Source organism: Macrotis lagotis, chromosome 1 (assembly GCF_037893015.1).
Source record: "Macrotis lagotis isolate mMagLag1 chromosome 1, bilby.v1.9.chrom.fasta, whole genome shotgun sequence".
Classification (NCBI taxonomy): Eukaryota; Metazoa; Chordata; class Mammalia; order Peramelemorphia; family Peramelidae; genus Macrotis; species Macrotis lagotis.
This window is the reverse complement of record NC_133658.1, coordinates 881,106,402-881,244,761: the sequence shown is the minus strand read 5'-3', so window position 1 is coordinate 881,244,761 and position 138,360 is coordinate 881,106,402. Positions and strand designations below refer to the sequence as shown.

The window sequence follows — 138,360 nt, the reverse complement described above, 5'->3', positions numbered from 1 at the left end:
AAGCTGTGCTCTGCCCACTGTGCCACCTAGCTGTCTACTCCTTCCTGACTAGCACCTCCCTACCTATGTTCTCTTCCCCTTTTAGAATGTAAGCCTGCCTGGAGGGCAGGTACTGTATGCTTGTGTTGGAAACCCCAGTTTTTAGTTCAGTTCCTGACCCAATAAAAATGTTTTTTTATTCATTCATTCATTCATTCATTCATTCAAATTTGGGAGAGATCTCAGAGAACATCTAGTCTAACTTCTACAAAGAATGATTATCACAATATACTGATAAGTGATAATTCAATTTTTTTGATTGAAAAAATCCAATAAAACTTCTTACTTCCTAAAGTAGCCCATTTTCATTATTATGATGAGACCATAGTGCATAAGAGTCCCAGGAACTGGGAATCAGGAAGACTCGTCTCCCAACCTCAGATACTTACTAGTTGTGTGACTCTGGGCAAGTCACTTAACCCTCTTTGCCTCAGTTTCCTGATTTGTAAAATAAATTAGAAGAGGAAATGGCAAACCATTCCAGTACCTTTGCCAAGAAAAACCCAAATGGGGTCACAAAAAGATAGACATGACTAAACAATGATAAAATAAATTAAGAAATTCTTCCTTAAATCAATCTGAAATCAGTCTTTCTGCAACTTTCCATTCATTGTTCCTTCTTCTGACTTTTGAAGCCAAACATTCATGAGTCTAATCCCCTTCCAAAGGACAGTTCTGATGCCTGGAGACAGTAATTATGCCTTTCCTCCACTCCCTACAAGCTGTACATGTCTGCAGCTTCCCCACTGATCTTCACAATGGCAAGGACTCAAAGTCTTGTCCATCCTGATTGGTCTCCCCTGGGCACTCTAGCTCATCAGGAATCTTCCTAAATGTAATGCCCACAGTAGTAAATGACCATAGCAATCTAGTGTTTGATAAACACAAAGATACCAGCTTCTGGAACAAAATTCATTGAGTTTTAATAGCAGTTTAACAAAAACTACTGAAAAAACTGAAAAAGAGTATGGCAGAAACCAAGTTTACAGACCAACATCTTGCAAGACAAGCAAGAAGAACTTTGATCAAGATAAGGTCAAAATAGTCTACACGATTTGGGCAGATTAGGAAAGCTAGGAATAGTTTATCTGTCAGGTTCTAGGGAGAAGAGAAGGACTTATGACTAACAAGGGTTGAGAGCATTACTAGATTTAAAGTAGACAATTTTGATTATGCTAAATTAAAAAGGTTTTTTTTTCAAACTGAAATTCAGTGCTCAGATATGAATACAGACCTTCAATGTGTTTTTGATAAGTACTGGCAAAAATACCACCACAAAAACAATTCATGACTTATGCACCAACATCTGTAGTGCAGAGGATGAAGAAGATAATACCTCTCCAGTCTTTTGACCTTCTGTAAACAATGCCTCAGAAACCACTTTATTCTGGAAACTCATTTTGCTCTTACATTCTACCCTGAATTTCTCATGTTTGAAAGTACCCTCTATCCCTGTGGCATCTCTCTTTCTTTGACTGCCTGGTTCCTCCCAGACTTCCATTTTAAGGAGGCAAACCAGATCACTCATGTCTTTATTCCTCTCTAGACTAAACTTGAATTCTTTGGACTTTCTGCACAATGCTCCAAGTTTGGGTATCTCAAGACTCTTCTTTCTTCCCTCCTGCTTTTCAACTCCTTTTTATTTGTTGTCTTTTCTCTTTAGAATGTAAACTCTTCAGAACCAAGAGAACATTGCTCACATTAACAGCCATATTGTGAGTTGAATCAACTATGATAAATGCAGATCTTCTCAGCCGTTCAGAGATCAATGGACAATTCTAGAGAGGGACAATGCCACCCACATCCAAAGGGAAAAAAAAAACAAAAATAAATTAAAAAAACTACATAATCTGAATGTTCACTTGTCTTATGCTTTTCCTTCCTATCTCGTGGACTTTTTTCTTTTCCTTTAGTCCTAATTCCTCTTACACAAAATGACTAATACTTAAATATGTTAAGCAAAAATGTACATGTGCAACTTTTACCAGACTCTTCACAGCCAAGGGGAGAGGGGAGGGAAGGAGAGTGGCAGAAAAATGTGGAATTTTGTAATTTCAAAAAGGAAGAATGTTGAAAAAACTACCAAAGAATGTAGCTGGAAAAAAAATTTTAATTAAAAAATGTTAAGTTCCTTGAGGGCAGAGACTTTTTCTTTCTGTCTGTGTTTGTATTCCTTGCATTTACCCCACAGTGTCCTTGGCATATAGTAATGATTTAATAAGTGCTTGCTGACTTGACTTGAAGAATTCTACTGAAAAATTCAATAAGCCACCCTAAAAATACATTTTCTAGTGGCAGCTAAGTAGCACAGAGTGGATAGAACACCAGCCCTCTAGTCAGGAGGACCTGAGTTCAAATCTGACCTCAGACACTTAATAATTGCCTAGCTGTCTGACCTTGGGCAAGTCACTTAACCCCCATTGCCTTAAATAAATAATATGTTTTAAAAATACAATTTCTTATACTTTGATATAAAATGACTTCAATGTAAAGGTAAAGATAGGCAAGAAAAATATTGGAAAATATGAGTCAGAAACAAAGAATAAGATTTATGAAAGATTTATAACTACAAAGAAGCTTCATGCCTCTAAGTTATTAGTACTTTTCTTCGGTGAGAAGAATTTAGGGGCCAGTTAGGTAGCACAGAGTCATGGAGGACCCAAGTTCAAATCCAATCCTGACACTTACTAGCTATGTATCTCTGGGTAAGTCACTTATCCACGGTACTAGATGTGACAAAACACTGAATAACATCACAAAAAATGAAATTAATTCTCATTTAATAGATAAAAAGATGAGTTACTGATATAGAAATCATTCCTGAATCAGAACACTGACTTGTTAGAGCAAAGATCAAAATTACGTAAAGCTAGAAAAAAGAATAATAAAAAATGTTTATCAGTAGCAATTCTGAAGTCAAAGGAACCAGGATTCAAATCCTGCCTCAGATGTCTTAGTATTACCTGTGTACAAACTAAAACATCAGATGACATCATGCTGCAACAGAATCTTGGACCCTGAAGAACATTGTAGAAGGAATCTATGATTACTCCAAGAACTTGGCCTGATCATCCACATGGAAAATTCTAAATGGCTGAAGAATGTCGTTTGCCTAGGTGTGACACGCAGCTACTGGGAGATGACCATGTTCAATCTTTATGTATTTCTAGGACAGACACTACAAATGAACAAGTAACGTCTAGAATTAAAAGGGAAGAAAAGCAGATAAGAATACCTTGGGAAGGGCAGCTAGGTGGAGCAGTGGATAGAGCACCGGCCCAGAAGTCAGGAGGACCTGAGTTCAAATCTGACCTCAGACACTTAATAATTACCTAGCTGTGTGGCCTTGGGCAAGCCACTTAACCCCATTGCCTTGAAAAAAACTAAAAAAAGAATACCTTTGGAAATTGCAAAGCTTCTTTAAACTTCTCCCAAAAACATATGACCATTCTTAATAACAATATTCTCCCAGTGTTGTTATATGGCTGTAAGAAACATCATCCGGTCAGTAGATAAACATTTACTCCTAGGAACTGTGTTAAATGCTGGGGATGCAAGAGAAGGTAAAAATAATCCCTGATCTCAAAGAGCTCACATTCTAATGGGGGAAATTATGTGCAAACCACTATGTTCACTGAAAATATATACAAAAAGGTAACAATCTCAGAAGGAAGGTCATAGTGGGAGAGACCTCTTGAAGAAAATAGTTACAAAAAGGATCCTCAAGGAAGGTAGAGAACCCAATAAGGGCATTACATTTTGGGAAGGAAATTGATGAGCTAGAGTGCCCAGGGGAGACCAATCAGGATGGGCAAGACTTTGAATCCTTGCCATGTGAAGATCAGTGCGGAACGCTCCAAGGAGAGCATTCTGTACATTGGAGGCAGCCAGTTAAAAGGCTCAAAACCAGGAGATAGCACCTTGTGTATGTAACAGTAAGAAGGCCAATATCATGAGATCATAGCATAGATAGAAGGGAGTAACTTATAAGGACAGCTAGATAGCACCATAGTGTATAGAGAGCTAGATCTGGAGTCAGGAAGACTCCTGTTTGTGAGTTCAAATCTTACCTCAGACTTACTAGTTGTGTAATGTCATTTCACCCTGTTTGCCTCAATTTCTTCAACTGTAAAATGAGCTGGAGAAGGAAAGGGTAAATGGCTCCAGTATCTTTGCCAAGAAAATTCCAAATTGGGTCACAAAGAGTTCAACAGAACTCAAATGAAGACTAAGAAGACTAGAAAAGTAGAAACCAGCCAGGATTAGAAGAGATAAAATATAGTTAGATACATAAAAGATATATACAAAAGACTGATCATAGAGGTAAAAGGGAGCCATTGGAGATTATTAAGGGGGGGGGGGGAATAACATCAACTGTTCTTTAGGATAATCACCTTGACAATTGAGTGGAGAGATTGGCATAGGGAGACACTTGAAGCAGGGTGATCAACCAGATTATTTTCATAGTCCAAGAGTAAATTGCTGAGAGCCTATACCATTCTGGTGGTTTTATATGTAAAGAGAAGGGGATGTATGCAAGACAAGTTGCAAAAGTTTCTACTTGTCATTTCTATGACAAGATTTGGCAAAGGATCAGAAATACTAGAGAGGAGTGGGGATAACACGTAGATTGTGAGCCTGAGTAACTAGAAGGATGACAGGTTCCTCAACAATAATAGGGAAATGTAGAAGACAGGAAGTTTTTTGGGATAAAAAAAATGAGTTCTATTTTGGAAATATTTGAGATTTCTATTGGCTATCCAGTACAACATGTTCAAAAGGTAAGAACAAAGTCACCAAAGAATCAAAATTACTATCATTCAGAGAATAATTGCAAAAATATGGCAGATAGCAGGCTGTAAAAGATGACAAATAAGGAATATCATCAGGGAAATATGATTAAAAAGAGGATGGGCTGATTGAGCAGGTCTTAGAATGTATTCATGGGAAAATATTGTCAAGAATGAACACAATTGGGGTGGCTAGGTGGTGCAGTAGATAGAGCACCAGTCCTGAAGTCAGGAGTACCTGAGTTCGAATCCATCCTCAGACACTTAATAATTGCCTAGCTGTGTGACCTTGGGCAAGTCACTTAAACCCATTGCCTTGCAAAAACCAAAAAAAAAAAGAATGAACAGAATGGGCAGCTATAGATAGGTTGGAAGCAGTGTCATTGGAGGCAGTTTCCAATTAGATGCCATCCAGGATCCATTTGAGAATTTGAGCTTGCATTGCATAGATGTAATATTAATTAGATGATATTTTGTGTAACTTCTCCCCAGTAGATCATAAAACCCTTGAGAGACTGTTTTCAGCTTTGTGTCTCTAGCTCGTGGTTGATACTTCATAAATATTTATTGAATTGAACACAAGAGAATTTTATATTCACTTATTTTCCCAACAACCCAGTGAGGCAGATTTTACAAGTGTCATTATCATAATTTCACAGATAAGAACACAAAGCTCAAAGATATAAAGCTATAGCTCTGGTGAAAGTAGGTTACCTGGAACCCCCCGGAGGAATAGGATATGGCAGGTACAAAGTAAGGTCCCTGCTTGGAAGTGGGTGGGGCAGAGCCAGAGGGGAGTTCTGACAGTGAAGGGTAGGACAAGCCATATTCCAATCCAGTCTTCTCTGGCCAGTATTTAATAAGTGCCAGTCACTGTTATAGGCACTGGACATAGAAAAATAAAACCAAAAAGTTCATTGACCTCAAAGAGTTTTCATTTTAAAAGTGATATTTGCAGGATACCAGCTCCAAGGAAATCAGGAAAGGTTTCTCATTCAGAGTCAGCTGATAAAAGGTGATTGCCAGTGGTAAATGATAGAGTCCTAGGGTAGGATAAGCTGTATTTAGCCAGAGGAGCATTTCAGAATCATTTTTTCAGGGACCTGTTCCTAAACGGGACAAAGAAAAACCCTTCTTAGTGGAGGATATAGTTGGGTAATGCAATGATGGATAGAGCACCAGACCTGGAGTTAGGAAGGTCCAAGTTCAAATCTAGTTTCAGATGCTTATTAGCAGAGAGGTCCTGGACAAGTCACTTAACTTGCCTCAGTTTCCTCAACTATAAAAAGGGGTTAATAACAGCACTTACTTCTTGGGACTGTTATGAGGATCAAATGAGATAATAGCTGTAAAGAATTTAGCATATTGTGTATGCTAGCTATTATTAATAATACTAATAATAAATTTGGCATTTTTTCAGACTATCCATTTAAATAGCCTTTGCCTTCATTCATTTTTTAAAATTTTTATTTATTTAAGACAATGGGGTTAAGAGTGACTTGCCCAAGGTCAAACAGCTAGACAATTATTAACTGTCTGAATCTAAATTTGAACTCAGGTCCTCCTGACTTCAGGGCTAGTGCTCTATCCACTGCATCACCTGGCTGCATAAATTTTTTTAAAAATGTATCCTATATTTATTGATGCCTTCTGTTTCTATGTCACATTTATTTGCAAACATATTTCTTCCCTCTCCTACCTTGAGTTATTAAAATTGCCCTTCCTTCATAGTTAAAAGTCTTTTTTGTGCCTTTTTTGGACAATTTGTTGTTTGTCATGGATGTTTTTAATGTAACCACTTAATGTGAAGTTTTGTTGTTTTTTCCAATTTGGGAATTGTCTCAGCTGATGTTTTGTTGTCTATAGTCTAAAGTTCCAGATAGGTATTTCTTTTGGGGGGGAGAGTTGGTATTTTTATGACATTCAGGTTTTTGGTTTATCAGGTTCTTCTGTGAGACCATGATCCATGATTTATTTCTGAATGTCTTGTATTCACAGTTAGCACAGAATAAATATATACTTTTAACATTTTATCTTCTGTCCCATGTTCCTCCACTTCCATGTTTTTGGGTTCCAAATCTGTTGTTCCATTTCTCTTAGCTTCTACCTCTTTGAAGAAAGATTTCATTGCATATTCGTTTTTAAAAGAATGTGAACAAGCAGATGTGTACATACCCCTGTATGTAACATGCCACTCACAATGTGGTTGTTAACAAACTGATTAATCTTTTCCCACCTCAGTTCCCCACCTTGTTCTTCAGGAACAAAGGACAAACATCATCATCATCCTCATCATCCTCATCAGATTGTCTAAGATGGCCTCCTAGGCACCTTCAATGTCTTTATATTTGGAGGTATGGAGGTCATTGAGCTAGAAATCTGCCTTGAGTAATTTACAAAAGGAAAGGATTGGTCCCAGTTGACCCAACATACAGGTCAACTTTAGTCAAGCTACATTCGCCATTATATTTTCAGCCGGAGTCTTCCTTTTTCTCTCCTCCTTTCCTTCATGTATCTAGGCAGAAGCAGCATCTGCTACTTCTTATGTAGCTACAGGTGGCTTTATGACTAGACACCCAGCTACAAGCCTGAGCTTGGATGTGTGTGTGTGTGTGTGTGTGTGTGTGCACTTATGTGGGGAAGAAGCATTGAGCTAGACATTTAAGTGCTATAGATCTAAAGTTAGTTCATCTAAAATTAGTTTATCATGTATATGAGTTTCAGTTTTATTTTATAGAACATAAGGACTCTATCCCTGCCATATAATTAATTCCTTTCATTTGTGATGAAGGTTTCCTGACTGCATCTATTCTGCCATTTTGTTGGTCATATGACTCTACCCTCTCTCCTACCCAACAAGTCATCCTCTGTGACAAAGACTAAACAAGAAAGAGAAAGTACATTTGGCATTCATTCATTTCTAGTGTAATGTCACACTGAAGATAATGTTCACTGGCAGACAGGAATTTCTAGTTCTCCCTTCCTTGAGCTCCTGGTGGGTGGATCAATGAGTGATACCTAGAACCTTTCTATTCATAAGGAAGGGATAGCAGAAGTCTCACATGAGTAAGGCCCTAAGAGCATACGACGGGAAGGATTATGCCAAAGGAAAATGAGTATGCTGGGAGCCATCATCATGGAAATGGTGGGAAGGGGTTCAAGATGAACATATTATGATGACCCAGATAGGTGAGCAGATTGCTACTGATGTCACCACATGGGAACTAGAAGGGGAGTGCAAAATGAGACCAAAAGGGCAGAAATGTGATCAGGTTGTGCAGGGTTATGTTCTATGAATAGAACCAATTTGGAACTATTTATATATTAAGAAGGTACAGATATGAGGGCAGTTAGGTGACTCAATGAATAAAGCAAGAACCCTGGAGTCAGGAGAACCTGAGTTCAAATCCTTGATCAAGTCAATTTAACCCCATTGTCATGCAAAAAAAACCCCAAAAAACAAAAAAGGTATAGAATTGGGGATTACTTCCCCATCCTTTTTCACTCATTTTCTCAAGAGAAATCTGAGTCTTTGTTTTTTATTTATGTTTTGCTTTTGCTTTAAAAAGCCATTTCTCAGAGGTAGCTAGGTGGCATAGTAGATAGAGCTCCAGCCCTGGAGTCAGGAGGACCTGAGTTCAAATCCAGTCTCAGACACATAAGAATTGCCTAGCTGTGTGACCTTGGGCAAGTCATTCAACCCCACTGCCTTGTAAAAACTAAAATAAAACAAAATAGAAAAAGCCATTTCTCTAAGATAAAATGATTAACCATTTCATGATTTATCTGTTATGGGGGTAGGGTAGGCAATGGGGTAGGATGAGAGAAAGAGACATAGGCAGAAAAGAGGCAAAGAGAAAGATAATGAAACAGAAAGAGATGTAGAGAGACAATGAAACAAAGAAAGGGAGAGAGAGAAGAGGCAGAGAGCAAAAGATAGAATAGGAAAGAAACAGAGACATGCAAAAGAGACAAAGAGAGATAGAGATACAAAGAGAGAGAAATGGAAACAGAGAGAGGGAGAGGGAAGAAAGAGAGCTAGAGACAGAGAGATAGAAAGAGAAAGGTTTCAAAACCATGGTACAAAAATTAGTCAGAAAAAGAAGTATCAATTCATATTTTAATTTCCCAGTATAGTTTTTTTTAATGGAACTGTTATTGAAATGATATCTTGGGTATGTCCCTTTTCCACTGTTTCTTTCCTTTATTTGGTTTGAGAGGAAAAACAAATCAAACCAAAGGGGTGGAGCTGAGGGAATCAACCAGCAACAAAATCATACCTGAGGGAGGGAGCTAGAAAAGAGAGAGGCATCACTACAGATAGGGCACCACTACGGATGGGGCATCAGAGTCAGGAGGAATAACTAGCTCTCCCCAGCATGACACATCCAACATACACAACTGCTTTACTTTCTAGTAAACTCAAGTGGGGCTATTTAAGGATCTGAGAACTGGCCATGAGGCTCTTTGAGGAATTGCATGAGAGGCTTATAAAAATCTAGTGGGATTAGACCCTCTGCCCTTACACTTCAATGGGCATCTTCTCATCTTCTCTCTCCCAGCATTTATTTCAGGGACTGATTATAAAATTGTGTTAGAATGAGGTCTAAGACCTTCCTTCTATTTGGGCTTTTTCTACACAGAATGAAGATCCATTCCTTTTTATTTTGCATATCTAAAAATAGATTTTTTTTTCTTCTAAAACAAAAGCATAGAATAGCCATAGACCTTGAGAAACTCAATATTTTAAAAGGATGTCAACAAGCAGACGTGTACCCCTATATGTAACATGCCACTCCCAATGTGGCTGTTAACAACTGGTTAATCTTTTTCCACCTCATTTTCCACAGTCTTCATTGATCTCATGCATACCAAAGCTTTTTAATCTTCTGTAGAAATAAGTCAGTGAAGACAGAATCAGAAGAGAAATTGTAGAGAGGGAAATTTTTCTTTCTGGCTTTCTTGTGGTTTTAATAATAGAACCCTTTCTCGGTGTTCAGTCTTTGTGATCTCACTTCGATAGAAACTGAATGAGTAAGAGAAAGAAATTAATTAGTCATTTAAGTTTGTGCAACTATTTATATAGATTTAAACATGAAAATTAATTTGGTTGGGTCCAATTCAGAAACAGCACAAAAAATCCCAACCTTGCTGTCCCCTGTTTTCTGATTGTAAACTGAAAATTGTTTGTTTTTTTGAATGGTCCCCAATAGAAAATGAAGCTGACAATCCAAGTGAGTAGATTTCCATATTTTAAAAATCACACACATGTTACACAGTCTGGTAATTGCCATTATGATCACTTCCAGATCTAGGGTATCAGGAAAACACATTTAAAAGACAGTGATTCTATCAGTTGGTATCAAGCTAGCATTCTCTAGGAGCTTTTAAGTTTCTATTTTCTCTCTTGTGTTTATATGATTGCTCTTCCTTGGCCTTTTGCTATTTTGTCTTTTCAAGGTGAGGGCAGAAGACTGGTGAGGCAAGTCTAATGCTCCAGGGGTGTAGGAGAACTCCAAGTGATTGGAAAGGCTTTCTATCAATCCATCCCTCGTATGGATAATCATCAAATAATCAGTCATCAAGATTTTGTTAAGCACTTCTTTTCTCCAAAACTTGAACTACCTACTTAGGATACAAAGACAAAAATGGAACAGTCCCTGCCCTCAAAGAGCTTACATTCTTCTGGGGTGACAAACATACATCTATAAAGACATAGAAAATACATACAAATTAGTTAGGAAGGAAAGGCACAAAGTAACTGGGGAATACAGGAAAGTAGAAAACAACTCTTGAGCTAAGACTTGAGGGAAGTAAGAGATTCTGCAGCAGATATTTTTGATTCATTTTCCTCAAAGTAACTTTTTCTTAGAAGTCATCAATTAGAAGCAATGTGATGGTTAATATTCCTAAAGATGGGCTCTTCTTTGCCAGGCTTTTCTTTCTTCTATGAGTGGGGAAAGATGTGTTCAAGGAAGACTAGTACCTTGGTGTGAGGGCTGCTGAACCACCTGAATCACCTAACTCTCACCTGTGGCTCCAAGTATGCACAGCAGCAACACCCCAGTAAACCATTTTAGTAGACAGGCTAAACCAGGTTGAGGGTAACCAAGGGAGTCTCAAACTCATCAGTGAATAGTGAGGGGTGTTTACCCCAAACATCTGAAGTCTTCCACTGGTGGAATGGGTAGAGAACAATTTATTCCAATGGCCATAAAGTCAGTTGAAGCAGGTGCTGTGGAGCACTTAGAGCTAGGTTATACATCTAAGACACCAAGGTCATCCACTGCATCTAAGCTATCACCAGATGTCTTGATTCTGTCTTGCTATGCTGGATCATGATGACTTTGGAAGAGAGAGTGAGGCAGGTGATTTCATGCAGTTCTACCTCACTTAAATCCAATTTAAGTACTCAACAAGTCATCACTCATAACCATTCCTCAAAGTCCTGCGGCTACAGGCCAGGCAAGTGATGAAGCAGAAGGTGCAGATACACTGGGAGCTGTAGTCACAACCCTGCACACAGGCGGCCCCAGGGTCATAGGGTCATTTCTCCACTGAAACCTGCTGTGGGATTTGGCAGCCCCCTGGGTGACTGAGCAGCCCCTTTAAGGATCACACTGCTCACCTCCTGATGTGGGGAAGGGACTAGAAAAGGTGCCCTAAAAATTGTTTGCTTACTCAACCTGGCCTAATTACTGTGCAGGTGAGGAATCCCAATGTGGTCAAGACACAAAAAAAAAATCTACAAAAACTTGCTCAAAGAAGATTCCACTCATCATCAGTGCATGGAAAGTGCACACACTCATAGACAACACAAGATCCAATAGACCTGAGAAATGAACAGCTCTTGTTGCAAGAGAACTCAACAGGTATCATATCCAAATAACAGCCCTGAGTGAAACAAGGCTGGCAAATGAAGGCTAGCTTACTGAAGTTGGAGCTGGATACATGTTTTTCTGGAGTGGTGGTCACAGTGAAAGGGAACACAGCAAAGCTGGGGTGGGTTTTACAATCAAAACTGATCTAGTCAATATTCTTGAATGCCTACCAAACTGAGTGAATGATAGTTCATGACAATGAGATTGCCACTTCCAGAAAAACTCCATGCCACCATCATCAGTGCTTACGCTCCCACCATGATGAACACAGATGAAGTTAAAGAAAAATTTTATGAAGACTGGAGACAATTATCATCAGTGTACCAAAAGAGGAGAAGCTTATAATTCTGGATCACTTTAATGCCAGAGTAGGCTCAGATGACCAGATATGGCAGGGGTCCTTGGGAGGAATGGAGTTGGAAACAGCAACAGCAATGGTCACCTTCTACTGAAGACTTGTGCATCTCATGACCTCAACACAAACACTGTCTTCCATTTACCTAAATGCAAAAAAACTTCCTAGATGCACCCTTATAGCAAACATTGGCATTTATTAGACTATATGATTGTGAGAAGAGACAGGATGTGAGTGACAAAGGCAACGTGTTGTGCAGAGTGTCGGACTATCACAGACTCATCCTAAGCTAAATATTCACATTCAACCAAAGTGATGCCCTCAAGGCAAAGTGAATACTAAACGAATTAATGTCAAGAAATTAGAGTGTCTCTCTGAACAGGAATAGTTTGTTACTAACTTGGAGGGAAAACAGTCAACACACAGTTGGCAACAGTGGAGCAGAAAAGGAGTGGGCAGCTTTCGAAGATCTGATGTACAGCACTGCGTTTGCTCATCTGGACCAGAACACTCACAAACACCAAGACTGGTTTGATAAAAATAATGGGGAAATACAGAAGTTGCTAAATGAAAAATTAGAACTCTACAGGGTTTACCATCAGGATAGTTCATCCATTTCTAAGATGGCAGCATTTAATTCCATCAAAGTAAAGTGAAGCTTAGAGAGATGTAGGACTCTTGGTTCAGTAAGAAGGCAGATGAAATTCAATTTTCTGCAGACAATAATAAACTAAGTAAACAAACTTCTTTTATGATACCCTGAAGGCTATGGGCCAAAGACATATGGTGCATCTAAGCTACTCAGTACTGATGGATCCACATTGATTAACAATAAGAACATGATCCTAGAGATATGGACTGAAAACTTCCATAGTGTTCTTAACAAGCCATCATCAATCAATGCAGAAGCCACTAACCACTTACCTCAAGGTGAAATCAATCAATCCCTAACTGAAGTTCCAACTGAAAAAGAAGTTTTGAATGCCATTAGGCTCCTTTCAAGTGGCAAAGCACATGGTGCTGATTCTATTCCAGCTGAAATCTACAAGGGGGCTCATCCAAAAACTGACTGAAATTTTCCAGGTTATATGGCATGCAGAGGTTATCCCCAAGAATTCAAGGATGCCTTCATCACCTATCTCGATAAAGGTAAAGGGAATAGATTGTCCTGTGACAATCATGGGGGTATTTCTCTTTTAGTCATTGCTGTTAAGATTCTTGCCAGAGTCCTTCTCAATAGGCTGATCCTTCACCTGGAAGTTGGTCACCCTCCTGAGAGCCAGTGTGGCTTCAGAAAGGGTAGAGGAATAGTCGATATGGTGTTTGCTACCCAGGAAAAATTCTAGGAATAGAACATCGATTTGTATACAATATTTGTAGAACTGACCAAGGTCTTTTGATAGCATCAATCATGAAGGTTTATGGAAAATTATGTCAAAATTTGGTTGCCTGGAGTTTATCAGTATTGTACATCAATCTCATGAAGTTCTGCAGCCCCAGGTTCTGAATAGTGGAGATTGCTCTTGAAATTTCCCAGTCACTAGTTGAGTAAAACAAGGATGTATCCTTGCTCCCATGCTTTTTAGCATGATGTTTTCAGTCATGTTATCAAACACCTTCACTGAGGATGAACATGGCCTCTAGGTCAGCTTACTGCACTGATGGCAAATTCTTCAATTTGAAAAGACTACAAGCCAAGATCAAAGTGGAGGGAATGTTGGTGCAGGATCTTCTGTCTGTAGATGATTGTGTACTCAATGCAGCCTCTGAAGCCAAGATGCAACAATATGGATTGATTCTCTGCTGCTAATTTTGGTCCAACAATTTGGTCCAACAATTAACACCAAGAAAACACGGGTGCTCCATCAGTCAACATCACACCATCCTTATGTAGAACCATCAATTATAGCAAATGAAGAAGTTCTGAGTACTATAGACAAGTTCACTTACCTTGGTAGTGTCCTTTCCAAGAGGTTCACACTGAGGATGAGGTTGACACTCGCATTGCCAGAGCTAGCTCAGTATTTGGGAAGCTCCAAAAGAAAGGTGTGGGAGAGCAGAGGTATTAGACTGACTATCAAACTGAAGGTCTGCATAGCTGTTGTGCTGACCTTATTGCTATTTGCCTGTGAGACCTGGACAGTCTACCAGTGCCATGTAAGGAAACTGAATGGCTTCCATTTGTTTTAGAAAGATTCTGAAGATCACCTGACAGGATAAGATAACAGACACTTTCTCGAGTTAAAACTACCTAGCATTCCATCATTACTACAGAGAGTGCTGCTAAGGTAGGCTGGACATATTATTAGAATACCAGACATATGCTTGCCAATAAAACTATTTTATGGAGAACTCAAACAGGGCAAGTATTCACAAGGGGGTCAGAAGAAGCAATTCCGGGACAACCTGAAGATCTCATTGAAGAACTTTAGAAATGATTGTACAGCATGGGAGACACCACCCGACACAAGACTACCCAGCATGGCATGCCCTCAACAGTGAAGGTGTTGCATTCTATGAGGAAGGCAGAATTGAAGCAGCCCAAAGGAAACATGACATCCAAAAGCTTAGAGTACCCATCCCAGGTGTACACATGGACTATTTGTGCCCTACCTGTGGTAGAGCATTCTACTCTTATTGGTCTGATCAGCCACACTGTACAGGACACACTGTAATTTGTCTCAAGCATACTGGTGTCACTTTGGTCTTCTTTGATAATCAAGGACAGGAACCAAAGCAACCACTTCCACCCATAGATAAAAGTTGTTAAGTAAAAATCTGGAAATAAATAAATGCCTGTATCATTAAAAATCTGATATCCAAAAATATACAGGTAATGTATGATAACACAAAGAACCACTAGAAAGTGGTTGATTAACCATAAGAGATGGTTAAGGTAGAAGGGCTGCCTAGCCCTGGAAGATGGAAAGTTTCTCATCATTGGAGGTCCTCATGAAGAGGTTAAATGAATACATGCCAAGTGTTTTATGGAGGAGATTCTTGGATTAGATACTGGCTAAATTGAAAGGAATGATCACTGAAGTCTCCTCTGAGACTGTGATTCTGATTTTTTCAAGGTTACAAAGTAAGAGAATTGAGACTAAGTATTAGGTCTCCCAACCCTACGTCCAAGCTCTTTCCACAATGTTCATCCTCTGAATAGCCTCATGATGTAGAATCCAGGCCTTTAGGACAGAGATAAAGCAAACAGTTGGTAAACAGACTTTGAATAGGCAAAAAAAGAGAAATCCAATTTACTGAAACATAGATTCAGACTGAAATTTAGAATAGTGAGCATAAAGAGTTCAAGAGTTATTATCTTCATTTGACAGATGAGTAAAATGAGGCATAAAAAGATTAAAAGACCCACCCAAGTTCTATATCTCTTTCGAACATTACTCATTTAAAAATTTCTCCTAGATCTAAAATCCTATTTTCTTTCATTATTTCAAGGCCTCCACTCAGATTCTGTGTTCTAAGGCTTTCTCCCAGTTCTAGCATCTATTCTAATGCTCTTTCCATCTCTGAGAATATTCTATGTTCTACGGGCTTTTCCCAGCTTTCTATAAGCTTATGAATTCCTAGATTGTTTTTCCCTCAAGGTGGGGAGGGGGGGACTCTGAATTTCTCAAATATTAACCCTCAGTTTTGGCCATTGGGCCCCATGGCTAGCGTTTAGTGAACAATAGAATCTGCCTGAGTAATACATTTTCCGCAGGTCTCAGCTGCTGGAGAAAATCACCTAACAAAAGTCTCTTTGTTCTGCCAAAACAAGAGAAAATGGGAAAGAAAAATGCTCCTCTCTGATCTAACATCTTTTTTCTATGTTCTTAGATCATTTCAGTTCTAACATTCTGTTCTGAGAGTTATATGTGATATCTACAGGATATTAAGGGTTTTATATTTGATCCCTAACAAATAAAATGTAAGAATTGAGAAGCAATTCAGGATATTCTCCCCCACTCCCAATTTAGTTGAGGTTTTCATAGCTGTTTCCACACTTTGAGAAAAAGAAGTCCCTTTAAGGTCCAAATTCTATGATTGTAGGCTAGACATTCTGATGATGTCAATGGGAGCTTTGTTCTACAAGTTTGGCCTGAAAAACACACCTATCACATTAGCTCTAGGACTCAAATGGATGACAAGGTGCCCTAATTCTTTAGGGAAAAAAATTCTTTTACTTAGAAAATGTCATAGTATCTAAGAACTAGAAAGGATTTTTGGAAGGACCATAGAGCATGGAAGGTCAGAATTGAGAAGAATGAAACCTTAGAACAAAGAATTTCAGAAATAAGAAGGTCCTTAAAACATTGGGAAGGACCTTCGAACAGTTATCAGTTACTAGGTCCCTTAAAACAAAAAATTTTAGAGCTGTAAGAGTTTGAATAGAGAATACTAAAAGCTGGGAAATACTTTTATGTTTGTACTAGAAGGTAGTAAAAAGTAGTAAAAAAAAAAAATAGGGCTAGAAGGAACCTAAGTTAGGGCTGGAAGGGACCCAAATTGTCATCTGACAGATTCAACTCAATAAATATTGTCTATTATTCATATTTAGTAAGAACTTTGCAATCGATTGTGACACAGAAGATGCCAGCACAAGACCACCCAGAATTCTATGCTCTGTGAGTGAAGCAGAATTGCAATAGCTGAAAAAAACCTAAAAGATGTGCAGTTTAAGAATTTGCCCCAAATGTTCATGTGAACTATTTGTTGCCTGACCTGTGATAGCACCTTCAAGAGTTTATATTGGTCTGATCAACCACAGTTGGGACACACTGTACTTTGATTAAAACATAGCGATGTCATTTTGGTCCTCTTGGAGAATGAAGGACTATAATAATCAACCAACCAATCAACCATTAAGTGCCTACTGTATTTTAGTGCTGGATCTTGGAAATATAAAGATAAAAATTAACAGTCTTTGTCCTCAGGGTATTTTCATTCCATCAAAGGAGCCATGTCCATATAAAAGGACATACAGATATGTGATTGGGAGGAGGAGGCACTAGTAGCTGGTGGAGGGAGTGAGGGGCAGAATATACAATGCACTGGAGATAGGAAGCAAAACAACCTTGCTTTCAAGAAGTTTAAAACCGAGTGGGAGAGTAAAGAAATGCAAAATAATTTAAATGAAAGTATATAACAAATACATTCTCTCTCTCTCTACATACATACATATTTACATATATAATCTATATGTACGTGTATATCTATAATATTATGTGTATGTGGGTAAATATATGTATATATGCACAAACAAACACGTGTTTTCAGAGATGCAGGATTTATCAAGAGAGGACAGAGTATTTCTAATACAAGGTGAGAGTGGGAGAAATCATAGAAGGCTACATCGGATGAATCAGCAACTGAGCCAGTTTAAAGTTTTTCCAGAGCCTTTAAAGGAGGGGAATTCAATAAGCAGAGATGATCGTAGTTCAAAAAAAAAATGGCATAGCACATGAGAATAAATTTAAAAATTGGAAAAAATTTTAGAAGTTACATATATATATATATATATATATATATATATATATATATATATCAGAATCAGGATTCACGGGGCAGCTAGGTGGTGCAGTGGCTAGAGCACCAACCCTGGAGTCAGGTGGACTTGAGTTCAAATCCAACCTCAGATACTTAATAATTAATTAGCTGTGTGATCTTGGGCAGGTCATTTAACCCCATTGTCTTGCAAAAAACAAACAAAGATTCAGATGCAGGCCATCCAAAGTCAAATCCAGCAATCTTTCCCCCTGCATCATGCTTCATGCAGGGATGGGGAAAGCAGAGCCAAAAAGGGGAAATGGTGCGTAGAAGGGTTTGGCTATAACAAAGAATGAAGGGCATATAGGTTTGGAATAGAAAGTTGGACCAAACTATGGAGTTTTGAAGACTGGAGCAAATTTGCATTTTATGCACTGAGCAATATAGATTGTCTGAGTATTTTTCCTACAGAAAAGTAACGTGATGAGAGCTGTGCCTTTGGAAGATCACTAACAGAGGATCTGAGAGACCAGAAGCAGTTTGGAGGCTCCTACCCCAGTTCCTAGCAAGAAGTGATGAGGATTTGAATTAAGACAAAAATAATGGGAATGGAAACTGGAGACTAGCAAATGAATAGACTACCATTCATTTAGAACTGAGAGGAATTTTCAGAATGAGGATATGGAAGCCTAGAAAAGTGAACCAATTTGTCTAATACGGCAAGTAGTTTTAATAACCCACTACTTTTCTTCCTTCTGAGGAAGATCAAGATCCCATAGGGGTTATAGTATAATGACTTAAGGAAACCATGGGAACAGTAATCAGGGGACCTATTCTTGAACTCTTGTCCAGATTGCTATTGCTTGTGTGACCTTGGGAAGACTACTTTATCCCTCTGGGCCTCAGGAGCCAAATCAGCAGGATTAGATCTACATCTCAAAGCTCCTTCACAGTTCATCTATCAGATCCTATGGAAAGTTGCAAATATTCAAGTTTCCTATAATCTTTGTTCATGCGGCATATATTCAGTGGTCAAGACCTGGTGGGACATACAAAAGTTTCCTATCCCTGAGCAATTCCTAATCTAGTTGGAGCAACGGAAGTTCCACAAAATGATCAAACTGAAGGTCTGGGTCTGAAGCCTTCTTCAGCGGCTTATAGAGGATACTTAACTTGCCTAGATCCTATAAAATGCAAGTATTAGAACCATACTATCAAAGATCCATAACTGGAAGGGACCTCAGAGGTTATCCGTTCCTATTCCTTATTTACAAATGAGGAAACTGAAGCACAGGGAGGGCAAATGAGCTACTCAAGATCACACAAAAAATCAGCATCGTTTAACAAGGATTAAACACTTACAACAGCCAGACACAATGACTTCAGGGCAATCTCCAAATTTTAGAGCTATGGGTCTGGAATGGGAAAGATTAAAACTGAAAGTGAAGTACACTGACACTGTACTCAAGAATTTCATTTGTGTAGGCCAGACTCTCAAGTTTCCTTCAAATAAAACCTGTTAAACAATGATGAATTAGAAGTCTATCTGGGGTGGGTGGGTGGGGCGGCTAGGTGGCACAGTGGATAGAGCACCAGCCCTGAAGTCAGGAGTACCAGGGTTTGAATGTGGCCTCAGACACTTAATATTACCTAGCTGTGTGGCTCTGGCCAAGCCACTTAACCCTATTTGCCTTGCAAAAACCTAAATTAAAAAAAGCAAGTCTATCTAAGAATAGAGAAGCAACAAACTGATCATTTCCTAGGGCATTCCAAGTGACAGCCATGATTCAATCCCATCTCTGAGGATCTCTGAATTTAGGAGTCAAAAAGATCCCATGCTAATACAAATGCAGAGAGAGCTGGCATGCCATACTGTACAAAATACCACAACTGGAAGGAGCTAGAGTGGGTTGGGTTCAAATCCTTCTTCAGAAACTTCCTAGCTGTGATCCTGGATAAGTCAGGAACCCCTAGGCTTTGGATTCCTCATCTATAAAATGGGGGTGACACCTCTCACCTAACAGGGCTGTGGTGAGAACTGAGTGAGATAATGCCTTTAAAGTGCTCTGCAAACCCATATTGAATGTGTCATCATTATGAGACTATCTGATGACCATTTAAAAAGAACTCCAGGTGGTATCTCTTTATACCCAAAGTCACAAAGCCTGTTTGCTTCTGCTTGTGGCTGCCAGCTACAATCACCTGCACCCAGAGCCCCATTCAGCAAGGCTAACTAGCAAAGCAAATACAAAAGTCAGAAGAGCTTGGCAGGCTGACCTACCTCAACCCAGTGGTCTAACTACAATTAGGAAGGACCTGGGCATCTGAGAAGGGAACTGGCTTAATCTAAATGCTTGTTGGAAGGTGTCTCCTATTCTGTACTTTGGACACTGAAGCAAGTGTTGAGACCAAAAAAAAAAACAGGTATTGTTCAAACAGAAAACATTACACAATACATATTTGAAAGGTATTTATTTAAAAACAAAACAAAAAAGCTTTGGTATTTGAAAACTCAACAATCATCGGTCACTAGAAAGCCCAATACTCCCCCCCCCTCCCAAGCCCATCCCCAAACAGCCAGAAAATACAAAAAAAACCACACAAATCCCTGTAGGCTAAGAAACAGTTAGCACTTTCAAATCTAAGCCAGTAATGCTACATCTTCCAATCAGACTGTGTGAACCCCTCTGCCCGGAGGCTCCCTCTGACCAGGCTCCAAATGAACCACACCAGCAACACACAGCTGAGTTTCTCAATGGTTAAACAGCTCAAAAATCATTTCAGTGATCTGCTATTTAAAGTGGAGGCTGAAACCATCCAAAATTCCCAAATAAAAATAAATTAAAAGTTCATTGAAGGAAGAAGTCATTAAATTAGGAAAAAGGAGTTTTTCTAGCTGAGAGTTCCAAAAAAGGAGAAGGGGGCAGGGGATGGGGCGGGTAGCAGGAAGGTCTCTTCCTGGAACATAGAAAAGGGGGGGAAGCAGAAGGAGGAAGGTCAATTTCAAGTAATTTCCAAATAGGTTCACTTTATTAAGGTGGAAGTTTACAAACTCATCACGGCTTCTCCCTCCCTCATCCCCAAAGTGACACTCATTCATTCCAATGTAAAACTCCTCAACAGCCACACAAACACTTCCAAGTCACTGGTTTTCCCCAACAAGGCACAATAGGGTTGTTGCTTTCAAAAGGTCCCTTGTTCGCAGCAGCAGGACTTTTCAGGTGCTGGGTGTCTTGTGCAAATGGAGGCTGAAAGCGGTACTGTTAATTCGCTCAGACACTGGGATCTTCCTGTTCAATTAATAAAACAAGGTGTTACTGTTCACCGCCAACTCTTGCTCCCAGCTACACAACTATTAAGAAAGGCAGACCATGCTCAGAGGTCTGAGCAGCATCCAACCCTGGCTCAAATTCAGTTTGCAAATAGCTGCCAGCCTGGGGTGGCAGTGCCAGAGGAATGACAAAGAGGAGCATTCCCAATCACCAGCTGTGGCCAGAGGAATGCAGAGCAAAAGGGTATTTTGGTGAGTTGGGAAATGGTCACCTGGGTGGTTGAGTAAACAGAGGCTAAAAAATAAATATCACTAGATAAAACCAGTGACTTAAGGCAAGGGACATTCAGCAGGAGCCGAGCCTGGCTTGGCTACTCCTTAGGAAGAATTCAGAAGGGGGGGGGGATCAATGGTGAGAGCGTGAGCTTGCGGCCCTGCTGAAGCCTCCATGCAGGCATGGCAATGGAGAGAGGGCTGACCCCATGCCATGCACAGTGGGTACCTGGATAACTAGAGGAGACCAACTGCCCATTTCTCTGCCAGATGATCTCCTACCATGAGAGCCTGGGACCAGTTTCCAAGGGACTGGCACCAGCTCTTCCATTTTTGCAGTAAAGGAACCATTTCTTTCTCTACCCTCACATCGGGGTTGGCCATCAAGCAAGTCACTCTTTAGAAATTTCGATGACACTTTCCCTTTTTAGCACCATTAATCAAAAAAAAAAAAACACCTGCTTTTCTGGGTCACCTAAGATTACTCCTTTATTATAGGAGGAACCAGTATGGTTATGGAAAATTTGTACTGCAGCTTGATCCAAAAGAATAACTAGTTCTGTTATACATTCTTCCCTTCCAAATAGGAGGGATCAGACCACTTTTCTTCTCTGCCACCAAAGGGTAGATGAGGGTAGAACAGAGCAAACAATCTGTACTTTATGCCCCATCAACCACATACAACCGTCTACATACTCCACTCTTCTAGGCCTCTAATCCCTTGGGCCCATCCCAGTCCTTAATAGCCCAAGGGAAAACCTGGTTCCCAGGGTCCTGAAACCTCAGGGTTAGTTACCTAAGAGTACATTCCACCACCAGCCCAGGAAAAGGGGGTCATCTTACGGGACAGCCATTAGAGAACAAAGGCGTTTAATTCACTGGGCAGTGCATACTACAACAGGACCTGATGCTCACAGGTAGGGAAGACTAACCCTGACAGGCAGCAAGGGAGGGGCCATCCTCATTTGGGCTTACGGTCTGAGGGCTGTGTGTTGGTGCCACCATCAAATAAAAACCAAGGCAAGGAGGGACCCAAGCTGCTAGGAAGCAGAAGACTCCATGGTCTACTGCTATCCTAATTAACCAGCACCTAGGAGCTAGACTGCCAGATCTCTGCCCTGTCCACCAGCTGCTTAGACCCCTTGGTGGTCTGCAGCAAGTGAGGAGCATTCCCTGTAGAGGAAGCACAAGGGCTGAAGGACAGCTTGAAGAAGAAGGTCCCATCACTCTTCAGGATAGGCCCCACCCTCAGAGCCAGGATGATCCTGGGCCCAGAAGACAAGCCCAGAGAATAGCTAGAGGTGGGAGCTTTATACCTTACTCCTGAAGAGTGACTTGGCTCCAGGTCCACAGTATTCATTGTAGATGAGTTTGAACAGAAAGAGGTGGAACAATGTGATGAGCGAGGCCACACTGAACCAGAAGAGAAAGGGCAGGCCAGGGTACTGCTTGGCCATGTGCTCCTCATGGGCCAGAATGGCTTTCAGATGCAGAGTGTGCCTCAGGTCTTGTAAGTGTAACAGATCTGTGGAGATGTAGAGGAGGGGGGTGATGGGCTGGGTCACCATGACAGGGAAAGTGTGACCTTGGGGCTCTGAGGTCAGTTCCACAGGCTCATTCAGGCACCCAGCCTCACAGGCATAGATCTTGACCGGTGGGCTATGGGGCTTAACAGACACATGGAGGAATGGCTTTCCCTCCACATCCAGAAGGACAGCCAAGTTGATGTGATCAGTCTTGTAGTGGATTCCATGTAAGATGTAGCTGTTGTGGAGCACATCAGGATCTGCTTGGAACTGAAGGTGATTTTCTGTGAACTGCAGACCCCCAAAGCTGAGCACCATTCCTTGCATAATCCCAGGGGCCCCGACCTTCACCAGTCCCTTGCACCCCCGTTTCTGGAGTGTTAACTTCCACACATCAGCAAGCTGCAGGATCTGGAGAACGCTGGACAACCTTCCTGGCCAAAGGTTCTCTGCATGCATGGTTGCGTGACCACTGAAGCAGTGGTCTTCATAATTCAGAGTGGATTCCATCTGGTCTCTCTCCCACCGGCTCAAGGTAGGGCTAAGCAGTGGGGCTGGGGAGCAGGACAGCATGTAGTACAGTGTCAAGTTGACAGTCAAGCTAGATGGGGTGTGAGCATCATTGATCTTCTTCATTTCAACTCCTACAACAATAAAGTAAAGAAATGAGTTCTGAATGAGGGAGGACGGAGGATTACACAACCGCCAAACCTTCAAGGGTCAGAGACCCCCTCCCTGGGGCAACAAACAAGAATCCTATTTCATCCATGCTGCCATGAAGTCACCCAACCTTGGGGAACTGGCTACACTTCAAGAACAGCCCTGACAATTCTTGAACAGCAAGTTTTTCTGAATCTGTCTGCTACTTCTATACATTTCTTCTGAGGCAGAAGAGCAATTCTGCTTCCACACAAGAGTTTGTTATAAATTCCCTAAATCATCTCTTCTCCCACAATACTTTTTCCAGTTTCTTTAACTGAACCTTGGACACATTCATTCTGGATGCCCTCCTATATTCTTCCTAAAACGCAGAGCCTAGACCCAAACAAAACACTCCAGACAGGACCTGACCTGAGCAGAGTAGATTCTATCCCTTCCTATGCAGCCTAAAATCTTGGCAGCTTTCTGGGTCACCATACCATAGTTCTGACTCATGTTGAACTTGGAACCCACTAAGAACCCCAGATTTTCTCACAGGAGCAGAAGACACCTAGCTACCAGCCCTAGCCTAATCCAGCCAGGACCAGAAGCAATCCTTCTTCTCCTCCACCTTCAAAGCAGATCTACATTCCTTGCTAACCTGACCATGGCTCCCAAAAAGACAACTGAAATTCATTCCAAATGTTCCATTCCAAATGACTGGTCCCCTACACCACAAGCCTCTGCCTTTCAATTCCATGGAGTGTCAGGTTCTGTCTTAAAGCAGTCAAATAAAGCAGACAACTCACAGGCCATTGTCAAAAAAGAAATAAAAATCCACTCTTCATCTATGACTTGCCTTTTCCCATACAGTGGCAGCGACTCAGGCTAGTCCAGAGTAAGAGTCAAAGTCCCTGCAATAGGGTGGGGGAAGCCCTGACACTCAGTCGGGGTCAAAAGGTGTCTAGGTGGTGCAGTGGACAGAGCACCGGCCCTAGAGTCAAGAGTAGCTGAGTTCAAATCCAACCTCAGACACTTCATAATAACCTAGCTGTGTGGCCTTGGGCAAGCCCCTTAACCCCACTGCCTTGCAAAAAAAAGAAAAAGAAAAAGAAAACTGAAGAATCAAATGCACAGATTAACACAGAGGCCCTTGGCAGCTCCCTTTCTCCAGGGGGATCCCAAACTCCCCTTCTTCCCCCGGGGGGAGGCCCTCACCTGAGGCGAAGAGCTGGCTCCAGCGCTGCTGGTGGTCCTGGAGAAGGTCGGCCACGGGGATCTCCATCAGCTCCAGGATCTCCTTGCGGGCCAGGTCCTGGAGGGCCTTCAGCTCCTTCATCTCCTTAGCCCCCTTGGCCTTCAGGGCCCACAGGTCCAAGGGCTCCGAGATGTAGACCACCCACAGCACGGCCTCGTCCAGCAGCGACCTGGGGGCCACCTGGAGCAGGTCCACCAGCTTCTTGGCCGCCACCACCACCAGGTGGGCCTTGCCGTTGGGCAGCGGGGGCGAGTGTCCCGAGTGCAGCAGGAACTGGTGGTCGCCGGCCTTCTCCAGGCTGCTGCTGAAGGCCTTGGGGGGCGGCCTGGGCGTGGGGCCCAGCGTCCAGAGCGCGGCCACGCGCTCCGTGGGGTTGTGGACGTGGATGCGCTGCACGTAGAGGTGGGGCCGCGCGCGGTGCGCCAGGAAGTCCTCCTGCAGCAGCACGCACTGGGCCCCGGGCCCGCCCGGCGCCGGCCCCGCGCCCCCCGCGGCCCCCGCGCCCCCGGCCCCGGCCCCGGCCCCGGGCGGCGGCTCGGGCGGCTGCAGGCAGCGCACGCGGCGCACCAGGCCCTGGCGCGGCAGCAGCGCGGCGGCGCCGGCCTCGGCCTGCGCGCTCAGCGGCCGCAGCTGCACGAAGGGCGCCAGCTCCGGGGCCACGGGCGCCTGCCGCTCGCCCGGCGTCACCCACAGCCGGTTGCGGCTCACGTCCAGGGCCAGGAAGCCGTTGCCCACCAGGGCGGGCGGCGCGGCCGGGCCCGAGTCCGGGGCCGCCGCGGCGCCGTCGGGGGCCCGGGGCCCGAGCGGCACCGCCTCGCCGCGCTCCTGCAGCGCCCGCCAGGCGCGGGTGGCCGCCTCCAGGCAGGCCTGCGGCGCCGCGGCGCGGGGCTCGCCCGGGCCCGAGCTCCAGGGCAGCAGGTGCAGGCCCGGCCCGCCCCCGGCGCCCGCCCGGCCGGCCCGCCCGCCCACGTACCACGACAGCAGCAGCACGAAGGCCAGCAGCCCCAGCACGCGGCGGGCCCAGCTACTGGACAGCAGCCCGGGCAGCCCCTTGAGCCGCTGCTGCAGCCACATCGGGCCGCCGCGGGGCCGCTCCCGGCCGCCGCCGCCGCTGCCGCCTCTCGCGGCTCTGCGCAGACGCCCAGGACGCCTCCGGCTTCCGCCCCGGCCCCGCGCAGCCGCCGCCGGCGCCCTCGGCTTCCGCTCCACGCTCTGCGCAGCCGCCGCCGGCGCCCTCGGCTTCCGCTCCACGCTCTGCGCAGCCGCCGCCGGCCCCCTCGGCTTCCGCTCCACGCTCTGCGCAGCCGCCGCCGGCCCCCTCGGCTTCCGCTCCACGCTCTGCGCAGCCGCCGCCGGCCCCCTCGGCTTCCGCTCCACGCTCTGCGCAGTCGCTGACTCCGCCACTTCGTCCGCGAGGGCCTCGGCCCGCCCCGCCCCTGCCGGAAAGCGCGGTCGGAAGACGCCCTGAAGCCGAGACTTTCGCGACGGGATGGGAAAGCGTAAGGGCGGGGCTGGAAGGGGCGGGGCCGGAGGGAGGGGCGGGGCCGGGGAGGAGCCTGGAAGAGCCGGGGAGGGGGCCGGAGAGGCCGGAGCTGAGGGGAGGGGCGGCAGAAAGCAGAGGGCGGAGCCGGGCAGGAGGGCGGGCCGAGCGGGCTGCGTGGAGGGGAGGGCGGCCAGGGAGAAGGAGGCAGGGGGGCCAAAGTGGGGAGGGGGAGGGAGGGCCAAAGTGGGGAGGGGGAGGCCAAAGTGGGGAGGGGGAGGGGAAGGAAAATGAGGAAGATAGAGAAGAAGAATTAATTTTGCAACTTGACCATAGGAGGATCTTGGAAGACCGTCCAGGCCAGCCCCTTCCTGCGGAGGAACCCCTTCCACAACATCCAGCCCTTGATAGAAACCTGGCTTTGAGAAGCCTCCCAAAACAACCCAATCTACCTCTGGATCTTAGCAATGTCTTCCCCACCTTGTTCCTAGGTCTGCCCTCTGAACCCAGGCAGAACTTGGCTAATTCCTCTCCTGATGGCCCTCACAAGGCTTGAAGTCAGCTGTCTAGTTCCTGACCAGGCTAAAAACTCTAATTCTTTCACTTGTTTTTGGTATGTCATCACTTGTCATCCCGGTCACCCTTCTTTTTTTGCATTTTAGCCTGTTAATAAATGTTGATTGATTGATTGATCCTTCTTTGAATGATTTCCACCTTGTCAGTGTGCTCCCTGAAATATGGCTTCCAGTACTGAATACAATACTCTGGATGTAGTCTAAGCAAGAGGACTGTCACCCTCCCCCCAAATCTCAAGACCCTAAAATGAACCTTCTCAGGATTATAGTAATCTCTCGACTAGTCTCTTTGCCTCTCTCTAGTCTATTATTCTCCAACACATTGCTCAAATGGCAAAAAGTGTCATAGAATAAGAAATTAGAAGGGATCTGTGAGATCATCTCATCTAGGTGGCTCTAGATGTGGAGACCAGAATTCAAACCCTGCCTCAAACATTTATCAACTGTGTGATCACTCTGTTCCTGAACCATCGTCCAGTTCCTGCAAGAAGGAAGCCGGTAAAGATGAGAAAAACAAAAGAGGAAGAAAAATATGGAAGGAGATAATAGGATTTCAAACTTTCTACCAGTTCTTTCCCTGTAGCCTACAAAGACATTCAGATGTTTATGTTACCTTCAAATCAAGCCAGATTCCCTCCCATGAAGAGCCCTTGCTTTGGGCCTTGGGATTCAGTCCTGTAGGAGTCTGATTCCAAAGAAAGGAAATGAGACTTTTCTCAAATTCTGACTCATCATGTCTTATTTAAGAATTCTTAGGAAAATGTCTAAAAGTTTATGTCTATTAAAAAAAAGGTATCTTCTAGAAAACATTGGTTAGTTGGTTGGTTCTTTTACTTTATTACTGAAGGAGACCAAATTGACACCACTGTGTTTGAGACAAACATACACATTTGTATTTAACATGTTTATAGATTAGTCATTTTTGGTATGAGAAATTAGGATTAAGGGAAAAGAAAGAAAACCATGAGATAGTAATGAAATATATAAAAGAAAATTTTAAAAAGTGAATGCAACATTCATTCAGATTCTGTAGGGCTTCTTTTTGTTTTGTTCTTTTGACTTCCTTTGGATGGGAATAGCATTGGCCATGGCCGGTCTCCTAGGGTGGTCCTAATTCTCTGAACTGTTGAGAAGAGCTGCATCTATCAAAGTTAAACAACTTACAATGTTGTTGTTAATGTGTACAATGTTTTCTTGTTTTGCTCCCTTTGCCACCATGAATCTTTTGGAATTATCTTGGATCATTGTATCATTGGGAAAAGTTAAGTCTGTCATAGTTGATTATCACACAACGTTGCTGTGACTGTGTTCAGTGTTCTCCTGGTTCTGCTCACTTCATTCAGCATCAGTTCATTTAAGTCCTTCTAGGTTTTTCTGAAACATCTTGCTCCTCATTTCTTATAGAGCAATAGCATTCTATTACAATCACATTCCACAACTTGTTCAGCCATTTCCCAATTAATGAGCTTATCTTCAATGTTCAATTCTTTGCCATTACAAAGAGAGCTGCTATAAATATTTTTGTACATGTGGCCTCTTTTCCCTTTTTTATCATCTCTTTGGGATACAGACCTATCCCATTATACTTTAAAAACCTTCAGTTGATCCAATTCTATCTATTCTATCATTCCATAACTCTCCTTCCTTTCAGGTCAATCTCCTGGAAAAAGTCATCTAAACCCCTGGACCCTGGATGCACAATAAAACCAACTCCATTTTCTATCTCTTCAAAATCAGACCTGGGAACCATCCTTCCATTTGGTAGTAACCACCTTGTGTTTCTGGTTTTGTTTAAAGCACTGAAAAACTTACTGGGTCCCATTCTACTTCTAGATAGGTTTCTCACTATTATTAAAAGTCTGGGTGGGTAGCTCCATCCTGCTTGGAATGCCCTGCCCCATTACCTCAGCTTCCTGTGATTTGCTCAAATTCCACTGCTAGTACCTATAAATTTGGATAATACAGATTCAATCTTGGAATTTACCTTTCCTTGAGCAACCAGTAAAGCAGGGGTAGGGAACCTTTTTTCAGCCAAGGGTCATTTGGATATTAATAACTTCATTTACCTGCTATTTGGTCAAACAATTAATTCACCTTTCAAAAGCTCCTAGATTTAATAAATTTCAAAAGTCATTAAAAGAAAAGAAGGATTGTAAGTTAGCACATTTCACCATCAGTTCTGTCCATGGCTTCCCTTTTGAATTCCCAAGAAAGCCTGTGCCTATGTCTTTAAAACTGCTGGCAAGTTTGAGGAGAGAAGGAGCACGTGTCTCACGTACTGGTAGTAACATCTGGCTTGGCAGCAGTAACTTCTTAAAAAGGCAGACTTTGAGTCTGAATGAAGTTTGGGTGAGGTCCAAGCTGCAGGGCTTTGGAGAAGGCAGGAAGAGGAATTGGGGGATGGGAGGGAAGAACAGTAGTGAGGAGAAGCCCCAGGTCTCCCTGAAACTATCCTGGAGATAATCCAACTGGACTGAACCAAAAAAAAAAAACCAACCAAAAACTTAGCTAGATTCCCCAGATGAATCAATGCTTTCAATGCCTCAGTAGTTATTATCTCCAGAGGGTCACTTTCCAGGGGAGATTTTTGTAGGATCTTCCCCAGAGTTTCTAAAATTTGACATATCCTGTCCCTTGCATTTCCTTCCCCCCCCCCCCCCCAATCTGGCATCTAATTTTGTCTCCTTCCTGTTGCGTGAGTTGTATTTTCAATGTCCTGGATGGCCTGACTGACCCTTCTCCTCAAGTATAATTAGGAATAATGTTAATAACTCAGGAGTCTGTAAAGAGAGGCAACCTGGGTTCAGGTTTCACCTCTGACTCATTTTGGCTGGGTGAAACTGTGCTGCCATGGCAGGGATTTAGGATCAGTAACTAATTGGGCCAGAGTAGTTGAGCTCCCTTCCAACCTGGAGATTCTATAATTATAAAAAATCAAATAAGATGATGCTTTAAGTCTTAGTGGAAAGAACAATGGATTGGGAATCAGGAAAACCAGGTTCAAATCCTTCATAATGTGGTCTTGGACAATCATTTCTTTGAGCCTCAGTTTAATTCTCCTCACTCCATCTTGGAGCTGTGGTCAGGATCAAACTATATAGGAAAGTACTTAGAGACAGGAGTGAGAAGATGTTATTGTGGTAATTTTGATTCCTGCTTGTACCTCCCCCACCTGACCTATATTTTATGTTTTTTGTCTGTGGTTATTTTATGTGTGTGCATGTTGTCCTCCTAATTAGAATGAAAGCCCCTTGAGGGCAGGTGCTGTTTCAATTTTTTTCTTTGAGTTTCTAGCACCTCTCCTGCCTGGTGTGTAGTAGGCACTTAGTTCTTGTTGCTTGCTTGCTCACTTTCAACCCTATCCTTAAAGTAATGTAAATCTCTTGAGGGAGGACCAACACTTTTTTAAATCTTTAAATCTCTAGGGGCAGCTAGGTGATTCAGTGAAGAGAGAGCTGAGTCAGGAAGATTCATCTTCCTGAGTTCAAATATTACTTCAGATGCTTACTAGCTTTTTGACCTTCGGCAAGTCACTAGACCCTGTTTACCTCTGTCTCCTCTTCTATAAAATGATCTGGAAAAGGGAGATGGCAACCCACCTCAGGCAAAGCCCCAAATGGGGTCCCGAAGAGTCAGGTTAAAGACAGCAAACAGTGCCAAAGTACAGTGCTCTGAATGCAATGAGATCAGAACCTATTTTCCCCAATGTAGGGAATTCCCTCTATGGAAAAGACCAGCCTGCTGTTGACTACCTTTTCACTTTGCAAGAGGATGAACTTGATGCAAAATTGTTAAAGTGAATGATTTCGAGACCCTGAGGGTAGGGTGATTTCCCTGGAGATGGAGAGAGTTCTAGTTGGACATAGTGAGACAGTGAGGCTGGTGACTTTTCACAGCCTTCCCTGACTTAAATCTTCCTTCCTGTCCCCCACCTCCCTGATCACAATCCTCATCTATAATGGAGAAGAAAAACCAAGTTCCCGTTGTGTGCAGAATGAATACAAAAAATTAATTAAGTTGCTTATTTTGAGCCTGCCACTGTGCCAACACAAATGTTGGGGAAATCGGGGAGGATGTTTGGGCTAGAGAAGTCCCAGGAGTAACCAGTGTTGCTCTGGGACTATTAATTAACCCTTCTTTCCCCAGAAGGACGGTGTTGATTTTATTCCTGTACCAGAGATAAAGTTTGGAAAAGATAGTCCTGCCCTTTCAAGGGTCTGGTGGGGATGAGGGATGGGATTAGATCCCTGAAATACTCAAAAGTAAGGGTTACAAGGGGCAGTTAGGTGGATAGAGCACCGGCCCTGGAGTCAGGAGGACCTGGGTTCAAATGCGACCTCAGACACTTAATTATGACCTAGCTGTGTGGCCTTGGGCAAGCCACTTAACCCCACTGCTTTGTTAAAAAAAAAAAACCTAAAAAAAATTAAGGGTTACATAGAAGACTGACTTCAAGGGAAAATAACGCTAGATCTGAAGTCCGAGGACATGAATTTGAGTCCCACCTCTGGCTCTTAGCAGCCAGGAGAAAATCATTTCTCCTGCTCTGGAGCCTCAGTTTCCCCATGTGTAAAATGAAGGGGTTTGGCCAGAAGGACGACTAAGTCCTCAGTCCGCGGACCTGCCACCCTGCTGCTGTGGTCAGCTGAGGAGGGAAGAGGAAGGGGAGAGGGTGGCAGGCTCTCTGGCCAACCGGGCCCCTCCAGCATCCCGCAGCTCCTCCCCGGGCTGGCTCGGGGCGGGGCGGAGCGGGCGGGTCCCTTGCGTGGCAGGCCCAGGCTGGCCGGACTTGCCAGCATTCTCGGCCGCTGTCCGGCCCAGCTCTGCCCCTGCAGCCGGCGGCTCGGGCTCCCAGGTGAGCGGCCCCCCAGCAGCGACCCCCGCCGCCCCGCGGAGGCTCCGAGCCCTCCCATGGCCAGGATGCGGCCCCCCACGCCGGGCCGCCTGCTGGCCCCGGGCTGCCTGCTGGTCCCGCTCTGCTGGCTCCTCCTGGCCCAAGCCAAGAGCGACCTGAAGCCGGAGGGTAAGGGGGGCTCCGTGGGGGGCGGGGTGTGTGTGTGTGTGTGTGGAGGGGGATCGCGGGACACCGGGTCCCCGAGGGAGGGGTCCCGGGCAGCCCCAGCCTCCCCAGTCTGAGCTGGAGGGGGCTCCTGCCCCGTGGCCCCCCGTGGCGGGGTGATCTTGGGCCGGTCATTTGCCCTCCCGGGGCCCAAGTCTCCTTATCCCGTCCGGGGGGCTTGGCTCTCCGGGCCGGCCCGGGCGGCCCCGGACTCTCCTCGGCGAATCCTGAGCCCCCTCCTTGGTCCCTGCGTGCCCTGCTCTGCCTGAGCCCCTGAGCCCTCCTGGCTGCGGGGCTGAGATTGCGGCCACCCAGCCGGAGGCCAAGAAAGGAGAGAGAACGGGCCAGCCAGTCCAAAGGGCCTGCAGAGTCCTCCCTCTTCTCACCTGGGCCACCGCTAGGAACCACCCAATCAGTCTGCCCCGGTTGTGGGTGAGGTGAGGACTGTTGGAGAGGAACGAGCTGAGGAGCACATGGGGAGGAGAGGGAGGAGAGGAGAGGGGCAGAGAAGGGGGGAGGAAGAGAGGGGGCAGAGAAGGGGGAAAGAGGAGACAGGGAGATGGGAGAAGGGGAGAAGAGAGGGAGAGAGGGGTATAGAAAAGGGGGGAGAGGAGAGAGAAAAGGTGGGGAAGAGAGAGATGACAAGGGAGAGAAGAGGAAGGAAAATAGAGAAAGGGGAAAGAGAGAGGGAGGGGAGGAGAAAGAGAAAAAGAGAGGGCAGGGGAGATGAGAAGGAAGAAAAGAGAAGAGAGACAAGGGGGGAGAGAAGGGGGAAAGAGGGAAGGAGAGAAGAGGGGGAAGAGGGAGAGAGGAAGGGGAGAAATGGACAGAGGAAAAGGGGGAAGAGGAAATGAGGGGATAGAAAAGGGGGAAGAGAGAGGGAGAGTAGAAAGGGGAGAGAAAAGGGGGGAAGAGACAGGGAGAGTAGAAAGGGAAGAGAGAGGGAGAGCAGAAAGGGGAGAGAAAAGGGAAGGAGGAGAGAAGAAAGAGGAAGGGAGGAAGAAAGAGAACAGAGCAAAAAGAGAGAAAGAGAAATCTCTGCAAAGATAGAGAACTGCCAGCTGGAATGAAATGTAGATCATCTGGGATTTGCACTGGGACCAGTAAGAGCTGCCAGGTTTTGCACACTTCCTTTTCCTCCGGCTTCTAGGATGCCCAGGATCTCTGTAAATTGGAAGGAATAGATTAGAAGTCGCCAATATTCTCCGTCTACTTTGCTTTTTGTAATGATTTCTTGTGATTCACTCCCAGATGTGTAGGACCTGAGTTTCTATCCAGCTGTGTCATGTGTGATTTGGGATAAATTATTTCACCACTCAAGGCTTCAATTTCTCCATCTCTAAAATGGTCCAGGTGACCTGTCAGACCCCACTCCATCTCTAAATCATTGATCCCATTGATCTCCTTCCTTCTTTTAACTACTCATTTCAAGTGTGGTTGGCCTGTTCTTCAAGGGCTCCTCCTCTCTCACCCTTTGCACAGAACTGGGAAGAGGAGTTGGCATTTTATTTCCTCCTCACCACCACTTCAGACTCGAGCATTATTGCCCATCCCTCTCTCAAATCCTGGGACAGCTAGGTGGCCCAGTAGATAGAGCACTGGCCCAGGAGTCAGGAGGACCTGAGCTCACATTTGACCTCAGACAATAATTAGCTAGCTGTGTGACCTTGGACCAGTCACTTAACCCCATTGCTTTGTAAGAAAAAAGAAAAGAAACAAAAACAAAAAACTTCACTTCTTCCTGACCAGATGCCTGTTGCTGTCATCTGCAGACTCAAATAGAAACTGACCGTCCAGTTCCTTAACCTTCCCAACCCCATTGGCCACTATCTTTGGTCTACTTCTACCACACAAAGCAGCAGAGGATACTATACTTGGAACTAGAAAGGATTTGAGAGGTCATCTAAAGCAACCCTTTCATTTTACAGTTGAGAAAACTGAGTCTCAGAGAACATGGGTGACTTGCCCAAGGTCACACAAGGGCTCAAGATTTAAAACCCACTTCTCTGACTTCAAATCTGTCTCTTTCGACACTATTCCATTCTGCATCTTTATCATCTCCCCAATCAATCAACAATCTATATCTCTATCTATAAATGTACATATTTCATGCATACACATCTATCCACCTGTACCAAAGGTTATAATTTTGCTGAAAATAATTTCCTATGTGACTTTTTTTTTTCCTGGACTAGACAGTTGCTTCCAGCTCTGACATTCTCTGTTTCAAGGGCCTTCTCAGTTCTGACATTCTGTGTTCTAAGACCCTCCCATTCTCCTGCTTAATTTTGGTTCTATAGATGGAATCCCTTGGCCTCTGTACCCAAACCACCCCCTTGGATTGTCCCTGGCCTCCTATTGAGCTCAAATCTCACTTTTGCAGGAGGTCTTTCCTGATACCTGTAATTGTTGGGATTTTACTCTATTGTCTTCCATCCACCCTGCATTTATCTTGTATGTGCTTAGTTATTTCCATATAGGTTCCCCCCACTGGAATGCAGACTTCTTGAGGGCAGGGACTGCTTCTTCCTTCCTTTATATCCTAGTATAGTGTCTAGCTTTTTGATTGACTGATCTCAGTGTTCCATGTAGCTTTTCATCAAAGACCCACTCATTTGAATCCTAGAGCTGCCAAATGAATAGCTCCTTGTATTTCCTAAGTCATCCAATTTACTTTTATCCCCATGCCCACCCCCACCCCCCTAACATGATCTCATTCATCTTCAGATTCCCCTTGGGAGACAGGAGGAAGGAAAGGGAGGGGAAAAACATTGATCAACAATCCCACACACACTGAGGCACAGAGAAGTCCAGTGACTAATCCCATATTAGAGCTCCATTCATTTATTCATTCATTGGGGCCATAGACATGTTGTAATACATTCGAGACTCATCACGTGGTTAACTGCAGGGTACTGAAATTTTTGGCCACAGTCTCTCTCAGAGACCCTCGGTTAAAAAGGGGTGGTGATAGCTCTGTATTAGAAGGAGCAAATACCCACACCAAAGAAATTGCAGATCCCTGAAGTTTTATATTCATTACTCTTATATATCTAATATGTAATCACATACAAATAAATATGAGTATATATATTTATAGATTTTATGATACATTTTATTTTTAAATGAGATATTTACTAAAATAGTTCCTCAATCCCATCCAATGATTCCTCCTTGTTGTGAAGGACAACTGAAAAAAAGTAAATGACACAGTGATTACAACTGATAGTAAGCAGTATTTTGTATCTGTAGGTCTCCACCTCTTTTGAAAGGGTGAAACTATATTTCTTCATCTTTTCTCTAGTACCAAGATTAGTTATTATAATTCCATATATTTCTTTATGAATAAATTTTATTGATAGTTTTGTTTTTCAATCACCCACATTTCTAAATGTCTCTTGTAATCCAAAAAATGAAAGAGGAAAAAAGTAACCAACACTTCAGATGAGTCTCACAAAAAGTGCAATATTTCATAGCCATCACCTCTCACTTCTTCAAAGAAGAGAGGGAACTATTTCCTTATCTCATATTGAGGGCCAAGCACAGCTGTGATCATTACATGCATAAGTTTGTGTGTTATTCTAAAGCAAGAATATTTGCTGTGAATATTTTCCAATCCCCACCTTCATGGACTTTACTGTTTGTTTGGCATGGCTAAATAAGACATGAACTAATAATATTTATAGGAAGAAGACTGAAGTTAGTTACAAGGGAGAAAGGGATATCTGCTTGGAACATAGTTGCCTATACCATCGTATTTGGTTCCCACAACCTTTGGGGTAGATTAAGAAATTTCTAGGCAGATAGCTTGGCATGGGTACTGGAGACCTATCTTTGGAGTCATGAAAACTTGGGTCAGGACTCACCTTTGACACAGATTAGTTTTGTGATATTGGGCAAATCAATTGCCTTTCAGGTACTTCTTTAAGACTATGTATTATTTTTGTTCTTGGTTAGGAATTTTGTTCATTTTCATTTCAGGCAGGTTATTAGAGTGATTCAAACACAGACAAATAATAGTATAAAACAAATAGACAAGGCAGATTAGCTAGGTGGTACAGTAGAAAGAATTCCAGGTCTAGAGTCAGGAAGACTGATCTCCCTGAGATCAAATCTGGTCTCAGACACTTAATAGCTGGGTGACCCTGGGCAAGTTATTTAATCCTATTTGCCTCATTTCCTCATCTGTAAAATGAGCTGGAAAAGGAAATGGCAAACTACTCCAGTACATTTGTCAAGAAAACTCTTTGGATAATATGGTACATGGAGTCACAAAAAAATTAGACACAATACAATAACAACAACATATATAAATGCGTGTATGGTATGTATATGTGAACATATGTGTATACATACATAATTATATATCTTTATATATACATGCATATATATATATACATACAATACATACAAATAGTACCCCTCTTCATCTTTCAATCATCTAAGACTGTAAGTTACAACTCAACATTGGTGGAGGGACTTCTCATCCATGGAATACCACCATCCTAATGAAATCACAGACCCAAACTATTTCTTTTGAAATGACTAGTTCCATTTTAAAAATGAGCAACTGAAGGTCAGACAGGCAGTTTATCCTGCACTAGGTCACTAGCCTGTTGATGACGGAGCTGTTGATGATGGACCTCAAGTCCAGGTCTCATCCCCATTCCCCTGAAGGCTCACTTGCCCAGCCAACTAGGCTCAGAGAGCTCCCTTGTTTACCTTTGGTAAAAGAATCTAGATAATTTGGCACCTGGGGCCCATGGCTGCCGGGAGAAGCAGGCGTGGTGTCTGCCCTGCTCATCTGGTCATCCAAAGCTTCCTCCCTCTGGCTCCACTCCCCAAGGGTCATTTGAGGATCCTATTTTCCTCTTGTTCCAGAGATTCTGACTCCTAATCTTCCTTCCTATTCAGAAGTCCCTAGTGGGACTAAGGCCAAGTTTGCTTCAAGACCTAGCCACAGGTTCCCTGCTGCTGGCCCTTTAGTACAGTCATATCCAGTTGGAAATGAGTGTCATGAGGTTGAATGAGCGACATAATGGGCCCACCTCTCACCCCCAATGCCAGTCTCAGAGCCAGAAGAAACTGGGCTACCTAGCATTCACCTAAAGAAAAATGAATGGAAATTGTACCTTCCTCCTTATAGGGCTACTGCCTAGCAACAAAGCCCAGTAATTACTGGTAGGGTAATCATGTATTGATTTGGGGGACCTCAGTTTTAAACATTCAGCCCCTGTGAACTTGTTGAAAGAGCCTAGATTGAACGTCAAGGGTTGGAGGTAAATATGGAAGAAAGAACCATATTCTCTACTTTTTAAGAAGCCCAAAGTCTGAATTTTGCGTTATCTGCGATGGAGAATATTATCTGTATCCAGAGAAAGAATTGGGGAGTTTGAACAAAGACCAAAGACTATTACCTTCAATTTAGAAAAAAAAGTTATCTTATTGTATAATTTTGCTATCTCTTATACTCTATTTTTCTTCCTTAAGGATATGATTTCTCTCTCATCACATTCAACTTAAATCAATGTATACCATGGAAACAATGTAAAGACTAACAGACTGCCTTGTGGGGGGGGGGCAAGAATAGGGGAAAAAATTGTGAAACTCAAAATAAATAAAATCTATCTTTTAAAAAAAAGAAGCCCAAAGTCTGATAAAAGGAAACGCAGTTCCTGCCTTCAAGGACCCCCAGATTCACACTCCAAAGCCTACCCCCTGTCATCTTCTCTCCTGAAGCCCCCATTCTGTAAAAGGAGACATAGATCCTGCCTTCAGGGAGGCACTTCTCCCTCCTTCCCCCCCCCCCACTCCCAGCCTAAAGTGTGGGGAGATAGGACATACAAAGTCGACTTAAGCAAACATATTCACCCTTAGGGAGTGATTGTTACTATTTTTTTCTCTACCTTAAAACTTCTTTTTTTTTTTTTAAAGTTTATTTCTTATTTTATTTTTTATAGTTACATGTGACTTTTTTTTTTAACATTCATTCCTAAACCTTAGAGTTCCAAATCCACTCCCTTCACCCTCTTTGCGAAGCCAAGCAATTTATATTGTCACTATGATTGCCCTCATTTTAAAGATGAGGAACCTGAGACCTAGAGAAATAAAGTGACTTGCCTGGGGTCCCCCAGTAACAGGCAAGACTTAAACCCATGTTCTTATCCCCCATTCCCAATCTGTTGTTTTTGCTATTACATCACAAGATTCCCTCTGAGGTATTTTGACAGTAATTCAGTCAGTAAACATTAAGTGTCAGCTATGTGCATATTAGTATAGCCTAGTTCTTTTAAGTTCTCAGCAGGGAGTCAAATAAAAAGACTACTTGAGAATCCTAAGGCCACCCAGAGTAAAGGCCAAATATCGCTGGCTTATGACTTTGTTTTGAATGATACATAGATAACTATAGTTGGCATTGTAGATTTAAGTCAAAAAAGAAGCCATCAAGTCATTGTAGTATAGTGGTGCCAACCTCAAGCAGAACTCACCCACACATAAGGATCCCTATGAGCCATATAGTGATTTGGTTTTAAAATGTAATGTAATGTAATATTATATCTATTTTGCTAACTATTTCCCAATTTAATCCTCACCTGGCCAATCTTGGGAGTGTCATGGGCCCCATATGTTTCATGGATCTTGTGTTTGACACCTCTGATCTAGTCCAACCCTTATCTTTTATAGTCTAGAGGAAGGGAGGTGACTTCTCCAAAGTCACACAACCTGTAAAGATCAGAAATGAGTTTAAAACCCACATCCTTTGGCTCTAAATGCAGCATATTTTCCCCTTGTGCTGGGCTTTCTCCTACAACAAAATGAAGTCTACATTGAGTATCCTGACCTGAGTGAAACATTTAACTGTGTTTAGTCTTGTGGACAGACAGATACGGGATGAGGTGAAGGGGCTGCTGTCTCTGGGACAACAGCGGCTCCCACTGTGGAGGGTCACCCCACTTAGGAAGGCTTGGGTTGCCACAGGCAGCTGGGAGAGAGAAGAGAGCTTGGATTTGGCCAGACTAACTTGAAGATGAGGCCAAGTCTTGGAAGGATAGAGGTGATGAGATGGCAGAAGGGGTGGGCTGGCTTTGGAAACAGAATGCTCTTCCATGATTGCAAATGTGTATTACATAAACCCATTCACCTTCCTGGAATGGGACAGTCAGTGAGGAATGAGAGAAAATGTTAGACTTGTAAGGTAGCAATGACTTGGTTCAGGACCAAGAAATGGAGAAGGAAGGACAGTACAGTGGTTAGCATAGCAATCTAAAATTCAGAAAGTCTGGATCTTTAGTAAAAACTGTAGGCTTGAAATGTCTGGCATAATGTTTTGTAAATCTTAACATATGATATAAATGGCAATTATATGATAGGAACTATGCTAAGCACTTTCCAAATATCTCTTTTAATCTTCCCTGGGAGGTAAGCACTATTATTATTATTATCATTATTATTATTATTCCCATTTTACACATGAAGAAACTGAGGAAAACAAAGGTCTTAACCTTAACTTGTCCAGAGTCACAGAGCCAGTAAATATCTGAGGCCAAATTTGAACTTGGGTCTTCCTGACTCCTTCATAGTTTTGTCTATGAAGGTTTCCTGGTCAAAGAAAAAAAAGAAAAGAAAAGAAAAAATGGAGACCTGTCTTTTCTATGCTAGTTTCTCACTTACCAGTTTAATGAGAATATTTCCCAGAAAAATGACGTGGCAAGGGGAGGAAGGTAGGGGGTAGGGACTCTTTTCTTACATATTACAGTGCTTTGAAAAGAAGGGCTGTTTATTCTTTTCTTAGAAGTTTGAACTCAGGAGAGGAGCTGTATGGGTTCTGACCCAGCTCTGGGAGACACAAACACCCTCTCTCTCTGTCCTTTTCCATCTGAGAAACCTGACCCTCCTTTCTGTGCTCCCCAGGGGCCCTGTCCTGCCAGAGGGGCCCCAAGCCTGCAGCAGTTTGTTGGTTTTTCTTAGACTGGGGGAATCTGATCTGTCCCACTCTCTCTAAAGTCTGCCCTGCCCCAATGAGGCTGTTTCCCTCCCTAGTCCCTGGCACAGTGGCCACCAATCTGCCAAGCTGTCTCCCCCATTCTCACTCCCCCACCACTGTCCCAGAGCCCCAAAGGCTCAGTCAGAGCTTCCACTTTCCCCTGAAGCATCTGGATCAACTTAAGGCTCCAAACTCTTCAGATCCAACAGACACTCACCAGTCTGGTTGACTACCCTAGCTCAGATGGGCAAGGCCAGTCCCTGCAGTCCCTTTTACCAGTACAGCAACTTCAGAGTAGGAGGTGGTGGATGGATGGAGCTGTGGATATGGAACTAGGAAGACGTGGCTTCAAATTCTGTCTTAGATTCTAGCTGTAGGATTCTGGGTAAGTTGTTTAAGCCATCCAAGCCTCAATTTCCTCTTCTGTAAAACAGAAATGGTAATAAGACCTACCATGTATGTTTGCTGTGAGGCTCAAATAAAGTTCTGGATATAAAGCACTAAGGTACTACTGCATCTACAAAACCAATTATCTATCATCATCATCATCATTAGATTGAATTATATTGAATTATATTGAATTATAATCTTATAATAAGATTTTTTTGTTCAGTCATTTTTCAGTTTTGTCCAATTCTTCCTATTTCGTGAGGGGGCAGCTAGGTGAAGCAATGGATAGAGCATTGCTCTATCCTGGATTCAGGAGGATCTGAGTTCAAATGTGAACTCAGACATTTAATAATTAAGTGTGACCTTGGGCAAGTCACTTAACCCCATTGCCTTGCCAATAACAAAACAAAAAAACTTTCTGATTTCATTTGGTATTTTCTTGGCAAAGATATTCAACTGACTTTTTCTTTCCTCATCCAGTTCATTTTGCAGATGAAGAAACTGAGGAAAATTGGGTTAAGTTAGTGTCAAGGTCAAGTTTGAACTCTAGGCCTGGTACTCTTTAGCACTATGGCGCCACCTAGTGCTCATGTGGGTTACTCACAGCTAATGCCTACATGAGATGAACCCAGTCTGAGATTTGTTTCCCAGTAGCTCTTCTCTCTGATTGAATAGCCAACATCCTTCATCTTTCTCACTCCATCACTCACCTAGAAGGATTACAGTGGCCTCCTGATTGTGGACTCCCTCCCTACAGGCTCCATGCACCTGACAAAGTGATTTTTAAAATGCAGGTCTGTCCATGGGACACCCCTCTTCTCTTACTCTTAAGCCCTAGTGGCTCCCTCTTAATTACCAGGATCATGTCACCTCTGCATGCCTCAGTTTCCTGAACTGTCAAATGTGTGTGTGTGTGGGGGGGGGTAATCATAGCACCTCCCTTCTAGGATTGTTGTGAGAATCAAATAAGATATTTGTGAAGTGCTTTGCAAACCATAAATACATTAATATAATGGTTGAAGATGGTGGTGATGATTTTATGTATGTCTACATTATTTCCTCCAGCTTCTTTATAATTATGCTCCACAAAGGAAGGGACTGCTTAATTTTTTGTTTTTGTATCCCTAGCCCTCAGCACAATGGCGAGAATATAGGAGGGGCTTAATAAATGCATGTCAAGTGATTCCAACTCTGGGATTCTATGATTGTGGTGACATGATTCTTCATTTTGATTGGATTCTAGATGGCACCGGAATTGATATGGTTATATTTATCTCTGGATCTTCCTTCTCTCCCCACTTATCTGCTCTCACTCGCCCCCCACCCCAACCTCCTCACCACCATTCCTACCCATCTATTTCCCAGATAATCTATTGGTTCTCACGGTGGCCACCAAGGAGACAGAAGGATTCCGACGCTTCAAGAGGTCAGCACAGTTCTTCAACTATAAAGTCCAGGTGAGAGATCTTTCTCCAAACTGGAATGAAGGGTGTGGAGTGGGCAGGATTTGGAAGAGACTGAGGAGGAGGGGTGAGCTCAGACCCACTATTTCTCTCAACATTCACTTCAATTAAGATGAGTCAGTGTAGTAGTTTGTGGTGAGGGTGGGAGGAAGGACAGTAAAATTTTTCTGAATTTTATTTTATGTATTGAGCAACAAAGTTCTGAGGAGGAGACCCATAAGCTTAGCCAGGCTGCTCAAGGGGTCCAAGGTGTGAAAAAATACCCCTAGAAATACAGGAGTCAGGAGAGAGGCTGGGCCAACAAACTTGCTTCTTGTTTTTGAATTTGTTTTTATCTCCATCTATACTAAAGGCTTCTTTCTTTGGCAGGTACTTGGCCTTGGGGAGGACTGGCAAAGTGATGAGAAGGAAAGTGCCTTGGGGGGTGGACAGAAAGTCCGACTCTTGAAGGCTGCTTTGGAGAAGTATGCAGATAAGGAGGACCAGGTCATTCTCTTCACAGACAGGTGAGATGTCTCCAGGTGACTTAGGTGGGCATGCAAGAGTTGAAGGGCTCAGCCTTCCCTTGGGGAAAGGGAACACTTGGGAGCCTAGGGGGTTAAGCTGACTTTGAAGAATTTTCTTGTTAGTTATTGCTGTCTCTTATTTTTCTACCCCTTTCATTTCCAGTGGTAGCTTCTTTTCTTTCATCATTGGGAATTCCTTGTAACAAAGAAAAAGAAAGAAAAGGAAGGAAGGAAGGAAGGAAGGAAGGAAGGAAGGAAGGAAGGAAGGAAGGAAGAAGGGAAGGAAGGAAAAAGGAAAGAAAGATCAGTTCTATAGAGCCAACTAACACATCTCAAATATTCCAAATATTTCTACCTCTGCAGGAAAAGAAAGGGTGGCATATTTTCTTAGCTTTTTGTCTAGTTTAATAATTATTCAAGATTCAGTTCCTTTTTTTAGTTGGTTTTGGATCTTTCTATTTCCAGAGTTATAGTCATTGTGTCTAGTGTTTTTCTGTTTTTGTTTTCTGAATCATGAATTTACTTTTCCTAAAAAAGGCCTTGGAAAGGAAGATGGGAGGAAGACCTCACCTATACCCTCATTTTGAGTTAAGGGGTGTCCAAGAATGGCAAGGTGGGAAGGAAACCTAGGCAAGACCATATCTAAACAAATCTGCCTTGACACAGTGTATAGAGTTCTGGGTCTGGAGTCAAGAAGACCTGAGTTCAACTCTAATCTCAGACATTTACTAGCTATGTGACCCTGGGCAAGTCACTTAACTTCCATTTGCCTCAGTTTCTTCATTTATAAAATGAGGATGATAATACTAGTACTTTCTTGCCAGGATGGTTATGAGAATCAAATGAGTTAATAATTATAAGGCATAATCAGCACTATGGAGCCCTCAGCTATTATGATTAATTGACTGGAACTTTAGGGTCACCCAAGAGATTCCCTTGGCACAAGTTGGTCCAGGTCATCTTATAATAAGCTGAGATGGCAGCTGGTCATCACAGAAACTAAATTATATTAAGACATGAAGGACCTCAAGGTCATGCCTTGACACATGATCTAAGAATGGGAGATGAGAAAACTTGGGAGAAAGGACTTGATAATTGTCTCAGTTTCCTCAGCTGTAAAGTGGGGATGATAATAGCACCTTTCACCCAGAGTAGTTGTGAGGATTAAATGAGATAATATTTGTTAAGTTTTTAGCTTCTTGTTGTTCGGTTGTGTCCAATAAGTCAGATGGCACATTGAATAGAGCAACAGCCCTGGAATCAGGAGGACTTAAGTTCAAATCTGTCCTCAGATACTTATTAGCTGTGTGACCTGGTAAGTCACTTAACCCCCATTGTACCTTATTCAGGGCCATCTCCAGTTGTCCTTATTTATATCTGGCCACTGGAATCAGATGACTCTAGAAGGGATAGTGAGGCTGGTGACATAGCACAGATCCCCCTCAGTCAAATCCAATTCACATGCTTGTCATGGCATCTCCTCTGTGATCCCATTTGGGGTTTTCTTGGCAGAGGTACTGGTAGGGTTCTCCATTTGTTTCTTTAGTTCATTTTACAAATGAGGAAACTGAGGAAAACAGGGTGAAATGAGTTGCCCAGGGTCATACAGCTAGTAAGTGTCTGAGTCTGGATTTGAATTCAAGTCTTCCTGACCCCAGGCTTGGCACTCTGTCCATTGATGCACCAGTACATAGAAGGTGCTGTATAAATGCCTATCTCCTCTTTTCATCTGTTCTGTTTGTCCCTAGGAGTCAGGTCCAGGGATAGTGGGTAGAAGCTACAGAAATGCAAATTTAGACATCTTACCCTGCAAAAAAATTTGCTAACTATTATAACTGTCTGGAAGTGCACTGGGCTGCCTCAAAAGGTAGCCAGCTACCTACTCCTAAGTGGAGATCTTCCAGGAGAGGATAGATGACCACTTGTTTGACTTAACTGGTTGACTCAGTTGTAATGAATTAGGAAGAGGCTGTTAAGTCAGTTCCCTATGGACCTGTTAGCTCCATATAACGGAAAACTTGAATGCCATAGAAAGTAGCAAGGTGGCATTGCACATAAAGCCTTGGTCTTGACTTCAGGCAGACTTGGGTTGGCATCTTTGACATTATCCTGCTGAGTAGGCAATTCATCTCTCTAAGCCTCAGTTTCTTCATCTGTAAAATGAGGATAACAATTCCTGTAATTGTGACCTCTCAAAGTTGTTGTGAAGCTTGAGCAGGATAGGATATGGGAATTTCTGGAAACCTGAAGGTGTCAGATGTCTGCCATTATTAGTGCTGTTGTAGAAGTCGTAGCTGTTGTCAATACCATTGTTATCATTATTATTGTCGTATTGTTATTATCATTGTCATTCTTACTAATAATGTGACCCTAACTGGTCGGACCTCTCAGAGATGGGGGCTAAAGGAAAAGCACCATCTTTGATGAGAGTGTGGATGCCTTGGTACAGTTCGTACCCACTATGGAGAGAACTGAGTCCAGGAGAGTGGAAACAGCCTGCCTCTGAAGGTGCAGGCTCTGGGAACAGTTCTACTTCGGTCACTGTATGACCTTGGACAAGTTGTTTAGCCTCTGTGTTTCTCATCTGTAATAATAACAGATAGGACTTAAATAGCTCCTTAAGATTTATTAAATGTTCTCTCATTTGATCTTCATCACAACCCTTGAAGTCAGTAGCATTAGTAGCCCCTTTTTACAGATCTGAAAACTGAGGCAGAGACAGTAAAGGAGGACTAGATGGCTTCTGAGATCTCTTTCAGTTCTAAATCTATTATCCTATGATCCTCTAGGTCTTTTTTCTTTCTGGGACTCAGTTTTCTCATCAGAATATTGGATGAGCTGGCCCCTGACCCCTAGCTCTAGGATTCTAAGGATAGGACCCTTTCTTTATAGAAGAGGCACTGATGTGTCTTTGTTCTTTTGTGTTTCTCTTAGGGCTGGGTAGAGTTAGCTAGTCGGAAGTCAACAGGGCAAGTGAGTACCCAGTATTTCTTTTTTTTTTTTGGCAAGGCAACGGATTAAGTGACTTGCCCAAGGTCACACAGCTAAGCAATTATTAAGTGTCTGAGGCCAAATTTGAACTCAGGAACTTGTGACTCCAGGGCTAGTGCTCTATCCATTCTGCCACCTAGCCCCCCTCCCCTGTATTTCTTTTTAAGGATGTGAAGTTCTATTAGTCTGGTAGATAAGTCCAGGTGAATCCCTTTCATTTTTCTCCCATCTGTCTCTATCCTGGACATCTGATCTCCATCTCCTCAGACCCTCCCCTTCTCCAACTCATACTCTTGTTGTCTCCTCCCTTCCCCGCTCCCCACCCCAGCTATGATGTGGTGTTTGCATCTGGCCCCAAAGAACTTTTGAAGAAGTTCCGACAGGCCAAGAGCCGGGTGGTCTTCTCAGCAGAGGAGCTCATTTATCCTGACCGGAGACTGGAGGTCAAGTATCCCCAGGTCCATGATGGGAAGAGGTTCTTAGGTTCTGGAGGTAAGGGTCAATGCAATCTGCTGAGCAGAGAGGAGGGGCTGGTTGTGACCACAAACTGGACCATGGCCTAACAGTCCATAGATTTTGGTAAAATTAGCAGAATTAGGAAGACCTGGGTTTGAATCCTGCCTCAAATACTCACTATGACCCAAGGCAGGCCATTCATTTCTTCAGGCCTCAGTTTCCTTATCTGTAAAATGAGATTGGTGTTCTTATCTAGGATCTTATGATCTGGTCCCCAGTCAGAATATGACTAAGGCCATTTTAGGGCAGGTTAAGAAAGCTCAGAACATCTAGGACTAGAGAAATAACCACATTTTGAGGACATTGATAAATTTTAAATGTCTGCAGGAAAGTCTCTGGGACAGGGAAGGGCCTTGAATCCTTGTCCCATGAAAATCATTCCAAAGAACTAGGAATACTGAGGTTGAAGAAGAAAAGGCCTAGTATGGGTGCAATTGGTGTCCTCAAATATAAAGGCTGACCTGTCCGTCTTGGCCCCACGAGATGGAAGTTGCAAAGGGGAATATGGGAATATTACTTATTACTGAGAGATTTCTCAAAGGGGAATGGGCTATCCTCAAGACGTGGTGGGCTCTCCCTCACCGGAGGACCAAGCACAGACTGTAGGACCGCTTGTTGGGTACTTAGTAGTCTCTGAGGATGCTGCCAACTCTGGGGCTCTCTAAAGGTTTCCAGAACCAAGTGGGCTTTGGGGGGAATGTGGAAAGAAAGAATATTTGTGGACAATTAGCATTCTAGACAAGATGAGCTAAGGAGGAAAGAAATGAGCTCTCCATACACACACTTTCCCTCTTGTCTCCCTCCCAGGTTTCATTGGCTATGCCCCAAACTTGAGCAAGATGGTAGCCAGCTGGCAAGGCCAAGACAGTGACAGTGACCAGCTCTTTTACACAAAGATATTCTTAGACCCAGAGCAGAAGGTAAGAGAGCACTGGGGAAGGAGATGTGGACTTGAGGGAATGCAGTTCTTGCTGGATTTTCAGTGGGGGAGGCAGTCACCCTGAGTCGGTCACTTCTTCTGTGGGGAGGACGGAGGCGCTGCACCAGTGAGAGGGGAGGCCTGGACTGTTGGTCAGTGTGGTTTTGCCTCTTTTCAAGAAAAACATCAACATTACCCTGGACCATCGCTGCCGAATCTTCCAGAACCTGGATGGAGCCTTGGGTGAGTGGTCACAGCAGCAAGGAGGGTGATAGTGTGGGATTGTGGGAGGAAGGAAGGGAAATAGGGAGGAAAAGCACACAGGATATCCTTGGAATCCAGGAACTCTTCTCAACAATAGGTAGAAAGTGTTGAACCCAGAGTCAAGAAGACCCAAGTCCAGATCTTGGCTTAGATACTGAATAGCTGCGTGAGTTAACAAATCATTCTGTTTCCTCATCTGTAAAATAGGGAAAATAATATTAATACCTATCTCACCGAGGGTTGTGAGGATTTAGTGAAATAATGATTATAGATCATTAATATTATCATCCTTATTAAAAAAAGAGAATGCCATACTTGAAATGAAAAGACCTGAGTCTGAGATCCAGTTTTACTACTTTATTACCTAGGGAACCTTTGGCAAGACATATCACTGTTCTCTGCCTTAGTTTCCTCATTTGCAAAAAGAGAGTAATGTTAAAGGGGTTTTGTGAGGATCAAATGAAATTTTACACACACACACACACACACACACATATGTATGAATATGCATGCATAATCTGCAAACCTTAATGAACTATATGACCTTGAGCAACTCATGTTACCTCCCATCACATCTCTGAGGCTCAGTGTCTGAGGTTTCTGTTTCTGTAAAATGCTTTTCAAACTTTGAAACTTTAAATAAGTGCTAAGGGATCAAACCTTCCAGGGAAGAAAATTCCTTCCACTGATGCAGGTTATCATTTTCTCTGTAACTCATAGTCTTCACTCTTTTTTGGGGGGGGGGGTTAGGTTTTTGCAAGGCAATGGGATTAAGTGGCTTGCCCAAGGCCACACAGCTAGGTAATTATTAAGTGTCTGAGGCTGGATTTGAACTCAGGTACTCCTGACTCCAGGGCTGGTGCTCTATCCACTGCACCACCTAGCCACCCCTGTAACTCATAGTCTTAAAGCACTGAATGGTTAAGTAACTTTCTCAGGGTCACACAGCCAGGATGGGTCAGAGGCAGGATTAGAACCTAGATCTTCCTATCTCAAAGGCTGTACCTGTACAAAGCCACTTTGTCTTTCATATAAATGCTAAGAACCATCATCATCATCATCATCATCATCATCATCTCCATAAAGAGGAGATTGGCAGCTGCACTTGCTGGATAGGAGGTTGGCCTTATACCAATTAAATCACTGATCCATTTTCTTTTCCAAACCTAAAATAGAAATAATAATAACTTCAGCTCATGTAATTCTATGAGGTTTAAAATGTAACCTCAAAATAGCCCAGTGACATAGGGAGCTGTAGTCTTAACATCCCCAATTTATAGAGGCTCAGATCAAGTGATCACATGGTGACTAAATGTCAGAGGAAGGATTTGAACCCAGAGCTTCTGACTTGTATCAGACTCTCTAATACAAAATGTCTTCCTTAGTAATATTTATCACATCCTGCTTTATTGAAAAGAAAATGCTTTGTCATCTTGAAAGTAGTATATAAATGTATGATGATAATGATTATTAAAAGGTCACAGGTTAGAATCCTTTTCATGTGTAGAGCATGTAGTTTTTTAAAATTTAATTTTAATTTTTTCCAATTTCATGCAAAGATAGTTTTCAACATTATCTTTCTGCAAGCTTTGGAGTTCCATATTTTTCTACCACCTTCCCTTTCCTTTCCCCTCCCCGTGGCGGAGAACAATCTGATACAAGTTTTACATGTATAGTCATGTTTGACATACTTCCATATTAGTCATGCGTGAATAAGAACTAAGGGGGAAAATAACCATGAAAAAGAAAGAAAAAACATAAAAGAAGTTTTAAAAAGTGAATATAGTATGCTTTGCTCTTCATACAGACTTCATAGTTTTTTGTCTGGACGTGAATACTATTTTCCATAGCAGGTCTCTCACTATTGTCCTTGATCACTCAACTGCTGAGAGGAGATAAGTCCATCAGGGCTGGTCATCTCCCAATATTGCTGTTGATGTGGGCGATGTTCTCCTGGTTTTGCAGCTTCACTCAGCATTAGTTCATGCTGTAATTTCTAGATGAAGTAGTACTCAGGTTTGAGTACCAGGCTTTTCTAAAGTTCAACCAATTATGATTTCTTTCAGAAAAAAAAAGTACTTCATAACATTCACAGATACCAGATTTTGTTCTGCCATTCCCCAATTGATGGGCATTTCCTCATTTTCCAATTCTTTGCCACTACAAAAAGAGCTGCTCAAAATATTTTTATACTTGTGTATCTCACCCCCCTTTTTTAAATCATCTCTTCAAGATACAGACTCAGTGGTGGCATTGCTAGATCAAAGGTGAACAGTTTTATGGAAACTGAGACCCAAGTTGGTGAATGGGTCTTTTATACTTGATCTAGGAGGTCGTCAAATCAAACTTCTCATTTTTCAGAGTAGGAAACTGAGACCAGGGAGGTTAGATAATTTAGGATATGGATCAAATGTTGAAAGGAACCTCAGTGGTCTCTTCTTGTTCAATCCCCTCACTTTACATATGGAGAAGCAAGGGGCTTCTGAGACCAGACCTGTCCAGGAATCCTCTCCTCAATACCTCCAAAGTTCCAAATTGATCTCCAGAATGGTTGGATCAGTTCATAACTCCACCAACAATGAAGCCAGCTTTGCCACATCCCTTCCACCATTGATTATTTTCCTTTTTTGTCATTTTAGCCAATCTGCCAGAGATGAGGTGGTATCTCAGAGTTGTTTTAGTGTGTATTTCTCTAATCAATAATGATTTACAGCATTTTTTCATATGACTACAGGTAGCTTTAATTTCTTCATCTGTTCATAACCTTTGATCACTTATCAATTGGAAAATGCATGTTAAAGGTTTTAAAGCATGTTTACATGTGCTTGACCTTTGAATTCCCCAAACCAGTTCTTATGAGATTGCTGTGAAGGTATTATTACATTTTCATTTTACAGATGAGGAAATCGAGGCTCAGAAAAGCAAGATGATTTGCCCAATGAGTGTCAGGACATATAGGACCTGAGTATATTGACTCATGTTCCCCTATATTGAGCTGCTCTATGAACTGAGGACTCTCAGTGGACTGAGATAGTATATAGTACCTGCCCTCTGGAGGCTTCCATTCTGACTTTCTGAGAAGATCTAGAAGCCCCCAGGGTTCTCCCCAGGGTCACAAGTAGGCGATAACCTGGGCTATGATTTCTAGATGAAGTCGTACTGAAGTTTGAGACAGGTCAAGTCCGAGCAAGGAACCTGGAGTATGACACCCTGCCGGTCCTGATCCATGGCAATGGCCCTACCAAGGTAGGATGTCCCCTGGTCTTTATGGAGGAGGAGGAGGAGGAAGGGGCTGCCTGAGCCTCTGTTCAATTGGCCCTGGGTCAGACCAAGATTCTGCCCTTCCAAGAACCTTAGAGCTGTCTCTCCCATCTATCCTCATGTGCTTAGGCCTGCCTTGCCATGCTTGCTCTGCTTTATCTGTCCTTTTCACATTTCATCATCTGTGCCTGTTCTGCTTGTCTTAGCCTTTGCTGGGAAAATGACTTGAATCTTACTGAGAGAAGATAGGTCATGTCCTATCTGCTTGTAAAGGACACAGAGGAAAAGCTCCCAGCAACAGTGCCCAGGCCCTTGGCTTTTTATTTGGGAGCGCAGAGAGTATTGGGGGAAAAGCAAGTCCAATTAATTGGCTGACAGAAGAATGAAACCTTTCTGAGGGTTATTTGCAGACTCACAGGGCAGAGATAATGCATTTGTAGAGGAAAGAATCCCAACTGTGATTTAACCCATGCCCACTTTGGGTATCCTCATTTATCTCAAAGTGTGTGGTCAGATTTTCCCAGAAACCCTACAGATAACATTAATTTGAGGGGTGGGTACAGAAGGAAAGTAACTCAACCACATACTACCAGAAAGATATGACTCTTAGATATGATTTTTTGCTTCTTTAATTAATTAATTTATTTTTGAATTTTACAATTTTTCCCCAATCTCGCTTCCCTTCCCCCACCCCCCACAAAAGGCAGTCTCTTAGTCTTTACATTGTTTCCATGCTATACATTGATCTAAATTGAATGTGTTGAGAGAGAGAAATCATATTAGATATTTTTTGCTTTTGTTTTTTGCTTTTTGTCAGGAAATGGGGTTAAGTGACTTGCCCAAGAACACACAGCTAGGTAATTATTGTCTGAGTCCGGATAGATGTGATTTTTTAAAACACATTATCTTATTGTATTGATATCTTTTTTATGGAAGGCTACACCTGGAGTCAGGAAAACCTAAGTTCAAATCCAATCTTCCTAGCTGTGTGACCCTGGGCAAGTCATTTAAATGAACTATCTGCTTCAGTTTCCTCAACTGTAAAATAAGGATAGTAATAGTGTATTATTTAAGTTGCTCTGAGGATAAAACAAAATAATATTTGTAAAGTCCTTAGAATAGTAATTGGCACATAGTGGTTGACATAAACACTTGCATCCCCGCCCCCCCATACACACACACTTTTGAATATATCCTTCCCTTTCTCCCAACATAATGCAACAAAGAATAAAAAAGAAAGAAAATTGGACAAAACTAACTGGCACATAGGCTGCCCAGACATGTATTTATTTATGAAGGTTTTGTGAAGGTTGGGGTGTGGGGAGAGGGAGAAGGGTGGGAGAGGGGGATGAAAAGATTTTTCTCTCTCATTCTGAGCCTTCTTCCTCCACTTCATAGCTCCAGTTGAATTACTTGGGGAACTATATCCCTCGATTTTGGACTTTTGAGACGGGCTGCACTGTATGTGATGAGGGACTTCGGAGTCTGAAAAGCCTTGGGGTAAGGCCTAGGCCCTGGGTGAGGGGGGAGGCTAAGGCTAGGGGTCTCCCTCTGAGTTAGGAGGGGGGTGAGCTTAAAAGTTAATACTTAGGTATCATTGATGCTTAGGGCAAGTTATAGATCAGTCAGATCTCTAGGACAACAGACAGAAAAGAGAGTCTCTGAAGAGTTACTGGTGGGCATCAAGATATGAAGTTCAGCATGATACTAGAGCAAGTATAGAGGCAGGAACCTCAGGGGTCAATTTGTTCACCCCACTCCACCCCCCATTTTACAGATGGAAAAACTGAGGCCAAGGGAAGTATAAGGATCTGCGTTTTAGAGCTGGAAGAGACCTCTAGTTCAACCCTCTCCTTCTACAGGTGGGGAAACCGAGGCCATCTCCTCTAAAGAAATGACATAAGATTCCAGAATCAGGAATTTTTCCACCAGAGAACAGAGACCTCTTATATACTTCCTGCCAACATGACTGGAGAATTTAGAAAGGTAGATTATGGTCCAATCTAAGAGCTCCTGGCCCTTAAAACTGACTATCACCCAGAAAGTGGTCATAGAGCTACCACAGGAGGTGGAGATGGGTTTCTCAATAACCTCCTTTTGGAGGTATTGAGGAGAAGATTCCTGGACAGGTCTGGTCTCTGAAGCCCCTTGCTTCTCTATATGTAAAGTGAAGGAATTGAACAAGAAGAGACCACTGAGGTTCCTTTCAGCATTTGATCCGTGATCCTAAATTATCTAACCTCCCTGGGTCTCAGTTTCCTCCTCTGAAAAATGAGAAGTTTGATTTGATGACCTCTAAAATCCCTCCTAGATCAAGTATAAAAGACCCATTTACCTCCTTGGGTCTCAGTTTCCTCATCTGCAAAATGAGGGGGGTTGGAGTAAATGACTTCTAAGGTCCCTTCCAGAAATAAATCTGGGATCCTAGGTTCCTATGTGTTATCATAAGAGAAGTATGAGGCATAGAGGGAGATGTGATAAAAGATAAGGCCACAGCAGCTTATTAACCATTTACTGTGTCCCAGACACTGTACTAAGAGCTGGTAGTACCAATACAAAAAAAGGGCAATGGTCCCTGACCTCACAAAGTAGGGATTATTCTAATTCATTTTTATATGAATAATGTATTTTAATGGGGGAATGTACTGGTTTGGGTAAGCAGGGATGTTTGATAGAGACAGCTGCCGGGTAGGGAGCCAGGAGACCTGAATTCCAGGCCTGTCTTTTAATGACTTACTATGCAGCCTTGGTCAAGATACTTCCCCTTTCTGATACCTCCCCTTTCAGGTTCCCCAACTGTAAAATAAAGACAATTAACTTGGTTTGATTCAAAGGCCTCTTCGGGCTCTCTATTGTCTTTTCATGAAGAGGCCAGAGATCCCGAAGGCAGTCCCAATGAATCAATTAACCCCATGTTTTGGGTGCAGTCATAGACTTCCAGGCTGCCCTGGGAGCGGAGGCTCCTGGCTCTGTCTCTAGCTCTTCCCTTTCTCCATCTGGCCTATGTGCTTCCCCCTGTGTGGTGTGATGGTCCCCCTCTTCCTGCAGGGTTCAGAGGAGGCTGGGGAGGAGGGGAGGAGGGGATTCCTGGATCTCCCCCATCTCAGTGTTCTCACCCCACTCTTCTCCTCCAGGAGGAGGCCCTGCCCTCAGTCCTCATCGGGATTTTCATAGAACAGCCAACTCCGTTCCTCTCCCTGTTCTTCAAACGACTCCTCAGCCTCCGATACCCCAGGAAACAGCTTCGGCTCTTCATACATAACCACGTGAGTAGCGGGCTGCAGATGGAGTCTCCCGGGGACCTCCTTTAGGCAGCACATGCTCTAAACTGGACAAATGACAAAGGATCCTCCTGACTCCGGCGCTGGTGCCCACTGTGCCACCTAGCTGCCCCAAATAACAAAGGCTTTATAAATGCATCTGGGTGTCTGGCTTTGGAGTCAGAGAGACCTGAGTTCAAATCCTGTTTAAGTCCTTACATAGACATATGACTCTAGGAAAGTCACTGAACATCTCTCTTGGCCTCAGTTTCTTCATCTGTAAAATGGTGTCAAGAATAACACCAACCTCTCAGGATTATTGTGAAGATTAAATTAGATAATATATAAGCACCCTTCAAACCTTAAAATGCTGCCTAACTGCCAGCTGTTATTATAAAAGTAGAGTCTAATCTCGATTATTCGGCCAGGCCACTGAAGCAGTAACACTGGTCACCCAAAGTGGCAGATCTTCCCCAAAGCCCTCCCTTTTGCTTCTGGTGGGCACGTGAATGGAGTGATGGGAAGCCCGTCCTGTCCAGAGGAGAGAGTTTACCAAACTCATCTATTTCCTGACTCAGACTAGAAACCTTAGCTCTGGAAGTCTCTTCCCTTCTCCAATGTCACACTCTGCTCCCCTCCAGCCTCCTGACAAAAGTCAGAATTCCTCCCTTTTTGCCTTGATTGACCCCACCTCTCCCCCCCCCCCCATCTCCCACCCTTCCCTCTCCCCTGGCAGGAGGAGCACCATGAAGATCAGGTGGAGCAGTTCCTGGAGGACCATGGTAACGAGTACCACAGCATCCAGCTCGTGGGCCCAGACCAACGGATGAAGAACGCTGATGCCAGGAACATGGGCATGTGAGTCTTGGGCCAAGCAGGGGAAGAAGTGAGGCTGGGAAGCCTGAGTTGTTGGATAAAGCACTAGATTTATAGTTCAAATCCTTGCTTTACCACTTACTACTTGTATAACTTTAGTCAAGTCACTTCTCTCCTGGGCCTCAAGCTCTCCAGCTAGAAAATGGACATATTAGTCCCAGACCTGTTCCCTCACATGGAGAGATAATGCTACATTGGAGAGAGTGAAGTCAGAGGACCTGAGTTCAAATACAATCTCAGACATTCACTAGCTGTGTGACCTTGGGAAAGTCACTTAATCCTAATTACCTCAGAGCCATCTCTAGTCATCCTGATTCATATCTGGCCATGGATCCAGGTGGCTCTGAAGGAGAAAGGGAAGTTGGTCACTTAGTACTGTCCCCCCCTCACTCAAATCCAATTCACTTGCTTGTCATGACAACACCTCTCCAATGTCATGGCATTTTTTGAGAACAAAAGATAAACATCATCATAAGATGACTTGAAAGAACATGAAATGACTCATGGGTGCCAGAAATTATTCATTAGGAGCTGGTGAGGAAGCAGAGGAAGGAACAAGGTTGTTGGTCAATTTGGTGCAATGAAGAGCATGTATGGGCCAACTCGGAAAGGGATATTTTCCTCATTACATTCATGTATCTGAATGTAGTCAACATTCACAGTACCACGGGATGCAGATTTAGAGGTAGAAGGCACCCCAAAGGCCAACAATGAACCCTCTCAATTCTACAGATGAAGAAACAGGCATGGAGAAAGAAAGTTACTCTCTAGCAAGTATCTGAAATAATACATATTTAAACCCAGATCTCTCTGATCCAATTTAACAATGAAATAGTATCTAAAGAGGCAGTTAGGTGGCACAGTGAATAGAGCACCAGCCCTGGAGTCAGGAGGACCTGAGTCCAAATGTGGCCTCCAACATTTAACACTTACTAGCTGTGTGACCTTGGGCAAGTCACTTAACCTAGACTTTCTTGCATCCAGGACCATCTCCAGTCATCCTGATTTATATCTGGCCACTGGATCCAGATGGCTCTGGAGGAGAAAGTGAGGCTGATGACTTAGCACAGCTCCCCCTCATCCAAATTCAACGTGAATGTCATGGCATCACCTCCCTGATACCATGGTCTTCCTTGAGAACCAAGGACAAATATCATTATTATCATCATCATCCTCATCCTCATCCTCATTATCATCAGCATCAAAAAATATAGGCCAATGTGGGAGCTGAAATGTGATTTGTTGACTGATGTCCTAACTAAAGAACAGGTCACAGAAACTAATTTTGACTCTCTTTAAAAATAACACCACTAGAAATAACAATCCAGCAAACACAGTCAGCCAAATACTTGTTATAAGTAAAGCAGGGAAGAGAAAATATTCAGAAGAAGAAAGGGGAAAAAATTGTGTAGGGAAGAAGAGAGGGGAAAAGATGGAAGAAAAAAAGAAATTTAAAGTCATGAGGAACCTGAGAAGTCTTGATTCCAATCCCCTTATTTTTCAGATAAGGAAACTGAAGTCCAGAAAAGTTATCATTTGTCCAGGGTTTAGCAGTAAGTAGCATAGCCAGCAAATTTAAGGAAGCTAGAAAAAAAGGAAATAAAAAGAGATATAACGTAAGTAGAGAAAGTAGAAGAAAGGAAAGAAAAAAGAAAAGAAAAAAGAAAAGGAAAGAAAAAAGATAAAATAGAAGTAGGGAAGGTAGAAGAAAGAAAAAAATGACAGAAGTAGAGAAAGTAAAAAAATAGCAAAGAAAAAAGATATGAGAAGGGAGAAGAAAAGAAACAAAACGGATATGCTATAAAAAGGTACCCACAGTAGTTGTCTCCTGACCAACAAGTCTGAGTTGGATGACCCAGACTGGGAGTAGGATTGGGGGCAGGGGAGCACCCAGGACAACACCTCTGGGTGGCAAGTCATGGCCACTCTGGGGGGGAGTAGAAGGGAAGGTCTCTTGGTCTTTCTCTTCTAGGTCTTCTCTCTAACCCTTGCCTTCTCTCTCCCCATAGGGACCTGTGTCGTCAAGACCGAGACTGCACCTATTACTTGAGCATGGATGCCGAGGTGGCCTTGACTAATCCAGATACGCTTCGGCTTCTGATTGAGCAGAACAAGTGAGAAGCACCTTCCCACCTCCATCCCTTCCATAGCCCCTGACCCATAGACAAGGAGAGAGAGAGAGAGAGAGAGAGAGAGAGAGAGAGAGAGAGAGAGAGAGAGAGAGAGACAGAGAGAGAGAGAGAGAGAGAGAGACAGAAGACAGAGAGACAGAGACAGAGAGAGATAGAAGGAGGAAGAGAGACAGAGAGAACACAAAGCTATTTGAACACAAAGCACTCCCAATCTGCTACTTAGGCACCCGATCCTCCAGCTTCCCAAGGTCCTGACCCATACTGGTAAAAGGAATTTCCTTACCCAGGAATTTTTCTGTACCAATGAAATCACAGGACCATCTTTAGCATTTATATTTTCATTTCTGTACATGTCATTTTCCCCATTGAAATGTAAGCTTCTCATTTCATTTCTACCTTTGCATCCCCATCACCTAGCCTAGTCAATGCTTAATAAATATTATTGATTGATTGATTGGTAATGGCTTTGTAACAGCTATTGTAGAAAATAATCTTTGGAGGGAGCTAACTCACAACTGAGAGTATCAGGGAAGGTTTTCTGGAAGAGGTAGCAATGGAGCTGAGCTTTATAGATTTAGAAAGCAACTCCAAGGCTGAAGATAGTCTAAACTAAGGGGATGGGGTGTCCTCACTAAATTTGGCATTGTTAAGGTGGATTCCCCCAGGAACAGGAAAGGGAGAAAGATTACTAGGTTATCTAAAGAAGGGTGGTCCCGACCAAGTTTGAAACAGAGTGGGTTGAGACTCTTATGACAATCAGAGTGGTGTCAGACCTATGAGTAACCCCAACCTTAGGTGAAATACAATCCTAGATTTTGAAAAAAAAAATATCTGGAGGACTGGGAAATTAAGCAACTCAGAAGGGATCTCATTTTATGTCAACAATTATAAAATAATAATCTTCCTTTGAAGATATAACTGTGGGAGGGAGTTCCCCCCTCCTATAACTAATATCATGTTAGTGGGATAAATGAATTTAAATGTAAGGTTATTGTTATTAACTTTGTATTGTGAAAGAAGGAGCATCCTTGTCAAATGTCTATATTGGTAGTTGACCCTCCATAACTTGTCTTGGAATTAGCACCAATTCAGAGTTCAGCTGGGGACAAAAATATTCCCAGTTCCTGGCTTAAATTATGGCTTGCCCTAAGCATTTTGGTGTCATGGTACTTCCCCCCTTGGTAGGAAAGAGCCCTGTGGGAGGTGGTGGAGGGGCCATGACACCTTATTCATTGCCATATTGGTGGGTTGAACCTAGGGGCCACCCCCTTTTCTCTCCAGGAAAGTTGGTTCTGCCTATCATGGAGATGGAGTGGGGCACTCTCCTTTGGACATGAATGGTGATCCGTTGACTTTTTTTCCCCTCTCCTTCCTACACAGAGCTGTCATTGCTCCTTTGATGATCCGTTCAGGGAGGCTATGGTCTAATTTCTGGGGGGCCCTGAGTGCCGATGGTTTCTACGCCCGCTCTGAAGACTATGTGGATATTGTCCAAGGGCGGCGTGTGTAAGTATCTGCCTCCTCAGCTGTTCTCTCATTGAGAGAGAGTAGCTTTTTATTTGAGGGTCTAAGAGAGTATGGCCACTGAACTGTCCTCATTTCCATTAACCTTGTTGCATTTAGCAGTGCTTTGGCAAGAGAGAATTCATTCTATAGGGAAGAAGCAGTAAAGTAGGTTTGGGAGCCATCTGTGTGTCCTTAGCCACATCATTTCCTTTCCCTTAGCCTCAGTTTCTTCAACTGTAAAATGAGGAGTTGGACCACATAGAGCACTAAACCCAGCAAGAGTTTTCCTAGGGAGGATGTGAACTTTCCATTTAAGGAAGATTCGCCAGAAACAGAATCAGGAGGCAATGTGATTTGATGGTATGAAAAACTCAGTGATGCAGTGGATAGACTCATCTTCCTGAATTCCAATCTGACTTGAGATACATACACGCTATGTGACCCTAAGCAAGTCACTTCACTCTGTTTGCTTTAGTTTCCTCATGAGCAAAATGAGCTGGAGAAGGAAATGGCAAACCATCCAGTCTCTTTGCCAAAAAAAATGGTTCACAAAGAGCTGAAAACAACTGAAAATCACTTAACAAGAATATGATAGGATGGAAATAGGGCCTGGCCTTCCTTTCAGAGGACCTGAGTTCAGATTCCACCTTAGAATCTTCATAGTTATGTGAATGTTGGGCAAAGTATTCTCTTCTCTGGACTTCAGTTTCTTCATTGGAAAGTGATCCAGTTGGACTTGATGGCATTTGAGGTCCCAGGTTTGAATCCCAGTGGAATCATTTACTATCTTGGGACAAGTCATTCAAACTTGGATCGTAGTGGGAAGGAACCTTAGCGTTCACCTGGTCTAACCCTCTCATTTCTCAGATGAGAAAAATGGTGCCTAGCAGGTGAACCAAGTTGTCCAAGGTGACATAGACAGCAAGTAGTCAAATTGCTCCTCCAGCTCCAAAATGAGAGCATTACCCCACTGCCCATCTTTCAACTGCAGTTTTGCACATCTGTAAAATGGGGTTAATGATAAATTAATGATACTCACAGGGCTGTTGTGAGGAAAGTGTTTTGTAAACTTCGAGAGGCTACATGGAATGGGGTTTCCATCACTGTCAATCACCTTCACAGCTCTAGGGCTGGAAGGAACCTCAATGGCCATCCAGTCCAACCCTTTCATTTTATAAATGAGCAAACTGATGTCTGGAAAAATGAAGTGAGCTATTTAAGCTCATATAAGAGTGTGTGTGTCAGAGTGGATTTGAACCCAAACCCATTGATTTCAAATCCTGCGTATCCAGGGCACCTCTATTTTCCATATAACTAAGCTGAACCTGGAAAAGAAGTATTATGGGAGGCAGAGATGAGGAAACTACATCCTAGGCAGGGTGAATGAATACAGCCAGGAGGCGGAATCGAGAGTTTGGTGTATACCTACAGTACAGTTTGTCTGAAATATAAAATGCGTAATAATAACAATAGTAGTAGTAATAATAACAATGATAATTCCTCCTAATAATAGTTAGCATTTATACAGCATTCTCAGGTTTGCAAAGTGATACAATGTGAAGTTGGTGCTGTTATTATTCCCATTTTACAGATGAGGAAACTGAGGTGGAGAGAGATTGAGTCACTTGCCCAGGGTCGCACAGCTAGTCAAAAATCAGTTTTCCTGACTCCCAGTTCGGATTTCTACCCCAGTAGGCTGGAAGGGTAGATTGGAGTCAGATTGTGGAGAATGTTAAGCCAGGCCTGAGGTCACCAGATTTTTATATTGTAGGCTTCAAAGGAGGAGTGAATTCGTCAGACTAGACACAGGGATCCCCCCACCATGGTCTTTGAGGGTCTTGTCCCAAGATTGAAAACTGTGGTACCATAAGTCATTCCCCTCCTCCACCTCCACCTCTCCTGCCCCCAACTTTGACGCAGCCACTTTGTCTCCTAGGGGAGTCTGGAATGTTCCCTACATTTCTAATATCTACCTGATCAAAGGCAGCACCTTGAGGGGTGACCTGCGACAGAAGGACCTGTTTCACAGCAGCAAGCTGGACGCTGATATGGCTTTCTGCTCCAATGTCCGTGAACAGGTCAGTCTCCCACTCCGGGGAGGAAGATAGTGGAGGGTCCAAGCTGTGGAGGCCAGGCCGTCCAGGGTGGCTGTAAATGCCTGTGCCCTAGAGGGTCCAGAAGAGCTGCTGGGGAACTCCCAGGGTGAACTCTTTTTCTCCATGAATCCTTTCATTCCCAGAGAAGAGGAGGGAGGCAGAGGCAGGTGGAGTCAATCAAGGTTTGAGTTAGCCGCTTAGAAGGGAGGAGCTGGTCCTCAGAGGAGCATCTTGTTTCTTGGAGCCTGGCTGCCAGGCAGGGCAGTAGATGCAAAGTGGGGAGAAGATCAGATGGGAATATATAGTTAAAATGTTTTGCAAATCAAGAATTTTTCAATTATCCTAGAACTGACTGTGGTCAAGTAATTTAACTATGTTCTCAAAGAATAGAGACAGTTGCAGAGAAGATGCCTTTCTTTATTGATATATATTTTTTGTTTGTTTTTTTTTGCAAGGCAATGAGGTTAAGTGACTTTCCCAAGGTCACACAGCTAGGTAATTATTAAATATCTGAGACCCATTTGAAGTCAGGTCCTCCTGACTCCAGGGCCGGTGCTCTATCCACTGAGCCACCTAGCTTCCTTGCCTTTCTGTACTGATAAAGGAAATTTCCTTTATACTGGTTCTTTATACCAGTGAATTCCAGGTCCGGGCCATGCCCCATATAAATATAAATTGCTGTGGCTATTTTTACTTTATTTTTGTTTTTACTGTTGTCATTATTTTTATCACAAGACTATTGATAGAATTTAATGTACGAACAATATGTAAAACCCTCCTCCATAAATGGCAGCTCTAGTCATGACTGTTCTGTAAGTTTTCAAGTCTAGGATTCTACAGTCATCCCCGTAGCTCACATTTATATGATGTTTTGAGGTTTGCAAAGTGTTTCTGATAGACTAAGTCCTTGAATCCTCACAACTCTTTGAAACTGTCACAGATAAAGTATTTATTAGTTTTCACTCTGCATAAAGCACTCTGTAATACAGTAACACAGACAGTTTCTGCCTTTGAGAAATTTGCTTTCTATTCTAATGGGGGAAGACAATCAGTAGAGGAGAGCCAGGCAGGGAATGATATCTGGGCTGTGGTATGGTATGGATATGGTCAGAAAGGATCATGGAGGCCTATTTGCAAGCAAGGTAAGGTGAAAGTCTACCCATTGAGACATGGAGTCTTGGGGCAGCTAGGTGGTGGAGAGGATAAAGCACCGGCCCTGGAGTCAGGAGGACCTGAGTTCAAATCCAGCCTCAGACACTTAATAATTACGTAGCTGTGTGGCCTTGGGCAAGCCACTTAACCCCACTGCCTTGCAAAAAAAAAAACCTAAAAAGAAAAGAAGCATGGAGTCCTAAGAGCTAAGTCTAGTGGCATGGGGGCAGGGAAGATGAGGATGGTGGCTGGAGGATAAGGAGCATGGGGACTCATGCCAACTTTAGATATCTATGATGCACCTAGGTGGTACAGTGGATAGGGTGAGAGCCCAGATTCATCTTCATGAGTTCAAATATGGTCTCAGACATTTACTAGCTGTGTGACCCTGGGCAAGTCACTTCATCCTGTCTGCCTCAGTTTCCTCATCTGTAAAATGAGCTGAAGGAGGAAATGTCAAGCCACTCCAGTATCTTTGCCCCACCCCACCCCAAAAAACCCAAACAGGTAACACAGAGTTAGACACACTGACATAGTTGAACAACAAGAATGGTCATTCTGATGATAAAGAACCCATTTTGCCCTTTTCTGTTCTGCAGAATGTCTTCCTGTTTGTGACCAACCGGCATTCCTTTGGCCGCCTGCTGTCTGTGGACAATTACCAGACGACTCACCTGCACAATGACCTCTGGGAGATCTTCAACAACCCAGAGGTAAGAAAAGGGGAAGAGGAAGGCCAAAAAGAGGGATGCCATGGATTGGATTCTTCCCCCCTTACCATATACTCGCAAGCACTCACACAACTTGCATACATACAGTCACACTCACACTCACACTCACACTGACATGCACACACATTCACACTGACTCACACACACATTCCCATGAACCCTTACTCATACTACATACACTCACGCTCATAAAGCATTCAAACTCACAAAACCCATATGCACCCATATGGACTCACGCTTACACTCTCACACACACTTGAACGTGAACTTTTAAACTCACAATACACAAACACACACATACTCAAGCTCACACACTCACCACATTCATACACTCACACTCATATGTGCACACACATTTATACTTACACACATGCATCCATACTTACACACACACATACACACACACACATACACCCCAGCTCATTCTCTCTAGGGTCCATTTTCCTCATTTATAAGAATGAAAGGGTTGGGGGCAGCTAGGTAATGCAGTGGATAGAGCCTCCTGGAAGCAGGAGGATCTGAGTTCAAATTTGACCTCAGACACTTAATAATCACCTAGCTGTGTGACCTTGGGTAAGTCACTTAACCCCATTGCCATGCCAAAAAAAAACTAAGAATGAAAGGGTTGACCCAGGATAACCTGATTTTCTTTCTTGTTTTCACAAGCCTGGCTGCCAGCTTACTGGTTGGGGAGACAGCCCGCTCAACTTCTGAGGAGGAGCCAGACTCACTTTCTCTCTCCCAGAAGGTGTCAACTATGCCAGTCAGATAGCCAACAAACCCACTGTTTAACTGACACTATGCTCATAAGCACTAGAACTTCAGAAGGAGGCATAAGACAGTCCCTGCCCTCCAGAAGTTGACAATCTAATGGTGTGGACTAGTAAACAAATTTATACAGACAAGCCCTATACAGGATAATTAGAAAATCATTACAAGAGGGAAGACACTAGAATTAAGAGCCTTTCTCCATTCAGTAGAAGATGGGATATGAAGGACACCAGAAAGCAGAGATGTGGAGGGAGGGCATCCCCATACCCACACGGGGGGTTGCTGAAAAGATGCCTAGGGTCTTGAGATGGAGGGTCTTGCTCATGGAACAGCCAGGAGACTGGTATCAATGGATCCAAGAGCACATGGTGGGGTGGGAGGTTTAAGAAGATGGAAGGGGCTAGGAGGGGGCTGGATTATGAAGGACTTTGAATGCCAAGCAGAGGAGTAGGAGTAGGAAAGTGGCATGGTCAGCTCTGCACTTTAAGAAAACCACTTTGGTGATTGAATGCAAGATGAACTGGAGTAGGGAGAGACTTGAGGCAGGGAAACCAAACAGGAATCTAGGGGAGAGGTTCTGAGGGTCCAAACTGAACAGTGAAAAGGGGAAGAATGGGAAAGATGCTTTGGATTCAGAAATGACAAGATTTGACATCTGATTAAAAATCAGGGGTCAGAGAATGAGGAGTCTAGGATAATGTCATAATCTCATTGCCTTTCCATTTATTGATCGTCTCCAATTAATCATGTGTATAGTATGTATCTTGTTGTTTCAAGTCCCAAGGACAAAAATATATCTCTAAAAACACCTAAGGGGATTAGTTATACCCCCTGGCAATACTCCTGGGTCTTGGACTAAGAGTGTGTCTCATGGCCCTTGATCTCCCTGGTCCTTATCACTGACTTTCTAGAAGCCTTTTCAAGTGTCACAGTCAGTAAAGATTGAATTGGCACTTAGGAGTCTTTGGCAGCACCCATGTGTGATGGTGCCTTTGATCTGGGGATTACTGCTATGGATAGGAACAAAAACCTGCACACTTTAGCAGGAGAGGAAGACTGCTTCTCCTTTGGGGGCTGGATCCTAATTCAGTGGTGGCTGGATTTGGTTGGGGAAGAGTTTCCTACCCCATCTGCCATCCAGAGATGGTGGTATTCCACTGTCTGGTCAATCCCCTTCCCCTGGTCAGGAGGTGGACCTCTTTGATTTTTTTAGGGGATGGGGTGAATGAACTCTCTTTAGAGACTTGCAGAACTATATGAAATAAGACTTGAATTTCCCTGATCTGCCTCTAGGATTCTGGGGATCAATGTTGTCCATAGATATGCTGCCTATCCCACTAAACAAGAAACCGATGCATTTTTAGCAATCTATTATTGTTTTTTAAATGGTATTTTATTTTATTTCCAATTACATGTAAAGATAGTTTTCAACAATTATCTTTTTTAATTTGTTGTTAGTCATATGTTAATCATTTTATAAGCCATGTAGGAGATTATATGATAATAAATTATTTTTTAGACGTCAAAACAAAAGTTTTTGCACGTTGGCTCCCCTGTTAAACTGTGAGTTCCTTAAGGGCAGGGACTGTCTTTTTTGCCTTTCTTTGCATCCCTAGTCTTAGCAAAGAGCTTGACAGAGTATGAGCTTAATGAAAGTTGACTGACTAATACCAAAATCACCAATTGGAAGAATGGTGGGCCCAAGGTGGGCTATATCATCCATATGAGGTGCCTTTCAATAATGAAATTTTGTGATGCTGGGAAAATGTTCAGAGATGTTCAAAAGCATGAATTCTCTCATTGCAGGATTGGAAGGAGAAATATATTCATGAGAACTACACAGAAGCCCTCAAAGGGAAATTGGTAGAGACGGTAAGATGGCCCCAGGGGCTGGAAGGGAGCAGCTGTGCAGAGGGAGGGGGAGGCAAGTGGCTGTTGGGAAGATGTTTTGGACTCTGAATCCACACAGATGTGTCTTCCTGTTTTATTCCTGGCTGGGAGATGACCCCTGGGAATGAGGGAGCTACTGGGGTCAGAAAGCCAGCGGGATCTATCATGAGAGTGACCCAGTGGATGGGACTGGAATAAAATAGGCCAAGATTCTGGGTATGTAGGCATTCAGCCCAGTTCTTCTTTCTACCTCACCCACTCCCAGTTCTAGTTCAGTTCAGTCTAGAGGGGTGTCCCCATCATGTCAGAATGGATGGCCATGGCATGGCTGGGGAACAGAGGACATTTGAGCCAAAGCATTTCCTGAGAAAGAATTAGATCCTTCCCTGACCAGGATGGCTCTCCCCAAAAGGTGCTCCTTGTCACAGCCCCATGGGAAACTTGAGGCTTAGTAAAATCATGTTTTAAGGCAGGGGGAGGGTGGGAGACTGGCAGGGCTGTGCCCAAAGCAGGATCCTGGTAGCCTTAGACAAGGGTAGTGACGTGGTGTTTCCTTCACCCATTCTTTGATATTCCACTCCCAAACTTTCCTCTCCCTCTCTTTCTCTCTCCCTTCTTCTGTCCCTTTCTCCCTTTTTCCTCCACATGTTTCTCTCTCCTTCGCTCCTACCTTCCTTCCCTCTGTCCTCTCTCCTCTTTTCCTCCTCATCTTTCTCTCTCCTGCTCTTCTCTCTTCTCCTCTCTTTCTTTTTCTCTTCTCTCTCTCCTCTCCCTCCCTCTCTTTTTCTCTTCTCTCTTTCTCTCTCCCTTCATCCTCTCTCCTCTTTCCCTCCATATCTTTCTCTTCTCCCTCTCTCCAGTCTTCCCCTCTTTTTTCTCTCCTCCTTTCTCACTTCTCCCTCCCTCTCTTTCTTTTCCTCTTCTCTCTCCTTCCCTCTCTCTGCCTCTCTCCTCTTTCCTTCCATATCTTTCTTTCTCCCTCTCTCTCCAGTCTTCCCCTCTTTCTTTTCTTTTCTCTGCTCTCCTCCCTCTCCCTCCCTCTCTTTTTCTCTTCTCTCTTTCTCTCTCCCTTCATCCTCTCTCCTCTTTCCCTCCATATCTTTCTCTTCTCCCTCTCTCCAGTCTTCCCCTCTCTTTTTCTCTTCTTCTTTTTCACCTTTCCCTCCCTCTCTTTCTTTTTCTCTTCTCTCCCTCAATCCTCTCTCCTCTTTTCCTTGATATCTTTCTCTCTCCTTCTCTTTTTGTCTTCCCCTCTCTTTCTCTCCATCTCTTCCTTAGGTTCTGACCCCTTTCAAGCATAGATCTAGTCATGTTACCTCCCTTGTCCAAGAAATCTCAGTGGCTCCCTAAATCTTACTGTGCAAAGTTCAGATTCTTCTGCCTAATATTCAAGGCCTTCCTTCATGTTAATTCACTTCTGAACATGTTACACCCAACCAGTGGACAACCTCCAGTTCCCTGAGCACATTGTGTTCCGCCTTCCTGTCTGAGTCAGTCTCCTGTGCCCAGAAGGTCCTTTGCTCCTTCTCTTCCCTGGTTAATCTCCTACCCAGGGTACATCCCAAATGCCCCCTTGCCCATTCTAGTAGCCCCTTCCCAGATCCTCCCTTCAGGGCCTCACCCACTCCTCTGTTTATTCCTCTCTGACATACTTAAAATAAATGGCCTGTAGACAGTACTGGTAGGTATGTCCTTTTCATTCCTAGACTATGAGTTCCCAGAGAGCAGAGTCAGCTTCTATGCCAAACTTTATCCATTTCTGAGAGTCTAACACAGTGCTCTGCACACAGCAGGTGCTTAATAAATGTTGATGATTGTTGTTGGTGGGTTCTATCTCCCCAGCCCTGTCCAGATGTCTACTGGTTTCCCATCTTCACAGAAACAGCCTGTGATGAGCTAGTGGAGGAGATGGAGCATTTTGGCAAATGGTCGGCTGGTGATAACAAGGTGAAGGGCATCTGTTTTCTTTTTCTAGGGGAACTCTCCTAGTCCAGGTCATTAAGACAGCATGGGTGCCAGGAGGGCAGGGACAGGGGCTGAGCAGGGGGCAGATGCCCAAGAATGCTGACAGTATAGAGGAAGCGGATTGAGCCCAGCAGGGTGGGAGGGAGGTGGAGCAGGTCACTATCCTCCTGCTAAATGCCTTCTTGTTTTCATAGCAAGTTAGGCCCATTCTCCCTGACTCTGGGAATAGCCATCTTTAAAAAATACCTATTGATCTTTTTTTGCTTTTATAACACCTTACTCTCCTTATATATCCTCCTTTTCTCTTCCCTAGTCTGCTTCAAATGTAGGGGGCTGCTCTGGGTTTTTAGGATGGAAGGCTCATAATATGGAAACCTGAATTTCTTTTCCAAACAGTCCGGTGACCAATGGAGTTATTTAAATCTGTCTATGTGTTCACATTAGTCTGGAAAGGGCCTTGTCACATAAAATGTTAATAATAGAAGAGAATGGAAATTGTCAGAGCTGAGAACGTACTTTTGTTGTTCAGTCGTTTCAACCACATCCAACCCTGTGACCCCATTTGGAGTTTTCTTGGCAAAGATACTAGAGTATTTTGCTATTTCCTTCTCCAGTTTATTTTACAGTTGAGGAAATCGAGACAAACAAAGCTAAGTGACTTGCCCAGGGTCACATGGCTAGTAGTTATCTGAGACCAGACTTGAACTTGGGAAGAAGATGGCACTCTATCCTCTGTGCCACCTATCTGCTCTAGGAGGGAAGCCTCAAAAACATAAAATTCAGACTAGAAGGGACAGTTGAACATGAAATACTAGATCTGGGAGGAATCTGAGACCATGTACTTTCAGAACTGGAAGGAAGCTTAAAACATGAAATGTCAGAAATGAGAAGGACTTTAGAAAACAATATTAAAGTTAGACCTTACAATATCAAATATCAGAGCTAGAAAGAATCTTAAAACATCAAAGTCAAAGCTGGGGATGCACCTTGGACTAAAGAATATTAGATCTAGATCCCTTAAAACATGGAGTTAGAAAGAGCCTTCTAAGAAATAAATATAATAGTATTATTTTATTCTTTCCAAACAAAATTGACTTATTGAAAAGGTCATGAAAATGATTTAAAGGAACTTGGTCAGGAAAAGAAGCTAAGCAAACCATATTTGTGGTTAAGCTAAGGTGTTCTTCATCTGGGATTGGTGAACTTGATTTTTAAACAACTAACTATTTTTAATTCTGAAGTTCAATAATTGGTTTTCTTTGTAATGCTATATATTTTATTCCTTTAAACACATTAATTTAAGAAGGGGTCCATAGACATCACCAGACATTGCTGATGTATACACATGCAAAAAAAAAAAGATTCAGATTCCCTGTTTTAGACATATTTAAAGATTCTTAGATTTGGAGCCTAAGGATCCAGGTTCAAGTTCAGATTTTGCCATTTAGTACCTGTATGATGGATGGTCAGGCCATTTAACCTCTGTTGGCCTCAGTTACTCCTGTCCTACTTAGAAACTTGGTTACTTTCATTCTGAAAAATTTTCAATCCAATAAACAGAAAGTTTGGAGTGTAATAATAATAATAATAATAATAATAATAATAGCTAGCATTTCTATAGAAATTTAAGATTTTCAGAGATCTTTTACTAGCTCTCATTGGCTCCTTAGAACAACCCGGGATGGGGGTGGGGGGCAATTACTATCCCCATTGTTAAGATAAAGAAACTGAGATGAAAGAGGGGTGAAGTCATGTGCTCTCAGAGTCATTCAGTTAGTGAGTATTCAAGGCAGGATTTGAATTCAGCTCTTCCTGATTCCATATCCAGGACTCTCTCCACTACCTACAACTAGATATGGTGGAATCTCACCACACAGACAATCAGAAAAAATCAAAACTGAGCTCTCAAGGCTCTGAGGACAGTTTTTAAAAAAACAAATAACTTTTTCATATTGTCTTTTTTTAAAATATCACCATAGTTCTACTTCCAGCATTCCTCCCCCTACTCTTCCCAGAGAACCATTCATACAATCATAACATGTCATATATAATAATAATTTACAAAATATAAAATAAAATAATATTTGAAAGAAAGAAAGAAAGAGAAACAAATAAACAAACATACATACATCCTATCATCTCTCTTCATCCAAGCCAGGTTTATTCTTGAAAATTTTGCCTCATTTACTTTTTTTTTAAAAAAATGTATTTATTAAAGGAAATGGGGGGGGGCGGCTAGGTGGCACAGTGAATAAAGCACCAGCCCTGGAGTCAGGAGTACCTGGGTTCAAATCCGGACTCAGACACTTAATAATTACCTAGCTGTGTGGCCTTGGGCAAGCCACTTAACCCCGTTTGCCTTGCAAAAAAAAAAACCTAAAAAAAGAAAAAGAATTATATCAAAACAAATGAGGGGCAACCTGATTCCCCAAACAACTTGTAGGGTATGTTGGGGTCAGGACAGCTTCTATAATCCCATACCATGAAAAATGACATCAATAATGTTGACCCAAAAGTCTGCACAGAGTTTTCAAATGTGCATTTTGAAGATGAGGAAACTGAGGCAAACAGGGTGAAATGACTTGCCCAGGGAGGGCAGATTTGAACTCAAGTCTTCCTAACTCTAGGCTTGGTACTCAACCACTGAATCACACCTAACAGCTCTAGGGAAAGATTCTTGCATGTATTTTGCAGAGGAGAAAATTGAGGGAAAGGGAAATTTAATCAAAATTATACCTTTAAGACTGACCTCCATATCTTGCCTAGGCTGGAAGTCCAGTAGCCTCTCTTGAAGTTGATTACTGATTAACCCCTGAACTTTGCCTTGCTCTGTTCCCGATATCTATCTTTAGGCAATTTGATCACCCCCTGCTCCCCAGAGCTGCCCTATTACTTAGTGTGGACATTTGATTGTTTTGCTCACTGTGGCTCAGAACTCTTGAGTTGAGTTCAAGAAACCTACCAGCCTTGCCTCCCCCAGGAGCAGGAATTACAGATGTGTACCTCTAGGCCTGGACTTTTTTTTCCCTCCTGACTTTCAAGATAGAATTCTTTTCATTCCTTCCTCTCATTCAAATGTATAGGAATGTGGGGTAATTATATGTGTCTGTCTACATGGAAATGCATGTAGATCTCCTATCGAATTTGATCTATCTATACTGTGGTCCATTTTGAGATCATTGAACCTAACCAAATCTTGGTTGCCATTAGTAACTGTTAGATGCTTTGAGATCAGTAAAAAAGGTACAATCTAGACATGTAGATATTGGTTTGGTTACTGAAGCAAAAATAGGTGCCACTCTAAAAGTACAAGGGGTGTTGGGGTTTATTTTAATTTAACTAATTGGTATCCTCTGGTAACTGAATTTCAGGACAACCGAATTCAGGGTGGTTATGAAAATGTCCCGACAATTGACATCCATATGAACCAGATCAAGTTTGAGAGAGAGTGGCACAAGTTCCTGGTGGAATACATCGCTCCCATGACTGAGAAACTCTACCCCGGATACTATACCAGGGTAAGAACAACTGACAAGACCCAACCAAGAAGGTCCACCACAGCTTGGGCCCAAGAAGCTGCTAAAATAATGTTCTGGGGAGACTCAAGAGATTGGGGAAGAAGGTTGAATATCAGACCATCAGGGTGGAATTCCTTCCTTCTCCAATCCATACCAAGCAATGAGAAGGATGTGACTTCTTCCCTCCTTCTAGGAAAGCAAAAATAATTTGGTTCTTTTCAGTATTCTCCTGACTATGAACAGATCCAAATACTTCTGGGGGCCTCTGGATGACAGCAAAATTGTCTGAGTTTCCCCTTCAGGTTGGGAATACCCAGAAGGTGACTCAGCATTGAGTCTGAGAACAATTTTCTTGGTCTGATCTGATGTGTATTTTTTTATTTTTAATTTTTTTTATTTCTTTAAGATAATGAGGTTAAATGACTTGTCCAAGGTCACATAGCTAAGCAATTATTGTCTGAGGCCACATTTGAACTCAGGTCCTCCTGATTCCATGGCCAGTGCTCTATCCACTGTACCACCTAACTACCCCTTGATCTGCTATTTGAAAAGTTTACCCCATGCCCTTTAATTAAAATGACTCTAAAATCAATCCAAGGGTTTTTTTTAATTATAGGCACAGGACTTTGCATACAGAAAGTGCTTAATAAATGAGCTTCATCTCTGAAAGGATGGGATGATCTGGATGACCTGGAAGGTCTGGCTCTAAATCTTTCTGTGAATTGAATTGAATTTTCCCATTTGCCCAGTCTCATCTCTTGGTCTTATTTGCAAGGCTGAGAGATTGTCCCTCCTATCTCAGGAAGGAGAACACAACATCCTCCTAGGGAGAATGATGCTGCAATCCTAGCTGTCTGGTACCTCTACCTGCAGCAGAGGAGAAGCACACTTCCTCTTTAGAATGTCATCATATCCCAGGAAGTCAACAAGACCTCAGAGGATTAAGCAAGCCAACCTCACTGCAATTCAATTAAGCAACTAGTTATTTTTTAAAAGCTTTTTAAAAAATATCACCTAAAATTTCCCCAGTATCTATCTCCTTCCCTTGTTCCAATGAGCCATCCCATAAAACCAAGAATATTTTTAAAGAAAAAAATTAGAAAACATATCAATACTTCAAAAAAAATCTGGCAGTCTCTATAATATTCCATATCTGTGGACCTTCCACTTCTGCAAAGGGCTACTCTTCTTTTTTTTAAAATCTTTATTTATTTATTTATTTGTTTATTTTTGAATTTTACAATTTTTCCCCTAATCTTGCTTCTCTCCCCACACCCCGCCACAGAAGGCAGCCTGTTAGTCTTTACATTGTTTCCATGCTATACTTGATCTAAGTTGAATCTGTTGAAAAATAAATCATATCCTTAAGAAAAAAAATAAAACGTAAGAGACAGCAAAATTATATAATAAGATAACTTTTTTGTTTTGTTTTGTTTAAAATTAGAGGCAATAATCTTTGGTCTTTATTCAAACTCCACAATTCTTTCTCTGGATACTTCTTATCTCTTCTTTAGGCATCATGTTCTGCAATTTTTAAAGAAGCATCTCCTTTGTGCCAGTCTTCCCAAGAATTCAAAAGAAAAAAAACTGAAACTGGGACTTAATACAGATACACAGACATAAAGATAGAGTATTGATAAATGGGGGAATCAGGGAAGTCTTCCTGGAAGAGGTGGTACCTGAACTGAGTCTTGAATCAAAAAGAGGAGGAGACCATAAGTCAGCAAGTCCTGTCCATGGTATCTCCTAGGGGCAGGTCACTGGAGGGGGAATGCCGAGCTATCCATGAGTAAATGCAACGTTGGTATGACAATTAGTAGAGAGAGAGAGAGAAGCAGCTAGGTGGTGTAGTGTACAGAGCACTAGGCCTGGAGTCAGAAAGATCTAAGTTCAAATTTGTCCTCAAAAACTTATTAGCTATGTGACTTTGGACAAGTCACAACCCCTCTATTTATTTAGTTCCTCATTAGGAAAATGGGGACACACCAGAAAAAGAAATGGCAAAGCAAGCCAGTATCTTTACCAAGAAAACCCTATGGCCATAGAGTCAGACACAACAAGAATCTACCCAAGGCTGCAATAGAAAATAGCTCCAGGGGGGTAGGCTTCCCAGATGAGGTCCTCACATGCCAGACTGAGGAGTTGAGGCTCTGGATTCAATGCCTTCCAACCATGTTCTTGTGATTCCTATGCAAAAAATCAGTAGGGGAATGCTTCACCCCAGATCCTTTGTAGTGGAACTCTAAGGATCCATTTAGGGAGCTCTAACCTTCCTTTGAGAAATGGTGGTTTCATCTATAAACCTTCTTGAATCTGTTTCTGTCCCTAAAGTTATCCACCTGTCAGATTTCTGAGGGCCAGGGCTCATTCTCACTTGGGAGAAGCATGAATTCTTTGTATTTGATGATAGCTACCTCTTTTCAGTAGCCAGGGATATCCTGCAGAGTGGTCCCTCTGCGTCCATGGTCACTAGGCTTCAGCGTTCCAAGCCCTGACTCTGGGCTTCCCAAACCTCAGCCATAATTTTATTTCCCCAGAAAGAGGGTCCCTCCTTGAAGAGAGGGACTATTTGAATTGCTTTTTCACCGTGTCAATAATAATAATGTTTGTTGATTTATTGATTATTGAATGGATGGTAGAAAGGAGACCTCTGTGGTCATTGACATTTCTGATCCTACTCTTTCCCCTACTTTCTATAGCGCCTCTCCTAGAAATGTCTGTTGACTGAAGTTGGACACATTCACCCCACAAAAGTCAACACATGACCAAGAGGTCATGGGATCTATAACTGGAACTGTGTCTAGAACTGTGTTAGTGAGCAATGCTTTCTCTCCTTACTCTCACTCCTAGGCCCAGTTTGATCTGGCCTTCGTGGTCCGCTACAAGCCAGATGAGCAGCCCTCCCTGATGCCACACCACGATGCATCCACCTTCACCATCAACATTGCCCTCAATACGGTGGGCGTGGATTACGAGGTGAGAGCTTCCTGCAGACATAACTCTGATAGGAAGGCAGTAGTGTCAGAGGTCCATCCGAATATAGCTTTGGATGCAGGATGTAAGGGCAGGAGATACTTGGACCCCTGTGTCAGATAAGGGCAGATAAATACAAAGCAGACTGGGTGCAGAAGGACTGGGAGTGAAGGCCTTCGATGGGATTAACCAGGAAAAGGTAACATGTCAGAGTGGATGGAAGGGCCAATTTTAGAGCAGTAAATCGTTTCCATCATCCATACTCATTGTGTGACCCTGGGCAGTTCACTGTGGAGCAGCTAGAGGCTATGATGAGGAGTTATGAAGACCTAAATTCAAGTCCTTCCAAAGACATTTACCTGTATGACCTTGAACCTTGATCCCTTACTTTCTGTAAAATGAGCATAATAATAGTGTCTACCTCCCAGAATAGTTGAGAACCAAGTAAGTTAACTTCCCTGGAGCTCTTTACACATCTTAAAATGCTATCTAAATTTATTTTATTATTATTATTGTTATTATTACTATTACTATTATGATTTAATTGCTAGTTCTACTTAATCTCCCAGAGAATCTTGGCAATTCTCTTAAGACTAGTTACAGATGGATTGTCCATCTGCCCCCACTGGAGTTCTCTACGCTAGTGGAATCGTTGGTCAGGACATCCCCCTCAAACTTCTCTCCCCCCAAAAAAAATCCATCAGGGCTTTCTAAAGGGAGGAAGATAAAGGCAGGAGTTTAGAAGGAGAGAGAGATGGAAAATTGGGAAAACATGGGTGTGACCTGATGGGTCACAGGAGGCTTAGAGTCCAGAAAAAAGGATCTGAGTTCCCCAGGCTTCTGTGTAGCTGAGTGGTCTCTTCTTGTACCTAGTCACACTTGTCAGGATGTGAAAAGATAACCAAAGGCCATGGGATCTCAGAGGAGGGAGGGATCCCCGAGGCCTGGGATGGTCCAGCATTCTTATATGGGGTGGGACTTGAGATAGGCCTTGTAGGAGGGTTTGAATTGGAACTTCTTTCCCCACTGATGCCCATTTTGTGTTTCCCAGGGAGGAGGCTGCCGGTTCATCCGCTACAATTGTTCCATTAGAGCCCCCCGGAAGGGGTGGACCCTCATGCATCCGGGGCGACTTACCCATTATCATGAAGGACTCCCAACCACCAAAGGAACTCGATACATTGCTGTCTCTTTTGTTGACCCTTAAGAGACCAATCTTTGTCACTGTGGACCTTTCCCTTTTTCTGATCAGACCAAGGGGTCTCCATGATTGATCCTTCACAAACTTCAACTGAGCTTCAGAGCTCCTCTCATCCTTCTTTGACATACAAGCCCAGGATGGGAATCGGAATGGACTGCCACACACTCAGCGCTCACACCATTTTCCACAATGCTGTGGCCTGTTGGCTCTGGGAGCTGCCCTTTGCCTTAAGACTGCCCTTCCCCAACATTGTCTTCCTGAGTTGCTTTCCTCCTATTCCTTAGGAACTATGTCCCCCAACTCTGCTGGGGATGCTGTGGAGCTAAGTAGACTCCAAGAAGTAGACCCCAGTGCTAAGCTAAGGCCAAAAAGGGAGCTCCGGGATCAAGACTGAAACTTGGAGTGCCTCCTGGCCCAGGAGCCCCACTCCTGAGCATCACTGGCCCCTCACATCCTCCCTCCCAGCTCAGTCAGCCCAGTCCTTGACTTCCTGCTTCCCCTCACAGACCAGATCTGATGTGGAGCATCAAACCCATCATTAATCCTCTTGTCCAAGGATGGGTCTACAAGTTCATCCCTTCATCAGTCCTGGCCTGAATCAAGGGGATAGGCAGGCAAGAAATGTATTTATGTTTCAGATCAGTCCCTGTGTTGGCTGGTATCCTTGGAAGAATGGGGGACCTGGGTTTTGGGTTTATACACATACACACACACACACACACACACACACACACACACACACACACACACTTCCATTTTCATTCATTCACACTGGCTGGCTCTTTGGCGGACATAGACAGTTCAAAACAAGAGTTTTTAACATTAAAATGGAACAAAACCAATACTAATGAGATCTGAAAGTTTATGTGTGTGTGTGTGTGTGTGTGTGTGTGTGTGTGTGTGTGTGTGTGTGTGTATGCTGAGGATGTTATTTGAGGCAGTTTTAAAAAGCAGTTGCTATGCTAGGGAGTTAGGGACATCCAGGGGAAGTCTTTAATCCCTCGAGTTTGACCTCAGGAATGCAGCCATCCCAAAAACAATTCTTGGCACCAATGTCAGAGACAGGATGTTATTGCACTAACTGAATAATTAAGTTCAGCTACTACTGAAGCACCATCTGCTAGTTTTCTCCTCTGTAAAGTGAGGGGGGTGGTTGAACTAGATAGCCCCTCGGGTCCCTTCCAGCTTTAGTTCTATGATGCTACAAATCACTCTAAATGTCCTGAGTCTCAGGTTTCTCAATGGTAAATAATTAATAATAATAATAATAATAATAATAACAGCATTTCTATGGTGTTTGCTATGTGCTAAGCATGTTATGAATATTATCTCATTTGTTCCTCACAACAACCAATGGAAGAAAGTGCTGCTATTATCCTCATTTTAAAGTTGAGAAAAATGAAGCAGACAGAGGTAAAATGATTTGCTTAGGGTCTACTGGGGTCCGAAGTTGGATTTGAACTCAGGTTTTCCTGGCTCCAAGTGCTGCATTTTAAGGTCCCTTCCAACTTTAGAAAGAATCTTTTCTGTAATTCAGTCTCCTCACTTGTAAAATGAGAGATTTGGACCAGATGGTTTCTGAGCCCCATCTGGCTCTAGAATGATGAGCTGGAAGGGACTTCAGGGGTGGCTATAAAGTACAGCTTGTCCCTGACCAAGAATTCCTCCTCCACATTCATGGCAAGCTTTCATTCTTCCAGTCCTTCACCAAGGATTTTCCACATCACGCCTGGATAGCTCTGGTTATTAGAACATTTTTTCTGACTTCAAACCAAAATCTGTCTCTCTGGGCATTCTACTCATTGTTCCTACTTCGGCTTCTAGGGCGTAGCAGAACAAAGCTAATCCTGTTTACCCACGATGACCCTCCCAGGGTCATCATTTATTTATATAGAGAAATATAAAGTGTCACTATTCTTCCCTCTCCCACCAATCCCTCACAATCTTTTTAGGGGAGGGAAACAGAAGGATGATTGGAAATGATGCCCTCCCTGATCCCAGGCATCTCACAGCCTGAGCCCTAGCTCTTTCCATCAGGTCTCACTTTCCCCTAGAAAATGACAGGTGAGCAGGAAATTCTTTCCCTTTGTTGGAAAACTTAAGCAGCAGCAAGTCTTTGTGTATGTCTAAAAGCTCTATCAATATTTAGCTGGGTAACCTTCAGGAAGGGGCAACTAGGTGGTGCAGTGGATAAAGCACCAACCCTGGAGTCAGAAGGATCTCAGTTCAAATCTAGATTCAGACATTCAACACTTAATAGTTGGGTGACCTTGGGCAAGTCACTTAACCCTGACTGTGTTGCTTCCAGGGCCATCTCTAGGCAGTTTGATTCAGGTCTGGTCACTGGACTCAGCTCAGAGGAGAAAGTGAGGCTGGTGACTTAGCACCGCATCCCCTCACTGAAATCTTATTCAAAGGCACATTTGTGGCATCACCTCCCTGAAGTCATGGTCTTCTTCAAGAATGAAGGACAAGGGGTGGCTAGGTGGTGTGGATAAAGCACCAGCCCTGGAGTCAGGAGTACCTGGGTTCAAATATGGTCTCTGACACTTAATAATTACCTAGCTGTGTGGCCTTGGGCAAGCCACTTAACCCCATTGCCTTGCAAAAAAATAAAAAATAAAAAAAAAAGAATGAAGGACAAAACAACTATCTTTGGGGAATGACTTAACTAACCTCTTTGATATTTAAGAATTTCATCTGTAAAATGAGGATAATAATCTAGGATCTGCTAGAAGGCTAAGGCCTGAATTAGATGGTCTTTTGAAATGAAACTAGGTGATTGGTCAGCTGGCTATTTAGGCTGGGTCTCATACTGGCAACACCCTGGTAGGGCCATCTGAGACCATTGGGTCATCATTTTTAGCTCTCTGTAGAGCTTATTGTTTTATTCTACACAGAAAGTGGATCAAGCTCAAGGGAGCTGATTCATCCTGAGCAAACTCACAAGGTCCTGATTTCTAAACCAGGGTGGCAGGTCATGAAGTGGGAGCTATCAATATCTAGCCAGATAACTGCAGGGGAAGGGAGACCAGATCAGAGGTCAGAAAGGTAAGCATAGGATTATGAAACCAAGGGAGTGAGATATTTCTATCAGCAGTAGTTGATTCATCATCTTCATTTTAAAAAATTTTGTTGATAATATTTTTAAATTGTATATACATTCCAATGACTCACCCTCCTCCCTAGAAACCTCCCTCATAACAAGGAAGTCAAGGGGAAAAAAAATCAACAATAGTGTCTCAAAATGTATGTCTTATTCAACAATTGTAAACCACCACCTCTTGCAAAAAGCATCACCATTGGATGTTCTTCTCTTCTTTGTGGCTATGAAATCACAGGGCTTAGACCTTGAAGGGAGACTCTTTACAGATGAGGAAGCAGAGGCTCAGGAAGACAGACCATCTCTTCCCGGGTCACACAGGTAGTAAATAACAGAACCAGGTTTCATATCCCGGTCATCTGCCACAATACCCAGGATGCTTTCATCATGTCAAGCCTATAGTTTGCCCAGATGATAAAAAATAGGCATCATTTCTAGGTCTGCAGAGAGCTTTGTGCCCATATCTCGTTTGATCATGATACCCAATCATTAATTGAATATATAATATATTTTGGGGTTTTTTGTGGCAAGGCAATGGGGTTAAGTGGCTTGCCCAAGGCCACACAGCTAGGTAATTATTAAGTGTCTGAGGCCGGATTTGAACTCAGGTACTCCTGATTCCAGGGCTGGTGCTCTATCTATTGTGCCACCTAGCCATCCTTAAATATATACCATATGGGGTAGCTAAATGGTATAGTGAATAGAGTGCCAGGCTCAAGGTCTGGAAGACTTACTGTCCTGAATTCAAGTCTGAATGGACACTCACTCATTATGTGACCCTGTACAAGTCACTTCACATATTTGCCTCAGCAAATGATGAATCAGTCTGTCAAGAAAACCCCAAATGGGGTCACAGAGAGTCAGGACATGACTGAAAGGACTAAACAATATAATATAGACTATCAGATGGTACAAAATTATATACAATACTATAATGTATACTATATATATATATACATATATACATAGAGAGAGAAGTTTATATCTATACCATAGCTTATAGTATATGTCATGTACAATCTATAATATATATGCTATAATATAGCATATCATATAGAATACATACTATATAATATGCCATATAGCACATATATGCTATGTAGTATATGTATAATCTATGCCATATAATATGCTATAATATAGTGTATATATACTACATAATGTGCCATATAGCATATACATGCTATATAGTGTGTGTATGTATGTACAATCTATGCTATATAATATGCTATGTATAGTAGGTGACATATACTACATACTGTGCCATATAGCATATATATGCTATATAGTGTATGTATGATATAGACTATATAATGTGCTATATATAATATAATATAGCATATATACTATGCCATTTTGCATATCTATACTATAGTGTATGTATGATATAGACTATATAATGTGCTATATATAATATAATATAGCATATATACTATGCCATTTTGCATATCTATACTATAGTGTATGTATGATATAGACTATATAATACGGCCTGTATGACATTATATGGTAACCATTATGTACTTGCTGCAGATAGAATCATTTTTGAACGCTTGTCCCCATTTCACAGGGCTGCGCCTGGGCCGGGGGTGGGCCGGTCGGGGCGGTCAGGGGCAGAGCCTGCATTTGAACTTGGGTCCTCCGACCGCGCGGATCCGCACCGACTGTCGCGCGCCGAGTACAGGCGCGGAGCTTTGCGCCCAACTCCCCGCTCCGGGGCGGCGGGGGGGCCGCTCGCCTCCCCGGGCTGCCTCGCCCTTGACCGTCGTCCCCGCGCGCCCTGGGGCCCCGCCCCTCCCTGCCCCGCCCGGAACTACGACTCCCAGCATGCACAGCCGTGACGTCACCCGGCAGGGCCCGGCGGAGCCGCGGGGCCGGCCCAGGGGCGGCGCCCGGCGGGCGCTAGGGTCACTCCGGGCGCTCTCGGAGGTCTTGGGGAGCTTCCTCCTCCCGGGAGGGCAGTGGGGGCGCGGGGGCGTGGGGGCGGGGAGCGAGCGCCGCGCCCCTCCCCTCCACGGCCTGACGCAGCCTGATGACGTCACGGCGCGGCATGGCGGCGGCGGCTCCCAGAAGGTGAAGGTGAGTGAGCGCGGGCGGCGGCGGCACCGCGGGGCAGGACCCGGGGGGGGGGCCGGGCGGCGCGGGCGAGTGGGGGCAGGGCCGGGCCGAGCCCCCCGCGCCCCCGCCCGCCTCCCCCGGCCCGGCCGCGCCCCTCCCCCACCGAGGCCCGCGCGCGGCGGCAAACCCAGCCCCGCGAGTGCAGGCGCCCTCCCCGGGCCAGACCCCCCCCCGGAAGGCCCCTCCCCCGGGCCAGACCCCCGGAAGGCCCCTCCCCCTCCCCGGGCCAGACCCCCGGAAGGCCCCTCCCCCTCCCCGTGCCAGCCCCCTTTCCTTGGCGCGTGCCAGCCCCTGCCCAGGTGCGCCGCCGCCCGCGGTGGCGCTCCCCCGGGCCCTGCCCTTGCCCCCCACCCGGCCTGTTGGCAGTGCCCTCGCGGGGGCGGGGCTGTTGCTGACGCCCCCCTTCCTCCCCACAGCGGCCGCGCCCGGGCGGAGCCCGCAGCTGCCCCGTGCCGGGGATGCCCGCGCCTCCCCCTTCTTGCCCTGGCCAGCGGAGTCCGTGATGCCAGCCTTGTGAGCCCAACCATCTCCCGAAGAGGTGAGTCTCGGGGCGAGCGCACCCCCGAGCCCCGGGGGTCCGACCCAGGCCGTGCCCCCGAGGCCGGGCCGGTGCCCACGGCCTGTGGCCAGGTGAGGCAGGCACGCGTCCAGAGCCAAAATAAAGACTCTTCGGGAAACGGCGCTTTCCCAGCCTCTCTTCATCTTCTCCTTGTGTTCATTCCCTGGAAGAACTCTCCTTCGCCTCCGTTCTTTTCATTTGTTTTCCGTTTTAATTTCTCAGCTTCTCCTTCTCAGTATCAGTTACATTGGTGGACGGCCCTGTGGATCCTTTTTTCCCCTTTTCCTGCTAGAAGTTGTTCTGCATAAAACTGGGTAAGAAAATGGTGTGAATTCAAAGCACACGAGGGACTTCGCTTCATTTCCCTCCTCCCTCCCCAGCTGTTTAACCAATATCTGAAATTCAGGGATGAGCTGACGGTGATTCCTGGGAGCAGATCGTTCGCATAGCAATTCGTTCTAATAAAGCCCTCTTAAGGGGAGTTGAAATGGTCTTGAATCAAGACTTTAAGAAAACTAGGGGCGGCTAGGTGGTGCAGTGGATAGAGCACCGGCCCTGGAGTCAGGAGGACCTGAGTTCAAATCTGGCCTCAGACACTTAATAATGGCCTAGCTGTGTGACCTTGGGCAGGTCACCTAACCCTTGCAAAAACCTGGAAAAGAGAGAGGACTTTATCGTGTAAGCAGTGTGACCGCTCTTGGTCTCTAGCTATAGCAATATATGGGAATAGTGATTCCTAAGCATTATGAACAGATCTGCCCCATCTATGATTTAGTACATAAATATACCCCTCAAGCAGGAGCAGGGTACCAGAGTCCACGCTGTTCTGCCAAAGCAACCATGGGCAAGACTCAAAATTCAATACATTTAGGAGCCTTTTAGGGGCAAATTAAATGTTTTACCACTTACAGCAAGCTAAAGATGTTATAAATATCCAAATGGTCCTTGGAAGAAAAGGTTCCCTATCCCTGCCCTAGAGGATGGTCCAATGTACATGAACTTAAATGATTTGCCCAGGGCCACACAGTTAAGTTCTAGTGGCAGATTTTGAATTCAGGTCTTTTTGACTCCAAACCCAGCATATTATCTACCACACCCAGGCTTTTCTCTCCTCCTGAAGTTATTTGGCTATTATCTGTTCTGTGCCAGAGCCTTCCTGGAAATGGGAAGGGCTCCAGACCTCCAAGAAGAGTTGAAGGAGAGGTCTGGGAGGAAGCTGGGGCTTTGAGTACTTTTGATTATTTGGCTTCCTTTTATGGAATAAATTGTAGAAATGCAAAAGGGCCTTTTCAGCTCCTGCCTGCCGTTCTGAGTCTCAAATGTTAAGTGATATGTTCTGGTTAGGCTGAGAGTTCATGGTTACTTAAGAAAATAGATCCTCTTTCCCAAGGATGGTAAACTTGACTGATCTGTTGCTCTGCCTGCTCTTTTCTTTTGTGTGTTGTGGCCCCAGGTTAGATTCTTAAGCCCCTTCAGGGCAGAGACTTATTTATATCTTCAGCACTTAGTATAGTGATTAATCAGCCCTTTTGGACCTACTATAAATCCAAGAGGGCAAGCAGGTGAGCAAAGGGGAGCCAGTTAGATTTCTTGGGACCCCAGGGGGTTGAGGGAGTCAGCATTCCTCTTGATTTAGGAGAATAAATTTATGGCAGATGAGGGATATGATTGGATTTGACTAGGCTAGCCAAGGGAGTAGGAGGACCCTTCCTATCCCAGATGTTTCCAAGACTAAGGGCAGAAACCAGGAGACCTTCACTGCTGAGGAGGGAAAATTTGAGGAATTTTCAGTTCTTTCTCATTTCCCTTACATGGAAAAATTGTACATTGTCACTGAGCTGCTTCCACTCCCTTTCCTGGGGTAACAACACATCTGCTTTTTCCTTTTCACTTACCATATACTAATGCTTCTGGTTTCAAGCCCTTTAGTCTCACAAGTAATCACTTAAACTAAAAAGTATCTCATATAAATGGCATCTAGTTTTCCAGAGGTAGTTTGTCCTCTCTTTGGGGCACATGAGTATTTAATCCCTGTAGGGCAAGATGTCTTGTTCCAGGGCTCTCTGACTTCAGGGCTGTGCCTCAAGGCCAAGTATGGAATCCATTAAGATAGGGAAGAACTGGGGCGGCTAGGTGGCATAGTGGATAAAGCACCAGCCCTGGAGTCAGGAGTACCTGGGTTCAAATCCGGTCTTAGACCCTTAATAATTACTTAGCTGTGTGGCCTTGGGCAAGCCACTTAACCCCATTTGCCTTGCAAAAAAAAAAAAATCCTAAAAAAGAAAGATTGGGAGGAACATAGGTTTGTATACTCTGGAATTGAGATGGTAGATAAACCCTTGTGCATCTCTGTAGAGGTCTGGGTTTTTTTTTTGTTGTTTTTGTGGGGTTTTTTTTGTTTTTTTTTTTTTTTGCCCTGCTTGCCTGATTTTCCCTCTAGCAGGGTCTGCCCAGCCCTGGCAAAGCTGTGAATGCCCCAGCTGCCAGGGGCTAAGGACTTCCATTCTGGAATCTGACTGACCCCTCAAGTGACATAGTATTGTCTCATATTGTTTCCAATTTTCCTTTTTTGCTCTGAAACTGGATTTCTCCTTATTCAGTCTCCCCTGGGTGATTTCCAAGAAAAAAGAAAAATAGCCCCACAGCATTGGAGACCTCTGGGGAAGAAGTGGTGGTGCGTCCCTGCCACTAGTACAGTCTACAGTCTTCCTCCTCACATCCAGTCAGGCTTTTCCTCATCTCTTCACACAGTGGCTTCAGTCTTTCCATCTGGTCCATCAGATTGATTTTGGCAGTCTTTTGTCACCTACTCTTCCTCAATGTTCTTAACCCTTCTGAGATTCTTACAGATGCTAGTGAGCAGCTCTGATGCTGTTGTTAACTGCAGTCATGCTTCCTCTTCCCTGCCCCTCCCCCCCAACTCGGGCATGACTTCACCCTGGTTTCCCTGTCCCCTGTAAAGGTGAGAGCACAAATGGGGAAGTGGAGCATCTGGCAGACATCGGATTGGCAGGGGCAGGGGGACCTTGACAAGAGGGGTAAAAGAGTATGCTGTCTGAAGATGACTACAGTGCACCTTGGGGGTCCTTGTCATGATATCTGAGCTTTCTTTTTCCTTTAGACATCATTTGAATAGGCAGGATATTACTTCTGGACATTATCCTGTGCCTTTCTAAAGAATTCAGTTCAACAAACATTTATCGCCTTCTACCGTGTACATTGTTTAAAATGACAGGAAAACAGGCAAATTGGAGAATGCCCACTTTCAGCAGCTTAGTTATGCCAGGGGTAAGACAAGGCAGGTTTAAGTAGGTTTAAGGCAATTAGAAGATGGAAAAAGTGCTAAAAACTGTAGAGATTAGGAAAAGATTTGTGTAGAAGGGCACCCTGAATGAACCTTGTAGGCACTAGAATTTCTTAAGATGAAAAGGGGAGAGTGTGAGTTGTTCCAGACATTGGCAGCTGCCTGTGCAAAAGTTTGGAGTTGAAACTGTGAATTCAGGCAACAAATATTTCAATATTTAAAGGGCCCATCATGAGGAAATAGAAGATGACTTGTTTCCACCAGCAGGTAGAAGTGACAGGGAGGTGTAGATTGGAGTTGGATTGTGCTGGGAGGGAGTGCTCATTAGCACATTTAACCAGGATGACAAGCCATTCCTAGACTCTAGTGCCATCAAATCTGGGAGCTAGGTCGGGCCTCCCAAGTCCCCCAGCCCAGGCTGTACCTATATCAACATGCCCATCTAGAGGTCCTCCAGCCTCTGCATGAACCACTCCAAGGAGAGGAATCTGTCTCCTTTTGGAGAGCTCCTGTTGTGAGGATGCAACCTTTGTGTCCAGCTGAAGTCCACCTCCCTATTACTTTTACCCCATTGGCCTTGGTTTTGTTTTCTGAGGCCAAGAAAACAAGCTGTTTTCTCATGATGAACCCTTCAGATGTTTAAAGACAGTCATTTTGTCTCCTATGAGTCTTCTTTTTAGGCTAAATGTTCTTGGTTCTTTCAGTTACTCTTACCTGACATGCTTTTGAGTCTTCTCATAATTGTGGTTGATTCCCAAGTGGTCACTATCCCATGACCTTCAGAGAGTTCTGACAGGCTTTAGGGTCCAGTGAGATAGACATCTCTCTCATTCTAGGTCCTGATTTCTTTTAAGGCATTCTGGAATCAAATTGAATTTTTTAGTTGCCACATCACATTGTGGATTCCCATTGAGCTTTTAGGCATGAAAGTTCTTCCAAATCCTTCTGCAAACACTGCAAACATCTACTATGTGCCAGATACTACTCGGTATTTGGAATGCAGATACAATGAATGAAACAATCTCTTTTCAAAAGGAACTTCTGTTCTGACAGGGGAGACATAGCTCCCTGTTCAGCACTTGTACAATGATTTCTTTGGAACACAAGCACAGGACTTTATATTTAGGTCCAGTGACTTCCCTTCATATTTGAATTAGGTGGGTCCTTCCTCTTGTTTCATTTCTGGAGCCATCCTACTGACACAAGCACAAACATTGAGCAGAACGACCTTCAAGTTGTGTTAGTTGTCCCTGGCCAGGTTGGGTGCTCAGCAAAGCTCAGACTCCTTCATCTGACTGCTGGCAGGAGAATAGCCTCTGTCCAGAGGGCACATGACTTTCTCAAAGGCTTTCCCTTCTGCTTTCATAAATATCAAATCTCCACACGGACTAGAGAAGGCAGCTATTCTCTTCTCATTGGATAGCGTCTCTCTTGGAAGCTTAGGGTGTTTTTGATTTGCTCAGAATGTCCCTGATGTTCTGAGAGCTGAGTCAGGAGGCTGAGGGTCTTGACTCCAGTTTCTGACCCTCTGCATGCATTTCAGGTCTCCAGGGGGAGGTCTGATCATCTCCTCAGTCCTTGCCTCACGTCTCTGCTGTGATTCTCTCATCTTATCTTTCCCATGGTCTTTTCACAGTGTTCTGTGTCATGGAGGCTACTTTTACTCTCAGCTTTATGTAAAAAAGACCCAAGAGGAGTATAACCCCTGGAAAGTTATTTAGGCTTCCTTCCTCCAATCCAGGGAACTAAAAAAAACAAACCCCATCTAAAGCTATTTTATATAGAGCACCATGTGGGGAAATGGAAAGAGGATTGAGCTTGGGAGTCTCAGACCCGAGTTCAAATCCTTTTTCTACTTGCCACTTGGGAGACCTCATGCAATTCACTTCCCACCTGGGTCCCAGGGTCCTGTCCTGTCACGCGTGGGGGCTGGGCCGGGTGGTCCCTTTCAGGAGCAGACTTGACCTCATAGACTGTACTTTTCTCCACAGCGCAATGTCCCTGATCTTCTCTCACTCCAGCCCCATCGTTTCAATCAAGAAGGACAAAAGACACATGGCCGAGGTGAGCGCTTCTCCGCTCAAACACTTCGTCACTGCCAAGAAGAAGATCAATGGCATTTTCGAGCAGCTGGGGGCGTATATTCAGGAGAGTGCTGCATTTCTAGAGGGTAAGTGATGTCTCTGACTTAGCCAGTTGTGATTTTATTTAGTCCTGACTGGAGGGCTGGGGACTCTGGAGAGTGTGGTGAGGGGGATGGCAGCGGCTTCTGTCAGACTCCCGTTCCCCTTGGATTTAGGCTTTTGGCATTTTCTTCAGACCTAGAGGATCATAGGATTAAGATCTGGGGGAGACCTAGCCCAGCCCTTTCATGTGACAGATGTCAAGAGTTGAAGGCCAGGGACACACAGGGAGTAGACAGATGACCTGCTCAGAATGAGCTTCGTCTCCTAGACTAACTTTTAAATTGGAGACAATTCCTGGTTCCAGACTGTTCAGAGAGAGAAAGTAGCTTCCTCTGGACCTGCCAGGGATGGATTCGAATTTGGGTGGGCACTGCTTTTAGTCTTTTTTCCCTGCCCCCGAAGGGCCTTGAGGCTCAGAGAGGTCATCTTGCCTAATCCAACTAGGATTTGGAGCCAGATCCTTGGGCTCTGCACCTTTCTGCATGTGCACAGTAGAAAAGCTGTATCATGTACCTTTGTAAAAGGCTTGTAGATCAGTGGCTAAATCTGGTTTCTCTCTTTAGCTGCCTTGACTGTGAAATGAGAGGCTTAGACTTGATGGCAGGCAACAAGTATGTATCAATCTAAACACCAAGTCATTGCCTGCTTTCAGAGAGCTAACCTTCCAACGAGGGAAGACAGCATACCAAAGGGAAGTGGAACATGGGGGTCCTTGCATGGGGGAGGGCGCCATCAGAGACAAAATTAGAAGCAGAGTAGGATGAGGAATGAAGTCTGGGCCAGCCCAGGAGGCTCTCCCTGTAGGACCAGAGGGCAGAGGGATGTTCTAGGAAAGGCAGCTGAGGCATGATGGCAAGGTTCAAAGGATCTCCCAGGCATTCTCAGCCAGGCTGTTCTGTGATTCCATGGGGGGATGGAGAAGAACAAGGGCTAAATTTAGAACTAGAGAACTTGGAATCCAGACCAATGATGTTTACAACCTCTGTGATCTTTCATCTTCCTGGCCTTCACTTCCTCATCTCTGAAGAGAGGAAGGTGGGGCTGATGGTGAGCTGGGAGCTTCCTTTGGCTCTCAGCAGGTGTTCTGGTCACCAACCAGCCTAGAGGGCTCTGCCGGGGCACCATCCAACCCAATGGAGCCTTTTGCTCATTAGCCGCCAGCCTGTCCACCACTTCCCTCTTCCTACCAGACTATTCTACCCCACCTCCTCTTCTGAACTAAAGTTTTGCCTGGGTCTTGGATCTCATTGGTATAAAAAATTTTAAGGGGGGAAAAGTCCTTCCACTGGCGCAGTGGGGCCATTCCTTTAATGCCCTAAGAGTTGCTCAGTATGCTTTGTGAGAGGTTAAAAATCTTTCTGGTGATCACCCAGCCAGCATAGTTCTGAGCAAGGTCTGAACTGTGAGTCAGAAAATCCTTGGGTTCAAATCTCACCTTTAAACCTTATTAGACATATTACCTTGGGAAAGGTATGTCTCTCTGAGCTTCAGTTTTCTCATCTGTAAAATGAACACAATATTGTCTATAATACATACTTCATAGGATTACTAAGAAACTCAAATGTGATAATATATGCAAAGAGTTCCTGAACTTGAAAGTGTTCTGTGACTCCAGAAAGCTGTCTGTTGTAAAAGCCACTTTGTGCATGTGAATTGTTAGGTGTATGCTTCTCCAAACTCTCATCCACTCTGGTTGTCTGTCGTCCTTTGGATCACCCGAAGTTTTGATTCTTGAATCCTATTTTTCCATGATTCATAACCATGTGGCATCCCAGAGGTAATACTGTGGGTTCTTGTGGCAGAAAAGAGTTTGGTATTATTGGTAGCACTTTGTGAGTGTCAAGGTACCATGGGCCCCCAAGAGAGACCTCCCATGGGGGTCACACTTGTTCTGATGGTGGGCAGCCTGTTATTAAACTATTTCCTCTGGTCCCAGTTTATTGTCATCGTCTACTGTGCCTTTGACAAAGACTTTTTGATTTGGGCCTCCAGGGATAGGGCCTTTCAAGTGTTTGTCTTATCTGAAAGATTTGAGCATTCCCAGTGGGAGAGACTGGTAGGAAGTGCAGGGCCCACCAGATCCCAGAATGTTCTTGAAATATCCTGGATTGATAGGGACACATGATGGTGTCAGACACTGCTTTTGTGAGTTTGTTTTCAATCCAGCATCTAGTGTCCAGCCAGGAGGGGCCCCCACACATCAGCTCGACATTCCAGAGACTCCAGTCACTGCTGCCACATCAAGCACATGACTATAAAAGGGAGAAGTATCTGACCTTGGGTGCCTGGGCCAGGAGATGGTGTTGGCTTTTTGGCTCCTGGCATTGCCTGTTTAGTGTTAGCAATGAGTCAGGTGTGTTAGCAGTCTGCCTGCTAATTAGCATGTTTTAGATGCCTTGGGAGTGTGCAAAGAATTGGGGGTGTGTCAGCCTGATGGTGTGTCGAAGAGTTTCCCAGGAGTTCAGATTATAGGTGTCTCCCGTTTTTAGCACCGGTAACTGGGAATTGAATTCTTTAATATGCAAAGAAGGGATCAAGCCTCCATTCTTTTCCCATCTGCTGCTCAGTTTCTCTGTCTAAAAAGTTAGGTTTATCCTTACTGTCTCTTCTCCTTCCATAGTTTTGAGAATGAGACAATAAAGGTATAGAAGGCTTGTATCTCTTTGCAAGGGTACTTCATAGCTTCAGGATTTCATCAATGTTTTTCTTCTGACTCCCTGACTCTTGTATCATTTATCATTAAAAGCATCCTATCAGACTTGAAACTTCATAGCTCATAGACCCATAGCCTGAAAGAAGCTCAGCAGCCATCAGTCTTCTTTTGTAGAGGCTCAGTTTTTGGTTTGTTTTTTGTAAATAGTATTTTATTTTTTCAATTATATGTAAAGATAGTTTAAAATATTCTTTTAAGATTTTTGAGTGCCAAATTTTTCTTCCCTCCCCTCCAGATGGCAAGCAATCTGATGTACATGTTATATAAGTTATATATGCACAATCATGTTAAACATATTTCTACATGCCATACTGTGACTAAAAAAATAAATGAAAATAGTCTGCTTCTGGCTGTGGATGGCATTTTTCATCATGAGTCTCACGGAATGGTCTTGGATTGTTGTATTGCTGAAAAGACCAAAGCCTCCACCAGAGGCAGAATTTGAACTCAGCTCCTTTGATGCCAGAATCTTTCTGGGTTTTTTTGTTTGTTTTTTTTAGGTTATTTTGCAAGGCAAATGGGGTTAAGTGGCTTGCCCAACAGCTAGGTAATTATCAAGTACTCCTGACTCCAGGGCCAGTGCTCTATCCATTGAGCCACCTAGCTGCCCCCCCAGAGTCTTTCTGTTTTGCCACAGTGTCTTTCCTGCATGTCTGACTCTTCAACTTCAATTTGTTTCCCCAGAAACTCATAGAAATGTCGAGCTTGATCCTGTCACCACTGAAGAGCAGGTACTGGAAGTCAAAGCCTACCTGTCCAAAGTGAAGGGCATCAGTGAGGTCCTGGCCCGAAGGCACATGAAGGTGGCATTCTTTGGCAGGTGAGGCCTCATTGCCCTCGGCCCTTTCCTTAATTGAGCTCTTGGTCCACACTTGCAGAGAACTCTGAGAGTCCCCTTAGGACCTCCCCTCTAAGGCCCCAGGATTTTCTTATTCATTCTGCTTTGGAATCAGAGAACCCATTTTAAAATAAACAATGATAAGGCAGTGTAGGTGGATCCTCAGGGAACTACGAATTGGAATGTCTCCTCTGCTGGTGCCCTCTCCACCCCTCAGTTTATTTCATTCTTGCCATAAGGGTTTAGAGTACTAAATTTTCTTGGATATTTGATTGTTTATTCTATAAACATTTATTAAGCACCTGCCTTGTAAAGGCAATAGGTGCCTGACAGACAGCAGAATTAGGAGCATGGGCCCTTGGGAAGCCCAACACATAATAGCAGTGCACAATATTACCTGATAAGTGCAGAAGGACAGTAAAGCAAGGATGTCCCTAGAGGAAGGTGTTGACCCCTGTAAAATGCCATGAAGCCGAGAGACCGGGCAGTGGGTGGGGGGGGGGGGGGAGAAAGCCATAGTGGAATGAGTCACTTCAAAGAACTTCTTCTCCTTTGGGTGTCCCAAATGAGGTTGCTGCTGGTACTCCCAGACTCACAGGGTTCTTGTGTAAGAACTGAAAAGCACTGTGGAGAGCTTGAGTCTGCAGCTCTTATAGGAGAATGCTTCCTTCGCCTGAGTAGAAACCCAGGTGTGATGGGAGGCACCACTTTGTTAGAAGGATCAAATTTGGAGAAGAGCATTGAAAACTGAAAGAAGGAAATGGGTGGATATTTATTTTTAATCATATTAAATTATTTTAATTTATTTAAATTTAATTATATTAAATCATGCCCCATCCCCCACCTTAAGAAAGTTAGAAAGGATTGGGGATTATTGGGCCTGAAAAAAGAGAAGAGACTCATGGTCCCAGAGGAACCCCTTCAGATCTTGTCACTTTCTTGCTGGACCCCTCTTGCAACAGACCCCAGCCTTGCAGACAGGGCTTCCCCATCATCTTGAGATGAGTCCTGGCTGGGCGGCTGCTGATGACCTTTGATCTCTTCCAGGACAAGCAATGGAAAAAGCACAGTGATCAATGCCATGCTTTGGGACAAAGTCCTCCCCTCAGGAATTGGCCACACCACCAACTGCTTCCTCCGGGTAGAGGGGACAGATGGCCAAGAGGCCTTCCTGCTCACCGAGGGCTCTGAGGAGAAGAAGAGTGTCAAGGTACCATGGGCCCCCAAAAGAGACCTCCCATGGGGTTCACACTTGTTTTGATGGTGGGCAGACTGGGAGAAGGACATGTGAAACCCTATTTCAGGCCTTTCTCTCCAGAATGTGAAAGGACAGTTGAATCATCGAGAAGTCCTCAGGTGGCTCTTGTGTGATCTACTTCTTCATCTGAAGGACAAATTCATGTCCTGTTTCAGATGTTACAGTAGGGGCAGCTAAGTGGCGTAGTGGATAAAGCATCGGCCCTGGAGTCAGGAGGACCTGATTCTTACGATGCCAAGTGAAGACCATTGGGGAGAGGAGGGGAATAGGAAGCCATCCTGAACCCCAAGGCTTCCTGGCAAATCTGGCCTCAAATACTTAATATTATTATTACTTAAACATATGACTTGACCAATCACTTAACCCCATTGCTTTGTTAAAAAACAAAAACAAATGGTTATGGTTACAAAGCACATTGAGATCATTTCCTCATGTCAGGGGTTGGAGCCATCCTAAGACGCATGGAGCATTTGTCCGGGGATTGCATCTTGATTTTCTGAGTCTAAAGACTGGTTTAGCATCATGAGGAGTTTGAAGCTGTTCAGTTGGAAGATGTTGTGAACCAGGAGAAGGATTTGATGTCCTGAGGTGCAGAAAAGGGAAGGGACTGGCCTTCTGCAAACTGGGCCTTAGGGTCTATGCCTCCCACAGTCGCAGAATGTCTTGTCGGAGGGCTGCTCAGTGAGCCTCTGCAAAGGAAGGAGGGGGGCAGGCTGCCTGAAGAGGGCTGATGGTCAGACTGGATTGTGCCCAGCTCCTCATGCCACATAGGACAGATATTGACGAGCTTGGAGAGTGTCCCTTGAGGTTATCCAGGAGGGCACAAGATGCCATAGCCAGGATGAGGAGGGGCGCATGTGCCAACTGTTGTGTAAAGATGTGGAGGTCAGGCAGGGGGCAGAAGGAGAAGGCCCCCATCAGTGGCTGCAGGTTTCAGGCCGGCTTCTGCCCAGTGAGCCCTGCCTCAGGAGCTGGGATAGCCCCACTGGCTGTAAGTGCTGCTTGTTCAGTTGACTGAGATGGCCTCTGAGGCCCATTGTGCCCCAGATGCTTGAACTCTGGGTCTCGCTGTGTGGCTCAGCTGGTCAATCACTTGGCAGGCAGCTCCTGAATTTTCCCTCATCTTCCTTTCCTTCCTCCCAACAGACAGTAAACCAGCTAGCCCATGCCCTTCACCAGGATGAGCTCCTAAATGCTGGCAGCCTGGTGAGTGTGATGTGGCCCAACTCCAAGTGTTCTCTTCTGAAAGATGACTTGGTGCTGATGGACAGGTGAGTGAGGCCACAGGGGCTATGTTCCCTTGGGGGGGAAGTTGGGGAGACCTCAGGGTGGACTGGCCAGGACTGGGCCCCTCCTCTGTCTATTAGAGTGGCATTCCAACAGCTTTCCAGACTGATCAGCTGTGCCACGGCCCATCATTTATTAATACTCAGTGATAATGAGGTTCAGTGCTTTGTAGTTTACATTTCCCAAGATTGATTTTTCCCTGCAGCCTGTCATCCTAAGGCTGAGCCTGCAGTTGCTCTGCTCTTGGCTCCTGGTCCAAATGCATGGGTGATTTAGAATCTTCTCCTTTCTAAAGGGGAAGAAATGATTTTTTCCTTCTGCTGTCTTTGTGCAATGATGACATGTTTTTTTCCTTTTGTGACCTTTAGCCCTGGGATTGATGTCACTACGGAACTGGACAGCTGGATCGACAAGTTCTGCCTCGATGCAGATGTCTTTGTATTGGTGGCCAACTCAGAATCCACACTGATGCAAACGGTAACTCCTCCCCCCGTCTTCCCCCTCTTTCTTCCCTCTTCTTCCTTCTCACTCCTTCCTCTTCCTCCCTCCCCTCCCCATGTTTCCCCTTTTCCTCTCCCCCACCTCCCCTCAGTGACCAGCCTCGGTCGAGGACTCCCCTGAGCTTGGAATTCCTTGTTTACAGGAGAAGCAGTTCTTCCACAAGGTGAGCGAGCGTCTTTCTCGCCCCAACATCTTCATCCTCAACAACCGCTGGGATGCCTCTGCCTCTGAGCCAGAGTACATGGAAGAGGTGCGTGGTGCCCTGTCTGGTAGGCCCAGCTTGGGCTTGAGCCTGTATTTTCCCAACTCATGGCTTTCTAGAAGACGTTCAGAATGAATCCAACAAGTGCCAGGAAGCCTAGGGGTTCAGGATGGCTTCCCATTCCCCTCTTCTCCCCTTCCTCTCCCAGATGGTCTACCCTTGACATCATAGAATGTCAGAGCAGGTGGCACATAGACTGACAGGGACGGCAGGTCATCTAGTTCAATTCTGTCATTTTATAGAGAAAGAAATTGAGGCCCAGGAAGCTTGGAGACTTGTCCAAGATTCCCCAGGAAGAGACACTGTCCTTGGTCCTCTAATGATTGTCACTTCCCGGCTGTCTTCCAGTGGTTTCTATGAATACAGACAGAACAACTCCATTTTTATGGAGTTGGCAACACAGTAGAACTTGATTAGATAAAAGAAAAGTTCTATTTGCTACTGTAGGTCCACACCAAGGAATGAATTATTGAGGAAGGGGAGAAAATAGTAATGTTATATGGCAATAACTTACTTTCTGGCTTTGGACAAATTTACAAACCCCCTCTCATTTTTCTCATGTAAAAGTATCCATAAAGGTGGCAGATTTGTAGTTTCCAGACTCAGTAGCTGCCCTGCCCTACTGGGGGTGGTATCTGCTTAGTGCTGGTGCCAGCAAGGGCCAGACTGGTTTGTTGCATCAGAGGAGAGGGGCCTCACTTTTCTCGGACTTTGGCCTCTCTCAGGTCCGGAGGCAGCACATGGAGCGCTGTACCAGCTTCCTGGTGGATGAACTGGGAGTGGTGGATCGGGCCCAAGCCGGGGACCGCATATTCTTTGTGTCTGCCAAGGAGGTGGTCAATGCCAGGATCCAGAAAGCTCAGGGGATGCCAGAAGGAGGTAATCGTGGTCTCATTCATTTGTATGGTTATAGGGTAGCCAAGAAATTTAACAGTGCTCATTTAATCTGGTAATGAAGAAGGCCAGAAGAGCCCTAGGTAATAACATGAATGGTTTGGGGTGGTGGGTGTGATCGATTTATATCAGCTGCTCAATCCTTGTCCTACTAATGGTGGACAATTCTCCTAGGAGGTGCCCTGGCTGAAGGATTTCAAGTGAGAATGTTTGAGTTTCAGAACTTTGAGCGGAGGTTTGAGGTGAGCCTTCCCCGATCCTGCCCTTTCCCCCGCTGCCCCCCACTCCCAAGTAGCACATGACTCAGTGGGCTTTTCTCTCCCAGGAGTGCATATCGCAGTCGGCTGTGAAGACCAAGTTTGAGCAGCACACTGTCCGAGCCAAGCAGATGGTGGAGGACGCACGCCTCATCATGGATTCTCTGCATGTGGCTGCGCAGGAGCAACGGTGAGGACAGAAGGAAATATGAAACCTGCCTCAGTGACTGGGGAGGGGGTTGGAGGGAGCCATGCAACTCTCTCTCTAACCCTTCTCTTGAGAGAGGAGGGGAGTGTATCTGTACTTCAGGGCCAGGGAATGGTCATTACACTGTTATCTGTGTATCCGCCCTCTTCTCCATTACTGGAGTCATAATGTTCCTTGTTCTCCTATTACCCTGCTCTGTATCAGTTTATGTGGGTCTTGCCAGGCTTCTCTGAATTCTGTGTAGTCTTCATTTTTTAAAACACAATGAATGATATTCCATGGTGTGTTTATATCATACTTTATTCACCCAGTTAGTGGACTACTTTGTTTTTAGTTTTTTTCCCTACCATATAAATTACTGCAGGGAATGCTTTGGTAAGATTTGGGCCTCAGACATTCTTGGGGTCTTACTCAGGGGTGCCAGTGCTGAGTTAATGACTGTAAACAATTTATTCAGTTTTCTTATATTCCAAATTGTTTTCCATATTGATTGAACAAATTCACAGCTCCTCCAAAAGCATATTAGCGGACCTGTTTTCCCACAACCCCTCTAGTATGGACTATTCTATCATTTATTACTTTTATCAGAGATAGAGTTCTCAAAGTTATTGAGCACTTATTCTATGTAAGACCTTGAGGAACAGATTGCAATGATCATCTAATCTACCTGCTTTATTTTATTGGAAACTGAAGGCCTGAAACAAGTGACTTGCCTAAGGTCACTAGTTACTTTGAGAGTTTGGATTCTGCTGAGTCTCATGAGCCTAATTCGTCTTTGACTGCACTGTATCAAGCCTTCTCTTGAAATTACTGTAGAGCATTAATTCGGGGATTTGGAACTTACTCCTGCTAACCTCAGCAGTTGAAGATGGTTCAGTTAACAAACCTGCCTCACCATCAGCCAACCTCTGTATGAGCACCTGCACGTGGTGGGGGTTCAGAATGGACCCTGTGGAAGCTTAGAAGAAGACAAGTTGTAAAGCTCCTTGACTCTTGGTCCCCCCCCCCCCCCATCCCCAATCCTCCCCATCTCTTTAGTGCTTTGGAGGCTCTAAGAGTAGCTGTGCTGTGCCACTATGGGGGAGGCTTGTGGCAGAGGAGCTAGAGTGCTGGGTCTAGAATCAGGAAGATGTGAGTTCAGATTTAACCTCAGATTCCTACTAGTTGTATGATCTTGAGCAAGTCACCTAACTTATATTTGTTTCAGTTTTCTCAGTTTCAAAATGTAGTTAACAATAGCATCTTCCTCCCAGGGCAGTTGTGAGATGCTTAATAAATTCTTATTCTCTTCCTTCTTCCTTATTTTAATATTCTGGATTTAGGATTTGAGAGTCCAGGAGGCTTTTCTGTCTTATAATTAGAATAAAAACTTGTTAGTTCTAAAAAGACTTGCTCATTTGTTCTTTAGAATGAATAGGACATGAACTGTAAGAACTCCCCATTTCCTGATATTCCCGTGTGGCTCAGACTGGCTCATGGAAGTAGGTTTTCTAATTGATGCCTTCTTTCTCCAGAGTTTATTGCCAGGAAGCCCGAGAAGAGAGACAGGAAAGACTGGGCTTCATTGACAAGCAGTTAGAACTTCTAACTCAAGACTACAAAATTCGAATTAAGCAGATCACAGAGGAGGTGGAAAGACAGGTGAGCTCTACTCTGTGTGGAAGAGCAGGGTCAGACTCAGATAGAAATGGGGTTGTTAGTGCACACAAGGACCCCTGACTACTGCATATGGACTCAGCTTTAGCATGTGATAGTATCACTGTGTTTATGGTGTTTTATTTAATTGCCATTTTCCCAGGTACATTTTATTTTGATGTGGACACTGGACACCCTTGGGTGTTCATCCCATGTTTTGACCCCTCTGGGCTAGAAAGCATTGGAAGGGAGAGAACAAAGCCCCAGTCAGAGTGACTAGGCTTGGAGCTGGGCATGCTCTGGCTCTGATGTTTGTTTGTGCTGTGACCTTGGTCTCATTTCTCCTAATCTACCGGATGACAGTGGGGGACTAGCAGCTCTCCAGACCCCTTCTTCTGGCCCTCGGGCTTTAGGCACTGAGGATAGAGAGGTGGTTGTGGGCAGCCAGCACAGGAGCCTCCCTCTCACTCTGGGATGGGATGCAGCCTCAGCAGGGTTTGGTTTGGTTGTGTTTGCTGTAGGTGTCTAACGCGATGGCTGAGGAAATCCGGCGGCTCTCTGTGCTGGTGGATGAGCATCAAATGGACTTCCATCCCTCACCAGTGGTTCTCAAAGTTTATAAGAATGTGAGTCTGCAAACAGTGGACAGTGTCCAAACCTCCCACCCACTCGGCATGGCTGGCACAGGGAGCCCTCCATCCACTCCAGCTGCTGGAGTGACTCTCCAACCTCAAGTCTGATTGTTGGGGCCATCATTTGTTAAGTAGTTGTAGGTGCAGAGGGGTGCCTGAAGCAAAGGCCAAGGTACTCGACTTTCCAGAAATGATTTCTCCAAACTCCAGGCATGTTTGATTTTGACTAAAAAAAAATCCCCTCCTTCAGGACATCTTTGTTAATATGATCATAGTAGCTGGCACTTGAGGGCACTTTAAAGGTGACCACACACTTGACTTGGACTAACTTGTGTGACTCTCATAACAACCCTTCATCTTCCCCTGTAGGAGTTACATCGCCACATTGAGGAGGGGCTGGGTCGCAACCTATCTGACCGCTGCTCCAATGCCATCACTGGGGCCCTGAAGACCATGCAGCAGGAGATGATAGGTTAGTGTTTTGTCCCCCTCCTTTCCTTCCAGGGAGGCTTGGCCCCTCAGACAAGAGGAGAAGGGAGACCAGGCCGCCCTTGGCTTCCAGTCCAAGAGCGAGCAGTGAATCTCTGCCCATATCTGTATCTTTGCTGCCTTCCTCATGGCACAAATAGAAAGCCTGGGGCTGACACCTTCTTTTAACCCCTTGGGACTCCTGCAGAATAGTCTGCTTCAATTAACAGACTCATCTCCTATGAAAAGGCATCCTATAATAACAGAAGGATTGCTCAACTTGAAATCAGACAAGCTTGAGTTTATATCATCACCATGGAAACACAGAGTTGTGTCAACATGGGCGAGTCGCTTCTCCTCTGTCCCACCAGGGTGGTGTTTACACTGCCCCCTGCCAGCCTGGGTGCATGATGATCTCTGTACTTAGTCATCTGGTCCACAGACAGACAGAGTCCCTCAGTGTGCTCAGCACATCTACCCTGCAGGGAGGGTTTGGAGGAGGGCAGATACATGGGCTCTTAGGGATAGACTCTATCTCTGCAAGTGGACAGACATCATCTACTCTAATATGAGAGGGTGGAACAGATAGAACAATGGCCAAGGTATCCAGACGTAGGTCTCTCTTCACTTTAGGCTTTACAAAACACTCTGTGTTATCCTACTTGACCATCACAACAAAACTGGAAAATCTGCTACTGAGAGACAGTGATTTTTGCCCAGATAACCCACCTCATCTCTGAGGCAGGATTTGAACTCAGGACTTCCTGGTTCTAAGTCCAACATTATATCCACTGAACCCCCTAATTGCCTCATATTAATGAAAGCTTAAGTGAACTTAACTAACATCAGAGGGTCTTGAATAAGATTCTAATGCAGAATCTACTGTTGAATCATGTCTGCCTTTGGATTAGTTCAGATGGCCATTTGGCTCCTGGCACCAACAGAATTTCAATTTTTTTTTAATTTAATAATTTTTTAAAAATTGTTATGGTGGTTGCCATTTGCTTACCATAACATCTACTAGGTGGGAAACAAGGTGATGTGTTGTACCCAAAGAGCAAGACGGAGACCAGGATTTTATAAACTTGGAGATCTTTATTCCCGGGGACTGTCTGGGGATAAAAAAAAAAATACCCAAGACAGGGGATAGGGTTTTTATAGTGTTTTGAGGGAGGGGGTACTGAGAGGAAGCAGGATACAGAGAAGCAAAGACAGCAGTTAGATATATTATCTTGATGTATACATATGTAAACATAGGGTTCCATATAGATAGGGGTGAGAAGGGGTCAGGATCTTTGTGTAATGATTGAACATAATTTTCTGAGATGGAGGGAGTCGAATTTACCATCTTATGGTTCCAGCCACATCTGGGGAAGGGGAGGCAGTCCTGGAATTTAACAGATACAGTAAGATAATTAGGCTAACAAGGGTACTTTGTAAATCTTTAGACAATTTTATGGTATATCCATGACCCCTTGGGTCCTATCAGACTATTTTCAGACCCAAAGGCACCCAGCCAAAGTTATATTTCTAAGGAATTTCTCAGGGCCCAGAAGGATGTCAGGGACCCTTTCTATACAGGAATTTCATAAGCATTGATATTGTACTTCATTCCCCACTTTTTTCAAAATAACTCAAACCCTTGATTTATCTTCATAACTTGGATAAGCATGAACTGCAAGCATCTTTACAAAGGATCCAGGTGTCATCATTACATCTCAATCCACCTATCTCTTTAAGTTGTACAGGCCAGCTAATTCAGAGATAAGACTCTCCTTAGTCTCCCTCCTTTTCTTTCAATGGAGAACATCTGCACCTGCCTCTCCTTTTCATAAGGAGAAGGGCATATCAAGGGGAGGTTACAAAAACAGATCCCTTGACTATACAATGTAAACATTGATGAGAAATGGTAGAGATGAACTGGTCCAGTGTCTCTCCTCTCTTCTCTTCTGGAGACCTCCGATGTCCTTCCACATCTTCTGAATCTGTTCCAAAAAGTCCTCTCCAGCTCAGGTGACTAGTTGAAACTAGCTGTGTGACCTTGAGCAAGGCACTTAACCTTGATTACCTCACACCCAGGGCCATTTCCAGTCGCTGGACCCAGATGACTAGATGAAAGAGTGAGGCTGGTGACTTTGCCCAACACCCCCTCACTCAAATCCAATTCACCTATCATGACATCACCTCCCTAATGTCATGGTGGTCTTTAAGAACGGAGGACAAACATCATCATAGCATCAATTTCAGAGGTTGATGATTTTGTGTATTCTGACTCCTTCCTGTTTCTGATTTGTTCCAGATGGCTTGAGACCTCTCCTTCCAGTAGCCCTTCGGGGTCAGATCGACATGTTAGTCCCACGACAATGCTTCTCACTTAGTTATGACCTGAACTGTGATAAGCTCTGTGCTGACTTTCAGGAAGACATTGAGTTTCACTTTTCTCTCGGGTGGACTATGCTTGTAAATAGATTTCTGGGACCAAAGAACAGCCGCCGGGCCTTGATGGGCTATAACGACCAGGTAAGAAACCTTCCCAGACATAGGTTCCTCACTTAGGAAAGGGACTGTGAGGACACCATGTGGCTTAGAGAACTTCTGAGGTAGAGACTCTCAGTGGACATGAAGTCCAACTCAGCCCTGGACAGTCAGAAGAATCCTCTCTATAGCTTGTCCACCCAGTGGTGCTGAGGAGGAGCCCTCCTCACTTTGAAACACTCTGGCACTGCCCTGGTTGCTTCCACAGGACTGCTTCCCACTCTCTCCTCAGTTATCTGACTCCATTTGAAATGAAGCCGATGCTCTCTTGCTTTATCTTCATTTGTGGTTGAACTTGTACTCATTTGCCCCATTGTGGAGTTGGGTGGAATTTCACTGAGGTATGGACACCATCACTTTACCCTTTTTTCCTTTCTCTCTCTCTAGGTTCAACGTCCCCTACCTTTAACTCCAGCAAACCCTAGCATGCCTCCCTTGCCTCAGAGCTCTCTCTCCCAGGAAGAGCTGATGGTTTCAATGGTCACAGGCCTGGCTTCCCTGACCTCCAGAACCTCCATGGGAATTCTCGTTGTTGGAGGAGTGGTGAGTTAGGGGAGTGTGTGGGGTGGAGGGGAGCAGAAAACAGGGCTCTTGGGCCACTACTATTGTCTGATCACCCAACCAACCATAAGTTCTTTTGATAACATTTTATTCATTTATTTTTCCAATTACGTGCAAAGATAGTTTTCAATGATCATTTCTTTGCAAGATTTTGAGTTTCACATCTTTCTTCCTCCATCCTTTCTCTCCTCCCCTCACTGTACCCCAGAACAATCTAATATAGGTTATACATGTATAACTATGTTAAACATATATCCACATTAATAATGTGAAAGAAAAATCCAATCAAAAAGGGGGAAAAACAGGAAAAAAATAATACATAAACAACTTTTAAAAATTGAAAATAGTAAGTTTTGCTCTGCATTCGAACTCCATCGTTCCTTTTCTGGCTCTGGCTGGTGTTTTTCATCACTAGTCCTTCAGAATTCAGACCCTAAGTTTTGGCCAATTACAGAGGAGGGCTCCAGGGGGCCTTGTTAAGTTCCCTAATGGCCCTGTGTGGTAGAATTCTCTGGTCACGATCCCTGCCAGAAATTAGTGCCTCAGAGAGGAGTAGAGCTGCTGGGGTCCAACTTCTCTGACAGACAAACAGGAAGCCATACATCAGTCACAGTTGGGGAGAGAGGATGCCCTCCTCTCCCCCTCAGACCCAATCTTTCCCCACCTGTGACTACAGCAGATCATTGGGTGAAGGCAAGACTGGCAGGAGGAGCTTACCCTCACCACCCCGACTCTGGCTGCCAGATCCTGGCCAGGCCCCACCTTGAGCTCCAGCTCATCTTTCCATCCCCACAGAATTTTCCATACAACAACTCCTTTCTTCTTTAGGACTTTGGGCTTTTCTTCATCACCACCCTGGATCTTTGCTCTTGCTACATTTTCCTCCCAGTCCAGTTCATCCCTCCCACCAAACCAGGCCTATGTGACCCTCTCTTAGGATCTCCCACAACTATGCCTTGGGTCAGGTTACAATGTAGACCCTTTCCTCAGTTACACTGTAGACTTTTCAAAAAAAGTTTATTGATTCCTTTTGTTTTTTACATTGCTTGACTTACTCCTAATATTCTTCCCATCTCCTGCCAAGGAGCCATCCCATATATAACAATATTTTTTAAAAGAAAGTGAGAGCCACGAGAAAAAAAACTCAGCAAAATAGATCATTACATCAAAAAAAAAAAAACTGAAAAGAGAAGCAGTGTTCTGTTTCTGCAAAGAGGCAGGAGTGGAGAGTAGAGAGATGTCCTTTCCCTCTTCTTTGGGCCATGGTGGTTATGCAGTGTTTGGTGAGAGTGGTTCTAGAGGCTGGTGTTTGTACTATATAGACTATTTCTTTGCTTCTGCTTACTGCCCTCCATCTCCATCTGTATCAGTCTATCCAGGCTTCTCTCTGCATTGTCCACATCCTTAAGAGTACTGCCACCTTCCAACACGTTCATGGTCTCAGTTTGGTTATCTGTGTCCCAGAAGATGGCTGCTGCTCTTTTTTAGACCTTTGCTACCATGCAGGATACTGCTATAAAAATCTTATATATTTGGGAATCGTGTTCTTGTCTATGGTTTTCCTGGTGTGTGTGTGCCCTGAGAGTGGAACCTGTGTCCAGGGGTATGAGATGTTTTAGTCATTGTATTTGTGTAATTCCACATTGTTTTCCAGAATGGCTGATCCCTTTTACAGCTCTACCCATAGTACACCAGTGTGTCTGTCTTTCCACAACCCTTTAGTGTCAACTGTATCCATCTTTGGACATTTTTGCCATCTTGTTGAGTCTGAGGTTAAAACCTCAGGGTTCTTTTCTTTTGCATACAATAGCCTCTTTAAAAAAGACTGTTATGTATTTTTAACATTCTTCTTAATTGGTTGTTATGCTTTCAGCCTCTTCCTGCTCAAATCCCCCCCCCCCATGTTGCTACCAAAAGAACTTTTTTTATCATTTGGGTCTGACCAAAGTGTCTTCATTGGTTCCTTATTGCTACTAGGATAAAATAAATGCAAACTCTTCTGTTTAGTATTTAAAACCCTTCATGTTTCTGGTGCTGGCTGAGCCTTCTGACTTCTTCAGGTACTTGGCTTAGTCCAGCTCTTCTGAGAAATTGGCAGTCATCTCCTTCCTCCAGGCCTTTGCCTATGTACCTGGAAAGTGCTCCCTCCTCCCTTTCCCTCTTAGTAGCACCCTTTGCTTCCTTCATAACCCATCTTGTTGCTTCTTACACAAGACCTTTCCCTGATATCCCTAGCTCAGTGTTTTCTCCTTTCCCTCAGATTATCTCCTACTAAATTTAATCCCTTGAAGGCAGAGATTGGTTTTTTTCCACTTTCTAACTTTAGATCATTCCCTTTCACATAATGGGTGTCTGGGGAGGTCATGTTAGTCTCCTCTTTTAGATATGGACAGCACAAGGTGGGTCAGAGAGGGACTTGGAGCCTCTTTCTTTCATTCCAAACCCATGGTTCTTGGGATCATACCAGGTCTTCTCCATGCTCCCAGGGAAAAGGACTTACCAGGTGCCTTCCCATGCCGGTTCTAGTGTCTGGCCCAGCAAATAAAGCCAAGACATAGCTCCATCCCTACCCTCCATGAGCTGGCATTCTAAGGACACAGACTAATCTCAGGGACTCAGTAAAGCAGGACCCTTTCCACGTGGTAAATGATCCACCATGTGTCGGATGAATGAACTTGGACCCTGGGCAGATTCTTCTACTTCTCTCCATCTCAGCCCTTCATCTGTAGAACAAGGCCTGGGACAGGAGGGCCTCCAAAGTCCCTGCAGCCCCAGGTCGTTGATAAGACTCTGACTGCTATTGAGGAACCTCTGTAATAGAACAACCCATCAGCCAGGCCACATGCGCAGAGCTGTTTGTTGTAATTGTATCATCTAAGGATTTCACCCAGAGACATTGTTATGCCTTTATTTTTGTGGTTCCTAGCAGAACCACATTCTTGGCTGATGGATCAAATCCTGATCTGGTGCCCTACAGAAACCTGAAGTTGTGTGAGGCATTGTTGCCATGTCCAATAATCCCCTTTAATCTGAAAGTGTCAGAGGGCTGGGGGTTGGGATGGGGGTTGGGAACTTTGGGCTTCATCCTGGTGTGAGTTAGTGTCTTTGAGTTCCTTGTTGCCCTCTCAGCCCCCTCTTCTGTCCACCATGTTAACCTCTCTGGATGTGCAAGGCCAAGTGAGGTGCCGGTGAAGAACGGAAGTGTTCTACTCACAGGAAGTCTTCCGCCTTGTGCCCCTTCCCTTCCGTTCCCTTCTCCAGACAAATCAGAGAGGTCTGGCTTTCTGCAGGATGCTGGGCTTGGCATTGGGAAGAGCTATGGGGCCTCATCTTCTGGGACCAGGCAGCCATCTCCAGGCCAAGAAGGCTTGACCAACCTCAGAGGTCCTTGCTGGCGAGGCCTCTCTGGTCCCATAGAGCCTTGACTCTAATACCAATGCCTAACAATACCACCCTATTGGCTCCACCACGGACACCGTGCTCAACACTTTATAGCAGCCCTTGGCAGAGAGCCACTGTAACCATCCTCTCACTGCACTTGAGGAAAGGGAGGCAAACACTTGTCTGAGGTAGGATTTGAATGTGGGCTTTTTGACCCCCAGGCCCGATTGCTCTCTAGACAGCTGGAAAGAAGCAGAGGCTGCCTTGATAGCAAAGATTCAGCCAAGTCTGGTCACCCGGTTTTCCAACCCACAGGTTGTCGGCAGTATCCTAATGGCCGTGTAGCCTTGGGGGCCTGACATGCTGCCAAGCGTTCAGTGGAGAAGCAGACACTGAATGGTGTCAAGACCTCAATGGGTGCCTAGGGAGGGCATGCTAGTCTCCTCTTATAGAAGAGGGCAGCACAAGGTGAGTCAGAGAGGGACTTGGAGCCCCAACCCAGAGTTAGGGAGGGAGAAAACTATAAGGGGGGGGCGTTCCAAGAAAATTCAAGTAAATGTTAATTAAGTAGATGTTCCTATAGGGCTCCATGTTGGGGGGTGCTGATGGCATGGGTGAGGACTGGGGGGTTGAGAAGTGCACAGGTGATTGGGCAGAATTAAAAGCTTGTGCAATGGCAGAAGAAAGCTCTTCCACCCTGGCCAGTTAGGTTCCAGGGGACTAGGGAGGTCTGGGCCTCAAGGGGCACAAGTCCATCCCCTGGAAAGCATGTGGACCAGCTCAGACCCCGGTGAAAGGGAGGCTCAGTCAAGGGCCTGTAGAAGGCGCCAGGTTCTTCAAAATTTCCAGCCTGCCCTTTCTCCTTTCCCTCTCTGCCATGCTTTTGTATAGGACTCATTCATTCATTCTCTATTCAGAGCACTAAGCAATTGAGAAATCATCACAGTACAATAGGAGAATCATCTTGAAAAGAGGTTGCCTGAACTCTTGGTATGTTTCTGTGGAGCCTATTGAATTGTGGTCAGGCCCAGAATGAGGAACCTCACTCCGAGACCTCACTCATGTCACATGACCTTTTGTTAACTCAGTTTCTTCATCTCTAAAATGTCGGGGTCGGGCCAGGGAACCACCAAGGGCCCTTCCATCGTTTAAGATCCTATAATCTTTGGGACTGACACCTTATTGGAGAGTGAGAATACCTGCCCTTCCTGCATCCTTAGGATTGTTGTGAAGCTGTGCTGACATAACAGTGTGTACCAACCCTTTGGAAATGATCAGGACTCAATGGCAGGTTACTGAATGTGCAGTAGAACTGCTTCCTGCATTGTTTTGATGAATATGGCCTTTGGGGAAGGCCTCCTGGAGAGTAGAGCCACAAATGGTCGTGCAGCCTGGCTCTTCCACAAAGCAGGGGCCTGAGGGGCAGCATGAGAGCTTGATGAATCGTGCATTTTTGGTATAGTTTGCTTTTCTTTTTTTCCCAGTGGATGGAGTTGGGGAGAGAAAAATTAAATCTTCAAAACTGATGCCTGACCATTATCTCATTCTTCTCAGCCTACCAAATCCCATCAGACTTTTTCTGTTGTGGTAGAGTATCTTAATTTAATCAATGAAGAAACTGACTCCAACAAGTGACTTGTACAAGCTCACCCAGACAGTAAAATGGCAAAGTCAGGCCTGAACTTGGATTCTTAGACAACAAATTCAGTACTTCTCTTAAAAAATTATTGATATGGGGCGGCTAGGTGGCGCAGTAGATAAAGCACCAGGCCTAGAGTCAGGAGTACCTGGGTTCAAATCTGGTCTCAGACGCTTAATAATTACCTAGCTGTGTGGCCTTGGGCAAGCCACTTAACCCCATTTGCCTTGCAAAAACCTAAAAAAAAAAAATTATTGATAGCTTTTGTTATATATCTCCTAGATTTCTTCTAATATTCCTCCCCTCCCCAATTTATCCAATATAATAATGAATTGCTTAAAGAGGAAGAGGAAACAAAATGAACCAAAGCTAAGAGGACATTAACAGGTCTAAGGAGAGATTCAGGGGGGGACTGAGCTGCCATCCCCTCCCTCAGCTTTCTGAGGGTCACTTTGGATGGTATCAGGGTGATTCTCTGTATTCACATTCTGGTGGTGGTTGTGTATTTTCTATTCCCAATTCCTTATCAGTTCACACCGATATATCTGCTTCCTCACTCGTGTGTCTTTTTACAGCCCACTCCTCTTGGCCTGTCTTAACCTCTATTCAGTGACATCTACTATGTTTCCAGGTCTTTGTCACCCCAGAAGGTGCCATTCAGCAGTTTTTCAGCTGCCTCCACATCATAGCTGCATACCATCCATTGTTGACATTCCCTAAAAAGACCATGCCCAGCCTCTGGTTCTGGCTTCTGACTGTGATCTGCCTTTCTAGGTCTGGAAGGCAGTGGGCTGGAGGCTAATCGCCCTTTCTCTTGGACTCTATGGGCTCCTCTATGTCTATGAGCGTGTGACCTGGACCACCAGAGCCAAGGAGAGGGCCTTCAAGCGCCAGTTTGTGGAGTATGCCAGTGAGAAGCTGCAGCTCATCATTAGCTACACTGGCTCCAATTGCAGCCACCAAGTCCAACAGTGAGTGGTTCTTGCTTCCTGTTTAATCTTGAGGCCAGTCCAGGGTTCCTGGGTCATTCAGAGTCCTTGCACCAGACCTTTGTCTAAGCACCCCTGACCCTGGTGACTGAGGTAACAGTGGCATGTTCCCTCCTCTGTACTGCCTTCTGACAAAAGGGGGCAGAGCCTGCAAGAGGACTGCCCAAGGACACTACCACACAAAGGCACAAGCTGAGGGGAAGGGGGATGGTCTTGGTAGTTTCTTCCCTGGACTTTTCACTGATGTTTGAGTACCATGACTCTGGTCAGTTCAGTCAATGGCTGAGGTTTCTCTAAACCTGAGCACAGTCAGGAAAAGCTGTCTCTCAGAGATCTCCAGCTTTGAAGAATTGGGCATAAAAATTTACTAATGACTTTCCCCAAGATAGGAAAACTAAATGGGCATGACTCTTTTAAGATTAGATCCAACTTCAGCATTGGCATGTGTTGGGTGCTGCCTGCACTGGAGTTTGAGCTTGAAGGTGCTTGGGTCATCTGGTGTCCAAGGCGTGGACTGGATCTTTGCCCTTTGGTACTCACCATCACTTAGCTCAAACTTGTGCTTCCTAACAACCCAACCTCTCCCTCCAGGGAACTTTCTGGAACCTTTGCCCAGCTGTGTCAACAAGTGGATGTGACTCGGGAGACTTTGGAGCAGGAGATCACTGCCCTGAATAAAAAAATCGAAGTTCTTGATTCTTTGCAAGGCAAAGCCAAACTCCTCAGGTAAGCAGGCTGCTGGTGGGCACAGGGAAGCTGGCAGGCAGGATTGACTCTTCCAGAGCAGACTCACCAGGCACCTTCATGGCAAACTGTGGGAGAAAGCCTTGTGCCAAACCAGAGTACTTCCTAGTGTGGGTGAAGGAACAGGGATGTGGGGCCATGTGTCCAGGAGGCCCAGGTTCTCATTTTAGTTCTGGCTAAATTAGCAATGTCACCTGGCAAGCCCCCCACCACTCTGTACCTTTGTTTCTTCATTTGTACAGTAGAATAATACCCAGCCAGTTTCTTGCAAGGTGGTTATGAGGATCCAATAAGAGATATTTAAATGTTATTTGGGGGAGGGGGGAGGAATAAGAATAGTACATTTGAAAATTTGGTATTTTCAGCATTAGTTTCCATATCTGTAAAATGGACCTAGTTACACCAAATTCTCAGCATTGTTGTGAGGAGCAAATAAGATGACCTACATACTGTATATAATTACAGAGGACCTTAGAAAAAACTCAGCACAAATATTGGGAACTTGAGGCCCATGGAAGGCTAAGGACTTGTCTGATGTGATCATGTAGATGATAAGTTGGACTACTGGGACTCTAGCTGTGGCTTTCTGACTCCCACGCTCAGCCCTCTTTCCTCCTCTACCCCATTGCCTCCAGGACCATCACATTACCCTTTCTGGAGTTTGATCAGACACTTTCCATTTCTTTGGCCAAAGTGCCTTCCCTTCCCCTTAGTAAGTAGCGGTCAAGATGAAGTGTCCATCGACACCAGAGTTGACAAATGACAAGGGACCCCCAAGGACCAGATGCCCCTTGTCTCTTGAGCTGTGGTCACCAGGCCTACAGACCCAGAGATCTGCTGTCTCCACTCCTTGTGGTGACCTTCATGAGCTCTGTGTTCTAGCTCCATGGGCAGCTGAAGGGACCTGCCATGAGTGGGTGCCCATGCCCAAATTCCCCCTACTTCTACCTTTCATGCACAGGTCTCCCCTGCCGCTTCAGATACCCGTAGAACTCTGGTCTGATGCTCCCCTTTTCCTTCCCTCCCCGCCTGGCATTGCCAGTCATTCACAATTCCTTGAGAGTAAGAATCATTGTACATCTTTTGTCTTGGCAGCTCCCTCATGTGTATAGTGGGTACTTCGTGTAGGGTCAGACTGAATCCATTTGATGATTGTTTCTCTTTTCAGAAATAAGGCAGGGTGGCTGGACAGTGAACTCAACATGTTCACCCATCAGTACTTGCAGCCAAGCAGATAGTGTGGAAAGCTGGGAGCTCCAGGAAGCGTGAAGAGTGGATGTTGGGGCCCAGACGGAGGAAGTGGAACAACCGGAGGGGCCTCAGGCCAAGACATGGAAGCCAATTCCCGTGGCTAGTGGCCATGTAAATGATAGCACCCCAGTTTCTGATATGGCGTTGAACCTTAAAACGCTAGTTATTTATTACCCTTCCTTTGCCTGCTGTTGAGATTAGGTGGTTTTCAGAAAGAATGTCTGTCTCCATATGCTTAAGGAAAAATTTTTCTTGTAAAGATAACTGCAGATGGTACTGAGGTTTCTTTAAATTTTGTTACTTCTAAACTTTTATCAAGTTCTAATTGATTCAGTCTTTTGTTTATTTGGTAAATGACTTGTTACAATGATTCTTTTGATCTCAGAGTTGGCCAAAGTCCATATTAAAGTATTGGAGAAACTTAGTGCTCAAGCAGAGACACCCCCCCCCCCTTCTTTCCTCACTCCCCTCCCTCCCAAGGGACCTCCCAGTGGTCACATTAGCCTGTATAGACCCATAGTCCTCCGCTCTTCCTCAGCTGAAATACAACAGTAGAGAACAGCCACTCTTGGGGTGTTTGTGTTTGCCCCTCAAATACAAATGCTCATTTGAAATAACTCCAAATAAGTTGAGCATCAGAGCCAGGTCTAGCCCAGGACTAAGTCTTACCTGAGTTAAATTGGCTTGATCAGTTTTAACCCTCTTTCCTTTTTGCCATGCTTCCATCATTCTTGCAGACAACACTTTGTTAGGAGTGTTTGACACATGAACTATCTGGGCCAGGGAGGCTTAGCCAACTGAGCTCTTTGGGAATTGAATTGCTGCAGGTGAAAATTTAGGTGATGGAGATCTCTTAGAACAGGCAGCAGTACATTAGTAAATGAGAAATGAAGGGCCTGTGTGTAGTATTCACTTTCAAAATGACTGCAAATTTCTGCCATTCTCTTTCCCAGTTCATTACTGGATCAAGTCCTTGGTTTCTATGCAGTTTATCTGTGTGAGATCTCACTTTATGAAAGATAAGTAGGTTTAAAAAGGAAGGAAGCTACTGAAAGAAGATAAAGCAGAAATGACTTAGGAATCAAGAGGAGACACAGGCATAGGCATAGTTTATGGTGCCTTCTTGCAGGACATCCTTGAGCCCAGTGGAAGACCAACTTGAATGATTGTGGCCAAGCTAGTCTTCATTTGTGCTAGCTCTCTCCCCCACTCAGTTTTTTTTTTGGGGGGGGGTTAGGTTTTTGCAGGTTAAATGGGGTTAAGTGGCTTGCCCAAGGCTCCCCCACTCAGTTTAACTTTGCCATCCTTTGCATCTTCCCCCTGAAAAGCAAAATCACCGGTTTCAAACAGCCTGCTTGCCTGCCTGTCTATCCAAAAGAACCTGTTCCACGTTATTGTAGTTGTTGCTGGCTCAGCATTCAGTGCCAGTAACTACTTGAAGTCATTTGACAGAGAATTGGAAAAACCCAAACCTCCCCGTCCAACTTCCACTGTCTATCCCCCACCATCCTTCCCCATAAGATTCCATCTGAGACATGTCTTGGACACATGAGACTTTCCTGTTTCCTGTCTCAAGTTTTGGGATGACTTCTCATGGGAAGTGGACAAGGCCCTGCCTTCAGAATATTGGCATCTTTTCTGGTCCCAGGCAGAGCCTGGAAAAAAGCAGCATCCATCCTGCAGAATCTTGAGATCCTGGAGAAATGGGGTTGCTACTTTGCTGGTGACTGACTGTTCATGGGGAGATGGGATAGTCCAAAGGAAATGGCTTCCCCAGGGAGGAGGGATACCCCTCCCCCACTTCTCTGGAGAAGTGGCATCCTCACTCCAGCTGACCATTAAGTGGAACTTCTCCCTCCTTGCTTTAGCATCTTGCTGCCATTTCACTGTCCTGGGCTTGATTGTTTATGTGTCTTCTGCAAAGTATGTACTAGTCTCCATTCACAACCCAGTAAGTAGGAATATGGGAAAGTGATTTGAGTGCAGACTGACCCCTCCATAGCTTAGGTCCCATTACTGAGTCAGAGCTATGGCCATGGTAGGGTGAAGGGAATTCCATGGAGATAATACTGTTGGGCAGGGACTTGGATGATATCCATGTACCTACCTGCCCCCAGATCCCAGTGGCACAGAAATAGAAGGGTATGAGCAGGTCTTTGCTGAGATAGGAACATGGTGAGATGATATTTTTAATGTTTTGTCAGGATGGATCAGTGGAAGCCTCAAAGGTTGATTTTAAAATCACTGTAATAAAGCACAGTTGCCAATGAATTTTGTCATATTTGTGGGGGTTTTAAATCTAAATTTTAAAAAGAAACCATCTCAATGTCTTGAATGTAACTCTGGGAAGCAAATGGGAATTTTGAGGTTCTTATACAATAAATAGGTAAAATTTAATTTGTGGCAATGAGGAAAGACCCTTTTCTAAAAAAAAATGGACAAAATGCACTTTATTTTAATGCTGCTAACCATTTTTGTGTTAAGTTGTTGGGTTACTGAGACATAAGCTTGACAATGAGCTCTCTCTGTTGTATTTAAGGTGATAAGATTTTCCTGAATTAGCTCTATATTATTGCTGAGAATATTGGAGACAAATAAAAAGCTGTTGGGAAATGCTTTGGGTTTGCATTTCATCTATTTAACATTGTGAAACCTTGATAAGCACTCTGAGTAGAAAGATAACTCAGTACACAGATTATCCCTTTATGTATTGGGGGCTTGAGAATTCTGGGTTGGGCATTGGGGTGTCCCAAGGGATCAAAAACATCCAACCTGAAGTAACCAACAAATCTAAATTTTTTCTATAACCTGAAACCATGGAATTTCTTAAAGGTAGATTAATTCAAATTTGATCTAACCCTTTTGAAGACTGTGATTTGATTTCAAAACAAATGTCCTCAGGAACAGCTCACCAGCTGCCTTGGGCTTTGACGGGTCCAGGCACAGGGTATGCAGTCTACACATTTCCCCAATTTAGACCTATCTGTAAGTCTCCTGTCACTACAGCCTAAGCAGAATGGGGGCTGGATTCCCAACATAGGCTGGCCAGAAAGGAGGCCTTAAATGTCACTACCCCAGTATTTTATAGATGAAGAAAATGAGGCCCAGCTTAGCTAAGGGGACAATCCTGAAGTTACCAAGGTTATAAAAGTAAGTGGCAGAGCCAGGGTTAGAGAACCCAAAACATCCTCACTTCAGATCTAGCTTTAAGATCTTTGCCAGTTTGGGTCCCAAATTTTCCTCTGCTAAATGAGAGAGTTGGTGGGTGATCTCTGATGCCCCTTCAGCTCTTTAAGTTCTGCTCTACCCTATGTAGTCATATACTCATTAGATTTTTATAGTCAGTAAGGCCTGGCTCTCCAGACCATTTGTACCATAATGAATCCTTGACTGTGTACTGCCTGATCATTTCCAAATGATTGGAACAAAGCCAACTGGGCCTAATCAGAAGGATTATCAAGCTCCTACTAATTTTTTCCCCATGATAGGGAAGGAGCTGTGGAAATTTCTGGGTAGAAACTCTCTCAAGGTTATTTTTGCTTCTTGTTAATTTTTCATAAACCATACTTTATTCTTGAAAAATTCCTTGTAAGTTTTAAAATACATGACAAATGAGAAATGGACAAGTTACTTAACCTCTGAGTGTCAGATGCCTCATCTATAAAATGGGGATAATAATACCCATAGAGTGACTAAACTGACTCTCAAGGTTATTTTCGCTTCTTGATAATTTTTCATAAACCATACTTTATTCTTGAAAAATTCCTTTTAAGCTTTAAAATACATGACAAATGAGAAATGGACAAGTTATTTAACCTCTGAGTGTCAGATGCCTCATCTATAAAATGGGGATAATAATACCCATAGAATGACTTAACTCATTCATGTGAAAGGGAGGAACAGGTTTAGAGGGGGTTAAGTCTGACCCCTTCGATTTACAGAGGAGGAGGCTGAGCTCAGAGAGTGGCTGATTTGTCTGAGGGTCCAAGGATGGTAAGTGTCAGGTCCCAAATGAGTACAGTGCTCTCTCCATCATTCCATCTAGCTGCTTCTATCTTATGTACATAAAGCATTTTGTAACCCTAAATTGCTGAATAAATATGATTTTATTATGCTATGTAGTCGTGTCCAGGAATTCTTAACTTATGCCCATGAATTCTTACAGATAGTTCCTTGGAATACATTTTTTGCAATGAGACTAATTGGAAAAAACATGACTCACTTTTAAGCATTTGAGGAAAGAGATAAGGAAGGAGTGGAATTTATATGAGCAGATTTAAATTCCCATTAAAGAAAACTTCCTGACCAGAACTGTCTCAAAGCTAACTAATAAACCCCAAATGCATATTGAAGCATATTTTTAAAAAAAATTTATTTTTGTGTCATCTTGTGCAACATGGCTAATATGGAAATGTTATACAAGATTTCACATGTATAATTGATATCAAGTTACCTTCTCAAGAAGTGGAACACAAAATTTTTTAATGTTAAAAATTGTTTTCCATATCATCCAGAAATATTTAACAAAATAAAATAATTTTTAAAAGATAGTAGGTTCATCTCACACCTCTCAGACTGGTCAATATGACCAGAAAGAACAATGATCAATGTTGGAAGGGATGCAGGAAATCTGGGACACTAATACATTGTTGGTGGAGCTGTGAACTCATCCAACCTTTCTGGAGAGCAATTTGGAATTATGCCCAAAGGCCAACAAAAATGTGCATACCCTTTGACCCAGCAATACCACCACTACTGGGTCTGTATCCTGAAGAGATGATGAAAAAGGACAAAAACATCACTTGTACAAAAATGTTCATAGCAGCCTTGTTTAGTGGCAAAGAATTGGAAATCAAGTAAATGTCCTTCAATTGGGGAATGGTTTAGCAAACTATGGTATATGTATGTCATGGGACACTATTGTTCTATTAGAAACCAGGAGGGACGGGAATTCAGGGAAGCCTGGAGGGATTTGCATGAACTGATGCTGAGGGAGATGAGCAGGACCAGAAAAACAGCATATACCCTAACAGCAACATGGGAGTGATGATCAACCTTGAAGGACTCACTCATTCCATCAGTGCAACAATCGGGAATAGTTTTGGGCTGCCTGCAAAAGAGAGCACCATCTGTATCCAGATAAGGAGCTGTGGAGTTTAAACAAAGACCAAAGACTATTACCTTCAATTTTGAAAAAAGTCACCTTACTATGTAATTTTGCTATCTCTTATACTTTATTTTTCTTCCTTAAGGATATGATTTCTCTCTCATCACATTCAATTTAGATTAATGTATACCATGGAAACAATGTAAAGACTAACAGACTGCCTTCTGTGGGGGGGGGGTGGAAGGAAGCAAGAATGGGGGAAAATTGTAAAACGAAATAAAATCTTTCTTAAAAAAAAAGATAGGTTCAGGGCGGTTAGGTGGCATAGTGGATAGAGCACTGACCCTGGAGTCAGGAGGACCTGAGTTCAAATGTGACCCCAGACACCTAGCTGTGTGACCTTGGGCAGGTCAGTTAACCCTATTGCCTTGCCAAAAAAAAAAAAAGATGGATTCTTGGAACAGACTAAATAATAATACCTAGAAGCACAAGAGGGAAGGTGATCCTTCATAAGAAAAAGTGTCAGGAAAATTAAGAGTCAGTTTGGTGGAAAATAGGTTGAGACCAGTATTTTATTGCATGCCAAAATACACCACCCTACTTGTTCAATATTCAAATGGACATGTGACCTCAGTTCCTCCAACCATGCTGCTCATCCTTTGTATTTCCTGTCCATGTTTTGTCATAAATCCACTCCAAGTAGGACGTGCTATAGAAGATTCCTCTTAACTATGTTGCTTCACCAATTATCCAACACGGTTAACATACTGCTCACCCATCTTTTGTTCCTGGCCACAAATTGATGGTATGATATACTTTATAGGAGAACTTTCCCAATCTTGTCCATCCCTCTTCCCCTGCACTTCGGGGCCCTCCCTCTGAAATGACCTCCTGATTTCTTGTCTTCTGCATTAGTCTGGAAGCTCCTTGAGAGCATGGATTGTATTTTTCCCTTTCTGCATATCCTAAGACTTAATACATATTATTGAGCAATTATTAATAAATGCTTATTGACTTACTGCCCATTTATGTTTCGATGAGAATCTGTGAGCCATCCCATCATTGAACTTGAAAGCAAGTACCTAAGCCCTGAAGCCCCCCCAAAACCAGAAGTAAGACCCTGAGTCCCAGAACAAAAAACTTGGGACAGTGCAGGACCAGAGCCCAACTCTCACAGAGAAACACCACATTGCCAAAAAAGAAGTAAAAATGAGCAAAAATAAATGACTTGAGTTACTATGGTGACAGGGAAGATCAAGGCATAAACTTAGAAGAGGAAAATAGTGTCAAAATGACTATGTGTGAAGCTTCAAAGAAAAATGTCATTTAGTCTCAGGCCCAAAAAAGAATTCCTGGAAGAGTTTAAAAAGGATTTTTAAAAAGAAAATTAGAGAAGCAGAAGGGGAAAAAATGGGAAAAGAAATAAGAGTAATGCAAGAGAATCATGGAAAAAAATCAATAACATGGGAAAAGACATACAAAAATTTGTCAAGGAAAATAACTAAAAATAGTATTGGACAAATGGAAAAGGAAGTACAGAAGCTCACTGAAGAGAATAATTCCTTAAAAATCAGAATTGAACAAATGGAAGCTAATGACTCCATGAAATTTCAAGATACAATAAAACAAAAGCATGAAAAAATAAAAGAAAATGTGAAAGTTCTCATTGGGAAAAAACTGACCTAGAAAATAGATCCAGGAGAGATAATATAAGAATTATTGGACATGGGGCAGATAGGTGGGTGGCACAATGGATAGAGCACTGACCCTGGAGTCAAGAGGTCCTGACTTCAAATCTGGCCTCAGACACTTAATACATAATTAACTGTATGACCTTAACTCCATTGTCTTGCAAACACACACACACACACACACACACACACACACACACACACACACACATACACACACACACACACACACACACACACACACACAAATTATTGGACTCTACCTGAAAGCCATTCTCAAAAAAAAAAACAACCTTAACAATACCTTTCAAGAACTTATCAAAGAAAACTGTCTTGATACATTTGAAGCAAAGGGCAAGGAAAGTAAGAGCATTACCACATAAAAGAGATTCCAAAATGAAAACTCCCAGGAATATCAAATCCAAATTCCAGAGCTCACAGATCAAGGAGAAAGTACTGCAAGCAGCCAAAAAGAAACAATTCAAATGTCATGGGGCTACAGTTGGGATGGCACATGATTTGGCAGCTTCCACATTAAATTGCAGAAGGACTTGGAATATGATATACCTGGGGATTACAATCAAGAATCACCTAAGAAGCAAAACTGAATAAAATCTTTTAGAGGAAAAAATGGATATTTAGAGAAACAGAGGACTTTGAAACACTCCTAATTAAAAAAACAGAACTGAATAAAAAATCTGATGTCCAAAATAATAATGGTTGTGCTTCTTTTTCAGACTACAGTATCAGAGAGGTGACAAGTCCAGGAATTGGATTTGAGAGAGGGATGCTGTGCTAAGTCACCAGCCACACTTTCTCCTTCAGAATCATCTGAGTCTAGTGGCCAGATATGAATCAGGACGACTGGAGATGCAGTCAGGGATAAGTGACTTGCCCAAGGTCACACAGCTAGTATAAGTGCCTGAGGCTGGATTTGAACTCCTGTCCTCCTAACTACAAGACCAGTGTTCTATCCACCGAGCCAGCTTGCTGCCCCTGTCCAAATCCAAGAATCAAAGGAAACATAGATATCTCAAAAGTATAATAAAGTTTTTACAATTATTAATTGCATCCTTTATAATTTGAAAGGAGTACTTGCCCTAAGTTAAACTAAAAGAAAAGTTTACCTCCCTTAGACAAAATAGCATTATAGAAGGATGGTTCTCTTTGATATCAAATAATAGAATGGTCTCTAGACAAGTTTAAGATTTTGTCTACTCTTGCTATGTATATTCTGTTCCCCTTCCCCTATATTTTTAAATTTTGTATTTAAAGGTGGTATAGTGGCATAGGTGGCATAATGGATATAGCACAGGCCCTGGAGTCTGGCCTCAGACACAATAATTGCCTAGCTGTTTGGCCTTGGGCTGGTCACTTAACCCCATTGCCTTAAATAAATTTAAAAAAAAAGATTGACAGTTATGGTGCCATGGAAATTTTAAGGAGGAACAGGCCTCCGTTTTGACCAAGACATACTCATTGGAAGGAAAGAGTTCTATAAATCAGGTCCCTGCTCTCTAAGTCAGATGTGCTCCTTGGGAGAAGAGGTCTGTAACTTAAAATCCCAGCTCTATTCTGAGCCAGTGTTTTAAGTTGACAGATATGGTTTAGACAATTTTGACTTGGAAATAGGTTAGGCTATCTTTTAATAATACTGGATATGGGATCTCTAAAAAAGCTGGGATGGTTTTTGAACCTAGCAAAAACTGGCCTTGGAATAAGGTGAGGCTACCACTTTTTCATCTCAATTGTTTTATTTGAAAATTAAATATTCTCTGGATTTTACCTCTGGGTTGTTAGGGATTATCTCCTTTGGTGGTATTCGCCTTTGTTCTCTGACCTTTGTCCCTATCTAAGAGCAGCATTTCTTTTCTGAAAGGGCCAAGCACTAAATCCTTGGGGGATTTCTGATGAATGTACAGGTTTTGTCTGGCACCCCGTTGTCTTTCTCTGTGCTGTGTTTTGGGGAAACTCTAAGTGAGAGAGCAATGTGGGTTTTCCCTGGAGTTCAGGGCCTCTTTGGTCCAAGGTGCTCTGACTCAGTTTATGTGTTTTATAGGTATTTTTTATTATTATTAATAATGTTATATGTTATTAGTTTTCAAATTGTATATTCTTCGTGGAATAGAGAATGGAGCTCTCAACTATTTCTGTCTGATCAGCCTTTCTGATTGGCTAACTTTCCTCTTCAATCTCCCTTTTCAAATTAATTTTTTTTCTTAAAAAAAAACCACTCAACAATTTAGCTCCACAGGACAGATTTTCCTGAAAACTGTGTTGTTGGGTTTTTTGTTTTTGTTTTTTGTTTTTTTTAGTTTTTGCAAGGCAATGGAGTTAAGTGGCTTGCCCAAGGCTACACAGCTAGGTAATTATTAAGTGTTGGAGGTCACACTTGAACTCAGGTCCTCCTGACTCCCCAGGGCCGGTGCTCTATCCACTGTGCCACCCAGCTGCCCCTGTGTTGTTGTTTTTAAAGAAAGATTTTATTTGTTTTGAGTTTTACAATTTTTCCTCCATTCTTCCTTCCCTCCCCCCACCCCCCACAGAAGGCATTCTGTTAGTCTTTACATTGCTTCTATGGTATACACTGATTTCAATTGAATGTGATGACAGAGAAATCATATCCTTAAGGAAGAAAAGTAAAGTATGAGATAGTAAAATTACATAATAATATGCTTCCCCCCCAATTTGACGATTCTCCATTGCAGACACCCCAAAATTGTCCCTGGTTGTTGCCCTGCAGGGATGAGCAAGTCCATCAAGGTTGATCATGCCCCCCATGTTGCTGTTAGGGTGTACAATGTTTTTCTGGTTCTGCTCATCTTGCTCAGCATCAGTTCATGCAAATCTTTCCAGGCTTCTCTGAATTCCCATCCCTCCCATTCCTGTTCTAATAAAACAATAGTGTTCCATGACATACATATACCACAGAAAAACTGTGTTGTTTTTTTTTTGAAGAGAAAAGGATTCTGTTTTTTTTGTTTGTTTCTGATTGAGTGGCAGGATTTTCTGTCTCTCTGTCTCTCTTTGTCTCTGTCTCTGTCTCTGTCTCTCTCTCTCTGAAATTAGTAATATTTTCTCCTGTGATTCCCCACCTTTATCTGTAAAATGGGGGTGAAATTAGATTTCTCTCTTAAAATGAGAAAAAAAAAACCTTGTGTTTTTCTATTTAAAACTGGACCATATACATCTTAAACTCTGCTCTAAAAATCTGGCCACACAGACCTCCAGTTCTTATCTTTCTCTCCTTAGCTCATCCATATTGGAAGTTTTCTCTCTTGCATGTCTCTCAAAATCTAAAAAGATAGCACAGGCTAGCTGCTATCCTGAACTGAAAGTTTGTTTTTAAAAAATTAAGATATTTAGTTTGAATTGGGTATTTTAAAGGTCACAAATTAAGGTTTATTTTATGTAAAATGTTCTGTTACCCTGAAAGGTATATTGTGGACATTTAGAATCTGGATACAAATTAAATGAAACAAATACATTTTTAAGATCTGCATTTTAGCTGTGTGGCCTTGGGCAAGTCACTTAATCCCATTTGCCTTGCAAAAAAAACTCTAACTAAAATCTGCATATTAAATTTTAAAAAAAGGAAATGTCTTACTCCTCTCCATAAATGTATTACTGAATGGTGAATCGTTTAAAGGGTTAAAAAAAAGGCTATATGAATATAACCAAGAAAATTTAGTGTGATAGATAAGTTTAAATATTTAATTATTGATTGATTATTTAAAATTTTAATATATATGAAGTACCTAAAGAAAATTATAATTGGCCCTAACATTTTCTGACCAATCAATTAGCATGAGTAAAAAAAAATAATAATAATATTTTAAATCAAAAGTCTGGTTGTTTTGCTTCCCCCAGCAACTCTTCTCTATTCTCCACTGGCCTGAAGAATAGAGGAATCACTGAGCTTTTCTTGGGGTTTGGGGGGGGGTGCCAAAACAGAGTCTGTTGAGAATTGTCTATATAAATATATGTGTATGTGTAAAAAAAAAATAATGAAACCTTTCTGGTTTCTGGGAGTGTGGAACCCAGATTTGAAATGGTTTAGGACTTGTTCATGTTTGAGGCAGATTGAATCCTAGAATGAAATAGTGTTGGTTTGGTGAGTTCTCATGAAACAAACAAGTGTTTGATTTTAAAATAAAGAATGGAAGCTGAAAATTCTATTCTGATATTATTTTTCAGTTAGAAACTGCAGGGGGAAAAAAAGTTGGGTTTTTTTTTTTTGGTTCTGTTTGTCAGGAAAAAAAGAGAGAGGAATATATTTAGGAAGAATTAAGAAATTATAAGTTCAGATTTGGTTTGATTTAATTCAGAATTTAATTCTGAAGGGAAAAAAGAACAGGACCTCCAAATTAAAAAATGTATTTAAGTTGTACTATCACCTTTTTTTTTTATTAGATAACTATAGATGGGCTAGTTTTCTGTACATTACTAAAATATATTGTACTAACTTGAGGTTTTTTGTTTTTAAAATGCATAATTGTGATCATGGTATTTTGAGTGTCCTATATGTTAAAATTTTAAGAAATACTGGATAATGTAATACCTAACATTATTAAAAGACAGATTTTATTAGAACATTTGGGAATTTAAAATTATTGATCACAAATATTGTATCTGACCCTAAAACTATATGACCCTTATTGGGTCTTCTCTGACCAGTTTTTAATTGGCTTGATCTGATAGGAATTTAAAACAGTCCAGGTCCTCAAAGTGGTCAGAGACTGTCACTTGTGCATTCCTACACGTGCCTCCTAGAGCCTTTTGTAAGTTAAGGGGATGAGACCTAGAACTCTTTGAATAGATAAAAAAAAATAAGAATTTAGTAAAGGAATTTGACATAAGGATGTCTGTGAATTTGTTAATTTGATTTATTGGGCATGTAGTAGATGAAACATTTTGGACAGGGAAAAAATTTTATAATTTTTATAATTAATTAAATTTTATAATTTTTATTAATTTTATAAATTTTTATAATTAATTAAATTGTTCCCTGCTCAAAGTTTTAGTAAAGTACCTTGCCCTCTCTGACAAGGATTTCTCCTGGCATATGGCAAGCCCTTTTAATAAATCACTGGATCCCTGGGCTAGCCTGAAAGGATTAAATCTTCAAACTACATCTTAGTAGTTTTTTGAACGTTCATCTACATGTCCTTAATTAAGTCATCCCTGAATTGAGCATTTTGGGGGTTATTTTGAGTGTTTTAAATGGGGAATGTAATAGAAGATCTAACCCTGCTACAAGAATATCTGGCAAAATCCTTGCTCAAAATAGGGGTATAATTATGTAATTATAACTGTCAAGCTTGCTTAAGGTAAAGAAATACAAATCAGTTAGGGTTATTCAAATGAGTCATCTATGTAGGATTATTTAACATTGTGATTAAAATTTGTAAAAGTCCCTCTCTATGAAAATTTTCATCTGTAAATTGATTCATTGTATTATTAATCCGATATTGATAACAGCTGTGTCGGACTTTGATTAATGAAATCAGGGACAGGGAACCCCATATATTTCCATTGTATTGTTGCGTTAGTGTTTTGACTCAGCTGACATTAATTGTCAATCCTTCTCAGTGAACATGACTCCAAACAAGTTGGGATTCCCTTTTGATCCAATAACTGTAATGAAGTGAACCTTGAATGTTTCTTATGGGGTTTTCCTAAATCTGATTGCTCTTCTGGCTATTTTGTTTGGAATTAATAACACCCATTGAAATTTTTAAAAATCACCTAAGATATTCTAATTGTTTAAAAGGATCTAAATGCAATGATTTGCATTTATGTCTATTTTTAAACATGGCTAATAATTAAATTTTCTAAAAACTTATTTTTAATAAAGCCTGTTTCAAAAGGCAATTGGAATTATTGATATTTTTAATCCCAAGTTTATATTTCATTTTTAACCACAGTCCTTATATGCAATGATAGGATGAATTGCAAGGTTCTTCTGTAATAATATACTATTTTTTGCCACTGAAAGATTGTGGTTACCATATGGTATATTCTAATTCTTTTACAGTTAAATCTCTGTCTGATTATAGGAAATTGCTTTTAAAGACCTCATAAGACTGAAAAATAACCTTTTGAGTCTGAAATCCAGCACCAAGGAAATTTAGGTTGGACCAATGCTTATGAGAATTCATGTTTATTTGAGAAAGGTTAGCAAAGTAATTTTCAACAAGTTCTGAGATTAGACTTTTTTAACTCATTTCTCAAATATGACATATGGAAATGTGGAAAATTTAAAATCTGGCTCAAGGCATTTGGTCATCCATGTTGCCTTACCTGGAAACTGATAACCAAATGAAAAAGGATAGTTGTCCTTTCTTATGTCTTTGGTCCTTGTACTAAATTCCTGTAATCATGTCAGATGATCAGTATAAAAGGAAAATATATATATATATATATATATATATATATATATATATATATATATATATGTATGTATGTATATGCTTACAGCTATCTAATTCTAATAGCCAGATAAGCTAACCTGGCATTTGTTGTCATTGATATGCTCTTGTGAGAATTACTATCCTTTACCTTTTCAAAATGTTAAGGGGATATTTAAGCAAGTCAGCTAAAGACATACAAAGAAGGATGACCTGTGGTCTAATAAATTTTTTTTTCATTTTTGTTAATATTTTTTCTTTTCTCTTTCTGATTCTTTTATACATGGGCAAAAGGTTAAAACTGATTTATGAACCACCCTGTTCTAAAAATTCTTATGGAATAATCTTCCAAATAGGGGAAATAGAATGTCAAGTACTTTAAAATGAGTCTTTTAATACTGGATTGTATAAAATTAATTTGATTTTTAAAAATTTTCTGTTTGCAAACCAAGGTCTCGGTGTGACAACTGGTAAATTAAAGAGGTTCCAAAATCATAGGTTTTGAACTAAAATTTGTGTTGAGACAATTCTTTTATCAGAAAAGAAGATACATACAAGTAACCTGAATGTACTTTAAAAAAATTTGGTCACTGACAGACTCCTAAAGATACAGAAGTATCCAGGAAAAAAAAGAAAAGGACTAGAAGTTTATTTACTTTCTCCCTCTTTCACTTCTTCATTGACAAAATTCAGCACCCATTCCTAATAACACTAAACATAGAACTAAATGGAAATTACCTTAAAATGATAAGTAATATTTATCTAAAATCATCAGTAAGAACTCTCTGTAATGTGGATAAGCCAGAAGAAGCCTTCCCACTACAATCAAGGGTGAAGCAAAGTTACCCCATTATCACCTCTATTATTTAATGTACTAGAAATTTTCACTATAGCAAAAAGGAAAGAAAAAGAAATTAAAAGAATTAGAAAGGCAATGAGGAAAGACAATTATCTGTCTTTGCAGATGATATGACTTAGAAGATCCTAAAAATCAACTAAAAAACTACTTGATATTGCTAGCAACTTTAGCAAAGTTTCAGAATACAAAATAAGTCTACATAAATCATTTCTATATGTTACTAACAAGTCCCTCGACAAGAGATACAAATAGAAATTCCATTTAAAATAAGAGTAGACAATATAAAATACTTGGAAGTTTATCTGCCAAGATAAACCTAGTAACTACATGAACATAACTCTAAAACATTTCACACAAATTAAACACTTGGGAAAATATTAATTGTTCATAGGTAGGTTGAGTCAATATAGTAAAAAAAATGGCAATTCTACCCAATTGATCTATTTATTCAATGCCATACAATTCAAATGATCAAAAAAAATTCATCTGAAAGGGCAAATGCTCAACGTTATCAGGGAAATCAATGAAAAAAATATGAAAGAAGTTCATCTAGCCATGCTAGATCTCAAAGTGTATTATAAAGTAGTAATTATCCAAACAATAAAATACTAAGAAATGGAATGGTGGATCACTGGAATAGATTAGTACAAATTACCCTGTAATGAGACTATGATAAACCCAAAGATCCAAATTTTTTGAACAAAAACTCATGATTTGACAAAAACTGCTAGTAAAACTGCCACTATGGCATTAATTGGATATATACCAACATCTCACACTGTATATCAAAATAAAGACAAAATGATTTACACATGATTTACACAAAAATGGTAATTCCACAAGCAAATAAAGAGAGCATGAAATAATTTGTCTGTCAGATATATGGACAAGGGAAGAATTTAGGACTTGAGGAGATATAGTTTACAAAATGTAAAGTAGATAATTTTAATTTTATAAAATTAAAAAATTTTGCACAAACAAAACCAATGCAAACAAACTTATAAGAAAAGCAGAAAATGGGGGGGAAATTTTTGTAACAAGTTTCTCTAATAAAGACTCATTTCTCAAATATATAGAGAAGAGTCAAATTTAAAAAAAAATACAAGTCATCTCCCAACTGATAAATGGTCAAGGGATATGAACAGGCACTTTTCAGACAAAGAAATCAACACTAGTACAAACAAAAATGTTCTAAATGACTATTTGAATAGAAAAATGCAAATTAAAACAACTCTGAGGTACTACCTATATGCAACCTATCAGATTGGCTAATAATGACAAAAAAAGGAAAATGTTGAATATAAAATATTTTAAAGTATTTGCCCAAATGATAGCAATGCATATATCCAAAACAGAAAATTTTAAGTCTTTAAAACTTCTTTCAACCTTGGTGAGCCTTATAATCCAGTTTATTTTAATTCATTTAAAATCATTCTGAGGAATCTAAAGGCTTCCCCATGTTAGAATATGAGTCCAAAGTACAAAATGATCAAGAGCTCAGACTAGAATAAGAAGAGATGTTAAGAGCTGGTGGAGGGATAAGTCATAACATTGTCATCTCTGATAAAAGTCTCGTATTTGTTATGTAGAGGACTGACTCAAATTTATGACTAGATATGAATCTAGATTATAGTAGATAAGTAACTAAAGGGTATAAGAAGTTCAAAATAGTGAACTTCAATGAGGGTTTCAAAGTGAATTAAAACAACTGAGGTATCCCTCTTAAATGTGGCCAAAAATTTTTCAAAATAGGCCAAAAAAGACATTAGCTATGTTGGAAGAAAAGTACACTATAAATACATTGTGAATGAAGCTATGAGTTGTCTGACCATTCTGGAAGTTAACTTGGAATTATGTCAGAAAAGTGAATATAAAGACCCAGCAATTCCTTAATATATATATATATATATGTACATGTATGTATATATATGTACATGTATATGTATATGTATATGTACATATACCCCAAGGAGGTCAAAGACAGAAAGACACTCTATGTGTCAAAACATTCATTGTGATACTTTTATAGTCGTAACAAAAGTCAGAAACCAAGGTGCTGATTACAGAGTAAGCATATTAAGGTTCATGCAGATTAGGAAGATTAGTATGCCATAAGGAATGAGATGGTTGAGGAATTAAGAAAAATATGGGAATGTTGAAGTTAGGATTGGATCGCTGAATGAATTCATCAGAAAGACTCAAGACTCAGAAATATGGACATATAAGTTTTATTACACAGTTGCAAAGTTATTGCAACCAGGCTAATTCTTAAGGGACAAGCAACAAAGAGGAATATATACCATGTCTTCTATTTATGACTTATAGGAAAACAAGGCAAATGTGCTGGAAGGGATGGCTGAGAAGTGGGGGGCTGGGGTGGAGAAAGCTTAGTTTAATGGTTTATGTCAGGATGCTGAAGGATGGTTATTTTGGGTATCAGTCTATTATCTCAATATTCTTTGTAGGCCTCTAACCTTTACCTCCCTGTCTTTGCAAGATTCTCCCAGCACCAAGCTACATACTATCTAAGATGGTTTTTATCAACTCAAAGTCTAGTAGGGAGGCAAACTTTCCCAGAGATAGAAAATTTCTATAACAGTATTTCTCAGGATTCACAAGGTCAGCATAGAAATTTAATTTAATTATTTTCTGGCATAATAGTTTCTCTCTGCCTAGTATTTCCTCTGCATCAGGAAGACTTGTATGAACTAATGAAGATGAAGAAAGCAGAATCAGGAGAAAGTTTACATAACTAATAATAACTAATAACTAATCTACATGAACCTTAATATGCTTACTCCCTAATCAGCACCTTGGTTTCTGACTTTTTTTGTTACGACTAAAAAAGTATCACAATGAATGTTTTGGCATTGGAAAACACTTTAAAATATTATCTCATTTGATCTTTACAACATAAATTTTATTCCCTTTTTACTGAATGAGGAAACTGAGACAGAAGTTAAGTGACTTATTCCAGGTCAGACAGCTAATAAGTGTATGAGGCTGGATTTGAATTCAGGTCTCCCTAATGAGGTCCAGGGCTCTCTATTCCCTGTATTACCTAAGGGGTGACGGCTAGGTGGTGCAGTAGATAGAGCACCGGCCCTGGAGTCAGGAGGACCTGAGTTCAAATCCAGACACAGACACTTAATAATGACCTAGCTGTGTGGCCTTGGGCGAGCCACTTAACCCCATTTGCCTTGCAAAGTAATTAAAAAAAATGACACTTAAAAGAATAGCTTTTTAGGACTCCAGAGAGGTTGAGTGACTTGCCAAAGGCTACACAGTAAACATCTGAAGCAGGATTTGAACGTAGTTCTCCTGTGTCCGGTCAGTGCCCTTTCCACTGGATGATGGTGGCACAGCAGATGGAGCACTGGCCTCAGTCGGTGCAGATCCAATGCACATGCATCTACACGCCTCATCCGTGCACGTGTGTGCATGACACAAACATGTGCTTTGGCTGTGCTTGGTCTGTCCGTCCGTTCTCCACCTGGTGTGGCTCAGGAGTGGGCAGGCGATCCCCCGGCCCGCCAAGCTGCCCATCTCCCCACACACCCCGGGGGCGCGGCACGGCGGGCAGCCAGCGCTCAAGTTCGGCCCCGGCGCCAGACACGGGCCGGTGTGACCTTGGACAAGTCACTGCCCCGCCTCCACAGCTGTGCTGGCATCACCGCGCGGACGTCACGGCTTCCTCCAGGGTGATGGACAAACCCCGTCCTACGCGCACGCGCTTGGGCGAGAGTGCATCAGGGCGAGCCGCCGTCCTGGGGGGGGGGCGGCCCGGGCCGCTGGGGACATCCGGGCACAAGGGAGCTGAGGCTTCCGGCGCTTCCGGGGGGGGGGGCCCGGAGCGGGAGCCCAGGCGGGGCGGCCGAGTCACGTGCCCCGACTGTGACGTCACCCGCCTTAGCCCGCGGTGCCCGTGCCGGAAGGAGCCGGGGCCGCCGCCGGGAAGGGCGCGGCTCTGCCCTCCGGGCGCCTCCGAGACTCGGTAACGGGGGCTGCCCGGCCTGGAAGGAGCTTTGGAATGGGCGGGGAGGGGGCGCGGGCTGGGGGCTAGGCCTGGGGGGGTGCGGGGCGCAGGGCCAGCCCTTCCTCTTCCGCCGTCCCGGGCGGTTTCCGCGGGTGGGTGGGGCTTTGATAGGCCCCGCCCCCTCTGTGTCGGAAGCCCCTCCCACGGCCAGGCTCTCGGCCAATGGGACACCGGGGTCGCGCGCCCCGCCCCGCCCCTCCGGCCTACTTCGGAGCGGCGGCTCCTCCCCCTTGTCTCGGGGAAGAGGGGTCGGGGGCCGGGCCTCGGAGGGGGGCGGGGATGGGTTTGTCGGGGGCCGGGAGGGGCCGGGGCCACGGCGAGCTGGGCGGGTGCGACTTCCGGAGCTGCGCAGTTTCCCCGCCGGCCGGTGAGTGGCGCGCGGCCCCGGCCCACGTGCGCTTCCCGCCCTCGACGGCCCCTCCCCCTCTCGGCTTCCACGTGACCCGGGCCCGCGCCCCCATTTTATAGAAGGTTTGCAAAGAACCCCACCTATCGAAATCCCCCCGGGGTGGGCCCGGGGCCCCCCAACGTGTGGGTCCGACAAAGAGGGCTGCCCCAGGACCGGAAGCGCCCACGAGTGTGGGGGTGGGGCTCCAGCGCTTCTGGCCTCTGGGGGGGGGGGCCTGGAAGCAGAATCAATCACCTCTGCCCTCTCGTTTATTATTATTATTATTATTATTAGTTATTGTTTATCATTCATTTAGTATTGTTTATTCTTATTTATTCGTTTATTATCGTTTTATTATTTATTATTGTTTATTCATTTATTATCGTTTTTTATTATTTATTGTTTTGCTTATAGCTTTTAGTTTGGTAAGAAGGAAAAAATATAATTTAGAGTCAGGACCCGGGTTCAAATCCCAGTGGCCTCAGAACAGTCATGGAAACGTCTCTGCTCCTCAGTTTCCTCATCTGTAATATAGGGACCCTCGGTCCTAATAGTCAGTGGGCATAGTGGTTTGGGCCTTGGTTAAGAATGCCCAGCTTGGGGACCGTGGACGGCTGCTGCCGCCCGGGTGGCCGGAATGCAGGGGAAGGGCCCAGGGTCTTTCCAGGGATCAGTGGTAGAAGCCGGTCTCTCTTCTGCCTCCCTCTTCCTGCAGAATCACCAGATAGTACATTCGAGATGCCGGACTCTGAGGACTTGAACTACCTTCGGGAGATGAACCTGGAGCTTCTCAGGCAGCTGCGGGTGGGGCAGGAGGTGATCCGGAAGTCTGTGGCCTGCGCCAAGGGGTCAGCCCAGCCGGTCCTAAAGTTCAACAAAGAGGAGGTAGGTGTTTTCCCTTGGGAGTTGTCCCAGTGCCCAGCTTTTAACAAAGGTTTGTGTGCTGGGGTCCTGGGGTGGGGGAGAAAGGGGCTGAGTGAATTGGGAGGGGGCATGGAGACTGGAGCAGAATTCCCTTCTCTGCTAGAAGAGCCAATCACAAGAGGTCTGGGGCAGCCAAGATGAAGAGTCCCTGGTGTCTGCTGAACCCCATAGTCATTTGAACCTCCAGCCAACCCCTAGCACGGCCACCTGCGATAGAGAAGCTTCCAAGCAAGAACAAAAGAATAGGAGCCAAGAGCCAGACCCGCAGAGCAGCCTGAGCAAGACCTCGAAGAGTGCGTCTCTCTCCGAGGCCCCTCCTTACATCCAGCCTCCGAGTCTGGAACCCAAGGACTGTCACAAACCCGGCCCCAGACCTGATCCATCAAGCTTGCCGTCTTCCCTTGAGGTCTCAGATTTGGGGCCCACAATTGATTCCTTGACCTTTGGGGTCCAGAGGCCATTCCATGAAAGCCTGGGATGTTCAAGTTCTATCCCAACTGCTCAGCAGTCGCAGAACTTCCAGGTAAGAGAAATGGGACATAGGCCAGAGGCAGGGCAGAAGTCATCGTCTAGTTCTGGGCCCTGATAGAGGAGGAGGCCAGTTCTGGTCCTTCCTTCCTACCTACTCTTCCCTGGTCCCAGAATGCCCTCCCTCCTGGCTCCCATCCCTGTTCACTACTTATCAGGACCCAGTTCACATCTTCCTGAGCACATGCACATGGGGACTTTTGTTGACCCTTTGGAAGACCAAGGGAAGCAGTGAGGCCACCTTGAAGCCTTCTGGTACCCTCTGGCAGCTGTCAGAATTAGCTTGGGCTCTTCCAGCATCCAAGACCTCTCCTCCCTGCCCTTGGTCTGGCCAGGGAGAGGCCCCAGGTGCCCAGTCCTGTGTCCTATTCATACGTTTGTTGAGGCTCATTCTGTGCTAGGCCTTGGGCATCCTACAGAGCTGGAACAGCCATAGTCCCTGTGCTTTGGATGCTGATTTTCTAGCCTAGGATCAGGGTCACCATGCCAAAGGCAGGAGTTGACTGATGACCCTGTCCTCTTAGGCCTCTCAGGCACATCCCTGGTTTGGATCTCAGACCACCCACCCACAGCTTTGCTGCCTCACTACCTCTTCGACTCTGCCTGGTGAACAGTTGCCCTACTGGCAACAGCATAAGAATGTTCTGATTCCTGACGAGAGCTGGCGTATGAAGCCTTATTTAGGTTATGACGTGATTGCAGGTGAGTTGTCTTACACACGCACACACCCACTGCACACGCAAGTACACGCATGCTGCACACGTGGACACATGCTGCACACGCAGGCACACGCGGATGGACACTAGTAACTTTGATGGAGCAGCTTTTGCTAATCAGTGGAGCCCCAGACTAAATATGAAATTAGGCCCAGGCCATTTTAGGGGCACATGAGGGGAGGGGCTAGTCTGGGAAAAGTGGGCAGACTCTATAGCCATTTATTAAGCACCCTATGCCAGAGACAAAAATGAAGCAATCCTGCCCTCAAGAAGCTTACTTTCTGCTGGGTGGTGATAAACACTATCTGTGCACGTGGATAAAAATCAATATGTAAACAAAAGTGCATATGGAAACTCAAAGTCATTTTAAGAAGGGGGAGAGCACCCCTAATTAAATTCAGGCCAAGGGCAGAGTTGGGGAAAGGTGGCAAAGTTGGCGATCATAGGGCCACTGAGCTGGAACTGGAAGGGACCTGAGAGGTAGGAAGTTGTTTCTGAAAAGAGGTAGCTCCTCCCTGGCTGCGTGTCCTTGGGAAGCCAGGGATTCTTCCAGGCTGAAGAGAGGAGGGAGAGCATTCTAGGCTGGGTGGGGGTGGGGGACAGCCTGGGCCAAGGCATACAGAGGGGAGATGGAATATCATCCATCATCTGTTAGCTCTTGACTGGCCTGGAGAGTTGGGGAAAGGGAGAACTTTCTTAGTCAAGAATTTGGTCTTGGCCTTGGCTGTACTTTTCCAAAGGTCTGCTGAACAGAAGCTTCTAACACTTAGCCTAATATTTCACCCCACTGTTTTATCCCAAGCCTATCACTTCCTTTTCAGTTCCAGCATTTATTAAGCACCTGCTGTATCCAGGTGCCAACCTAGGCTATAAGACTAAAGTGAAGCAGTCCCTGTCCTGGAGTTTTCATTCTCTCCACAAAGCTTTTATTCTGTTGACCAGAGCTTGAGAAACACACGTTTAGAGTTGGTAGAAAAGGGGAAGTAACCTCTTAGATCACAGAGTTGGAAAGGAAGAGATCTCTTGGAGGTTGTCTAGTCCAGGCCCACATACAGGGGAGGGGGAGGTAGCCTCCCTAACACAGCACAGGCAGGATTAGCACCCGGGCCCTATGGCTCCAAAGCCTGTGCTTGCTGTGCCAATGCTGCTCTGTCTCAGGGCTGGGACGTGGAGGTTCCTCTGAGCATGGACAGCTGGGAGGGGCGTTGGGGAACCTTCCCATTTGAGCCTTCCCTAAAGCAGTGAGAAAACAGGGACTGCGATAGGCTGAGGAAAGGGTCTGGGCTTCTCTTGACAGTAAACTGTTGAGCTGGACTTTGAACCTGTTTGTTCTTGGCATGAGATGCTTGTGTGATATGAGTGGGGGGGCACAGGGGCAAGGCAAGGATGGGCTATCCTTGTTCTTGCTGCCTCTCACTGCCCCCCTCAGCCTAGGCACTGTGCCCTCAGCCTCCCCTTCCTCATGACCCTCACCGTCCATCTCTATCTCTCCCACTCCAGGGTTGCTGGACACAGATTCTCCTATCACTCGTAAATCTGAAAACTACTTCTCTGAACTTCAGGATTTTCGGAAGGCTAATAAGGAAGAATGTATTTCCAGATACCCAGAGTGAGCAGAATGGGAGGATGGGCTGTAGCTGGGCATGAGATCCCCAAGGACGGGGACACCCAGTCTTTCTCACCTCCTGTTCCCCTGCTCACAGGTTGGATCCTCTGGACTTATCCTCTTCTACTAGAAACAGGCAAAACCCAGATTCCCATCAGTGTAAGTCATGTCCCCCCGAACCCAAGTCCCTGGTCATGGGGTGCTCTTTTGCTGCCTTCCAGTTGCCTTCTGTTGCCTCAGGTCCAGAATAGGGGAAGACTTTGGAAAGGCTAGCCTCAGGATGCTCAGGAGCAAGTGTTCAGAGATTCAGAGGAGCCACTTCAGCCCTGGCCCCTATACTGCACCTCCCCTGGGGACACAGTGAGGACAGTCTCCATGGCCCCTGCCCTCTGTAAGCTTACAGTCTGAAAGGGGTATAGCTTGTAAACAGGCACAATACCAGAAGGGACAAACAAGACAGAGAGAGAGAGACAGAGGGTGTGGGTGTGGTGGGCAGTGGGCATGGGGATGTGCTGGGAAAGGCCAGCCCTTCCTCCTTGGGATGAACAACTTTCCATCACCCAGACTGCCCACTGTGTACCCCTGGTTCAGAGCTCAACGGCAAGTCTTAGCTCTGTCCTGCTCACTGTTTCCCATCTTCAGACATTTGCACAGCCTGTCCTCTCCTTGTCCCCATGGTCCCCTCAGGATTCAGGTCAGGTGCCCCCCGCTCCAAGAAGCCTCTCCTGATTTCCTGTTGGTTTCAGTTCCTCATCCCCAGATTCCTTTGTGTTTCTTTGCCATGAGTATTTTATGTTTATGTGGGATCACAATCCTAGACCTGGAACTGAAGGGAGCTCTGAGTTCCTTTACTCTGATCTCCTCATTTTACAGATGAGGAAACTGAGGTCCAAAGAAATTAAGCAACTTAGGGGGTCCTAGACAGAGAGATGGAGAGACTCTGGATTCATTTAGTCTGATCCCTCATTTTAGAGAGATTTAGTAGCATCGTCTCAGAGCTTTAGAGCTGGAAGGGGCCTCAAAAGCCCTTGCATCCAGCCTCATTTTACAAATGAAAAAATTGAGACCCAGGGAGAGTCAGGGATGTGTCTCATATCACACAAGCATCTCATGCCAAGGTCAGGATTCAAACCTAGGCCCCTGACCCCAGACCCAGCATTCTCGTCTCATACACTTAACCCTGTGACTCCACTATAGTAGAAACTCCTTGAGGGCAGGACCTGCTTTGTTTCTTTGTAATCCCAGTGTGGACAGTTAGGAAACGTTAATCTGTGTTCAGGAATGACTGGCCTGGGAGGAAGTGGCATCCAAGGCATGCTGGGAAGGGGGATGGGAGAATGACGGGGAAGGGAAGGACTCGACTAACCAGCACAGGGGTCTCTGCCAGCAGACTCCAGAGGGCTGGGGATGAGCCCAAGACCACCCAGCATTCCCTGCCAGTGAGCCCTGGGACCTGAAGGCTGCCCCTCCCCTCACTGTGGAGCAGAGCTGGGCAGGGGCCAGCTCCACTGTTTTGAACCTTCCTTTCAGGTTTACATTGTTACCGAGTCAACCAGCGATTATTTACAGTTCCCGTGGATCTGCTAGCCTCGTGTCCTGTGTGCAAGACCCCCCGCAGCCAGAGGGGCCCCGAGACCCTGGATCACCCCGCCCCAGTCAGGTATCTGGAAGGGGGGATGTTGGGGCATGGGAGAGGAGAGAAGGGAAGGGGTGACTTCTCTCCTTATTACCACTGGGCAGCCTTTAGCCAAGTGGGCTAAGCTTGGGCCCAGGGATACATTCACATTCAGGGTGCCACAGCAGAAAAGGACCTTAGGGATCTCCAGGCCAGTCCCCTGCTCTCTTTATTATTTGGATGAGGGAGTGATTGGAGCGGCCCTGAGCCCTTCAGGATTCCTCTGGAGACCTTGGAATGAATTCTCTTGCTCATTCCTGCCTCCAAGTCAAGCTCATTGCACATTGGGCAGTTTTCATTGTGAGGAGGCTTTTTGGGGGAGGCATCTTCATATCTCCTGGGTCTTGAGCCAGGTGGTTGGGGCTTTGCTACCCCCCTGCTTTGTGCCCATGGACACCTTCCATCCTCTCTCTGAGGAAGTTGGACTGGCCCTCAGAGGCCCAACCCTATAGCCCATGCATGACCCCCCAATCTTCTGGGGTCCTAGGAAGAGGCACCCCAGACCTTCACCCAACTGCTGTGAACAGTCAGCTCTTAGTTCTCTGTGCTACCGAAGGGCAGGAGACAGGGTTTCCTTGAGGCTGAAGCACAGATGGACCAGCCTGTGTCTTCTAAGGGGGACCAGGGTGGAGGGACTTCTGGGTCAGGACTTGATCTGGGTCAGGACTCAGCTGATCCTAAGAGGCCTCTTTGACTCTCACCTCAGCTAATCTGCTAGGGCAAGGACTCTAACTGACCCCTTCCTTCTCTCCCTTAATACAGGGTGAGCGTCCCTTTCTCCACCTTCCTGCCACCCCACCAATACCCCATTCATCGACGAAAAAGCTTTGATAGCTCAGACACTATGGCTCTGCCCCGGGTGAGTGATCTCTGGCCCTCCTGTCCATCTCTTCATTCACCAAGCCCATTTGAAGGGGTCCTTTGTGCACATCCTGCTCCCGGGAGAAGAAGGTAAAGCTTAGCCAGGCCTTGTCCTTGGTCCTTCAAGGACTATGGAGTCTAGGGAGGTGGAGGAAGAGCAGGGGAGGATACACATGTGGCCTCTAATGTACACATTGGTGGTGGTGACCTGGTCAGGCCTCCAGAAGGAACTTGTTTAACCTTCTGCTGTGTCCCTTCATCTTCCAGCACTGTCTGATGGGCTGGGACAACAAACCCACACCATCAGATGGCAGTTCAGCCCTTAGCAGCCTGGACCTCAGGACCTCCTTAGAACTCAGTGCTCAGTGGACAGAGCCCTTAGACCACCCACCTTCGGTAAATCCTCTCAGGCCCATTCTGACCAGCAGAGTGCCTTGCATGTTGTCAGGGTGGCTTAGGGGGAGAGAGAGGGTATCCTCTGGGGAGGTTGGATGTATTGAGGTCTGCTCCCTAGAGGAGGAGGGAGATTTCCTCCCTTGACTTTCCATTCTTGGCCTTGTGCCATGGAGGTCCCTGAAAAAAGCACCCTAGAAATCCTCCCAGGAGGGAACTGCAGAAGAGGGGGAGGAGAGAAGGGCCAATGTCTGACCTGGGAGCAGGGGCCGCATTCCCTCCCAAACATTCTGTTGCCCAGCCCTGCCTCCTAATCAGGACTTAAGGGCAGAGGGCCTCTTGAGCCACAGGCTCCGTGTGCCCCTTTCCCCTGGCATATTGTTTCCTTTCCTTCCCAGCCCCCATCTTAACTCCACCTGTTACTTTCTAGTCATCTAGGGCTTCAGACTGGAGCTGGTCAGACCCACTGTTCTCCATGTCTCAAGCCACACAATTCCAGCTGAGCAACATTGCTGAATACTACAGGTCGGGTGGCAGGTGCTTCCTCCGGCCTTGAGGGCATATCCCTTACCCAACCCGTCCTTTTGGTGGGAAGGGCCTTGGCCTCTACGAGGGAAATGCAATGGTTCCCCTGCTGCCCCCACCCCCTGCAGGAGCTCATTCTTTGGACCAAACTTCCACTTGTTCTGCCTGCCCTCAGCAAGAGGCATCTACACACTGTGTGGAAGACCCTGTCTCCACCGTTGCTTACCCACTCACCCCTCAGGAGAAGTGCTGGGAGACTATGGGATGGCCTTGGGGCTCAGGCCACTGTGTGCAGTGATGACAGTGAGGACAGAGGCAGCTGTCTGTGCCTTTTTAAAAATAAAAAATTCTGAGATCTCTCAGAGGCTTTGACCTCCCTCCTTTCTGCAGAGATATGTTCCAGGACTTGCCTTAGGGTCACAGTCAATTCATTAGCACCAGGACCATCTGCTGGGTCCCACTCTAGAATGTTCTCCTGTACTGGACTGCTTCTCACCATTCTGGGTTGGCTTAGAGAGGTCAGTGAAGGCAGGCAATCTAAGGTCTCAGAGGACCCAGGACTCATCCCTCAGCAAAGGCCTCACCTTGGCATGATGAGTTGAGAGAGCCCAGTTCATATGGGGTGCTCCAACAACGAATACAACCACAAACATAAACCAGGAAAGGTATGTATAAAAGAGAGAATTGTCAACACAGAGTGAAGATATTCTTGGGAGGAAGGTGACTCGGTCAACAAAGAGAGGGTTGTGGAGTTCCCTCGAGAACAAGTGCCCTGGGGTCTCCAGAGCAGCAGGCTGGGGGTGCAGACCTGTCCAAAGGGGCCAGGTCATGCCTCTCTGTCAGCCCAGAGTCTAGGCTTGGCCTCGTCATTCTTCCTTGAGACTAGAATCTTGGAGTACCCCTAAGGGACTGGACACTTGGAAAAGAATAGAAGTTTGGCCAGTCCCAAAGGACTGGCCAAGAACCAAAGCTCTCACCTCTCCCCAGTTCCCCTTGGTGATCATTCATCTCCACCAATAAGGAATGAGTCCTGTCCCAATGGGCTTTGGGATAGGGGTTACATTTTGTCCTGACTTCTGTGTATATGTTATCCTTATCCCCCTACTCCCACCCTAGTATAAGCCTCATGAGGTCAGGGACTATTGCATTTATGTCTTTGTCCAGTTACAAGTCCATTGGCCTGTGCAACTGAGGGGATCATTCATACTCCTTCCCTTCATTTCCCAACACACATGCATTCAGATGTACTTCCTCCCCCTTAAATATCTCAGATGGTTCCTCACTGTTTCCCCAAAACACCCCAAAATATTCCTGTACTCTGACCCTAACCCCTAGTTTGGTGTGGAGAGGGACCCATAAATCCCTTCCATTCAAAGATCTGGTAAATGGAAAATTGGTGGGGATGAGATTAGAGGATTGTAAAAAACTGGGGATTGGGGGAAGAACAGGACAGCAGTTGTGGGTAAGCTTGGGTCCTGTTTGTTCATTCCACAAAGATTTAACCAGGCTCTAGGGAGTTCTTGACCACTTGGAATGGAAACCAAATTGAGTACGGAGAGCAGTCAGAACAGAGTCCCTTCAGGTCCACTGCTGCTTTCAATCTGCAATTCTGGGATCCTGAGATCCACTAGGCTTTCCTTGGTTACTTACTCAAGACTTCTTTGTAGGCTGCTTCTCCTAGCTCCTCCAGATTTCTTTAGAACACGGAGAGCCAAGAATGAAAAATAATCACAAGGAGTCTGGGTTAAGAGTATGAAGTATTCAAGGCAAAAATTGAACTTGCAGTCATTGAAACTGAACTTAGAATCTAGAGGTACAAGTGAAGGATGTCAGCTGGGAGGGCCCTTAGAACCTGGGACTTCAGAGCCAGGAGGGACCTCAGAACACGATGTCAGAGCTGGGAGGGATCTTAGAACACAGGATGGTGGAGATGGGAGGGAGCTTAGAACACAAAAGGTCAAAGCCAGGATTTCTTGGGGCTAAGTGTAGGACTGACAAAAGGGGAGGAGAGATGCTTTGTCCTGTAGTCTGGTTACTGTGTACCTAGGGCTTATTGGTTTGGGGGATCTATTTTCTGGGACTTCTTCATAATTGTGGCTAGAGTCATACTTGGAAGAAGCTATAAACAAATGTCAGTTCAGGAGACTACTTTGGAGCAGCTAGGTGGCACAGTGATTACCCAGTCCTAGGCTTGGAGTCAGGAAGATCTGAGTTCAAATGTAGCTTCAGACACATTTACCAACTATATGACCTTGGCAAGTCACTTAGCCCCTATTTGCCTCAGTTCCTCATCTGTAAAATGGAAATGCTGGAGAAGGAAATGGTAAAACACTGCAGCATCTCTGCCATGACTGAACACAATGGACAGGACAGAATCACATGAAGATTCTTGATTATCTTTGTGGGGAAAAGCCAGGCCAGAGATGATGCCAAACCACTGATGGGTCAAGAATAGCTTCCCTTGGCCTATGGATGGATTTTATTGGACACTACATGTGACAGACCTAATGACTTGGAAACTCAGAACTGTCCCATTCATTCAAGGAATATTTAGGAAAGCCCAACTGAGCTAATGCACATACCCAGCTTCCAGATAAAGTATGAGGGCCTTGCTCCTTAATATGAAGCATGTGTAGATATTCTGAAACTGGTTCCAATGAATGCTAATAGGGTCCTGCGCTGAGCTTTATTCCAAGTTTCTATCTAGCTTCTTGTCTTCCCCCTTCCCTTCCAGCCTTCTACATGTAACAGTCTTATCTCCTAGACTCCTATAACTTGTTTAGCTGTTCCCCAATTGATACTAACCATCCTTTGTTTAAAAAGAAAGCTTAAAAATGGGTGAGGAGTAAACAGTTCAGGAAAATCAACCAAGGTATCAGTTGTGTCTGACAATATATAAAATGTTTTTTAATATCCATAGTCCCCCCTCCTGTATAAAGAACATAGGGTAGCTCCTTTTCTCAACTCTCTTCTGCATTTGGTCATTGAAATCACATGATAGTCATTCTGAGGTTTGTTTCTGTTCTTTTCATTTCTATCGTAGTCATGTATTTTATTTTCTTGTTCACTCTGCATCCGTCCATCTAAGACTTCTCATGTTTCTCTGCATCTTTCATAAGCATCATTTTTTACAACACAATAAGGTTCCATTTTGTTCAGAGTCTAACTGTTCCCCATTGTACAAACACATTTTACCAACTTTCTAGGACATCATTCCTGAGCAATTGGGAAAGAATGAGGGGAGAGATCACAAATAGTTGGCACAAAAGACCTTCCCCTTCTACTCCCATGTCTCTAGTTGCTAAGAGTAAATGGAGATGGTGAGAATAGAGGGATATGAATTTAGAATTTAAAAATTTAAAAAGTAGCCGCTAGGTGGCACCGTGGAGCCTACAGAGCCAGCCCTAGAATCAAGAATTCTTGACTCATTTTCCTGAGTTCAAATCAGACCTCAGATACTTGTATTAGCTGGGCAAGTCACTCATTCTTTTTGCCTCAGGTTCCTTTTCCTAGTAAAATGAGCTGGAGAAGGAAAAGATAAATCATTCCAGTATCTTTGCCAACAAAACTCCAATGGGATTACAAAAAGTTGGGGTTTTTTTTTAGGTTTTTTTGCAAGGCAAATGGAGTTAAATGGCTTGTCCAAGGCCACACAGCAAGGTAATTGTTAAGTGTCTGAGGTCAAATTTGAACTCAGGTACTCCTGAATCCAGAGCCGGTGCTCTATCCACTGTGCCACCTAGCTGCCCCAGGGGATCACAAAAAGTTGGATAAAATTGAAAACAACTGAACAAATTTTAAACAAGTAATGATGCTAAACAGCTGCTTAGATTTTTTCCCCCAAGGGAAAATTGCCCCTAACTGTGGGTGAGCAAGATGCTTGTATAATTAAAAGATTTCTATGTGGCCAGGAGAGCAGCCAAGGGGAAATCCAGGCTAGGGGAGAACAGGGTATGTAACATATACCTAAAGACCCTACCCTACCTACAGGAAAATGGGGGTTCTTGGGAGAGCAAGTACCTGTTGACCTTTGAGAAGGAACTCTGCTCCCAACTTTGGGAAGGATGGAGGGTAGCCAGCCTATGGAGCACCCTTTGTTCAACAGGCTTGTTAAAAACAATGTTTTCCCAACCCCATCTGATGTGGGTAGCAACTGACATCTGACTGATGGTTAGTGGGATGCTCTGACTTCCCCGGCCCTCTCCATTTCCCATCTATTTCTGAAGCCCAGCAAAACCTCTATTGCACAACCCAGAGCACTCTGCTGAGTAAAAAGACCCAGCTGGCATTCCTATATCACTTTAATATTTACCAAGAGTTTTACAAATGCCTATCTCACTTCAGTAATTGTGAGAAGTAGGTGCTATCATCTTCATTTTACAGATGAAGAAACTGAGGCTGAGAATCTTAAGTGACTTGCCCAGAGTCACATAGCTACTTAAGTGTCTGAGGCAGGAATTGAACTCAGGTCTTATTGGCTCTAGGTCTATCCTTCTCTTTGCTGGACCACCTTGCTACTTGGGAGACATAAGAAGCCTTGGCTTTTAGCTCCCAGTGTTGTGGAATCTATCCTAGCTTAGGGGAGACCTTTGCCAAAGGAGCTGTCTCTTCTCAACTAGCCACTGAAAGAAGATGGAAGGTTCTTAAAACTGTCTGCATTTTTCCCTTCCAATTCCCCAGACTAGGAGGGTTCTTGGGAAATGCTCTTGAGAGCATTGTAGTTGGAAAACCCCAGTGAAACCTAGTCTGGCGTGCAATTCTCATGAAAAAGGTAGAAGTCTCCTTTAACATTGATGCCTTCTGCTCTGCTGATTGTGTCCCATTTATCTGACATGTTGCTTGTTGGTTTGCAGTTTTTGGTACAGTCACCTCTTCCATTAGACTGAGCTCTGGTGGACAGGGAATGCCTGTTGTCTTTTTTTTTTTTTTTTTGGTCTCCCCAGAACTTACCACAATGTCTAATACATAGAAGGTATTTACTGATTGTTGACTAAAAGATTTAGGGTCACATGATCATAGATTTCAATCTGGAAAGAACCTGAAAGGTCATCTGGTCCAATGGTTTCATTTCACAGATAAGGAAATCAAGACCCAGAGACAGGGAATGAAGTCGTACTCTAAGATCATACAAGTAGTTAGCAACAAAGCTGGGGTTTGAACTAAAATTCCTGGGTAGAACAAAATGGAACTGGGAAAAATGTAATCCACATGTCTGTATCTCTATCTGGAAAGGAATAAATAAAATTGTATTAAATGAAAATAGAATTTAAACCACCATAAATTCAGTTATTTTTTTTCAAGGTTTCTAATTCATATCTCTGAA

The 138,360-nt window shown here is 43.9% G+C and overlaps 4 protein-coding genes across 9 annotated transcripts; 3 read left to right on the top strand and 1 right to left on the bottom strand.

The window, feature by feature from the left end:
• Nucleotides 1-20,111: 20,111 nt before the first annotated feature.
• KIAA2013 (KIAA2013 ortholog) lies at nt 20,112-25,665 on the bottom strand. The gene is made up of 3 exons (XM_074218423.1): nt 24,477-25,665; nt 22,410-23,263; nt 20,112-20,839 (listed from the first exon to the last, which is right to left on the bottom strand). Exons 1-3 carry the CDS (start codon nt 25,588-25,590, stop codon nt 20,822-20,824), a joined length of 1,986 nt encoding a protein of 661 aa, XP_074074524.1. The 5' UTR covers nt 25,591-25,665; the 3' UTR covers nt 20,112-20,821.
• A 5,685-nt stretch (nt 25,666-31,350) lies between these two features.
• On the top strand, nt 31,351-74,752 carry PLOD1 (procollagen-lysine,2-oxoglutarate 5-dioxygenase 1). The gene is made up of 19 exons (XM_074218422.1): nt 31,351-31,594; nt 41,370-41,461; nt 41,837-41,973; nt 45,293-45,456; nt 46,288-46,400; nt 46,579-46,642; nt 49,812-49,909; nt 51,323-51,424; nt 53,059-53,190; nt 53,921-54,042; nt 56,070-56,174; nt 57,573-57,698; nt 59,635-59,776; nt 61,546-61,659; nt 64,255-64,320; nt 66,181-66,285; nt 69,675-69,821; nt 72,672-72,797; nt 73,846-74,752. Exons 1-19 carry the CDS (start codon nt 31,483-31,485, stop codon nt 73,999-74,001), a joined length of 2,223 nt encoding a protein of 740 aa, XP_074074523.1. The 5' UTR covers nt 31,351-31,482; the 3' UTR covers nt 74,002-74,752.
• A 4,330-nt stretch (nt 74,753-79,082) lies between these two features.
• Nucleotides 79,083-111,426, top strand: MFN2 (mitofusin 2). Of its 2 annotated transcripts, XM_074218420.1 has the most exons (20): nt 79,084-79,177; nt 79,633-79,754; nt 79,998-80,089; nt 85,071-85,249; nt 88,663-88,798; nt 89,864-90,026; nt 91,221-91,345; nt 91,730-91,838; nt 92,005-92,112; nt 92,850-93,003; nt 93,193-93,260; nt 93,344-93,465; nt 94,998-95,124; nt 95,640-95,744; nt 96,120-96,222; nt 98,518-98,738; nt 99,141-99,296; nt 105,109-105,305; nt 105,915-106,049; nt 107,236-111,425. In XM_074218420.1, exons 4-20 carry the CDS (start codon nt 85,075-85,077, stop codon nt 107,303-107,305), a joined length of 2,274 nt encoding a protein of 757 aa, XP_074074521.1. In that variant the 5' UTR covers nt 79,084-79,177; nt 79,633-79,754; nt 79,998-80,089; nt 85,071-85,074; the 3' UTR covers nt 107,306-111,425. The 2 variants fall into 2 exon arrangements, with proteins under 2 accessions (XP_074074522.1, XP_074074521.1); XM_074218421.1 differs by lacking the exon at nt 79,998-80,089 and having other exon boundaries at nt 79,083-79,177; nt 107,236-111,426.
• A 13,824-nt stretch (nt 111,427-125,250) lies between these two features.
• Nucleotides 125,251-133,397, top strand: MIIP (migration and invasion inhibitory protein). 5 transcript variants are annotated; one of them, XM_074218419.1, is made up of 10 exons: nt 125,251-125,379; nt 126,525-126,694; nt 126,837-127,256; nt 127,786-127,963; nt 129,478-129,586; nt 129,681-129,742; nt 131,114-131,243; nt 132,021-132,117; nt 132,387-132,515; nt 132,943-133,397. In XM_074218419.1, the coding sequence occupies exons 2-10, from the start codon at nt 126,548-126,550 to the stop codon at nt 133,066-133,068; spliced, it is 1,398 nt and encodes a 465-aa protein (XP_074074520.1). In that variant the 5' UTR covers nt 125,251-125,379; nt 126,525-126,547; the 3' UTR covers nt 133,069-133,397. The 5 variants fall into 5 exon arrangements, with proteins under 5 accessions (XP_074074520.1, XP_074074518.1, XP_074074516.1 ...); XM_074218415.1 differs by lacking the exon at nt 125,251-125,379 and adding an exon at nt 125,477-125,788; XM_074218418.1 differs by lacking the exon at nt 125,251-125,379 and adding an exon at nt 125,811-125,892.
• The last annotated feature ends 4,963 nt before the right edge of the window (nt 133,398-138,360 follow it).

What these genes read in the sequence shown, in the direction of transcription:
- KIAA2013 (XM_074218423.1), bottom strand. Translation starts at nt 25,590, where the DNA reads ATGTGGCTGCAGCAGCGGCTCAAGGGGCTGCCCGGGCTGCTGTCCAGT. An exon ending in GAGCCAGCTCTTCGCCTCAG is followed by an intron (nt 23,264 to 24,476) that starts GTGAGGGCCTCC and finishes TTATTGTTGTAG; the next exon opens with GAGTTGAAATGAAGAAGATC.
- PLOD1 (XM_074218422.1), top strand. Translation starts at nt 31,483, where the DNA reads ATGGCCAGGATGCGGCCCCCCACGCCGGGCCGCCTGCTGGCCCCGGGC. An exon ending in GAGCGACCTGAAGCCGGAGG is followed by an intron (nt 31,595 to 41,369) that starts GTAAGGGGGGCT and finishes TCTATTTCCCAG; the next exon opens with ATAATCTATTGGTTCTCACG. An exon ending in GATGCCAGGAACATGGGCAT is followed by an intron (nt 54,043 to 56,069) that starts GTGAGTCTTGGG and finishes CTCTCCCCATAG; the next exon opens with GGACCTGTGTCGTCAAGACC.
- MFN2 (XM_074218421.1), top strand. Translation starts at nt 85,075, where the DNA reads ATGTCCCTGATCTTCTCTCACTCCAGCCCCATCGTTTCAATCAAGAAG. An exon ending in ACTTTGAGCGGAGGTTTGAG is followed by an intron (nt 93,261 to 93,343) that starts GTGAGCCTTCCC and finishes TTTCTCTCCCAG; the next exon opens with GAGTGCATATCGCAGTCGGC. An exon ending in CAGAGGAGGTGGAAAGACAG is followed by an intron (nt 95,125 to 95,639) that starts GTGAGCTCTACT and finishes TGTTTGCTGTAG; the next exon opens with GTGTCTAACGCGATGGCTGA.
- MIIP (XM_074218415.1), top strand. Translation starts at nt 125,584, where the DNA reads ATGGGACACCGGGGTCGCGCGCCCCGCCCCGCCCCTCCGGCCTACTTC. An exon ending in CGCAGTTTCCCCGCCGGCCG is followed by an intron (nt 125,789 to 126,524) that starts GTGAGTGGCGCG and finishes CTCTTCCTGCAG; the next exon opens with AATCACCAGATAGTACATTC. An exon ending in ACACTATGGCTCTGCCCCGG is followed by an intron (nt 132,118 to 132,386) that starts GTGAGTGATCTC and finishes TTCATCTTCCAG; the next exon opens with CACTGTCTGATGGGCTGGGA.